Below are 144,179 nucleotides of genomic sequence, written 5' to 3' on the forward strand. Positions count from 1 at the left end.
TTACAGGAGCAGTATTTACATCTAACTAAAGGCAGCCAAGAGACTGCTTAAAGCTGGGCTTTTACTAGCCCCTGGCTTCCACCAACCACCTAAAAGGCTGAATGCAGCTTGGGAAGTTTTGTCATTCGTAGGGTTGGATTTCCTGGAGTAAGGGGGATGGGATTACCTAAAGTTGGAAAATGCTTGGCATACTGGCTACCATATGCTTGACATTGTCTCCCAAGAAAGTCCCTGAGCTGTTGTAAGCTTCTCTAGGTCTGGTACTGACCTGCACAGTTCAGCCACGCCCAGCCCTGGAGCCACGAAAGCAGCCTGAGCACCTCCTTCTCAACTCAGCTCTGATGATCCTTTCCAGCAAAATGGGCTTGACTCACCGTCTTAATGCCTTGGGGAGGTCATCCAATATAAGTGCCTATACTCTCTGTACAGGAGGAAGGCCTTGCCAGACTGTTCACATTTCTTAACTTCTTAGCCCTGGAGAAAAGGGCTTACATGACAAAGGGTTATGAAACTCAGCCTGAGGGCCCAGAATGAGTCCATGCTGTTTTCACCGAGGAGCTTTTTTTAGCTTTGGGTAATCAGCATTTTCCTTCTTGCCTTTATGTAGCCCTTCAAAGCAGAAGCTAGAGTCCCCGGCTCCTGAGGTCAGGCATGGGTGGGGGAACATGGCGGGAATTGGGGGAACACTGTCTGGGTTTTTATGCAGCAAGAGCTAACTGTCACTTCCCACCTCAGTCACTGACACTTCTCCAAAGGACACAACCACACCTGTCCATTCAGGACTAGCTACATAATTTGAGCAACATGAAAATGGGGCACCCCATTCAAAACTTAAGAATTTCAAGACTGCACCAGCCAAGTACTAAGTGCAGACCTTCCCGAGTGCAAGGAGGGTCTGTGGCCCAGGTTGTGTGCCCATTCAGGTTTCTGACGGATTGAATGAGGCCCACCCACACTGGGAAGGACAATCTGCTTTACTCTGTATATCAGTTCAAATGTTCACCTCATCTGGAAACACCCTCACAGACCTTCCCAGAATAATGTTTAACCACATATCTGGGCAACTCTGGCCCAATAAAACAGACACATAAAATTAACCATCACAATGCTCTTTCTCTCCCTTCTTTCGATCCTTTGCTAGAATGCTCATCATAGTGTTGGCCCCCCCCAGCAGAAGGTGAGAGCCAGGCCCAGCTTTCCAGAGAGTCACGAAGCCTGTGAATGAAGTCTGTCTCCACACGCTAACCTCAGACCAGCTCTCCTCACTCAGGAGTTATGTTGATCCACTCTCTAATGTTTCCACCAAACTCTTCCTTGTCCTCTGTGTTGGCCCATCAATCCCTCCAGCATCAGGGTTAGGCTCTCTTGGCTTCTTCCCCACCTAATTAATTAGTATATCTCTCCTAGCAGAAAGTCTCAGTAGACCATCTGCACTCTCCACTCCCAACATGTGAGTATTTTCACAGCAACTTGCTAATAACAGAACTTTTTCTTCTTTGGGTTATTGCATCCATTTGCTACACTGGGGGTTGAGCTAACATGTCAGACAGAAAGAGCCATGATTGGACACTAGAGACATTTGGGAGCAAATTTTTCTGTTTAGCAGAGTAACCCTGGATGACAGACAAGGGCATTTGTAGGAGTCAGAGAAGCCCGGTTTAATTTTCTGATTTTTTTTTCCTGTTCTTGCCAGAGGACTAAGGTTACTCCCTTCATGTGGCTCTTGGCTATACCTGCTCAGTAGGGAAGAAAGAGTTGAGTTTCGGAGTGAAAACTTCCAATTAGAGTGAGACCTGAATTCGTTGCTAACTTGCTTTGTGGCCCTGGACACAGTTCTTAGTGTTTCTATCTGCGTCTTGGCTTCCTCATCTGCAAAATGGGAAGGCTAATATTTGCTCTATGAGACTGATGTATAAAGCACCTGGCATAAAACAGAGGCTTGGAAGACAGCTGCTCATAACCAGGTTCCTTGTTCTACGACTCCATCCTTGCTCCCTCATTCAGAAAAACCAGGGAAAGATGAGCACGCAAGCTAGGGGAAACTTGGACAGGCTGGGTGTGGTGTCCATCTTCAAAGGAGAGGCCCTGGGGTGTGGTGAGCCTCTTGCTTTCCTTTCCCCAAATCACTTCCCTTACTGGCTTCCTGCAGCTCATACCACCCTGGGGTCATCTCAAGCTTCCTGCCAGCATCCTGCCCCTCCCTCACTCCTCCTAGGGCAAACATGTCAGCACTCGGGGTTTAGAAATAGTTTTGAGGCCCATCCCCGGCGTACCCAATGGCCATAAAAGAACCACTTGGCCTTGATCCACATTTGGCAGTTAGAGAGCACCTAAGGATATGCAGCTTGAGATGTGTGACTCACTCAAAGAAATCCCCTTCTCCTTTTCCTTCTCTATGTGCTCTATTTGCAGAATGCTATCCATAATTGCTTAATAATTACATACACGGACCAGTATCTCTCTACCCCAGGCTTCCCCACATGCATGTGTTAAACTCTTGAGGCTCCAAGGCAACTAAGATTTATTTCCCCTACCCCATACATAAAAGTTAAAAAGGCAAGGCTTCTAGGTTCCCACATTCCTTGGGGGTCGTTCAGGGTATACCTCCAGCTATTCTTAATGGACACATAAAACTAGCCTTCCTTCTCTTTTGAAACCCAAACCTGTGTCCCACTGAGGTTTTCTGGCCTCCTTCATTCAACCCCTTCATCCTCCCCACCACCCCCTCAGTGGTCAGCCCTGCCTGTGTGGCTACTTCCTTGTATCGTCAACCTTAGAATGATCCTTCAGGCTGACTGAGGGTCTCCTACACAGGTTTCTGTGCGGCAGAGATTGGCCCAGTTTTTCTGTAAAGGCCAGATTGTAAATAGTTTAGGCTCTATGAGCCAAGAGGCAAAAATCAAAGATATCATGTAGTCACTTCTATAACACTTTAAAATGCAATGAGTTTTTTAATTTTATTAAAAAAATTTTTCACTTCTGGAAAAATGAAGGGAGGGAAATCGGAGGGAGAGATGAACCATGAGAGACTGTGGACTCTAAGAAACAAGCAGGGTTTTAGAGGGGAGGGGGGTGAGGGGATTGGTTAGCCTGATGATGGGTATTAAAGAGGGCACGTACTGCATGGAGCACTGGGTGTTATGCGCAAACAATGAATCATGGAACACTACATCAAAAACTAATGATGTATTGTATGGTGACTAACATAACATAATAAAATTTAAAAATAAAATAAATAAATAAAAGCTCAATCTGTGGAAGAAAAAAAAATTTTTTTTCACTTCTAGACATTCTATTTGGTTGTCAAATAGGACTCGTCACTTCAACAGTCTCTTATTTTTCACTCCTCCATTTGATAATGTCTTTTCTTTGTCAAGCATATTAAATAAACTTAAATTTATTCCATAATCAATAGCCAAATATCTGAAGTGTTTATCAGCCAGATCTGCTGTCTGTGGTTTTTGTTGGTTCTCTCTAATGATGCCTCAATTCCTTGAGTATACCGTGATTTCTTTTTAAATCATGAATCCCAGTTCAACGGAATGTTATATCTGGAAATCTTTGAGGCTTCTGATAAGGGTGATGCCTTCAGTGAGCATTTGATTGATTTCTACACTGAGAGTGCCGCCAACTCTGGGCCACATGAAACAAAGTATCAACTCTGGTTTTACAAACCATACTGAGAGTGTGGACTGCAAGCTCACATGGAGGTTAGTGTGTCGTTACAAATTCTCAGATTTTTCCTCCTGCTATCTAGAGCCAGGGTGAAAACAGGCAAGTTTCCTTTCTATCCTCTTCAGTGAGGAAATGGAGTCCCAGAAATTCCTGGTTTAAACTGTCCCTGAGGAGGGGCACCTGGGTGGCTCAGTCAGTTAACCCTCCAACTCTTGATCTTAGCTCAGGTCTTGATCTCAGGGTTGTGAGTTCAAGCCCCGTGTTGGGCTCCATGCTGGGCGTGGAGCCTACTTAAAAAAAAAATTAAACTGTCACTGAGGAGACATCCTTTGGGGTCCAAGGTAATTTATAAGAGGGTCTGTGATCTGACTTCTCCTATTCCCCTAGACTTTGTCTCATGCTTGCCTTGCAAACATTAAACACAGTCTTTGGGTCACTTGAGGGTAGACAGATGCCCCCACGGCAGCCTGCTTCCTCATTTGCTTGTTTATTTTGCCTCTCTTTTTCCAGTAAGCATAGCAGTGCATTCTTAAAGATTTTTTAAAGTTTTTTATTAAGAATACTTAGGTGTTTTGGGTGTCTGGGTGGCTCAGTCATTGAGTGTCTGCCTTCGGTTCAGGTCATGATCTCAGGGTCCTGGGATTGAGCCCCAGGTCAGGCTTCCTGCTCAGTGGGGAGTCTGCTTCTCCTTCTTCCCCTCCCACCTGCTCATGCTCTCATGCTCGCTCTCGCACTCTCTCTCTCTCAAATAAATAAATAAAATCTTTTAAAAAAAAAAAAGAACAGGCGCTTTAAAGAAGGAAACTTTTAGGATATCCAGAGCATCATATTACCTGTGGTGTATATGTTTTGAAAGCTCTAGTGTCCCCAAAATATGATTCAGTAGTACCGGAATATTTGAGACGGTCCCCAGTGGTCCACACCTTTATTTAGACCCTTATATAATTTCCTTCCACGTTATATCCTGGGGGGTCTGAGTGACCAGTAAAATATAGCAGAAGTGATGCCTTGTCAGAGGCTAGGTCATAAAAGCCACTGAGCTTTCTATTTGTTCTTTCTTTGATCACTCATTCTGGGGCAAGCCAGTTGTGAGAATAGTCTCTTATGGAAATACACATGAAACTGAAGCCCCCTGTCAATAGCCAGATAAGTGAGCTTATAGACAGATCCTTCAGCCCCAGTGAAGCCTTCAGATGACACAGCCCTGGCCAATACCCTGATAGAAACTTCATGAAAGACCCTAAACCAGATCTACCCAGCTGAATGGTTCTTGAATTCCTTACCTTGAGAAACTGTGTGAGATAAATGTTTGTTGTTGCTAAGTTTGGGGGAGAATTTATTTCATTACAATAGGTATCAAATATAAACTCTTTCTCCCTGCCTGTAATCCCAAAAGTTTTAGAAATGTTTTATGGCAATATATCCAGAAATTCCTCATTACAGTGTCTCTCTGTTATGTGGGTGGGTTAATATACTGATATTTAACCCCAGATTCTCTTATATAACTAGCTACCACCCTTCAGAAAGCAGAGCTGGGCTGCGTGAGACATGGAATGGGTAAGTTCTGTCAAAAAGAGGGTTGCAGGGGCGCCTGGGTGGCTCAGTTGGCTAAGCGGCTGCCTTCGGCTCAGGTCATGATCCCAGGATCCTGGGATCGAGCCCCGCATCAGGCTCCCTGCTCAGCGGGGAGCCTGCTTCTCCCTCTCCCTCTGCCTGCCTCTTTGCCTACTTGTGCTCTCTCTCTCTCTGTCAAATAAATAAATAAAATCCTTAAAAAAAGAAAAAAAGAAAAAAAAGAAAAGAGGGTTGTGGTCTGGAGTGAAGATTGCACTTAAGAATGGGGAACGTGGAATGAGAGTGGATGACATGATGCCGTGGCGTGACCGGGGTCACCAACATGGAGACTCTCTCCACACCTTTGTGCACACTGTTTTCTTCCCTTACAATCCTGCCTGGTTTTCTCTGGTTTTCTGATCCCTATCCATTCTTCATTCAACTCAAGTCTCATCTCGGTGCAACCTTCTCCAATTGCAAAGAAAGGAGTATTATTCTCTCTTGCGAGCTCCTGCAGCTCTCATGGTCTACAGTGCTCAGGCAGCACACAGCATGTACCCCCTATCTTCAGAGTTAGGTTTGAGATATCTAGGCATCTGGGTAGCCCCCCATACCCTAGAACCTGGCAGAGTACTTAGTGTGCAGCTGGTGCTTTATACAATGATACTGACCAAGGCCCGCATTGGGAATGGCTTTTCTCCCAAGGAAAGTCTATTACTATTTATGTTGTAGCCTTATATGAGATGTTTTAGTCTTCTAGGACTTAGCTTCCTCATTGGTGAAAGGGGGTAAACCTACAGTAGAACAGATAAAAAGCTTTCCAGGGCCACCATGTACAATTACAGAGTGTCTGCACTTCACTAAAGGACCCAGCTGAGGGGTGGATAGGGGTTGAAATCCAGCCACCACTCCCCTACCCAAATCTTGTGCCAGGCCAGAGGAAAAGTCACATTTTGTCATTCATCCACCCAGAGGGCACCTTTTATAACACATACCGTGGTGGTCACTGTGCTGGGAGGGCCCGAAGCACTTGACACTACAGAGTGGCACGGTCTTGCCAACTATGACCTTCCCTAAAGGACAAGCCTCGGGCTCTGCTGTTAAGAGTCCTGGGATCATCAAGGAGGTATCAAAGACAGGCAGGAAGTTGGTTCCTTTTCTTGAGCAAATAGTAAAGAAGTGTGTCATTTGCTCTCTTCCCAGTGTGACCTATTGTAAATGGCTATGACCTTGATTTGGATATTTTTTTCCTGCCTCGGATTCCTGTGGGTTGCCACATTGCTCTTGCCTGACTCTTTGTTCATTCTCTCCTTTTTGTGTGTTTTAATGCTCATTGTTTCCTGGTTAAACCAGTTTTTAGTGTTGATATTTAATACATCTGCTTTTAGTAAACCTTGCAGGGTGTTTCCATTTGTGTAAACAGAAGAAAAAGGCAAATAAATGGGCCTCACAACTGCCGTTTGAATGAGCTAATAATAAAACCATGGCCCTTTTGTTCAGATGTACAATAGCATGGCCATTTCTTCCCATCTTCTTCTTTTTTTTTTTAAAGGTTTTATTTATTTATCTGAGAGAGAGAATGGGAGACAGAGAGCATGAGAGGGGGAGGGTCAGTAGGAGAAGCAGACTCCCTGCTGAGCAGGGAGCCCGATGCGGGACTCGATCCCGGGACTCTAGGATCATGACCTGAGCCGAAGGCAGTCGCTTAACCAACTGAGCCACCCAGGCGCCCCTCCCATCTTCTTTTTAAAGGCTTCCTGTACTCCATCAGGTACCTCCTATGGCCAAGAGAAGATATTTGTGTTTCCTTTGACTACCAGGGTATGTTCCTGATTATTTACATGTGTATAAACCTAAAACTTATCTTCAACAAATTTCCAAAACATTCTAACTTACAGGAAGTTGACGCATATTCTCAAATTTATCAAATCCTTTCTTATTATGTCTTTCCACAACAGGACAAAAACTGCCATTCCAAAAACCATAAGTTAAGATCATAGATACCTTTCCAAAGAGATGGCTTGCATGTACCTTTGTACCTCTATCAAATGGTCAATTATTTCTAACATTTTTCACCTACATGGTAAATAATAGGTATGATAGAAGGCCTAAAAGCCAGAGGTCAGAGTCTCATAAGTCTCTCAGCCATCCTGGATGCCTGGGATTCTAATACTTTAGTTGTTCCCCAAAGTGCCAAAGGATAGCCTGCTTCTGTTTTCCTTCATGTGTTCTGTTCATTGCTACTCAGACCTTGTTTTCCTTCATGTGGGTCAGCATTATGAAGACGTAGTGTTGGAGGTTTTCTAGGGGCTGTAACGAAGAGAGAATCAGGGAAGTCTTCCCAAAACATAGATACTGACAAGTACCACAAGCCCAAAATCCAGCACGAATGAGTCTTCCTTGGGCGTAGGTCTTGCCTTTCCCTAGGGTCCCCCAACTTTCTTTTTCCTCCCAAAATTTTATTATGAAAAATGTCAGATTTTAACAAATAAACACATTAAACAAAAAAAATACACCAATTTTGTTTGGTCAATGAATTTTCATGGAAATCATCGGTGGTAGATTTTTATTAACCCTGATTTAGCAATGAACAAAACTGAGATTCCCAAAAATAAAACTGGTCCCAGATTACAACAGTATTGAAACAAAGAGCAACTTCAAATGTAGATCATTAATAGCACATGACAGCTTTCTTGACGGGGAAGACTTTCTAAGGCACAATGAAGGCAAAAGAAATGGGAAAAGTGCATACAACCAGAAAAATCCTTAGACTAAAATAAAAACAAAAAAGAAGACAAATTTAACTGAGCACAGAAAACAAATCATATAGCCTTAGCCTGCTCCACCCTGGCCTAAAGAAAAATGAGGTAGTGCATGGAGTAAAGATTAGCCAAAAAGAAACAGATCTCAGGAAACTGGGTAAATTGCAGCAAAGTTTCCCCCAAAAAAGCAACGTAAAATAAACTTGGGCGGGATCATCAAAATACTTTTTTAAGGATTCTTTTCATATAACAGAAAAGCAACATGGACTATTGCTTCTACGTTGGCACTTCTGTTATACCCACATTTCTATGGTTATACAGAGCACGTATGTATTTGGGATCAATCTACAACAATCGAGACAAATAAGCTTTGAATACAAATCATAGGAAAGTTTTAGGACCCAAGCTCTATAAATGGTGACTATGGAGGATCAAATTAGATTGTGCCAGATCCTTTTAATTCATGTCCTAGCATATGGGATGATGGTGGACCAATATCATTGCAATAATTCTCAAAAATAATTAAGTCAATTTCTGGTGAGGGTGTCTAGACATCAGCACACTGGAAAGGCTCTCTGGGTCCTGGGTTAATTCTAATGAGCAACCGGGATAAAGAACCATTGGCACTGGAAAAAGAGCCTGAGGGTTGGAGTCAGGGAACTGGGTTTGAATTGCAGCTAGAAGTTACCTGCCTTGTGGCCTTAAAAGAAGTTACTAATCTTTCTCATTCTGTTTCCTCATTCACAAAATTGAGATGAGAACATCTACCTCACAGAGCTGTTGTGATTATTCAGTGGGATAATATAAGCAAAGTATCTGCCATAATGCCTGCTAGAGCATAGAGGCCCCATTAAAGTCACTGAGGGTGTTCTGTGCACATAGTCTAGTAGTAATAAATACCTGTCAGATTTAAGTGATTTTGCATGGCCACCCACCCAACTGTGCCTGGATAATTAGGAGACACCAAAACAACCTTTTTCTTCCCCCATTACACACATATATATATATATGCACATATACACACATTCACACACACATACACACACACAGAGCAATGCTATCCAAAGGAAGCCGGAAATAATTTCTGGTTGGGGAACTATGCCCCCAGGACTAGAGGAAAGTAAAACATAGTCATGAAGGGCTGGATGACGAACCACAACATCTCAGCATGCTGGGCAAGGCAGGCTTAGAGCAAGAGATGAACTGACATCTTAGAAGGGCAGACAAGGGCCTCAGCCTGAGAACAGAACATGCCCTTGGCCTAGGAAACTGAAAAGGAAAACCAAATGAGTTAAGAACTCTCTCCAAAGGAAGACTAAAATCCATCCTGCATTTTATGTTTCCAAACTACATACAGTTAGTCCCTTTATATAGCCTTGACTGTTGGTAGCAAAGTAGGTGCTGCTAAAGCCAAGCTAGCAGGTCTGAATGTGTTTCATCATTTCCAATAGCAAGAACTGACACTGAGCCTTTTCTATAGACCAGACACTGTGCTAAGCCCTTTCTATGCATATTGAAAACAAAGGTAGATAATGCCTTCAGAATAGGTATACTCTTATTCCCATTTTACATATGAGCATATATGAGAATGGGGTAACTTGTTAAGATACACATAGTTAGTCCAGTGATGGGAACATGGCACATTCTGGTCCATCTGATTCCAAAGCTGAGGCTCTTAGAAACTGTGCTCCGGCTCAGATCTGCAAGTGTGACCATCCCTGCACTGATCGATGAAGATTTACCACTCAACTGCTTGGAGGAAGAAACACTGGACGATGCAAAGATAAATGAGACAAGATTGCTACTGTCACATAATGTGTGACCCAGTGAAGGAGCCAGAGAAGCAAGCACATGACTATCCGTTAAAAAGAGTTGGATGTGAGGGGCGCCTGGGGGGCTCAGTCGGTTAAGCATCTGCCTCATGATCCTGGTGTCCTGGGACCAAGCCCCACATTGGGCTCCCTGCTCAGCAGGGAGCCTGCTTCTCCCTCTGACCCTCCCCCCTCTCATGCTCTGTCTCTGTCTCACTCTCTCAAATAAATAAATAAATAAATATCTTAAAAAAAAAAAAGCCAGGTGTGAAGGGTTGCCAGATTTAGCATGTGTGCAATATAGGGTGTTCAGTTACATTTTAATTTCAGATAAACGACAGAAATTTTTTAATGTAAGTATTTCCCATGCAATACTTGGGCCATACTTACACTAAACCAATTTACTCATTGTTTATTGGAAATTCAAACTTCACTGGGTGCCCTGTATTTTATCTCGCAACCTACTATGTAATAGGTTTTAGGGACGCCTGGGTGGCTCAGTTGGTTAAGCTACTGCCTTCGGCTCAGGTCATGATCCTGGAGTCCCAGGATCGAGTCCCCCATCGGGCTCCCTGCTCAGCATGGAGTCTGCTTCTCCCTCTGACCCTCCTCCCTCTCATGCTCTCTATCATTCTCTCTCTCTCTCAATAAATAAATAAAAATCTTTAAAAAAAAATTTAAAAAAAGGTTTTATGACAGAGAACCAAAGTAGAAATGCGGAAGAGAGAAAGCTCTAGGAACAATTAAAATCAGGATATGGGAAAAAATGGCAAACAGATGGGGCCGAGATGATTCAGAGGAAGAGATCTCACCTAGTTGTTAGGAAGGGCTATGTGCTTGACCTTAGAAGGTGAGTAGGGTTTGCCTATATGCAAAGGAGTACAGAGAGATTGCATCTCAGGCCAAGATGATGGTGTAAGCTAGGGCGTGGGAGTGGGAAAAAGTAGTTATAGCTCAATACAGCTAAGAATAATGAATAGAGCTGGATTAGAACCCAGGGTTTTCTGTCTCCAGAGTCCATGCCTATCACATTCTACTAGTTAGAGAAGAATGAGGTCTGCTCAGGGTAGAAGCCCGTGACAACGGTTGGTTAGGAACAGACTGTCCAGGGACTAGAATACCAGGCTGGGTCCTGTGGGCTTAATTAAGAATAACTCAGTATAAGGAAAGATACAACCTTCCAAGGACACTGCATGCCCAAACCACAGCTAAGGGATTCCAGAAACTCTGGGGTCTGTGGGTGAAGAGCACCGCGGGGATCACAAAGCTGGTCAATTGTCCAAATGCTGTCTCCACCAGCCCCAGACGCCAGACCCATACCCTGTGTGGAAATCAGCCGCACGTATAACTTAGTGTGGCTGGGGACCGAAGAGGTCCGTGGCATTTTATTGGCCGAAGATGCATTTGACTTCAGCTAGGTATCAGTGTTCCAAGCACTGCATCCATTTTGTGCCGGTTTTTACCAAAAAAAGCTACAAAGGTGTGCCTCTCCACTGTAAAGTCAGAGAAAGAGAGAAACGCAGTTTCACAAGCTCATCCATGACTGTGCTGCCTCTGAAAATGCCTTCCTGAGGAAGAGCTGGGTCACAGCAACAATCATTCTAACCTTATCTTGGTTGCAAAAATGTGTCCTGCGGAGAGGGGAGTTGGGTGAGAAGTTGTTGGTGGAGGGAGGGCCCAGGACAGGGAAAGTGGACAAAAGTCACAGTGCTTGTGACCAATGACACCTAAGGGTACCCGGGCTCTCGGGGCTGCATGTTCACAGAGTTTCTCATCCTGAAGGGCAAACCCTCCTGCCACACAGGCATTTGCCTGGTTATTCATCCATATGAAGCCGTGCAGGGAGTTAGGAAATTGTCTCATTAATAACTATGCCCGTGATCTCAATATCACAGAGCTTCGTGCATGATGTTCCCGGGGTGGGGGGGGGCGGAGGGGAAGCCCTTTAGGAAATTGGCTCCTTGTAGGCAGGGTGTTGAATGAAACCCCACCCGGCCAGAGAAAGCACAGTATAGGTTAGCAACGTAATCCAAGAAACTGTTTGCCAGTGTCTGCTATGTGCCATGGAGTGTATCTTTGAAAAGTGGGCAAGTTTCTTCTTTAATACTGATGTTAAACTCCCTTAAAATGTTTTTCCCTGGGGGCGCCTGGGTGGCTCAGTCAGTTAAGGGTCCGACTCTTGGTTTCGGCTCAGGTCATAATCTCAGGGTGGTGAGATGGAGCCCTGTATTGGCCTCTACCCTTAGCGCTGGGTCTGCTTAAAAATTCTCCCTCTCCCTCTCCCTCTGCCCTTCCACCCCTCTCTTAAAAAAAAAAAAAAAAGTTTTTACCTGACCACTCTGAATGTGGCTCAAAGACACATATTTAGCAAAACTAATTCATGGGGACACAAATCAGAATATTATTATACCTGGGTGGAGAAAAGGTTGACTAGAAAGGGCATGAGGGATTTTCTGGGGTGATGAAAATAGTCAGGTCTTATTTGGGGTATTGGTTTCAGAGGGTATACATTTGTTAAAACTCATCAAACAGTACATTTAAGATCTATGCAATTTAGTGTATATAATTATACCTCAATTAAAAAAAAACTTTTTAATTCCTGCTTTCTGATCCTACATCTCAGAGCCAGTTCCTGCCACATGCCCTTGGAAATCATCTCTCATCTGAAGCCTGGGCTATCCCTGTGGCCCGGGAAGGGAACTCAGCAAATTCTACATCCCCACAAAGCAATCCAGAAAACCCCTGGTAGTCACAGTCCAGTTTCCTACATCTGCTATATAAATTCTTTATAGCTATGCATTTAAGGTTTTAATTTCTGTTTTGTATTTTAACATGTGTTAGCCCAGCTGGCCCATCAGGACATAATTATACAGCTATTTCTTAAATGAGACTGACTAGGTGATGGATTTTTCCACTTGCTTTGACTATCTCATCCTCTTCCTTTAGTCACAGAACTCAAGTTTTGTTCAGGTAGCAATATTCCCAGTTAAAAAGTAGTCATCTCCCCAGACTCCCTTGCAGCTATGGGTAAACCACCCATACAACAGAACCCAGTTCTGGCCAATAAGATGTAAACAAAAGTTCACTGAATAAGGATTTAAGGGAAACTATTGTTTTCCTGATAGAAAGGGTCAGATGGTTGGCAGATGTCTTTTCTTTCACTTCTCTTGGATCCCCCCATCTCTGGCCTGAAAGCCAGGTGAAATGGCTAGATGAGGTGTAGATACCTTGGACCATGAAGCTACTACACATGGGAGAGGAGGAAGAAAGAAAGAGGCTGTTTCATTGAGCTCCTGTCCTTGTCTTCAACTTTCTGTCATCTCTTTATTAAATGAAAAACAATCCCCTGTTGGGTTAAGCCACTGCAGTTGGGTTTCTTTTATATCCAGGCAAATCCAATTCTGTACTTGGATATTTAAAATTTTCAACTTGATCAAAAACTAATGAGGTAATGTATGGTGATTAACATAACATAATAAAATAAAATTTAAAAACAAATTTCCAACTTGAAAATACAAGTATCAGTGATCCATGATCACGGAAAAAATGTAAGTATGAGACCCAAGTGATGACATAATAAGTGTGAGATGTCATAAGTATGAGACTCGAGTGATGATATCTAAGTGTGATGACATCATAAATATGAGACCCAAGTGATGACATCTAAGTGTGAGATGTCATAAGTATGAGACTCGAGTGATGACATATAAGTGTGATGACATCATAAATATGAGACCCAAGTGATGACGTCTACGTGTGATGATGGCACATGCATGAGACCTGAGTGATGATTTTACTAGCCTATGAGCTCCTTGAGGACAGGGACCATGTCTAATTGTTGTTACACCTTTTCATGAGCCCAGTGCTGGAACACAGTGTATATCTAATTTATATTTGCTGGATGGAATCTCCCTACAACCCTGAGCAAGGAGCCACATTTCAAGAGTACCCATCTTCCAGGTCCCCAAATTTGTTTTCTCTGTAGGAACTGACCTCGTAGAGACAGACCTTATATTTAAGAATTTCCTTCAACCAAACATGACTTCTTCCTGAGATTATTCTATTCACTCTTTTCCCCCGGATTTACTGAGATATAATTGACTTATAATACTGCATTAGTATTGGTCCAAGGCATACAATATAATGATTTGATGAATTTTTAATAATCTATATAATGCAAAATGATCATCTCCAGAAGCCTAGTTAACATACCTCACCTTACATAGTTAAAATTTTTGTCTTATGATGAGAACCCTTAAGATCTATTCTGTCAGCAAGTTTCAATATACAATACAGTATTGTTAACTACAGTCACTATGTTGTACATTGCATCTGCAGGATTTATTTATCTTATAACTAGAAGTTTTTACCTTTTGACCACATTCCCTCTTGATCTTCCCTTATTCAAGGCAGAGATACTTCCATTTAGAAAATTACAAACTCTAACCCAGTGCAGATTCTGAAAACAGGTTATTTCCCTGATGATACCACTGAGCTCACTGTAATGTTCTGGCCCTCCTGTATGAGAACCGCCCCCCCCGCCCCCCGGCCCCGGGAGTGTGCATTTCCCATGCTTTTTTTTTTTTTTTTTTTTTTGTGGTGGGGGCAAAATTTGAGCTTCTGTGGTGGTGTATTGGAGTTGCTTTGCAGTGGTAAGAGCTGATCTGTCCATCTTCCCCCAACTCTTGGTTCAGTGACTTCATGTTGTAGCTTGAACTCAGCCATCATGGGAGTATTTATACCGTGGAAATAGGTAAATGCTACAAATCAGTACCCAATCTTTGTCCCAAGAGCGGGTTATTAAATTTTTACCAGCACACCACACCATGGTTCCTGTCTCAAGTAATCACTCTAATGCTGAGAATGACAGGGCCTTATATAGGTATCCCCACACTTTGCAAAAGTTTGCATTCGGCCACTTTGCCTATATTAGTCCTTGTTTTTGTTAACTGAAAGAAATCCGAAGAGGATTTTTGCATTTACTAAAAAAGGAGAAATGCAAAAATAGCATTCAGCATTTGTTTTTGCAGCAAGCTGTTAGGAAGACAGCACACCCGAGCAGGGAGAGGAGCCCCGGCCAAGCTCTTCCCCAGGAACTACACTCAGCATCCCAGCATCCAGCTGACACAACTCCGAACTGTGTCTGGGAGCATCTGTGCTTGATCTCCATTTATCTTGTCCATGCATTAGCAAGATGTGTCCTAAAGTATCAGAAAGACCTAAGAGAGAGTATCTGTGGGGTTCTGGGAACTCTCAAAAAATTTTGCATATAAATTAATGGTGATTGCTTCTTCCCTTTAGGCCACTTCATATTATGAAAGATTTCATAGGAAAAGTTCCAGTTATGGGTAGCGGGGAAACCTGTATTTGGATGGTGGGTTACAATATTTAAAGTGGCATCACATAAATGATTTCATTTGACTCTCACAGCAACCCTAAGAAGTAAACAAGGAAAGCATCACTTGCTCCTTATATTAGTTTCCTACTGCTACTATCACAGACATAGCAGCTTAAAACACAATTTTATATACATATATATACAGTATCTGTACTGTGTCTGTAGGTCAGAAGTCTGAAATGGGTCCTAAGGTACTAAAATCAAGATGTCGGCAGGGCTGTGTGTCTTCTGGAGGCTCGGAGGTGAGAAACAGTTCCTTGTCTTTTCCAGTTTGCCTCCCTAGGCTGCCTGCATTCCCAGGCTAGTGGTCCCCTTCCGGTTTCAAAGCCAGCAACCCTATCACTCCAACCTCAGCTTCTGTGGTCGCATCTCTTCTAGTGCTGACTCCTCTGCCCCTCTTTCAGTTATAAGGACGCTTGTGATCACGTTGGGTTCACCTAGATAACATAGGATAATCTACCCATCTCAAGACCCTTAATCACATCTGAAAATCTCCTTTTGCCATTTAAGGTAGCATATTCACAGGTTCCAGGGATTATGATGTGGACGTTTGGGGGAGGTCATTACTCTATTTACGACACACCCTTTTATCAACCAGGAAGCCAGCTCTGAAAGACAGCAGTCCTGTTCAAGTTCATGAACGTGTCAGTGGCAAGAAGGGACTTGGGCCAAGGCCAGTGCTCTGTCCACTGCAGTGTGCTGCCTCTCTTTGTAAATATTTGTCCAACAGCTGGCCCAGGACAGGGCACACTCTGGGGCAATGGGTACAGCACAGCTGAGGATAGATGGAGCCTCCGGGGGGACCGATTTTAGGATTTATGAGCCCTCCCAGGCCCAATCTTCCACTAACCAAACATTCTTAATTTTCCTTCCCAGCATCCCGGGGAGACTTAGAGGTCAAAGTACAGTGACCTAAAGTCCCGAAGAGTTGGATTTTCTAAGTGTTGGTTGAGATATAACTGAGGACTTGCCAAGACACATGAAGATGTTTCCTTCCACCCACTCTAGCCATTCTCCAATTTGATTAACCCCTTTCCTTTCTGGAGCTTTGCCTCCAGCCTTGGGATGCATCCATCACCCCCTACTCTCTCCTACATAGCAACCACCACCTCCCTGAGTCAGATGAAATAGTGGGTAAGTGGGGGAAACCATTAGAATATCAGAACAGCGTAAGGGCATCTGTGCCACTCACATGGATTAGAAGGTGACCGCCTTGGGAATCCAAATTGGAAGAGAGAGTAGAGGCCTTGCCTGCTCCTGGTGCTCTATGTCAAAAGAAGGTAGCCTACAAGTTGCTGGATTAGGAAGCCTGTGTCCTCATTCATGTTTGTCCTTCAATTCATTGCATGACTTTGAGTGAGGCACTTCTTGTCTTTATCTGGACTGATGCAAGGAGCTGTTCACTCTGGGAGGTCCTATGCCATCATGTGGTCAATGGTGCCAGATCTAGCATCAGACCCCCTGAGTTCCTAACCCTGCTTCCACCACTGAGTGAAGTTGGACAAAAGACAACTTCTCTGTGTCTCATTTTTCTTATAAATAAAATGGAGATCCTAATAACATCACCATCCTTAGACTTATTGTAAGGATTAACTGACATAATGTAATTAATGCACTTAGCACAGTGGCCTGGCACATAATAAGCCCTTGGTAAATGTTACTGTTGTAGCAGATTAGTGATTCTCAAAGTGTGGTCCCTGAACCAGCAACATCAGCCTCATCTGGGAACTTGTTAGAAACACACATTTTCAGTCCCATCCCAAACCTTGTGAACCAGAAACTCTGGGGGGCTGGGGCACAGCAATCTGTGTTTTAACAAACCCTCCAGAGGGTTCTAAAGCTACATGTTAAAGCTTGAGAACCACTGATGCAGATGGCTCGAAGATGCCTTCCAATTCTGGAATTCTATTTTTTCCTGCAAATGTATACATTTACCCAAGGCCCAAGGAAATCATTAGTATTTACCCACATCATTCCACAAACATTTATTAAAATTTCTCTTCATACTGGAATCTAGGGATAAAAAGCAAAACAAGAAATCACTTATGGGTTCAAGAAGGTGACAGTTCATCCCACTACCCTTAATTTATAGCTTCAAAAATATGATTTGGTAAATGTTTCTGCTTTTGTTCATGATACCTGAGTTTCACTATATGAAAATGGTATCTTTTTTTAAAAAAGTATTTTCTTCAGGTTACAATTAGAGCAAGATACTAGCTAAGTGACCTTGAGTCTCCGTGTCTTTATTTCTAGAACAAGATTAATAATACCTATCTCACTAGTTTTCGTGAAGATTAATATGATTAAATGTGATGACATGTATGAAATGACAGTTTGTTATCGATGTCCAGTAATGCTTAGTTAGATCTTAGTTTAAATCCAGTTCATAATTAAGTACTGTTGATTAGTATCAAATTGGCTTTATGGTGTATAGTACTGATGTACAGAATTTTTTAAAAAACAAATAAATCCATTATATGTTGAAATCCAAGTCCTGAGTGCTATAAGATGTGTCCATCACTTTCACTTTCTTTTTTCTGACATTCAGGCAGTGAAGACCCTGAAGTACAAACAGGCTCTTTGTATTTCAGAGATAAGTCAGAGAAGTGGCTGGTGTTTATCCAAAGGCAACCCTGAAGGCCAGGAGTCAAAGCAAAGTTCAGACTCAGTTACAGGCTCCTCAGCTGCTTATAGTAAAAACTTTGAAATCCCCTTGGAAACTTCCCTTTTAATTCTGTCTCAGAAGATTTTATCTGATCAACCAGGCAGTCCTCAGATTCCAGAAGAGTTTCATCCCTCTTTGTGTTAAAGCCTGTATCTGCCTTGAGCTTGACCTGGAAATGGGGCTCTTCGTGGTTCCCCAAATTTAATTCAACAAAGATTGAATTGCTGAAAGACCACAGGGGACTGCTTTCGAAGTCTGTGGCTTCTTCAAGCAAGAAGGCTTGTTCAGGGCTCAAAAACATTCTGCGCATGCGGAGAAGGTACCCTGCAGTGACTGGCACGTAGTAAGTGCTCAGCAATTTTCTCGGGATGAAAAAGAGTGAAAGTAGTACATGACAAGGGTGTTAAAGAGAAAACCACGGGCTCAAAATGGCTTCACTTAGGCCAAGTAACCAGACTGGGGCTTAATATCTAACCTAATATCAGTTTCAACCTCCCCAAGGAATGTAATCTTAACTGGTCAGTCAGGAATTTTCTGATCAGCACCAATAGTCATCTGTCATATGGACCCTTCCAAAGAAAGAAAGATGAGGTAATCCACCTAATCAGGTTCCCTGCTTTTCCCCTTAAAAGAAGGTGACCTTGCCTAGAACATCCTTTTTTTATTTTATTTTATTTTATTTTAGTAATAGCTTTTTGCCCTACCCTCCTACCTATAAAAACCTTCCATTTTGTACAACTCCCAGGTGTTCCCTCTGCTTGCTGCCCAATTCATGAATCACTTAATAAAGCCAATTAGATTTTCAAGTTTACTCCATTGAATTTTTGTTCTTTAATAAGGGACAAATTAAGTTGTACAGAAAACAAGATAGAAAGAGCTACTAAAAAGTTTGAGAGGAGAAGATCATAGTGGGCTGGAGCACCCAGCATTCTCACATTATGTAAGAGAAAACTGAGGCACAGAAAGGTTAAGTGAGGCACCCAAGGTCCACAGCTAGTAAGTGGTGGAGATAAGATTGGACGCAAGTTGTCGGGGGCCAGATCCCATGCTCTACCTGTATAAACAGTTTGTATTTTAAGTTATATATTTCATTTGTAGTGTATAAAAATGTAAGTATGAACCAGTGATTTCATGGATATTATTGTTTAGAATGAGAATAAGAAAACAATGAGTCCATTTAAAGAAAATAATAGGAGGATGGTTCTCCAGAAAAACGAGAATCAGGAAGGTGCAATGCTGATGACTAAATATCATCTTTATGAAACATGTAATTAACTATGATAAAAGTTAACAGACCCATTATTACATACCTGGGCAGATAGCCAATGAGATGCACTATGATGTCAGGTTGACTTGACCCAATGGAAATTCATTGACTGGTTAAACCTTGCTACTATAACCTTAGGAACTCTCATTCCATTGTCAATAAATTCCTTTACATTTTGGACCTTTGCCCTGAACACTTTCATCTTTTCCTCCTTCTTCCACTTCCTTCCATTACTGAAAACCTAACTCTCTCTTTAACCTGACTTTTCACCCTCTTGAGTAGAGTTTACTTTTTTCCTCATTTCTCCTTTACCTCAAAGTCATGAAGGGGGCACATTCTCATTGCCTTTTACCCCCCTTCTGGCCTCCGGATAGTCTTTGCATTGCTTCTCATATTCTAAGCTCAACTATCTCTCCTCTTTTAAAACCCATATCAGATTATCACCTTCTCTCCATCATTGCTCTGCTATCTACCAACTTTCAAGTTATTTTTCCACATTCTGAAGATTCTGATCTCAACAATATTTGAATGTGACTACCTTCTCCTTTTTGAAAAACTCTTCCTTTGTTCTTTGCTGTCTTTGTGTCCCTCCACCAAAAAGGTGGGATTTCTTCAAGGTCCCACGTGCAGCCCTTAACTCTTTTCCTTTTGTCTTCTCTCTCTGGTGAACTTCACAGCTTCAACCATTACCTCTTTTTAAATGTCTCTCCAATCCACATCTCTTGTTCAAAACTTCTCTGGACTATAGGCTGGAATTTCCAAATGTCTGTGCATTAGTCCCATAATAGCCTACCAGGTCTGACAAACTATATCAACAATGAACTCACTCATCCTTCTTCTGGCTCTCCCTCTGCACCCCTACTCTCAGTGAAGGGTAGTGATGTAGAAGAGAATGCTCAGAGTTACTTCCAATGCCTTTCTCTCTTTCATCATCCCAATATACCTTTGGTCACCATGCCTTGTCAATAAATCATTATCCTTCTGTTTTTACAGTTGCTCAACCAGACTCTGCTGTTTGCTTCACCTCATGGGTTATACTACACCAGCTAACAAAACAGACTACTAGGCTAATGCTAGGTCGTGTCATTTTCAGGCTCAGGGCTCTTCCAAGTACTTCGCCTATAAAATGGAGTTAAAACATTTTAGTTTAAAGTCCAAGATTCTCTCCCAACCTATGTTTCCCCTCACCTGTTCCTATATACACCCTATTTTAACCAGCCCAAATTTCTGGATTGCCCCTGAATAAATCATTTATTCATTCAAGAAATATTTATTAAGCACTTGGTATTAGCCCAACACTGTCCTAAGTGTTGGAACTTTAATGGAGGACATGACTCTTGTGTTTAGATTCAGATGATACAATCAGTGAAAAGAATGTGTGGTAAGTACTAATCTAGGAGGACAGCTGGGTACTATGAGCAATCACCTGGTTGCTCCTAACTGCACAGGGACAAGATTTGGGGAATAGGGAGGTAGGGAAGGTTTCCTAAGGGAAGTAATAACTGAGCTGAGAGCTGAAGCTAAATAAGAATTATTCAGATATAATATGGGGGGAAGGTTGTTATTAATACAGAAGGAAATGTATGCAAGAAGACTTGGAGCAAGAAAGGATGGCCAGAGAAAAGGGACATGAGAATAGAGATCAGAGGAAAAGGAGGAAAAACAAGGTGTTGCAGAAGCCAAGGGATGAGTGAAAAGGCAAGAGCAGACCACATTGTTGCCAAGAAGTCAAATCAGACGAGGACTAGAGTGTCCTTTGGATTTAGAGTGGAAAAATCACTAATAACCTGTCCAGGAGCCATTTGAGCAAGTGATGTAGGTAAGGCCATATCACAGTGGAGAGAGAAATGTATGGAAGGTAAGGCATTGAAGACTCGAATTCTAGACAAATCTTTATGGAAATTTGAAACTCACTACATCTTTATGCCATTTGCTCATTCTGTACCAGTTTCCTCCTGTCATGCCTCTTTCCCTACTTTGCCTATGTTGTTATTCCCAATTCTCTTCCCACTGAAATGCTGGCTATCTTTCAAGACCAAATCAAATACTCACATATCTTGAGCTTCCCTGCACTCCTGGCAGTTCGAATGGATTACTCGGTACTTGCCACATAAATCATTGCTGCATTAGCAAAGTGTGTTCACTGATCACATGGAATTTCCCTTGTACATCTGTTATAACACTTGCTTCTTACTAACTTGTGGTCTATTTAGTTGCACACACCTGTTTTCCTGACTATATAACTTGATGGCGAGAGAGCTGTGTGTTGGTCATCTTTGAACTTCTCATAGTTTCCAACTAAGTGCACTGGGCACTGTTGTCATCTATTTTGAACTCAACTGACTGTTCTCTCTCTTGCATTGATGTAAGAACATGCTATGTACGACATGGTCTTTGTCCTTGGAGACAGTGAGTTCTAATAGTATCTATAATGAGAATGGAAAATCTTAGGATTTGCTAGGGTTATCTTTAATCTCTCAAAGTATGTCCATTATTATTCACATGTTTTGCATATTCCAAATGCTATAAATCATTATCAGCTTGGTTCTCTGTATGAATGAATACTCTAACTTTCTGATTCAAGTGAAACAACCCACTCAACTTTTCAGCTCAGAGTACTCAAGTAGCCATTCATTAATGAGGTTGAGTTAATATTCACACATCTCTCTCTTTTCAAAGAACAACCTAGGAAATTGTTAAACCAAGCCAAAATAGAAAAGCGACATTGAACTTTTGGCTTTCTAAGGACTGAAACCAAAAGAATAAATCATATTCTTAAATTCTAAGTGCCTGATGATCATTCGGATATGCTAATTTGTGGAAGGCAAGGACAATAGAATGATAGGTGAATTTGTTATCTTATAGACAGAAAGACTTGCAAAATCTTTCAAAAATGTTAGTGTTTAGGGAAATTAAAATCCACTTACACTCTGTTTGATGAATACAATTGATAAACTCCATTAAAAATATTTTAGAATTTCTATTAAGCATATTTTATAATTCTTTTGCAACAGAATCTGGAACTTTAGTCACCTCCCTTCCTCTCAAAGCCCAACCTTTCATTGCATTTAGCAGCACAGAGATAACCAACTCATTCCTAAGTCACATCATAGAATTAGGATTAAGTACAAAGCTCCATTTCTTCGAAAAACAAAGTTCTGGAGCCACTATGGAAAAATATTAATATCTAACAAAACTAGATAGTTGATATCCAGGTTATTGCAATGTTACTCTCTATTCTTTTCTCTTGGTGTGAAATGTTTCATACCTTTAGAATGAGAGAAAAAATATCCATGCAGTCCAAAATGACTGGAGAACTCAATAACTGAAAGAATTTCTTATACCAGTTTGTACTATCCCATTTCTCTACTGCTCCATGAATACTTAAGTCAGAGCTATATCTTTCAATTTCTAGAGGAAGAAACAAATTTAGTTAAGAGAAATCAAGTGATTCTGGAGCACAAGCAGGTGCAAGCTCAAGTCAGAGTTAACAGTCCTGAGGTATCAAAGGACAGGAGGCTGCCTCCAAATGCTGAGTGGCACCATAGACATTCAATTAGTACTTATGTGATTGATTGGTTGCTTGTTTAATAGAAACAAGAGCTCAGCTCTTGGGAAAGATGGCACATGTCACCTTCCATTCATCACTGACCATGGCTGTGTTGGCCCAAACTCAGGAGACCCTTGTGTGACTTCAGTAGTGGCGACAGTTTATTTTTTTTTTTTTAAGATTTTGTTTATTTATTTGAGAGAGAGAATGAGATAGAGAGAGAGAGCATGAGAAGGGGGAGGGTCAGAGGGAGAAGCAGACTCCCCGCCGAGCAGGGAGCCCGATGCGGGACTCGATCCCGGGACTCCAGGATCATGACCTGAGCCGAAGGCAGTGGCTTAACCAACTGAGCCACCCAGGCGCCCCAGTGGCGACAGTTTAATGTGGAGCCAATCACACTCTCAGGGGTCCCTGCATTAAGAAAGTGGCTGGCCCAGGGTTATGGGTACTGGCAATAGCCTTGGTGTGAAGCAAAGTTCATTAATCCAAGACTAGGAAGAACCACAGAACCTAAGACAAGAAAGAGCAAAACTATCTCCAAAGACATTGGCTTCCAAGCTGCTCCCTCCTGTTGCCAGCATTTCTGTTGCGATGGGCATGACTGCATGGTGCTCACTTGGTTGGTGGAAGAGTCCACCAAACAAGAAAAGGAATATGGCAGTCCCAGGACAGCTCTTTAATTCTGCTGTGTTCCTGAGTTCAACACAGCAGCATTTATTAAGCACTGACATTTACCGACCATTAGCAGTTAAGACACTACACTGTCTTTTCTTTCCTCCCTTCTCAACCTCAATGTGTTATCTATCAGTCTCTCTCTGTCTCACACACACACACCGCGCATGCACGCGCCCCTGATATTGCTAGCAATTTGTCCTGCCCACAGGAAACCCATGTTCAGAGTCTGTGAGGCATCACTTTAAGCAATTGTAGTGACTGGAAGGGACAAAGGAAAGCCAACCTCATTCCAAGGCAAGAGAGTGGCTGAAAAAACAAACTGACCTCTTGTCAATGCTCATTTCCTCAAAGCTGTCTTAGGATTTCTTAGCAGTGCTGACTCATAACCAAGTCTCTGCAATTGACTGTCCCATGAGAACCTCAGTAGCAACACACACACCTTTCCAGAGGCAGGCTGCTCAGCTCATCCCCAGTGTCCTTGACAGATGCCTCCTCTCTCTCCAGCATCATCTCCCACTACCCATGAAACTGCCCCAAACCGACAAGTCCAGGCTTGTCACGGACCTCCTCTTTCTCACATGCGCACTGGCTCCTGTTCTTCTGAAGCCCTGTGAATACTCCACTTAACAAATCCTCCCAGTGTAATTCACATTCATCCTTCCCAGAGAGAGGAATCAGAATCACAGGGAGCAAAGCTTGTGCGTGTGTCGGTCAGTGTGAGCATGTATATGACTATTGCTAGTAGGAGCGGTTACTACATGGTAGTCACTTTCATGTACCCACACTGGGCAGCCACAGCCCCAGGTGGAGCCAGGGTTCTACCCAGCCAACATACTGAGAATGGGAAGGTGCTCAGGGAATCCTGAAGGCGGGGGATCCTGAAGCCCCCCTATAGCACCAATGAAGAAGTGCACCGAGCTGGTGCAGACCTTGGATCAGGCTAGGGCTGAGCAAGAGCTGTAACTCAGACCCACTCCCGACCTGCCTTGGGGTGGGGCACAAATGCCTGCCAGGAGCCTTCTTTGTCACCCATAAACCACTGCCAGTGAGGGAGAGTGGGAGTGATGAGACTCACCTCTCATTAAGTCCCCATCCTAGGCTTGGCAGAACATCGTGTCTTTCTAAACCTTGCCACTGGGGCTGGAAGCACAATTTCTCCTCAGAGCCTCCAGAGGGTTAGAGAAGGTGAAATAAGTGCAATGAATGAACAGGTGGGAGAAAGGGCCACACAAGAGGAGATGGGGACATGAGGTGAGCCAAAGAGAAGGCCAGGTCAGCTGTGGCCACGTGACGGCAAAGGCCCCGGGTCCAGCTGAGCAATGTGTTTTCTCCTCTCTGCAAGGGAGGAAGCCAGAGCAGGCAAGTTCAGGGAGTTGCCTCTGAAAACCCCAGCCTCTGAGTCCTCTGGTCTGCATCAGCTAGAAATGTCGGGTGAGGGATAGCTGGTGGGAGGATGAACGAGACCCAGAGACACACAGGGAGGTCCCTTACATCATTCCAGCCTTCTTATGAAGACTGCCATCACCACAACTGGGAGACCAAAGCTGGGCTGAACCTCAGAATAGGGCAGTTCCTTCGTGACTTCTTGTCAACCCTTGGACTGAACCTGCCCAAGACCAAGTCATCTTGTGCCTCAGCCAGCCTAATCCTCCTGAAAATGCTTTCATCTCACCCCTCCCTGGATCAGAGCACTCCCCTGGCTCCATACTGCATCCTGCTTCAAGTCTAAACTGCTCTACCCCCAGTCCGGCCCTCCCTCCCTCCCCATCCTTGGCACCCCCATCACCTGCATGCCCACTTCAGTCAGAACCGCCCTTTACTCCTCCCCAGGCTCTCTGTGTGCATTTCTCTCTTGCCTCTTTCCCTCCTCTCTTACCTAGGGAAATCCTGTCTTCTCTCCCTGTCTAGAAATGATCTGCCTATCCATCAACGTGTGGCTTAGGCTTACTTCCTCCAGGAATGCTTCTTCTTTACCAGTCAGCATTGATCTCTCCCTTCTCAAAACGTCCTTGCAAAATCCAGTGTACCCCAGGCAATGTCAAATCTCTGTAGAAAGTTCAGGCTTATTCCTGGGGGGATCAAGACTCGAAGCTCCGAATGCCAAGTCGGCTGGGCCTGGGTTCACACAGGGCTTCCACTAATCTGCACGGCACCTGTGTGCCCATCAGAACGACCTGCACAAAGGTACCCATCAGCCACGGGGCAAATCCCTCCTCTGCTGCCCACTAGCTGCGTGACCTGAAGCAAGTGCTTAACTTCTATCAGCTTCAGCCCCTCGCTTGTAAAATGGAGAGCATTGTGCCTACCCCACTGGGTTGTTCTAAGAGCTATAAATGCTGTAAAGGGCTGGGCATTAGAATCTGTTGAGTGGTCACTAAATGTTGGCTGTTATTAGCCTCCTCTACCTCCTCAAGGAGCTCTCTCTTGAAAGAAGAAGGGGCATCGTAAGGTAGCAGCTGACACCTCATTCCTTCTCTTTGTCCTTTGCCGTCATAACACCACATCTTATAACGCAATTTCAAAGACCCTAGAACCAAAAATAATTTAGCTGTAGGGAAAAATTTTATCCGAGGGCTAGAGTAGTCATATTTAGCCTAAGGCAATCCAGGCATCAGGTATATGACAGAGATAGAGAGAGAGAGAGAGAGAGAATTATCTTCTAAAGCAGGGGAAAGGGAGTGAGAAAGTTTTCCCTAAAGCTGGTATTTGAGAGTGGGAAGGCATGAGACCAAATTAAGTAGATATGGAAATCAGCCCATGTAAGGATGGAAGGCTGACCTGGGCATTTCTTAGTGATTGGATGAATTGACTCTGGGGGTCCAACACCTTAAAGTTCAATTCGTCTATCTGCCCCTTACTTTCAGTGTGACATTGGACAAGTTACTTAACCTCTCTGTGTCTTAACTTTCTTATCTAAGAATAGTAGATGAATGAAACCACGTAAGAGATATAGCATGGCGGTGGTAAGCGTCCCCATATTTTGTGGATATTTACTATGTAAGAGGCCCTCAGTGGCACCCAATGACAGGAGAAAACTATGCCCATTTCTCAGCTATGAGGCCATTGATAACCCTTACCATCTCCTCCAAGATCATCCCCGAACCGAGAGTCCGGGAAAGCCAGGATTCAGCTTGAGGAGGAAGCAGAAAACATAGGGACATTTGCATTTATCACAGTAAGTGTCTTATACCTCATCACATATCTGACACATTTCACATGTGCTTGAGATTTTGTTGAAGTCATGGATAAACATCCAATTAGTATTTAATGTAGCCTGCTGAATTATTTAACTAGAGTAGAACTCATGGTTCCTGATGAGGATTTATTTTGAATTTTTTATTATGAATAATTTACACAAAACTAGAAAAGCTTCATAAGCCCCAGTGTACCTGTCACCCAGCTTCGAGAATAATCAGCTCATAGCCAGGCATGTTTCATGTATGTCCCACTCTCTCCCTGCCCCAACCCAAATTATTTTGAAAGAAACCCCAAATACCATATCATTTCATGAGAATATTTTTAAGAGAGACAAAAGGGAGAAGGGACACATACTTTTTTTTTTTTTTAAAGATTTTATTTATTTATTTATTTGAGAGAGAGAATGAGATACAGCATGAGAGGGGGGAGGGTCAGAGGGAGAGGCAGACTCCCCGCCGAGCAGGGAGCCCGATGCGGGACTCGATCCCGGGACTCCAGGATCACGACCTGAGCCGAAGGCAGTCGCTTAACCAACTGAGCCACCCAGGTGCCCAAGGGACACATACTTTTTTTAAAAAAAGATTTTATTTATTTATTTGCCAGAGAGAGAGAGAGAGAGAGAGGGAGAGAGAGCACAAACAGGGGGAGTGACAAACAGAAGCAGACTCCCCACTGAGCAGAGAGCCCGACGAGGGACTCGATCCCAGGGTCATGACCTGAGCTGAAGGCAGACACTTAACCGACTGAGCCACCCAGGCACCTGGGACACATACTTTTACAGTGAATTTTACTTTTCCTGAAACAAGGGATGGGGCATGGCAAAGAGGAAAGCAAGACACCCAGTTGCCAGGATGGGCAGAAAGTGACTAATTCCGTGCCATTTTAATTTATTCCATTTATTCTTTATCATTGTTGTTATATAGGCTGCCCTGTAATTTGTGGCTTAAATAGTCTCACTTGGGTTTGCCTCACCAACTGCAATTGAATTGGAAACACCTGCTAGCAAGAGCTACATTTTCTTCTCACTGAATTTAACGTTGTCGGTTCTGGTGGTCCATATGACATCTGGCCTACCTACCTCCTTTTCTTCTTAATGTTCGGTCTTCCTCCTAACCTCCTAATGACTCCTAAACTTCCTCTTATTAATTCCATCAAATGGAATTTACTGGGCACAGCTCTTGCCATACAGCTGACAAAAATAAGGTGGGAACAGCTAGCAGACCACTGGAGGCTGAGAGGTAGCAGGACGAACTATTTAACTAGAATTATTTAAATTTAAATTATTAAAATTATTATTTAAATTATTTAACTTGCTGGGAAAGGATAAATTAGCCAACAAAGGGGGAGGTCGGAGGCAGTTGAGGGTGCAGGGAGGGCATTCTAGGCAGAGGAAGCAGCCCTGACAAAGGTCTATGAAGGAAATTTGGGGCCAATGTGGGGGACTGCAAAATATATCATTGGGCTGGACCAATAAATTTGAGTGGATAAAGAAGGGAGAAGAATGGGGGTTGAAAATGTAAAATTATGCACAGTCCAGTCCTTGGAGGACAGTACTGATTGGATCGGGATGGGAGCTGGTTGGAGTTGGGCTGGTGGGAGAGAGGAGTCCTAACAGGATGGAGACACAGGCATGACGCACTCTTTAAGCTCCTGGATTCACCATGGCACTTTTCACCTTCTGCAACATCTCCTGTGAGAACATGGCCTCCTGGGACTAGCATATCTCTTGGATAGTTTACTAAACACTGATGCCTCCCCCGAAGATGCTTCCTTTATATAGAACCTACGTGCCAGACTAGGCACATTATTCAAGCATGCACATTTATTTAGTTTGCAAACATTTGTTTTCTCTGAAAGTATTTTCAAAACAGAAAGCCAGACCAGACCTTACTATTTTCATGTGTTTGTTTCACTTGGTGCAACAAAACAACTGCTAATTGGAATGAAAGTGTGGTAATGTAGATAAATTGTTTTTACTGTGCTTGTTATTAGGTTCACTGTATCTGCAATTGCACCTGTGGAAATATATTTGGAAATATTCACTTCACAGCACGAGCTATTTTCTCACGTAGCTGAGACTTTGAGCAAGATTCGTAGATCTCAGAATGAAATCCAGAGTTGCCATTTGGCAGCTGAATTGTAGCGTGTAGATAATCATTGCCATGGAATTATCTATTCTGGCTATCATCACTGCCCCAGTTTGCTCGGCAGTTGAAAATCCCACACTTTGCACTTGAGCAGTTGCACTTGACTGGTTTCAGAGCTCAAGGGCTTGGAGGGATGTTTGTAAGTTTCAGGGGTCATGAATTTGAATTGCAGTGCAGTATACGATAGAGAGTTCTGGAGTGAGAAGTGTGATTAAGTGACCTCTAATGCTCCTTCCATTTACATAACCCCCTGTCCTTGGGCTGCAGATATCTGAGGCTACTACATTTATAATCATTTTCTTCTAAAATAAAGTTAACCAAACTTCAGGCAGATGAGTCAGTGACCATTTGGAATGATGGAGGGGAGAGTTGGACCATGTTGAGATCTAATTTCATACTTTATGAGATTTAAGAACCTTGTTCCAGGGCAATGCCAGGTCCCCTGCATCCAGACATGACTTCACTTCCACTCACTTGTCCCCCATTTGAGTCAGGGGCTCACTTGCCTATTTTCCTCATTTGTGGCCCATGGTTTTCAATGCCCTGGCTGTGTTGTCTTGCTGGGCTTCTGTTCACCCACCTCTCACCCTCATCTTTAAGCTCAATTGTATCCCCCAGGGATAGATCTAGTCTTAGAGAAGAAGGGCTATGTGGGGGTACTTGGAGACTAAAAGCATCTTTAATCCCCCACTCTCAGACCATCACTAGTGCGGATTTCATCCCTATTTCCCATCTTTGAGGGACTGCCAACCTGACACATGCTGCTCGCCTTCTAAATACTAATGCCCTGCTCTCTGGGCCTTGGCTGATCTCCCACCCTCCTCCTGCTCAAAGCCACCACTGGATTTTAAACCATAAAGCCTTGAAAATTGTCCTTGTGACCTCTGAATTCTAGATGCCTGGGACACATCCTATCTAGAACCATGCCGCCATATATCTCCCAGATGGGCTCCCATGTGGACCTTCAGGCCTGACTTGACATCTCAGCTTGGGCTCAGAACCCCACAGATCCCGAGTCTGTCCCAGCTGCTCCAGGCCAGAGGTCCCACTTAGGATCCTGGACTTGGCTTCTGACCAAAGTGAAGGCAAAATCTCTGGTTCTGTCAAAGCCTTGTCTCGGTTATCAGCACCACATTATCACTTTCTAGTTGGCTTTGCCTGGTATCGATTATTTTGCTTGCACGTCCGAATGCTGGTCTTTGACCCAGAGCTTGACCTGACCATGGTAACAGTGACCGTTTTTATGCCTCTTGCTTCCCTGGAACTCTCGGGGCCTCTTCAGCCACCAGGTTATTGCCTTACTCTGACAGCTGGCTCACGTGGGCTCAGACGTTCCCAGCCTTAACCAACAGCAACAGTGGGCCCAGATCTTCTGACCCTAAAGCACTGTTCTTTCTATATGCCACAATGTTACGATCTATCGCAGCATCCTCTAGACTCTGCTCTGTAGAAAATTACTATTCTATGAGCCAATAGGCATTTGTAGAACAAGCAAATGAATTCACTAAAAAGCATTTATATGTGTGTGTATTTCATGGTCATGTGAATTTGGAAAATGCTGTGTTAAACAATGTTAAACAGGTTACTTCATTACAAGACTTTTAGGCTCCCTAAATGCTACTAATGGGCATTGTAATATTCAAGGGGTGGGAGGAGAGAAGCAGAGTATATAGCTTTTTCCAAATTTATTGGCCTACAGAGTTTTTTTTCTGTGGAACACTCTAAACATGTGACCAGACTTAAGCTCCATTCTTTGACACTGACCTGGGGTCACCTGAACAAATTTCTATCAGAAGTAACGTAAATGGAGCAAGGGGAGTCAAGACTTCCCTAAAAATTAGAATAAAACTGGACCCTTATCTTACACCATTCACAAAACCCAATTCAAAATGGAGTAAGATATAAGCATATGACTTGAAACTGTAGAACTCCTAGAAGAAAACACAGGGGAAAGCTTGACATTGGTCTTGGCAATGATTTCATGGGTAGGACACGAAACGCACAAATAACAAAAGCAAAAATAGGCAAGTAGGGGCTCCCGGGTGGCTCAACTGGTTAAGCGACTGACTCTTGATTTTGGTTTGGGTCATGATCTCAGGGTCGTGAAATTGAGCCCCGTTTAGGGCTCTTCATTGGGCGTGGAGCCTGCTTAGGATTCTCTCTCTTCCTCTCCCTCTGCCCTTCTCCCTGCTCATGCTTGCTCTCTCTCTTAAAAAGAAAAAATGGAACTACATCAAACTAAAAATTTCTGCAAAACAAAGCAAACAGTCAACAGTGCAAAGGAAGTAAATGGGATGGGAGGAAATATTTGCAAACCATTTATCTAATTAGGAGTTAACTTCCAAAATATATAAAGAACTCCTACAACTTGGTAGTAAAAAATAACCCTAAAATGGGCTAAAGACATGAATAGACATTTCTCCAAAGAAGACATACAAATGGCCAAGAGGTATATAAAAAGATGCTCAATGTCACCCATCATCAGAGAAATGCAAATCAAAACCACAGTGAGATGCTCCCTCAAACCTGTTAGGATGGGTATTATCAAAAAGTCAAAAGAGATAAATATTAACTAGACTTATTGTGGTGATCAGTTTGCAATATATACAAATATCAAATCATTATGTCATACACGAACTAACACAATGTTGTATGTCAATTATACCTCAATTTAAAAAAAAGGCAAAAGATAACGTGTTGGTAAGGATGTGGAGAGAAGGGAATTTTTGTATAGTATTACTAAGGATGTAAATTGGTTATAGCCCTTAGGGAAAACAGTATGGATAGTCCTCAAAAAATAAAAAATAGAATGACTAATATGATCCAGCAATCTCACCTCTGGGAATTTATCCAAAATAATTGAAATCAGGATCTCAAAGAGATACTAACACCTTTGTACTCATTGCAGCCCTATTCACAATAGCCAAGATATGGAAACAGACTAAATTCCATCAAGAGATGAATGGATCAGGAAAATCTGGTATATACATACAATGGAATATTATTTAGACTTTAAGAAAGGAGGAAATTCTGCAATGTGTGACAACATGGATGAACCTTGAGTTCATGCCTAAGTGAAATAAGCTAGTCACAGAAAGACATTGTATGATTTCATTTATGTGAAGCATAAAAATACCCAAATTCATAGAATCAGAGAGCAGAATAGTGGTTGCCAGGGACTGGGAGTAGGGAGAAAATTGGGAGTTACTAATCAAGAGGCATAACTTTTAATTAAGCAAAATGAATAAGTTCTAGAGATCTACTGTATACTTTGTACCTGTGGTAAATGACACTGTATTGTACACTTAAAATTTTGTCATGAGGGTCGATCTCATGTTTAAGCATCCAATAAATGAAATTTTAAAAAGAATGAAATTATGGCAATTAAATAGAAGTGAGCGTCTGAAAGGTAGCACTTTTTCATTTTAAATTCTTACTCATTTGCATATTTCCATAACTATAAATTGAGGTTTGTACTACTACACACATACTAGAATGACTACAATAAAAATACTGAAAATACTGAGGACTCACAAGGATGCAGAGCTATTGGATCTCTTATGTATCGTTCTGGGTACACAATGGTCCCACCACTGTGAAAACAGTTGGTCGGTTTACTAATAAAGTTAAAAATACACTTAGCATTTTATCTAACAATCCTACACCTGAGTATTTATCCTAAGGAAATGAAATTTGTTTCCACATAAAGCCTGTATACCAATAGTGCTAGCAGTTTTACTGGTAATAGCCAAAAAATGGAAACAGTCCAAATGTTTTCCAATGCATGAATGGTTATATGCACTGTGGTACATCCCTACCATGGAATACTACTCAGCAATGAAAAGGAACAAAGTGTTCACGTATTTAACAATTTGGTTAGATGGCAAGGGAATTACGCTGTGAAAATGAGTGGATCTCAGATTACATCCTGCATGATTCCATTTATGTAACACTTTCTAAATGACAAACTCATGATGGAAAACAGTGGTCAGGGCTTAGGGTAGAGGGGAAGGTATCGTTACAAAGAGGCAGCAGGAGGGATTTTCTTTGTTGTGATAAAGCAGTTCCTGGGGCACCTGGGGGCTCAGTTGGTTGAGATTCCGACTCTTGGTTTTGGCTCAGGTCATGATCTCGGTATTGTGAGATCCAGCCCTGGGACAGGTTCTACACTTGGCAGGGAGTCTGCTTGAGATTCTCTCTCTCCCTCAGCCCCTCACCTTCTCACACGTGCACTCTCTCTCTCTCTCTCTCTCTTTCTCAAATAAATAAATAAAATCTTAAAAAAAAAAAAGCAGTTCTGTATTCTGATTATGGTAGTGGTTTCATGAATCCACATATGTGATAAAATTGCATAGTACTGTATTCACAACAAAAAACAAAAACAAAAACAAAACAAAAAACAAAGTGCATGTAACACTGGTGTGAACCAAGTAAGATCTATAACTTAGTTAATAAAATTGTTTGAATGCCAGTTTCCTGGTTTGGGTAATACTATGGCTATTAAAGATGTTATCCTGGGGAAGGTAGGCAAAGGGTAGATAGGAACTCCCTATATTACTTTGGAACTTCTTGTGTATTTTAAATTATTTCAAAGTAAAAAAAAAAAAAAAGCAATTCGACTTTGGTTGAGTCCAGATGAGAGGGTCTAGAAGGACAGGCATCCAGTCTACCTTCTTTGTCAGTTAGGACCATGCCTGGCTCACGCAGTTCTACAATAGCCTTCCTGTTTCCACCACTTACTAGCTGTGTGACGTGGGGGTAGTCACAATCTATCTGTTCACCAGTTTGCCCATCAGCAGAAGAGAAGTTCTAACAAGTCCCACATCATAAGATCCAGGTTAAGATTAGAGTGAATTATACTAAGTGCTTTGGATACTTTATAGGAGGAGTCCCATGAAGGGACACATAAGTTCTGTCCTCTGAATGAATAGGTGATACGTGCAAAGCAGTCACAAGACTAGCCTCATGTCTCATGATCAATGTAGAAGGTAGAAATGTAGAAACAATATGAACTCTTTGTTTGCATAATAATGTCTGCAACACCTAGGTTTTCCTTCTGGATTTTTTCCCCTTTTCAAACTATCTCATTCCCCAAAGCTTTGAAATATATGAAACTGCAACTGTCAGCCCTTTGTTTTTGGCACAGTTTGCTTTGAAATTAATAAGAAGGAAGACTGCTGGAGTGCCTGGGTGGCTCAGTCGGTTAAGCGGCTGCCTTCTGCTTAGGTCATGATCCCAGGGTCCTGCGACTGAGCCCCGCAACAGGCTCCCTGCTGAGCAGGCTCCCTGCTGCTTCTCCCTCTCCCTCTGCTGTCCCCCCTGCTTGTGATCTCTCTGTCAAAATCTTAAAAAAAAAAAAAAAGACTTCCCCTGAAAAACTTTGTGATCTTTTCCCTTAATTCATATTCATATTCGGTTTCTAACTCTCCTAATACCCTCTTTGTATTTCTATCATTTCATTTAGATACATTGGATTATAATGTCCATATGTCTGTTTCTCTTCTCAGATGTGAACTTGAGCTCCGGGCCTGCATGCTTTCATTTATTCAACATAGAGTAACAGAGCACCTACCATGTTCCAGGCACTGTTCTAGATGCCAAGGACACAGCAGTGAACAGACAAATGCCCTGGTATCAATGGTAGCTACTGTCTTGTATGGAATTCTTCTTTGTATTCTTAGCTTCTGGCATAGCGCCTGACCCACGGTGGGTGCTCAAATGTTTCGTGGATGGATGAATGATAAAATGAACATTTCTGTTGGTGGGTACCCTATATTTGAACAAAACGAGCCAAACTCTAGTGTGAAATCAACCATCTAATTTCTAAAGACAATGAGAAACAATTGTCATAGGACTATTGGAAATGAGCTACCTTTTGCCTCGTCCATCTCCCTCATGAGATTTCCAGTTTGGCGTCCTGCTATGGATACAGCAATTGGTGAGTGAAAACAAGACGAAGCCGGTGCAGAAGTACTTCCTCTGGAGAGATGAAGAACCATCCAAAGACTCTTAAGAAATATTTGACCTTGGACGCCTGGGTGGCTCAGTCGGTTAAGCATCTGCCTTCGGCTCAGGTCATGATCCCAGCGTCGTGGGATCAAGTCACGCATTGGGCACCCTGCTCCGCGGGACCCTGCTTCTCCCTCTGCCTCTGCCTCTCTCTCTCTCTCTGTCCCTCATGAATAAATAAATAAAATCTTTAAAAAAAAAAAAGAAATATTTGACCTTTTTCCTCTTAAAGCTATTAATTACAAGTGATTCTTATATTGAGAAATATAAAAAGATTGGCCAGAAAATTGCTACGATGTTCCACGTCTCTAAATTTCTAAGTCTGAAGTCTCTCCATTTCAATTTTGCATTAATTAGGTCTGTTTGGGAGCCAAGTCCAGGAAAAGAATCTAAAATCACAGAGGTTGGGGTTGGTGGTGAGCAGAGCAGGATGCCATCTCCCTTTGCAGATTTTACCAAAATGCCCCTTACAAAACTATTGCTGACATTTTAAGTCTGGTTCATGTGACTCTTACCTTGGTCTTCATGAGCATACATTCCCTGGATGCCTCAGAAGTATTCTAAAAATAATTTTTATTTATAATTTTTTAAATTCCACAACATATGCACATGGTGCAAACCTCAAAAGGCTGCAAAGAGGGGCACCTGGGTGGCTCAGTTGTTAAGCGTCTGCCTTCAGCTCAGGTCATGGTCCCAGGGTCCTGGGATCGAGCCCCGCAGCGGGCTCCCTGCTCTGCGGGAAGCCTGCTTCTCCCTCTGCCCCTCCCCCTGCTTGTGTTCCCTCTCTCGCTGTGTCTCTCTCTGTCAAATAAATAAAATCTTAAAAAAAAAAAAAAAAAGGCTGCAAAGAACAAATCATGAAAAGAACATGTCCTTCCTTTCCTCTTCCTGTCTCCTGGACGGCTGGTTCCTCTCCCTGGAGGTATCCGCTGCCATGTTTTTAATATATCCTTGTAAGGTATTTTATGAATATCTGTATTTTGGAAATGATAAAGACGGTGGCATGCAACATGCTTCACATATTCAGCTACTTGAAGTCAACTAGAGTAAAAACCGTTTTGGATTTCTAATGCAAATAATTCTTCTTCAAATCATTAACTTCACGTTCTACTTCCTTTCAAGAAAAGAAGCAAAATAAGCATCTTGGAATAGTGAAAGAGTGCTGGCAGGGACTAGGGTAACTGGACTCTACCATAATGTAGCAGAAATGAGCCTAACTTCCCACCTGAAAACCACACGACTTCTACACAATGTCCAAGTTTCCTTACAAAGGTAAGGGCCACAATTTTGCTAACCAAGAGATGGATCACATCTCCATTGCTCAAATCGAAGTTTAAGAGAGGTGCCTGATGCATCTACAGGACTGTACAATGAGATCTATGGTCCCAGAGCCCAGGGGCTACAACAGTCTGAGATTCTATGACATAGTCAGTGCAGTTTATGACTCATCAGATCTTACTTTATTTTTGAAAATTGGCAAACCTTCAATCCAATATATATAGAAACACAAATCAGAATAACATCACATCCCAAACGTTCTTGGTTAATCATACCTTATACATAATGCTCAAAGCCATGAAGAATTGATCAGTTGCATCAATCAATTATTCATCAGTGCAATGAAGCTTTAAGATGTTGCCCCATCCATGCTTGGTAGTGTATCAATTCTTAACAGTTATATAGAATTTTACAGTAGGGTTATGGGTTCTAAAGCAAGTCTGCAGAGTTGAGTGGGACTATGTATAGCAAAATCACAATTGCAGATTTCCAGGTTAACTCCCTGTTAAGATTTATCCATCAGATCTGGGGTGAGGATTGAGAAGCACTCTCTTCACAAACTCTCAAATCAGTGGCTGTCCAAGCTGACTACACATTGGCATCTCCTGGGGAGCTTTAAAAAAATGCTCATACCTGGGTCCCAGGCGCTTACATTCTGGCATAAGTGGTATGGAGTTTAGCCTGGGCATTGGATTTCCCAAAGCTCCCCTGCTGATCTCAATGTGCAACCAGGATCAAGAACCACTGCTGTAGATCTTGACCAGTCCAGGACTGCCTGAGTCTGGAAATCTCCTCAGATTGTCAGAAATTGTTTACTTCTCTCATTGGGAATTCATGTAGTCTTTTCCCATGTTGGCACTACTCTGCATGAAACCGAGGCACAGTCATGGGCTCCTCAGTGTGATCTAGAGACCAGTAGCATCCACGTCACCTAAGTACCCACCCCCTAACAACTGAAACAGAATCTGCATTTTAACAAGATCCCCAAGTGTTTCATTTGCTCATTAAAGTTTAAGGAGCATAGCAAAGTGGCCTCAAATTATGCATTAACAAGCTCCCAAGTGCTGTGGCAGTCCACAGTGGCAAGGATCTCAAGCACTTAGCCCAACGTGAGTTTCCAGAAAAAATGGTGTGAGATGCTGGTTCTCTGCTTCACCACAAACCTTCTGAATCGAACTCTCTGGGAACCTGCCTTTACAGGACTGCTCATTCCCAGGTGATTATTTACATGCAAGGTTGAGAACCACTGAAGCATGTCCAACTTTTCCCCAGAGTAGGAGTCATTTTCTCCTTTGAAAAGCAGCCTGATCTAATTGGTTAAAAGCTCCTCTACATTTAACCTCAATTGGCCTATAGAGGAAACAGTATTACTCTCTAAAAAAAAAAGAAATTGTCTCTGCCTTAGCCCTGCAAATAACTGAAGATAGTCTTTCTCCCACCCAAATGATCTTTGTCATCAGGTTTAGATTTCTCAACAATTGCTCCTGATTCTGTTTCTTACTCTTCTGGTTATCCCTCCAACCCCCACATTGGAAACCTTCTAGTTCAGCATAGCCCTCAAAGTCAGGCAGCTCAAACCTGAGAAAACCTCCAAAGTGAGCCACAAAATATATAAATCAGACTCTCATAAACTCTGACCCAAACATTATATATATATATATTTTTTAATAATGCATTTTGGGGTTGCTTTTTTGGAGGGGGTAAGCTCTATATTATGTTAATTCTATATGAAACTTCTGTTTAACCACAACTTCTACGTCCCTTTCCCTTGGATCATCAAAAGATGCTACCCCATTCCTATAAGTTCATAATTATTTATTGAATTTAATTTATCAGGCTTCCCTTATAAGCCAAATAAATTTCATCACTGTGATCTCTGGGTCCACTGGTTCAGCCTGACAAAGTAGTTCTCGTTATCAGTCCTGAGTAAAGAGCCTTGGATTAGGATTCAAGTCTGATCTCTACAACTCTGTTGTAGAGCCTTAAGCAAGCACCTTAGCCTTTATAAGCCTATTTTTCATCTACAGAATGGGTACAAAAATAGTACCTGTAAGATAGTTATGAAGTTTCAACAAGACAATGTAAAAAACACTTTGTAAAGTATAAAGCTGCATAAATGGTTAAGAAAATCATAATCCCCAAGCTATGAATAACTTACAAACTTAATAACCACAACACTGATTCATGTTTTCAACGCCCAAAAAAGAAGTGGCTGTCATGAAATCCTCTGAAAAACACACTCTGTCTCCTCCCTTACTATCTCTGACCCATTCTAGTTTGCTTTTCGTTTGGGAAGAGTTTCTGTCTTCTGTTGACAAAAGAGGAAGGGAAACCTGGCCTGAGAACCATAACCCAAATGCCAGAATGGTTCTCTAGAAACCAGCCACGTGGACGTGGATGAAAGCAGAAAACCCCTTTAATGTCACTGACATAGGAGTCCAAGTGTTCAGACAGGCCATCTACTTCTACTTTCCCACTGAAAGAGGAACTTAAAATTGCTGAGGTCCTGGCCATTGGAATTCTATAGAGCCAGGGTTCCCAGGCTAAGGCGGTTATGTGATCAAATACAAGATACAGTATAATATAAAACAATACATATAATGTGATGTAATATATCCCATCCACATAAGACTTTACTTTGCTCTATTGCCAAGAAAGCCCCCCAAAGTTAGTCAGGGAGAAAGAAGTTTCACACAGAAGCCTGTGAACTGGTATAGAACCCCCACGAGTGGTAAACTTCCTCGATGGACACGAGTAAGAATATACTCCAGGGCCTGGTCATCATTTTCACCTCTCCACCTCCAAATCCTCCTTTCTAAAAATAGGGACGAACTCCAAAACAGGAGCCTTAGATTTACCCTCAAAAAACCAGGAAATGCTTGGTCGTCTTTAACGCTTGGCCATCCTTCTCTACATATCTCCAGATACTCTTCCAGACACAAAGCTTTGTTAATTTGCATGATTTACAGATCAGAAATGCTGAGATTTTTAGAATACACACATTCTTTTCCAAGAGACTCATCAAAGAGTTATAACTTCAGCACATGTATAAGGCAAGTAGTAAATACACTCAAACTACTCAAGTAACAAACACCTAATATTTATTAATAAATTAGTACACTTGAAGGCATTTTTCTGATATCAGTCCCTCACCACGACCCACAAACCCCGCCCACACAAAGGCAGTCCACGCCACCTTTGCATTCGAGTCTGCCAACTGAGCATTAGAGAGAGCGCAGGTTTATAAATGGGAGCAGAGTTGCAAATATGTCAGACAAGAGTTCTTATAGCTGCAGCCATTTTTAATTAAAGTGATTGAAGGATGAAGGAGACCCACCAAGACCAAGGCCTTGAGGCGGACTGGACCTACCGACTATGTGTGTATAAAAAAACAAGACATCTTTTAAAGCAAAGCTGGGCAAATTCCCTATGGAAAAGGGTGCCCCTGGCACTCAGTTGTGACTTTCCAAAGTGCAGTAGTATGTTCCAGAACAGCTCAATTCCTAAAAGATGAAGTTCAAGTTCTTTGGTGGCCCAGTTGTCAAGCCACTTAAATAGCAAGTTCTGATGGCTTGAGGCTTTCCTGTCTCCAGCCCAGAGCATATTAGCATAAGAGAAGCACAAGTAATGAAGCATTCTACACGGTGCTCAAGTGAAAAACCATACAATCAGCAACAGTGTGGTCAAGTTTCAGCCATGAATATGAACTCTACACCAAGGCATATTAAAAAGAGAACTCAAAATCTAATTGTATTACAGTAACTCAACGGGGTATTACATTTCTTCAACCCTTAGGAAAATTTGTAAATTACAAATAATAATAAAAATAGTAATCATTAAAAAAAAAGCAGATGTGGATGCTGAGACATGAAAGACTGCTTAGAGAATTCACAAGATGCCATTATACTTTTAAGAAGAGCCTCACAATCCAGTGTGCAGGGAAAGTCACACTGCATTTGTGGTACATTAAGCGAATTTAAAGTGCACAGAACAATTCTGAAAATACGTAAGAAGTCAAAACGGAGAAAATATGGAACCTAAAAAACTTTAGTGGTGGGTATTTTTCAACCGTTACACCTTGAGAAGGCTTATAAACTAACTTCCTAGAAGGGTTAAAAAAAGAAAGAACGAACTCAAAACACTGGCCATATACTCTTACACACACACACACACACGCCCAAAAAAAACTAGAAAAACAAAAACAAAACCAACGAAAAACCACCCTGCCACTACATTGAGTCATTTCCAGAGTGCAGTATCCCTCGGGTTCTACAATAGGTCAGGAAGATGGCTATACACAGAGTCCAAGAGGGTCTGACTGGCTTCCTGGCTCTTGACTCCGATAATCTCAAACAGTCGGTCCAGCTTGTCCTCAGCCTGAGGAATCTCTTCAATCACCCGCAGCTCCTCAGGATTCAGAATGTGGAGCATGTCGTCAAAAATAGGCTGCAAGTCACAGGGGTCCAGGCGTACCTGCCGCAACACTGTGTCCTTCTTTTCTGCAGGGAGGAGAGGGGAGGGGAGGCGACAGGGGTAAGGGACTGTACTGGGGAAACAGGAGAGGAGGAGAGCTAGGAGGGACAGCTCCCCTCCCCCACAGGCTGTTCCCACCCCCACCCTCAAGGTGAGAGTCCCCCCCCACCCTTGCACTTAAGACAACAAACAAGATTTGACTCATGGAGGTCAGACAAGGAACCGCTTGAATGGGTTGCTGATTGTCATTAGCATGACTTTGCCTAGACTTACAAGACTTCTAGATTCTTCTAAAACTCAGGAGGATGCTGAAATACTTACAGAAACTTAAATAAAACAAAACAAACAAACAACAACAACAAAAACCACTCTCCCCATCTGTAATGTGTTTACTAAACAAAGACATCAGTTCACCTTTGCCCCTCAAAAATTCCAAGTCAATGTAATCTGCTCATCTGACTTTCTAATTACACCGCCAAATTTTAAAACTAAACTGCTAAGAGCAAAAGCACATAAATAAGAAAATACTGCTTCTTGGGTCATACCTTACACAATGAGGTGAAGGAGTGTAACTTTTACTACTATTATAAAAAGCTTTCTCTAAAATATAACATGGAACATAAAATACAAACTAAAATATAAATCTTTCATTTAAATATAAAACAGATCATGTAAATAGGTAAGGTATAGAAAATAGAACGTATCTTATAAACATAAACTATAACATAACATAAAATATATAACCCTTTCACGAAAATATAATTGGAATTACCAAACTGGGAAATTTCGAACAAAACTGTCATCAATACAGCGTGCATACCAATCCCTATCCTGCTATTAAAAACTGCAAGTGGCAAATTATTTACCAAATGTACTAATCCACAATGTTTAAAACATTGCTATTTTAATTCGTTTGAGTCACTGAAACCTACACTCTGACTCTCAAGATAGGTTACACTTTAAATCCTTGTATTCTACAAACCTGGTAAATAATTTTCAAAAAAAACCTGCCAGACTACATTTTATCAGACCTTCCCGAAACACCTTCGATAGCATCATGAGGATAAAGGGCGACCAATGTGGACTCTCGGCCAGATAATCAGCGCTGGAAAAACCTTCTGGGTGGGTCCCGGCTGGCTAGGCTGGCTAGTGACGTGGTTTCTCTGAGGCCAGCCTCATCCTGGGGTCTAGGATAGGTCTTCCCGGACAGATCTCCCAAATGACTCAACTACCACTGGATTGTGGAACTGGACAGGGAGAAACCCCAGAGGCTTCTCTGGGGGAGGCTTACAGAATGAATACGCCTTGTAGCCATCCTGCCAATGTCCGTACCTTTGGTAATAAAGGAGCCCGTCCTGCTCAGCGCGGAGGAGCCGCTGGATGTGGAGTCACAACGAAGAAGGGGCTCCGACTCATCCACGAAGAAGCCCTTGTTCTTATCCAGCGGGGAAGGCTCCACCGTCAGCAGAGTGGAATTCTCAAGTTTTGTGTTGGGGCTGGGGATGGGGCTCGGGCTAAGGGGGCCGGGGCTCATCGGGAGAGCCAGCTTGTCAGTTTCCAGCTGTGGGAGGAAACAAACAAAAATTTTTTTTATTATATACTTCAAAAATTAAAGAGAAAAAAATGAAACTGAAACCCCCTCAGGTGTTCTTTTTGTCCCATTTAATGTTTTATAGATAAATTCTGCTGTTCTGACGGTCCATAACTTACATTATTGCTAAATACACACATAAACACTTTTTTAAACCCTTCAAAAATATACGTGGAGCTATGTGTAAGCATTAAAAATTAGGAGGCAGGGGCACCTGGGTGGCTCAGTCGGTTAAGCATCTGCCTTCGGCTCAGGTCATGATCCCAGGGTCCTGGGATCGAGCCCTGCATCGGCTCCCGGCTCAGTGGGGAGCCAGCTTTTCTCTCTGGTCTTCCCCCCACTCGTGCTTGCTTTCTCTCTCCCAAATAAATAAAATCTTTTTTTTTTTTTTTTAAGATTTTATTTATTTATTACAGAGAGAGACACAGTGAGAGGGAACACAAGCAGGGGGAGTGGGAGAGGGAGAAGCGGGCTTCCCGCTGAGCAGGAAGCCCGATGTGGGGCTCGATCCCAGGACCCTGGGATCATGACCTGAGCCGAAGGCAGACGCCTAATGACTGAGCCACCCAGGTGCCCCTCAAAGAAATAAAATCTTACAAAAAAATTAGGAAGTTTATGCATGAAACTGTTACCTCACAGGAGTGGAACAGGACAAGAGAGTGAAGAGGAAGACCTCCAACTTAAAATATAATTTCATAGAGCTGTTAAAGGTCTTAGATGATATCTAGAACATTCCCCTCTGTATGGGTTGAATTATATATCCCAAAATTCATATGCTGAAATCGAAACTTCCTGAGCCTCAGAATATGACTGTACATGGAGACAGGGCCAACTAAGTAACTTCAAAAAGAGGTGATTAAGGGATAGTTGGGTCCTACTCCAATATGACTGGTGTCCTTATAAGAAGCCATTAGGACACAGACACACACAGTGGGAAGACCATGTGAAGACAGAGGGTGAAGGCTACCATCTTCTACAAGCCAAGGAGAGAAGCCTGAGGACCCCTTTATCTCAAACTTCTAGCCTCCAGAATTGGGACAAAAATAAGCTTCTGCTGCGAGGGTCAGAAAGACAGTAACAAGTAAGCAAACAAACAAGAAGGTTTCAGATGGAGATGGTGAGCTTCATGACCATTGGCTGGTACATGGAGAATGGATCTTAGGGGGGCAAGAAATAAGATAGAGAGACCAGTTAGGATGCTGCTACAGTGGTTGGGGAAGGTAAAAACCACGGCTTGCACCCAGCTGTGCAGTGGGGAAATGATAGGTGATATCACCCCATTTTACAGGTGAAATGACTAAGGCCCAGAGAGGGCACATAGCCATTGGGAGAAGGCCAGTGCTCAACTCAGGTCTGCTTGATACCTCTACTTGGCTTGTCATTTGCCACTAGTCTTTAGAACTCTGGCAGGCACTTGTGGCATCTTCCAAATCCATTGACCTTAATCTTTTTATTGGTTCTTCTGGCACAGATGCAAATCTGGGAGTCAGGTGGCCAGATCCCATGGGGCAGGGTTCAGGGAGTGTTCATCACCACTCATTAGAACCCTATGGCTTCACTTACACATGACAAGCAAAACATTTTCAAGTTCCTCAATTGAGAAGACATTGACCCTCATTTCAAAGTATTAGGTTGAAGAGTTGTAAAAAGCACAAAGCAAACACAGCTGCCTCTTTTACAACCTATAAGGCCTGAGAAATTCTTGCAACTGACTGCAGATTCCAAGACCATCAATTATTGCACGAGTCTACCGTTCCAACAGCATTTGTCCTCTGCACAACCACCCATACCCTGAGTTTAAGACTTGGGTAATGCATTCCCAGCTGCCCCCTTCTGATCCACAAAGTTTTATGTATATGCTTTTAAATTTTTTAATTCAACAGGGCCCCAGCATGTGCCCCTCCGCCCTGAAAATGCACATGGCCATTCATGCCAATACACATTTTTATTCACTCAATTAGACAAAGAGCACTTGTCTACACTTTGGTTCTCAGGGACAACATTACATTGGACAACACGGCCAGTCAATATAGTGCCCTGTTCTTGCTTAAAAAAAGAAATTCCTGCCCCCAAATCACATGCCAACAGACTAAGGAGTCCACCCACCCATTTCCTGAACTTAGTTCAAAACTTTAAATATTTAATTTTTTCTCCACTTTTGCCAGAGGATCCTACCCATGGAAATTAAATGCATGATTTCCAACATCATTCAGAAAGACAGAATGCTGCAGAATGCTCTCTTATAATTAACAATGAGTCAAGAGAATATGAAAATGCCCCTAAAAATGGTTTTAGCATCACCACAGTGGGGCTAACAACCATAGCCAAAGCCCGAGATCACGTGACAACCATCTTCCTAGAAAATCTCTTCAGCTACTAAGTGTAGATATTCCTTGCTTTATGCAGGATACACAGCAGCCAGTTGCATTCCAGATTTCTCTAAAGTTATTTGCATTTTTTTCCTATAAGAAAAGAAAACCTTGCTCATAGAAACTTAATTTCCTTCCTCCCTTGAACTTACTCTTTACAATACCCATCAAAATTGCATTGCAACACAGCAACTCAAGCATTGTATGACCTATGATAGCTCTAACTGGAAATGAAGTCATCAGGATATGTGGAATAAATTAATTCTTTATTGATTCAGAAAGTTCACTGCTGAGTTCACAGCAAATAAAGAACACCTCTAAAAAGACTTAGATACTAAAAGACAAATACTCTATTTTTTTTAAAGTTCTTTTTTTTTTTTTAAAGATTGTATTTATTTATTTGAGAGAGAGCGAGCACAAGAGGGGGTAGGGTCAGAGGGAGAAGCAGACTCCCTGCCAAGCAGGGAGCCCGATGCAGGACTCGATCCCAGGAATCTGGGATCATGACCTGAGCCGAAGTCAGTCACTTAACCAACTGATCCACCCAGGCGCCCCAAAAGACAAATACTCTAAACAAGAAAGTCAGAAAAGAGTCTCATCCTCTTGCAAAAGCTGTAAACATAAACTTATCCAAATATTCACAAAATAGATTACGAGTGACTTAATTTATTCCTTATGCATCTTAGAGCCTTCCAAGTTCTCTACAGGGACATATTAATATTAACTTTTATAATTATAAAAACAATACATGTTATTTTTTAAAAGCAGTTACCACTGATAAGTATGTTTTCCTTTTGCTAACTTGAAAATGTTATGGCTGCTGTGGATCCTATTTATATTGGTAGCCAAGGAACAGGAGAGTTGGAAGATCACCTACTTGTCCGAGCACCTCTCTAGACTTTTGTTAAGAGTTCTCAGGCCTAAAAGGGCAACACTGCCCCCCCAACTTATTGCAGTGAGGTACATATTAAGCCTTAAGAGAAAGGCCCCTCGGGAAACTTGGCCAGTGAAGGCGATCTATCCACCAGATAATCGAAGTCCCTTTGCAGAAACTTAAAAGATACAATTCTTTTTTTTTTTTTTAAAGATGTTTATTTATTTATTGAGAAAGATAGTGATAGAGAGCATGAGAGGGGGAGAGTCAGAGGGAGAAGCAGACTCCCTGATGAGCAGGGAGCCCGATGCGGGACTCGATCCCGGGACTCCAGGATCATGACCTGAGCCGAAGGCAGCCGCTTAACCAACTGAGCCACCCAGGCGCCCCAAAAGATACAATTCTTTTTGCCTCCCAGCCATGAGCTCATCATGCTCACTTGGAAGACTCACTGGGGAAATGAGGTAGAGACGGTAAGACACACAGAAAGGGGAGGAGGCAGGGATGATGAGGGGAGAGCTCCCCAAGCAGCCAAAACCAGACCGGTGGTTCTATTGTGTGAACTTCAAGAGCATGCAATTTATTTTGGCCAAATGAGCCCCCAAATGTCCTCCTGATTAGTCTCCATGCAAGTACACTTAGTCCTTCCAGATACTGTATTTATTAGTCCCAAGTGATAGAGGAAGAGAGAGAAACGGTTCACCTCCAAGTCCACGGCTGAGTCACACCTAACTAAAGCTGCTCTGCTGACCTGTTTTCCTTTTGATTACCAGAACCACTGAGTCCAAGGAACCAGCCAAATGGATGAGGTAAACAAGGTATTGATTGAAATTTGGGGGCTTGAACACCTCTGGGCTACAGAAGTTTGTAGCCGCGTTAGTGAGAACGGGGACTGAACCTGTATTTGGGCTACGCTGGAATGAGCCATTTCCAGCTGTGTCCGGACAACCCTCTGCTCCTACAGGTTCCAAAGTGAAGTGCCCACTCCGGGTGCTCAGCTGAATTACAACCTGAAACTGAAGCTCAAAAATAAGTCTTCTCTTTTAGTATCAAACCAAAAAGCACTTTCCCCATCGACTGGCCCGTCTTAAGAGGATACACTGTGGAGGCTGAAGAGTCTTCTAGTCCTTGGGGATGGTCCAGTAATGGGTGGTAAAGGAACATCCTTGCAAGTCTTGGTCATGGCAAAAGTGAAATGAAACAAGGTTCTAAGACTACCTTTCTTCCCTCCTATGATCTAGCAGCTTTCCTAAGTATACTCTCTGCCTCAGAAGCAGTCTTTCCAGCGTGCATTGTAATGTTCCTCATAGTCAACTCCTAAACATCAAAGTCATTAATATCCTGGGATTTCACTGCAAGGGAAGAGAGGAAACAGACCTCTAACTGGCTGTGTGGTCTTAGAAAAATCCCTTCCCTCCTTAGACCTGTTTCCTCATTTCTGAACAAAAATCATAGACCAGGTCATCTCTGTTCAACTTATGTTTTATTTATTGTCTGCCCTTCTCTTGCTATGCCATTCTCCCCGCCCCCAACCCACCTGCCCCAACTCCCTTTCTCCTTTCAAGTTACCCCCCGACTGATTCACCCAACTAAGGTTTACCACTGCGTTATTTTCAATTACTACCCAATTACAATCTTCCTGTGGTTGCACAATCTGTTTTCATAAAACTAATTAACAACTTTGATGCATCAATGACCCCCTGAAATGAAGCATTAATTGCCCAGCTTAGATGCTCCTTGCCAATCTGCTAAAGGGGTTCAACTTAACCCCTTGGCTCCAGGCACTACCTAGTTGGATTCCACATGGCCCCTTTTCCCCCACTCTATAGCCAGATATGCCTGATAGGTTCAAGAAGAAGCTTCCTTACAGTCAAAGGTTACCCTTTCCACTGAACTTTCCCTCCAGACCTCATTCAACACTTAGAAAGTGGGGAAAATCCTATGCCACATTTGTGAAATTTTCCATCACTTCAATAATGGTTTTTAAAAGCCCATTTGCTAAATTCAATGAAAAGTAATTGCTATTCCATCTGAGCTGACCAGCTTGTTGCTCAGATCCAGTAAACAACAGGGACTTTAAGAAATAAACCAATACCAGTACTGTGCAAAATGATTCAGCATGAAATATAAGTAATCCATTCGCTGTGAAGGTAGCTCTTATGAGCTTCATCTGACAGATGAGAAAACTGAGCCTCTAAGAGGTTTGGATAACCTGCCCAAGGTCACAAAGCAAGGATTCAAGATCAGGTTCGTCTAGTTTCTAAGTGATCCTCCTTGCTGAGCTATGTCACTTCTCTGTCTGGACCCACTAGACATTTACAGGAAATGTCAAACCCCCATACACGCAATACAAGCAATTACATGACCACAAGATGCTGCTCTGGCTTCTGAGCCAGAGGGAAGGGGCAAAAGGCAGGGTCCACAAGGATCTGTAACTCAATGGCAAGCTCTGAGATAAAGATGAGAGATTCTGTAAATATCAGACACTTCAACTGTGGCCCAATAACTTGGCTTTGTATTTGAAAATATTCCAGATCCCAACAGACCAGTGACTGTTTAAAAAAAACAAACACATTCAATTGCCACTAAAATTTCATCTCAAAGGAATTACAGTCACAAATAAATACATAACTAAAATTATTTAAGGATGATGATAGTATGTCAAGCTTGTTACCCCTGCTCTCCCAAGAGCTCATGTAATCAAAATCAAATTAGATTTCATGACCTCCTATAGGTCTAGTAAGTACATAAGAATGGGCTCTGATAAAAGCAAGGGCTATCTCCCTTGACATATGAGTATCTAGATACTGAGTCTATGTAGTTCCTGTGTTTAGAGAACAGGAATGCAGATAATAAGGAGAGCTTTGTTATCTAAATCTATGTAGTTCCAGGATTTCAGATATAAATGAGGGTTCAGATAATGACAGTTACCAACTCTTTCTCCAAAAATTATCTGAATCTATTCAATTCCTAAGTTCAGATAGTGAATAATACCTGAGAAATACAATGATTTCTCCTTAAAAAAATGAAACAAATACAGCAGTGGTCCCCAACTTAATAAAAAGGAAAAATGAGTAGGAGACAATGACTTTATTCCTCTAGTGTGAATTCTTATTAAATTCAACTCAGAGTAAGAGGTCTTGGCAAGCATGATCCAAATTTACCCAGTAAAATTTTTTTTGCAAACAAAAAGAAAAAAAGGACATGGGAAGGTGCTGATTCCTTAGCCCTCAGAAGTAGTATCAGTTTTAAAGAAATTTGGAGGGAAGTCTTGGAAATGGAAATGTGAACTAGAAATATACATGCATGTATATAGATAAAGCAAAGATGTTAAAATGTGAATTAACTGTTAAATCTAGTTGGTAAGTTTATGGGTGTTTGCTGTACTGTGTTTTCAACTTTTTTTGTTTCGTAAGCCTTATTTTTTAGTTCAGAAAATAATTATACAAGAGGGCTAACAGCCAAATAACTATAAGACAAAAATTCCCCAAACTTTTCCTAGGCTTCTGACTCTTTAGTCTGTTGTTGTCTTTCCGTCTTTCTTCTCTTGCCCAGTCCCTGCCACAGGAAAGGGAGATAAGGAGGTGCTTCCATTGCATAAGCAGGGAACGGGGCTAACACTTAAATCAAAATCATCAGTTGCCAAGCAGACATTGCTGGTCTTATGTGGTCTAGATCCCCCCAAGGCCACTGGAGGTCATGGGATGGAAGCTGCAACAGGAGTGCAATGCCAAGAAGCCCTGCTTAGCTTCCCTGGGAAGCCCTTTGTCAGACCACCACCGTAGCAGAGCTGAGTGGACACTGAGCCTCCGAGAGCTGGGAGCCCCAGCAGAGCCCACAGAATGAAGGAACTCACCCTTGGGAGGCTCAGAGGATTACCTTGGCCAAAAAATGACAAAGCCACTGGGAAATTGTTTTAAAAGACACCTCACACCCACCCTAGATCTATCCAAGCATAGCATAATGAAAGTATTTTGTATCAGTTGCAACCTTCCTTAAGGCTATATTTAAACTTTATCCCAGGTTAGCTGGCCAGAGTGTGTTTCTCCCTGAACTACCCCAAGCCCAAGTCAAGGTAGTTGCCAGTCTTGCGTGTATATGTCATCCATCAATTCTGTTTATTTCTAAGAGTTAACTTCAAAACTGAATCCCAAAGCCTACGAATCCACCCACATTTAAGTCAAGGTGGCCAATCCTTGCCTAAATAAGGGATCTGTTCCTCTCCTGGATGCAGAGGGGAAGAGCCAGAGGAAGCCCCAAGTAGTGCTGTAGGAAGCTGCTAGAGCTGGTAAGAACCAGCTGGCTCGGGGAGGGTGAGCCCCGCCCAGCTGCGGGCGCATGTGTCTGCAAGCTGTCCCGGCTGCGGACATCAACAGTAACACTGCAGCCCTGAGCTGACTCACGGACTAGAAAGGAAGTGATTAGATAGAGTAAGTGGGCTCTCTTAGTTCAGAGCTGGAGCTCACTCACATTCAGACATACTGCTGAGCCTTACAAAAGCTCAGCCCCATGGACACATGAGGAGATCATGCTGCTGGAAATGACGTGGGCTTCCTTAAATTTCACTCACTGAGAACCCATTAGGAAGCCTTTCCCACAAAACAGCCTTTGAACAATTCTAACCATGAAAAGAAGCTGCATGAATCTTACAAGCTTGCCTTAAGGCGTTGTGGAAGATAGAAAGGAACTTCATAGGAAACTCATGACCTTGAGGTAAGAAGGCTCAAGCTCATCTCAGTGACTCAAAGTGTTTTGAACCTGCTCAATTTGATTAAATTAGTATTATTTAATAAAATTATTAGTTGGATGCATTCTTAGAATTAGAACTATACCTGGTACATAATTCCAAAAGTATGAAAGGGGCTACCATGAACAATACTTCTCCCTCAGCTACTCAGTTCCCCTGCTGGTGGTGACTCTTACCAGTTCCTCGTGTCCTCTTCCACACAGTCGATATACCAATAAATAGGTAATATATAGTCTCCACCTGATCCCAGCTCTTCTGTATTTATTACATTTTTTTACTTTTACTTTTTTTTAACACAATATGGTGGCCGAGCGCACCCACTGTTCTGCACTTTGCCTTTTTTCCATTTAAAAACAGTTCTTGAGGTTAGCACATAAATGGCTGACTAACTCCTTTCGACAAGTGCAGACTGTCCCACTGTGTGGATGTTCCACAACTTACACGACCAGTTCTCTGTTGAAGGGCATTTATGCAGAGGAATACTTGGACTTGCAATTTCTACACACGTGGCGGAGGTAGGTGCGACTACATGTAGGACATATTCCTGGGAGTGCAAGGTCAGTAGTCAACTGCCATACACTTTGGTAGATAATACAGATGGTTCTCCATAAGGGTTGGGCTAATGTACACACACATTAGCAATGGATACTGTGCTTCTTTCCCTACACCCTCACAACACAAAAAAAATGGTGTCATACTTTTCCCTCCTTACCATCTAAGAGCTTAAAATTGTATCTCAGTGTAGGTTTCCATTTTAATTCTTCTTATTCTGAACAAGGCTAAAAAACCTATACCTTTAAGAATCTTCAGTATTTCCTTTTCTGTGAACTCTCTTGTTCACAGACTGCCCATTTTTCTTTTGGGTCATTGGTCTCTTAATTAATTTGTAAAAGCTCTTCATTTTTTTTTTTTTAAGGCTATTAACCCTATGTTGCAAACAACTTCTCCCAGTCATTATTCTGTCTTTTGATTTGGCCTATGATGCTTTCTGGCTTGTACATTTATTGTTAAGGAGTTGATTCTTTCTTGTATGACTTCAGTGTTTTCTATTATTGTCAGAAGAGACTTACCTACTGTTGTGAGATTAAAAACAAAGAATTTCCCCGTGTTTTTTTCTAGTTCTTTTTTTGGTGACAAGTCATTTTAATGGTTGGTCATTCCATGTCCCCTGACAAAGTCCAACTGTGGATAAATCAAAGTTTCTCTGTGAAAAAAAAAATGTAATGGGAGAATCAGGAGTGACAGCTGATGCTCCCAAAGAATATGAGGAATAAGTGTTTAAAATGTTGAAATCAACTGGTGTATCATAAAACCTACTGTTGACCATGATGCAATTTCTCATTAGCAAGTGCATCTGCTATTGGCACATGAGTTATAACAGATCAAGAGACAGTCTCATAAACATAGGATGGAGAAGCTAGGCCCAAACTGGAAGCTATGAAGCTTTATCCAGATATGAGTTTTGGCTCCAAAAATAAGTAAAAATATGATATCCAGCACTGGTAGTTGATGGAGAAAATAAGCTTGTTTTCACAATATTGATTCTGATTTCCTCTCAGTGGATTCTTTGAGAAAGCCAGTAAGGGTGTGTATTAAGGGGTGGAAAGTGTCATCAACTAATAAATTCGGCCTTTTCTGAACATGGAGACACTGTGTCTCAGGAGAAAAATAAAAGGCCACTTCAAATCCACAGAATATCCTCTAAATTGTGGCTCATACCTATCCCTCCTATAAAACTGTCAGCATCTTCAGGGAGGATTCCCTGTTTTTGTGTTTTGTTTTGTATGTGTTTTGTATGCATGAGTTTTCATCTAGTATCTCCAGTGTCTGGCACAGGGCTCGAACCATAATGGGTGTTCCATTTGTGTTTACTAAATAAGTTGCTTATGTTAATCGATCTTATCCTTAAAGGCAATTTTAAAAAGAAAAAAAAAAGCATGTGTGAATACATGTTAAGAGAAAGAGTGTATCGATCTCAAGACCCCAAGAATCTGCTTCTAGACTTCTCCTTATAAACTGTACACTCAAGCTCAACTATCATATTTTATTAATTCTATGGTGTATATTTTTTCACATTTTAACATCTCTCAAATAGGGATATATCTTACAACTATAAATGGTAATGTTTTAATAGCTTCCTTAGTCGTGTGTATAATGGTGCATCATACACTGAACATGGCCTTCAACAAAATACAGAAATATGTCTGAATTCTAATACCAACCTATACCTCTCAGGACCATGAAAGCTTGCTAGGTAATCACAGATGTCAAGCACCCAGGGTTTGGGAAACAGTAGATACTCAGCAAATGTTGGCTCCCTTTCTCCTTAATGTGCAAAGTGGTATCATTTGCTCCTGAGTCAGCAAAGGAGAATGCAGAATTCAAATTTCAACATAGAAGATTGCAGCAAACATGTATTGAGCCCCTATTCAATGAGCCCCTGCACTCAAAGTGCAGAACTGGGCATTTATCTTTATGATCTCTGGTATCTACACTCTCTCTAATCCTCCCCAGACCCTTACGGGCAGCTATGAACTTAAGAAGTCAAAAGTCAAATTGTTGGATGCACCGGTCCCTTCTATTAGTTCTTAGAGATTCAAAGTTCGAACTCCAGCCCTGCCATGAAGTGAGACATCGTACCTTTATTCCTGTACTTTTCACACTGCACAACAGTGAAAGCTTTCTGAAAAGCTTGCAACCGAGCAAAACACAACAAGATTCTCAGTAAAACAAGTGTTCTTTGCAGAGTCAAAGGCTTGAGAAGCCCTTGGTGTGATCAAGTAGGTAGGGCTCCGTAGGCAGAAACCAGATGGAAAATCTCAGGGATGAGGACCAAAATCCAGTCTTGAAAGAAACTACAGTCTGGTTTTTTTTTTTCTTTAAAAATGACTTTCAGGGGCGCCTGGGTGGCTCAGTCGTTAAGCGTCTGCCTTCGGCTCAGGTCATGGTCCCAGGGTCCTGGGATCGAGCCCCGCATCGGGCTCCCTGCTCGGCGGGAAGCCTGCTTCTCCCTCTCCCGCTCGCCCTGCTTGTGTTCCCTCTCTCTCTGTGTCTCTCTATGTCAAATAAATAAATAAAATCTTTAAAAAAAAAAAATGACTTTCAAATGGACAAATATATGTCTGCTATTGTTTTCTATGTGTTTTTTGGTGGGTCAGTACCCCTGCCTTCCTCTACAACCTTATAATTTCCTGTGTACCCTTCTGTTCTAACATCTGCTGATCACACTGAATTGTCATTATTTGTACAAGAGTCTCCATCTCGCTGACTGAGCTACTGAAAGGCCCGGAGACCACCTTCCTTTACATAGTACCAGAAACACAGCTGGTGCTCGACAAAAGGTTGTTGACTAACTAAATGAAACCTTGGAATATAATAATAAGTAGAACGGCCTGAAACGACACTGAACACCTAACAGCTTATTCACAGATCTCGCTTCTTTGTACACGATGACCGCCCTCCCCACAAGCACAGCTAAAAGGACCTGGGCCTCCTGTGTGGCAGCAATCCCTTTATAAAGTCCCCTTCTCACCACACCAGGGGTTCCCCAGAGCCCACAGTCACACGCTGCCAAGAAAGTAACTTGACCTCAAATGCCCCTCAGCGCTGTGGTCACACGGCAGAGGGCAGGCGCAAGATCCAGGCGAGTTCAGCTAACAACTTAGGGCCTGGGGGTAGTAATCCTTATTTTCTCAGAGATGACCAACTAGCACATTAAAGACAAAGACAAATTTGAACAGCCAAAAAGCCAGCAGTTAAACCTACAGCTGGTATTTGCCTCAACGCGCCCTCACTGTGTTAAATTTCTGAAAATAGCTGGTCTCAGTCAGACCATAGATAAGGACAGTTGCATCCTGCAGCTGGTAAACAAAAAAAATAAATCAGCAACTGTAATTCCCTCTGTGCAGAAGCAGTGGTGCTGTCCTTGCCAAAACAGAAAGCCCAGTGCTCCCGGTGCTGTTGAGATTCAAAGCCATCCAGTCTCCAAACGCTGTCTACTCTAGTTGGGGGGGGGGAGGGGGAGAGGCGTGGGGGGGGGGGAAGGGTCTCTGGGACATAGGTCTCCTGCATGGTTTCTGGAAGGGATCAAGAATCTCATTCTACTACACAGCAGCCCACAACAAGGTTGGCTTCAGGTCCACTAGTGTAGTTTTACTCTATCTAATCTAATGGAAGGAGGGAAGGAATGATAAGATACTCCCCTGCCTGACGAGCCCCAATTCTTTTTTATTTTAAAGATTTTCTTTCTTTCTTTTCTTTCTTTCTTTCTTTCTTTCTTTCTTTCTTTCTTTCTTTCTTTCGTTCTTTCTTTCTTTTCTTTCTTTCTTCTTTCTTTCTTTCTTTCTTTTTCTTTCGTTCTTTCTTTCTTTCTTTATGGAGGGGAGGGTAGAGGGAGAGGGAGAGAGGATCTCAGGCAAACTCTGCACCAAGCACAGAGAGCCCGACGTGGGGCTGATCTCACAACCCTGAGATCATGACCTGAGCCCAAACCAAGAGTCCAATGCTTAACCGACTGAGCCACCCAGGTGCCGCCCCAGCACCAATTTTTTACATTTGTGAGTCTCTGGTCAAAGCAGACAGCTGAAGTAACACTTCATATTATTTTAAATTCTTGTGGTTGTTTTTAAGATTAGCATTTTTTAATGTACATAAAATTCCTTTTTCCATCCCTTATCAAAATAAGACAAAAAAGGGATACTGAAATTCAAATCACAATTACTGCCGAACCTAGCCAGTAAGCATCGCTTTGCTACCTCACTTTCTTCTATCCCACAGTTTAACAAAACAGTACTTCATTTAATTCTGATAACCACTTGATTTCCCATGTTAAATAGAAAAATCTGAGTCCGAGAAATCAATTACCCAAGGTTTCCTATAGAGAAAAAAAACAAGTCCACCCCCTCCAAGCAGCGGAAAAAAAGAAAAAGAGTGCACTGGTTAAGCCTATTTGAATACACCAAGTCCAGGAAAGAAAAGAAAAGAGCAAAAGAGGGGAGAGGAGCGGGGAAAGGGAAGGGGAGGGGGGAGGCGGGGAGAGGAAGGGGAAAGCAGAGGGGAGGGGAGAGGAGGGGAGGGGAGGGGAGAGTAAACCTAGAAATTCAGTTGCTCAATTTTGTTTCCCTTTTTCTGACAGCCAGTGAGAAAGCAGACCATTATCTTCACACATACCATCACCTTTGTTTCTTCACTAGAGAAAACATCCCCAGCCTAGGAACATTTGCTCAGGCAGTAAGGAATAAATATTTACAATTAGCTGGAATTTCCAGTTCTTGGGCACTGAACCCGGATGGCAACCCTGATACTCAACCGTCCACTTTAAGCAGTGTTGGAACTGGAGGTGCCTCCCCACCCGACAGTCAGTAACGAACCCCTCAGTGTTCAGGATTTAAAGGATCCATTCTGTGAATGAGTTGGTGCTACTTAGGAGCCTTCTTCCATCTTGCTTGCCTCTAGAATCGGGAAATAATTGCAACTATGAATAGTAAACATTCACCAGGTACTTACTGTGGGACACACTCAACTAATCCTCACAACAGCTCACAGGACAGGCACTAACGGGGTTCCCATTTCCTCAAGGACAAACTGAGGCAGAGAGCCAGGTAACTTACCAGAATGTTCCCAAAGTGATATGCTGCCAGGGCAGGAATTTAACCTGGCACACATCTCTACACTCCTGTTCCCATTTGGGGCCGTAATGGCCGACTGATTAGCTATACATCCGGCAACTTCCCTCCTCCCACTCTTGTGGATTTATTCCCTTAAACCGTGTTAAGTATATATGTTTCTTCCATTCAACTGTAAGCTTCCTTGACAGCACTGACCCCGTTTTATACTCATCTTTGCGTTGCCCAAAGTGTCTGGTAAAATACTGTACACCTAATTTGTTATGTAATATAGATAGGAACATAAAATCACGACATCCCCTTTGCTCTTTAGCAGGGGAAACTTAAATCCAGATATGAAAGCATCAGGAGGAAATAACAGTCAAACTAAATTCTCTTTTCCAGCTATCCTTCAAAAACAAAGGGCACAGGTGCCCGGGTGGCTCAGTCAGAAGCGTCTGCCTTCGGCTCACATCATGATCTCAGGGTCCTGGGATCGAGTCCCAAGTTGGGCTCCCTGTTCAGCAGGGAGCCCGCTTCTCTCCCTCTCCCTCTGCCTCTCCCCTTGCTTGTGCTCTCTCTCTTTCAGAGCTCTCTTTCTGTCAAATAAATAAATAAAATCTTTTAAAAAGGGGGGGGCAAATAATGCAATTTTTTTATTTAGTTGGCATTTTCCAGACACAGAAAAACAGAATTTATTGCTAGAAACCTGCACTAAGTATTCTTGAGGCCAAAGAAAAATGACTCACGTAGAAGTTGAAGCTGCAGAAAGGAATGAAGAACAACAGAAAAGATCAATATGCAGGTAAATCCATGTGAATCCTGTGTTAAACCATACTAATTATGCCTTTTGGGGGCTAAGAAATGTGTGGTGTTAAAATTCACGACAATAAAAAACATAATGCAAGAGAAGGATAAATAGAATTAAAGTCTCCTTAGGCTGTCGTGCTGTTTGGAAACAGTAAGAAGTACACACTTAGGAAACGTCCCCCATGATTTAAGTGTGCAAGTTGTAATCTCTATGGGAACCATTAAAAGTAAAGTAAAACATTTATAACAAGCCACAAGAGGAGGAAAAGTGGAATAATAAAAAAAAACTTGATTAATACAAAGAAGGCAAGAAAGAAGAGAGAAAAAAAAAAAGAGAGAGAGGACAAATACAAAAAAAAAAAAATCAGATGGTAGATTTAAACCCAAATATATGAGGAATTACATGAGAAATGTAACCACACTGAAATTCTCTAATTCAATGACAAGCACTGTCGGACTAGATTTTTTTTGAAACCTTAAATATATGCTGCTTACAAAAGACTTTCTTTAAATAAAGCCTCAGGAAAAAAAAAAAAAAACAAAGTAAAAGGATGGAAAAAAAGAGATAGCATACATTTTGGAATGCTGTATTAGGGTTTTTAAATAGCTTTGGCAAAGTCCCAATAACTTCCAACTATTGTCCCACTGCTTTACCGCGTCTACCAAATGCTGATGCCCTGGACGGGAGGAACGCACAGGATTCTGGAAGGCTGCAGACGCTGAACTCGAAAAATACAACACATACCTCCGATAAAGAAAGAGTCAGGAAGGTGAATGGACAAATAAACTGGTACAATCAGACAATGGAATATTATTTGGAGCTAAAAAATGAGCCATCAAGTCATGCAAAGACGTGATGGAGCCTTAACTGCACGTTACTAAGTGAAAGAAGCCCATCTGAAAAGGCTGCATGATTCCCACCATAGGACATTCTGGAAAAGGCAAAATCATGGAGACAGTAAAAAGATTAGTGGTTGTCAGGGGTGGGGTGGGAGGAAGAACAGTCTCAATATTCTGTATGATAGTATAATGATGAATATATGTCATTATACATCTGTCCATACCTAAAGAATATACAACTTAGTGAGCTCTAAGGTATCGGCTTAGGGTGATTATTATATGTCAGTGTAGATTCATCCTTGGTAAAAAATGTACCATTCCGGTAAGTGATATTGACAGTGGGGAAGGCTATGCAAATGTTGGAGCAGAAGGTATATGGGAAATATCTGTACCTCCCTCTCAATTTTGTTTTAAACCTAAAACTGCTCTTAAAAACTTAATTTTTTTTTTTTAAAAAAAAGGACTCAAGGCACCTCAGTTGGTTAAGTGGCTGCCTTTGGCTCCGGTCATGATCTCAGGGTCCTGGGATGGAGCCCCGCATCGGGCTCCTTGCTCAGGGGGGAGCCTGCTTCTCCCTCTGCCTGCCGTTCCCCCTGCTTGTGTTTTCCTTCTCTCTCTCGTTCTCTCTGTGTCAAATAAATGAATTAAAAAAAATAAAAATTAAATAAATAAAGGACTCAACAGTACACCAAAAAGTGAATATTATTATATAATATTTTTAGTACACAAAGAAATTTTTTAAAACAAGAAAAAGTCAGACTGGGATGCATTTAATTAAAAAATGGCTAATAGGCCACCATGGTTAATAATGGACCAGCTGTTCCTAACAGAGGTAAATAAAAGGCACACCAGGCTAATCCTTTGAGTGGAATATAAGGTGGGTGCTCTCAGGTTCATGAATAGGAAAAAACATTAACCATTTTCAAATAATACACACACAGTCATTTTTACACATTAAGGTTCCATTAACTCCTAGGGCCAAGTCTCAAGTCCCCAGCAGGACCACAATACACAAAGAATACAAATCCATCATCAAGTGGGAAGAATAAGTCTCAATTATGCCCCCTGCATTCTGTCTTGTTTGACTCAACTAATCTCAGAGATAACCTGCAGACCATTACATACTGTGTGATTAGTAAGAGCTGACCGGCAGAAATCCATGTTCCTTGGCTATTAAAATTAGAGTCAAGAGCTGGGTCCACAATGTGGCTAGACAATGATGGGCATTATGAAAACATGGACCGAGAAGCTTAATATTGGCTTCTTAGCCTCCGTCATCACACACAGGCAACACTAGAACCACAGAGAAAGCTATAGGATGCACTGATGCCCCTTTCCCTTAAAAAATAAGTAACAAAATAGATATTAGAATCTTGGATATAGACGAGATAAGAGGAAAGAACTAAAGGGTACAAGAGTTTGGCACTTGGGGACTACGTATTTTGTTTTGTTTTCTTATTCACTGACGCTGTGATTTTTGTTATGAATCACTCTCCTTGATATGCAGTCTTCTCCAGAGACTTTGGGCTCACCTTTCCCAGCACCTATGACAGTGCCTGGAATAAAGCAGGTGCTCAGTAGGCATTCATGGACCTCAACAGAATCATCAGAGAAACATACAAGTAATTTGTTACAGTTAATACTCCACCACCATCATGACCCCCTCCAAAAGAGAAGTAACTCCGAACACTAGGACCAAATTCTAAATGCTGAGTGTACAACAGAAAAATGAAACAGACTTGCAGAATCCAAAAGCGAATGAAGTTTTAACAATTTTTTTTGGCAAATCTGACCCAACGTTACAAATCTCAGTCAATGCTAACAAGGAAGAATGGGTTGTCACACAAACCACTGTCTGCTCTCCTGAAACCGAAATGAGGAGGGCCTCCCTCTCAATTTAGCACAAACAAAGCCCTACCTATCCTTTCTCGGGTGCCCCTTCAGCTTAGTCATTTGATGAAATACTTTAAATCACAAAAGTAACCTGTTTTCACTGCAGAAAAAAAAAAAATCACTTCTAATTGTACCACCTGGAATTAGTAATGTAACATTAACATTTGTGCTTTTTCATTTCCCCATGTTTATGTATTCCCGTGGTTATATTTCTAATGAGAAACCTCCTTTTCCCTTAAAAATTCATCATAATCATCTTTCCACTTTATCAAATATTCCATTTAACCAAATCCTAACACTGCATCAACCACATTTTACCTTTCTTGTAAGTATCATCAAAAAGATCTAATGACTTATTCTCCAGTATCTGGATCCTTCTTCAGGTCTGCTGCTCATCTTACCAGCTCTTAAAGTCAACATTCCAAGGAAGCCCATTCATGTTTGAGCCACACTTCTGATATCGTTCTCAGGAAGTTACAAGACATTGGTGTGTGCCTTTGAATGTTTACCATCCCTTCTATTCATAAATATTTTTTTCTGAAATTCCACATCTCGAAGAAGTTAAAAATATGCCAGGAGTTTAAAGACCACTTTCAGCATCATTTAGCACTATAAACTTTATCCAGTCACATAAATAAAAGATCCACCTGATAAATGTTTACTTTCATAGTGAAGAAATACTACACTGTTCATATAAAAAAGAATAAAAGCACTTGGACCTCTTAAATATATAAAACTGAGTCCCTTGATATACAAAACTTGGTACAGAATGATCGTAAATTACAGTTGATGGGGGAAAGTCTCTCTCCAGCTCTTTAGATAATGAGTTTAGAGCACTGGAAAATAACAGCAACAGAATGGCCTTTTAAATTTTAAGTGGGTTTTATCAGGTCTCGGTGGCAACATTTCCTTTACTTTGGGAATACGTTCGGAAACTTTAATCGAAGTCTGTGAGACATATAAGTCAATACCCAAATTTGTACTTAATTCATGGCCTTTCAGGGATGCATACTATGAGTAAGGAAAGGCTAAGTAAAATCAGTTACGTTATGATCATAACTACCATTTGTAAAACACCTTCAATGCATCAGGCATCCCATGTACTTTACCTCTAATCTTAATTAGCCCATTAAGGCTGGCTTACACATGAGAAAACAGAAACAGAGAAAGTTGAAGTAACTTGTCCTTGGTCACCCAGCTAATAAGTGTCAGAGCCAGGATTCAAATCCAAATGCCTGGCTCCAAAGTCAAAGCTCAGTGACCAGTGACTATTAGTAAATCACACTCCTGGGTCCCCTCAGTTCCCATCTGATGTGCAGACTGAACCAGCCCAAGAAGAAGGATCGATCAATCCTGTTACCCACTGCTGTCAGCACGATCTGCATCCTCAGAAGGTAAGATCGAGGCTCCCTAAACTATATCACAAAAAAATATCCTGGGGGCAATGGGTGGGTGGAGAGAGAATAGGAAAAAAAAAAAAAATCTTCCTTCTTGGATTTGTTCCAAGTGTGTTACGCAAAATGAGACTTTACATGGGATAACAAGAAGCAGATCTGGCTGTATGGTCTGATGCTAGAATATACCCCAAATAGGATGATTCTCAACTTTGTACATTAGCATTATTTAGGGAACTTTTTAAAATACTAATTTGTGGTCCTCCCCCTAGAGATTCTGATCTCACTGGTCTACAGTGGGGTCCAACTATCAGAATTCTTTTAAAGTTTCTAGATGGGGGCGCCTGGGTGACTCAGTCAGTTAAGCATCTGCCTTCTGCTCGGGTCATGATCCCGGGGAACTGGGATCGAGCCCCACATCAGGAGAATCTGCTTCTCCCTCTCTCTCTCTGCTCCTCCCACCGCCTGTGCGCCCTCTCTCTCTATCTCTCTCTCAAATAAATAAGTAAAATCTTTAAACTAATACAAGTTAAAAAAAAATAAAGTTTCTAGATGATTGTAATGGACAACCACTGAGAACCACGGCCCTAGAAGGGGAATGTGTGTTAACCAAAACACCTAACATCTGTATTTTTCCTTATTATATATCCCTGGTTCAGGGAGCAAAAGGTTAGTTGTAAAGACCAACAACCCAGGTACATTACCTGGGCCGTATCTTCCATCAGCCCCCGAATCTTCTCCACGACATCATTGCGTCGGTGCTGACGCAGGGCGCTGATTAACTGGGCGAGGCTGGCCTCGGGCCCCCGGATGGTCCAGTGCTGCAGAGCGGCGTAGGCCCGCTCATGGTCGGCCGTGTACCCGTTGGAGAAAGCAGCCACTTCTCTCTCACTGGCATTGCACAGAAACTGGTAGATGTCCTTCCACTGGCTTCCAACTTGGGCTGCGACGAGTTTCAGGATGTCAATCCCTAAACCATAGGGAAAATAAAATTAAAGACAAATCCATGGGATTGGCATGGGAGGGAAGGTCTTTCTATATGGCTACTCTATTCTAATGAATTAAAAAAAGAAGCACGCTCTCCCATTGTTACCTGTCAAAGGAATGGACTGCCTTCTCTAAGCACTCAGCATCTGCAGCCCCTCCTGGGGACGAATTAGGTGCCCTCCTGCAAATTTCACTTCCTGAATGTGGAGCGAGAAGAAGGAGCGAATCCTAGAAGGACAATAACTACCCCTCAAAAAGCTGTTTTGAAACAAGTGTAAACAAATAGAGGCCCCCCAGACCAAAAAAGTGGTGACTTCATGAAATTAAGAAAAAAGTAAACTACGGATTAAAACTGCCGTGGAGATGATCCAACACTGTCTGGATAAAGGGTCTTCAGATTCTAGCAATAGTGTCCTTTATGTCAGCCGACAGTGTGCCCAGCCATTCCAGCCCCAGGGAGGCACTCCTGAAGGACTTCTGGTTCCTGGTGCTCAAATCCTATGCTCAACAAGCAATTTTCTGATCTATTATTCAGTCTTGTAAGTTGACCTGTACAGTTATAATGGAGACAACAACCAAAATGACAGTATAATAATAATCACTATAGTCTCCCGGGGTTTTATGTTAAGGTGTTGGCTCTTGGAACATTCCAATTGCACAGATAAGGCAATAACACCTAGGAAAATTGTGATTTGCCCAATATCACAAAGGTAGCTGGGTGGGAACTGAACCCAACTCACTGGACAGTGTATTCTATTGTCATTCTGGCTTCTCAGTCACTTGTAAACTGGGTCGGTGTGGGTCTGCAGTATGCAGATCTGAGGAGAGCAGGGTGAAATGCCAAGTCAAATCTCAAAGCTGCAAGCTCAGGATGAGCCCTTGGCACCAACTCTCTGTGAGGTGTGGCTTTCCCTGAGCAGCACGCTCTGGCGTCTTCCTCTTCAAAGCACCTTCTCTCTGTATTTATACACTGGCTTTGTCCAAACTGCTACATGGGGTCATAAAGAACCTCACGGTATGGGATCCGGCAGTTTACCACACAGGGGGGGTGAGTCCTCTCAGCCAATACCATGTCTTTGAATGAAGCCATACCCACATGACCAGATACCAGAGTTATAATAGTTAACAATGTCTTTAAAACACTAACAACTAAAAAAAAAAAAAAAGAGTCAAGTTTCCAAGTGAAGTAGGAAAAAAAAGGGAAAGAGAATAAAGAAAAGCTTCCTATTACAGAGAAGTGAATTTTTCAATTAACTAGAGGTTAACCAGGGGAAAACAATCTTTTTTTTGCTCCCATCAGTTGTTGGGGAAAATATCTATAAAATTAGCTCTCGATTTTTGCCTAAGAAAAGCGCAATACTAATTCCAGAAGTTTCTTTGAAAATGGAGGACTTGGTGTTTCCTCAACATAAATCCTTACTCTGCCATGCCAGCCTGTAGAGGCAGCTGATCTGCAAGAGTGCATATGCATCCTGAATCAACCACCCACAAATGGCTTTTGAAAAGTTAAGTTCCTAGTAGAAGGCTGCTTTCTTGTCGACTCTAAGAGTAGAATGCCACAGAATGAGGCATGACTGCAATTTTCACATGATTTTCCCTGGCAGTGTGAAATACACTTGAACCAGCTGCTTTTCAATTTTCAGGGCAATGTTTTAGCCAGATACAGAGCTTTTGATTTCAAGCAACAGACTCAAAAAAAAAAAAAAAAATTCCATGTCCTATTTAAAACCCTGCAGGTAATGTTAAGGAGCAAACCAGCTCTTTGTGATTGATGTGGTAGGTTCCTCCAAATACCAAAAGGCACATTAGTCCCTGAATCTTAATTTAGGTTAATTTGACGAAGGCCCACAGTGCCTTACATGAAAACATGACTGCATTTTCTTGTACATGGGACCTTTGCTTAAATCTTCATAATGCCGAAGACAGTGTGGCTTTGGGCAAACCACTAACTGTCATGTCCATTTCCTCATTTGTACAATAGACATACTCACTATGGTCCCTGGGGATGAGCTGATTAACATTTTCTATAGAGTTGATTTATTTTTGGAAGTACCCCATCATTATTAATGTTCCATATACTGAACACTAAAACTTAAGACTAAATGCATTTCTGATGCAAATACATGCCTTTATAGAGTAATTACAGAGTTTAAAAGGCTCAAACGTAACAACAGTTCCCTCTTCCAAAACCCAACATTTATACTTTCTTTTCAGCCACAAAATAAAGAAAAATGAGGAAAAAAAAGAAAAACACAAAGAATGGACACAATGAGATTTTCCTTCAACCAACATTGACTGGAAGCTAAATTTAAAGCCCACAAATCAGGTCTCATCTCACTTTTTTTCCTAGGAAAACGTGGAGTCGATGCGCGGGAGCTGCCCTGGGTCAGCAGTGTTCTTGGGCACAGCCCCCTCTCATGGCCCAGTTGATAAATCTAAAGATGCCAGAGAGAATGGCTAGTGACAGCAGCCTTCCAACATGGCGCGGGGTCCCGACCCCACAGCAGGGGAGGGGCCCCTAAGCGCACTGCACCTTGTCCCCACCCCACCAAAGGGGAAATTAAAGCTTGCAGGGTATTTCAAGAGTATTTGTTGAGCAGTCACTGCGGGTTCCTGGGTTTGCTGGACTGAGAACCCTTACAAAATTTTAATACAGAAAGAATTTATCCCCAAGAAAATCAAGTAATGCCAATGAAACATAAAATTTGATGGACTTTGAAAGTGTTCTTTGTTCAGAAAAAAGTTTTAGGCAAAACAAAAGAATACAACTACAGAGCAAAGCAGGAAGATAATTAAACCAGATTAAGAGAGTTACCTGGGGGCTGGGGCCCGGAGGTGGAGGTTCCTGGGTAAAGAAACAGAAGGGACTTCCAAGGTAGTCACAAGGTTCTATTTGCTAAACTGGATGCTGGGGAAATGGGTCTTCCTTTTATCTTATTACTTTATTATTGGTTCAAGGTCAGCTAGCTAGTTAATGGTACCTCTGTTGCGGTTCATAGGGAGGGAACGTGGTGTAGTAAGGAGCTTTATTATATGCTGGAATTATGAATGCACTCGGGGTTGGATATGATGTGTATGCTTTCTTCCTGACCTGTTATTACTGACCAAGCAAATGCTAGTAAAGTTTTCTCTGGGGCGAAAAAGTTTATTTCTTTTCTTTAAAATTATGGTATGGTACCCTTGGGGGTCGGGGGAGAGAGAGGGGTCAACAAACTTTTTCTGTAAAGGCCAACAGTAAACATACTAGGTTTTGAGTACAGGGAGGTCTCTTGCAATTCCTCCTGCAACATGAGATGGCCCATGGCTATATAGTTCACCAACCCTCGAAACTGTTGCAATTTTAAGGGACCATAGCTAAATTACCAAACGGAATAAAGATTTAGAAAAACATTTTGTTAAACACCCCTCCACACACACACACACACACACACACACACACACACAAGACGATGCAAATTCCCACCCCAATTATGAATGTGACATAAGGGTTAGGGAAATGGAGACCAACTCTCTGGCTGACAGAGTGCCCCAGTCCCCTGTCCCATCAGAGTTCCAAGTTTTCATCAAGACTGGAGACAGATGTGTTGAATCGATCTGACCCCTTTAGCTGAAAGTGATGCCAAGTCTCTTTTTTCGTAGGTTGAAAACAACACATCCCTCAACCCACCAAAGTGCTGACAGGGGTATGGAGCTTAACTTTGCTTTTCCTGTAATGTCAGGTCCTAGAGCTCCGAGAATGAAGCTTCTAAAGAAATCGTCACGGGCGCCTGGGTGGCTCAGTTGGTTAAGCGACTGCCTTCGGCTCAGGTCGTGATCCTGGAGTCCCGGGATCGAGTCCCACATCGGGCTCCCTGCTCAGCGGGGGGTCTGCTTCCCCCTCTGCCCTCTTCCCTCTCGTGCTCTCTGTCTCTCATTCTCTCTCTCAAATAAATAAATAAAATCTTTTAAAAAAAAAAAGAAAAGAAATCGTCACAGGAGTCAAGCAAGCCCTTATCCACCAGACGCTGTTCGCGCCAGGAGCTGTGTGCGAGAAGGTGGCCCTGGCCCCAGGACAGAGCTTTTGAATTGTAAGGGGCAGGTAGTGGAAAGATCATGAACTTGGCCATCACGAGCTATGGATTCAAATGCCATGACTTGTCAGTTGTGTGACTTTGAAAAACGAGCACCTCTACGATTTCAGTGTCCACATCAATAAAAGGACAACACCACCTCTCCTCTCATAGGGTAGGTAAGGCGATTTATGAGATCACATAGTAAAACCAGCAAGCCAAGAGTCTGAGCGCACATCAGTTTCGCTTCCTCCATCCCCGCCATCTCTGCACCGACAAGTCATCAGGGCAATGGACCTAAAAGGTGGCGGGAGTTTTGCAGACATGGGTTTTAGCGCCAGGAGACTGTAGGTACTGGATGATGAAGGCAAGCGCCACAATCCTGGCTTCCTGTGCTTTCCGGCACCTCACTAGTACATGTCAAAAGGGGCACCGCCACCCTGAAGATCTTATCGGGGTGACAACATTAATTTGAGGCTCAATTTTTTAAGCTCCATGTCAGCTCCAGTATGCAAAAAAAAGAGTTCCACCTCTTTTCATAAAAACCTGAATTGACCTTTATCATCAGAGAAGGTATTAGAGCTCTTTCCTTGTAGAGATAAACACCTGAAATGAGTGCCATCCTTAAGAACCCACATTAAAGCCTCGGGGCGCCTGGGTGGCTCAGTTGGTTAAGCGACTGCCTTCGGCTCAGGTCATGATCCTGGAGTCCCAGGATCGAGTCCCGCATCGGGCTCCCTGCTCAGCGGGGAGTCTGCTTCTCCCTCTGATCCTCCCCCTCTCATGCTCTCTGTCTCCCATTCTCTCTCTCAGATAAATAAATAAAAAATCTTTAAAAAAAAATAAAAAATAAGAACCCACATTAAAGCCTCGCTGGATGAGGGTTGAAGGACAGTGATGACAGAGCCCGAGTAAACAAAGGCCATTTATAACGCACAACACAGCACCCCGTTTCACGCTCTGCACCCGGCTTCGCACAGAATGGGTTCATGGGAGACATGAGCAGGTTATAGACTTGGGTACCAAACTTATGGTACCACCATATGATGGTACCAAATTCTCATCATTTAAAAAATTCAAGTATTCCCACAGCATCTCCCAATGCTTGTGAAATGTAATGTCAGTTCTCATTATTCTTCTAGAAAGAGAGACAGAGGGACAAATAATGAGAAAATTCCCATCGAGGTAATGAATACACAACCTCCTCCCAGGACAGATGACTCCACAGTTATCCCCATACTGGTTTCTCTACACAAAGCAGTCTCCTGTGAGGCACACAAAACACAGGAGACAATGAGCTAAGGTTCTCTCCCTTCTACCATCACCCTAATTCCTGCCCCCCAGACATTGCTCTTTATTAGCACATGCTGTGACCTCAGGCTTCTAAACGGCAGGTACAGGGGCAGCACATCCATATGTACAGAGCAATGTATGTCAAGTTCGAAATCTGAATACAAGTGTGGCTTTAGCCTTCCTAGAATTGATGTTCTTCCCTATACAATGGTCATGTCCTCACTGATGCCTTTTCTGACCACCTTCTGCCCAAGCCCCATGTCAACTTTGACTATCATTATCTCCATCACCTCCCAGAGCCTAGCACATACTAGGAATACAATGAATACCTTGAATGGATGAATGAATGAATGAATGGGAGCCTTTTTTGTCAGCTTCCCCTCTTGCCCCTACACACACCTTTTATCATCTCATTAATCTCTACGGCTGCAGCCACTGAGAACCTGGGGGGCCACATGCCAACACATCCTTGTCGTGAAGCCATGCCAGATCAATCTCACGTGGTCCCCGATGGCTAGAAGCTGGGCTTCCTGGCACAGGAACCCCATTCTTGTGCAGGAGCCTCTCCATCTGGCGGTGCCCTCCTCCCCATCAGGGTGGTCCACCACGTCCATGTCAGGCACCAGAAGAAAAGTCTCCTGGGTTCTGCCCCTGCAGAGAGCAGCTGTCTAGACCAAGGTTTGTCTGGCCTGATTACACAGTAAGTGCTTCTAAAAGCAACAAACTCGAAACATGCGCATGTGTTTTGTAGTAACTAGTATATCATAGGATGATTTAAAAATGGGCTATCAACAGGGATCACTCCCAATACATCACACAGGAAACTGCTTTATCAGCGCTTGGGAGCTCAGAATGCCCCAAGTTAAAAATACCCCTTCCCTAGTTGAAGTAACAAATGTTAGAGGAACTGCTTAGACTTCATTTTAACCCAAAAAGTGACTTCTAAAGCAGAATTAATCACTATCTTATTGAAGGTTCAATGGACAATCATCCTAAGTTCAGATGAATTCCCTAAGCTACTGACAAACCTGTGCAAAGGTCTGTCTCATCAAGCTAATGATGGACTGTTCACCAATGACAAGTTCTATCAAAACAGTAGACAATTTTCCAGATGGAAAAACCAGATGCCACTGATGTGATAAGGAAAACCAATAACCTTTTATTTCATTCCATGGAGAAAAACAAAAAGCACAAAGCCAAAAATCCCTCCTTCCTCCTGGTCTTAGTCTGTGTCTGAAGTTGTTCGTTTATTTATCCAACAAAAATGTATAGAGCAGTGACTCCATCCCGACACTATCCTAGGCTCTGGGGGCATGGTGGGACACGGAGCAAAACCAAAGCCTTTCCTCGTGAAGGCTGCATTCTCCTGGGGGACACGGGAAGTAATAAAATATTTAGTGATAGATAGTGAGGCCTGCTGAAGAGAAAAATAAAGCAGGGACCAGGGATGGGAGGGCAGGACTGCCATTTTAGATATGGGGCCTTCTTCCTCAAAGCTAAAAGGCGGCCTCGCTGAGGTAACATTTGAATCAAGACCTAAAGGAGGTAAGATAGCAAGTCATGCAGGTTATGTGAGGGAATGGACTCCTAGGCAGAAGGAACAGCACGTCTGCGGGATAGAAGGGCGCTGGCATGCACGAGGAGGAGCAGGGGGGCTGGTGTGGTGGAAGCCAGCGGGCAAAGGGGGAGGGTGACGGGGGTCACAGGCTGAGAGACAAATGGGGAGTACGGATTGCACTGGGTCTTGAGGCTGCTACTCTGCATGCAACAAAAAGTCCGTGGGGACTATTAAAAAAGTCTCAATGTCTCAATCTTGAATGGCACTATGTGACTTCCATTTGGGGGGGATCATTCTGGCTGCTGTGTCAGGAATACATGGAAAGGTCACAGGCAGAGGAGGAGCCACCAGTCAGAGCCCACAGCCATCATCCAAGGGAGGGGACTGACTTCATTTGGGCCAGAGGGGCCATAGTGGAAATGACAGGAAATGGTCAACTTCTGTATATATTCTGAAGGAGGAGCTGATGGGATTTGCTACCAGGTTTGCTAACTACGGGGTGCAAGAGAAGGGAAGGAGGCACTCTCTAATGTTCTGGCCTAAGCAACTGGAAGGCGGGAGGGGGCTCTTTCTGCAATGGGTGACTGACGTGGGGATGTGCTTTGGGATTTGGTTTAGACATCTTAGGTGTCGAGCATCTAGACATCTGGGTCGTTCAGGCAAAGGGAGAGGGTATTTGCATGTTGCATTCAGGTGCAAAAACAGGCTGGATCTACGCACTTGGGAATCACCAGCAGATAGATGGTCTTTAAAGGTCTGGGTCACCACAGGAGGGAGCATGTGCAGGGAGAAAAGCCCTGGAGCTGTCCACTGTTCACACGTCAAGTGAAAGAGGAGGAACCAGCCAAGGAGATGAAGAAGGAATAGCCAGAGAGGTGGGAGGAGGACCAGCAGAGAACAGTGTCCTGGAGGCCAAGGTAAGGAAGTGTTTCGCGGAGAAGGAAATCAAGAGTGTTCAATGCTGCCAAGAGACCAAGCAGAGGAAACTAAACTGAACAGTACAGTTAGAATCATGTGGTCAGACCCTATGGAAAAGACGCAAGATTGGCTAAGATACTGCCATAGTTCACGGATTCTAAGACATCTGAACCCGTATTTGAATCAATGCCTTTTCACAGCTTGGTGACGGTGGGTTTTCTTCCTTAGTGGCATATAAGAAAACGATATGTCACCATCAGTGGTGTCTTAGATTTGGTAAGACATAGTAAGAGTCACTATTTTTTAAACACGTAAACTTGAACCCACCTATTTTTTAAAAGTCGACATACCATCAACACACAATGTGTCAAATTCTGTGCATACCCTGCAATGTTAACAACCATTTACTCCTGAAGAACGATCAACAGAAATCTAGAAATTCCTCCTCCTCGGCAAAATCTGCTTACATAACACCTGACCAGGTTGATTCAAGGGCACTCATTTTTAAGGATTTTGTTTGTTTGTTTGTTTCCTTTTGTATTTTAGTCCTATGTGGGGGGAGAATGCTGATTTGTCTTTCAATATCCCAAATAGCTTAAATTCAAAAGCTGTTAGTTAGGTAAATTACAAAATAAAATACGCATTTAAAAATAAATACCTTTTATACCCTAAAGCCTAGAGGAAGACGTCATCAGTGGGCGAGCCTGGGGTGGGGGGACAGCCGCCTGTGACACCCCAGGGCCAAAGCCCCTCTCTGGCCTCTTTGGGCATGAGATAATGCTATTTAGGCTACAGTGATAAGAAGAGGCTTTTCTCCTGCAACAGTTCTGCCTGCTGTATAATCCCCTGACATCCTCAGCGGTTAAACAGAAAGGTGCGGTCTGCTGGAAGTGGCATCACTGGATGCAAAGGTGAAGGCAGTAGGGTGAGAGGTTCCGGGGCAGGGGGAAGCCTCTTGAAGCCACTGGAAAATCACTGCAGTAGGGCAGCCTCGGGGACAGGGCAAAGGACACAGCAACCTCTTCAGTGAAACAATCCGCTCCCTTCAGCCCAGCTTCCCGGTGGTTACACTTCCAGTCTACTTCCCATAGGAAATTTGGGCCATCTGGAATTTTTAGTCAAGGAGGCTTCAGGCAAAGCAGGAATGTTTCTCTGTGGGCAGCTGTCTGCTGTCTGGGGCTGAGAAAACCCAAGTTCAACAGACGTGACTTCCGATTAGCAAAGCACCTCTGACTTATCGGTCACAGCCTTTATTTTTTCCAAGAACCCTCGGAGCCTTGAGCCCATTGGGTATCTGGCTTTCGAATTCTCCCCTTTTAAGCAATCGAAGAAAAAAAAGCAAAAAGGAGGAAACCAGTGTGACTTCTACAAAGGACAACTCCTTACTGATGATAATTTTGTAGTTGTTTTACTTCAGAACAAGCTGGGCTTTGCTAAGGGAAATAACATTTTCTTAATGGAGCATGACTAAAAAAAAACAAATCAACCATAGAAACCTAGACATTTCCAGCCTCAGGTGATTCACGGGAAATCCAGACTGTAAGAATCACGGGGCAGTATCTAGAGTCAGACTGATGCCCAAGTTTAAAACCTGGCTTTGCCACTTCCTAGCTGTGTGACCTGGAGTGAGTTACTCCCTCGGCCTCAGTGTCCCCATCTGCAAAGTGGTGATGATAGTGGCCTACGTCCCAGGGTTATGGAAATTCGGTTAGTATTTAGAAAATACTTAGAGCAGGATATGGCGCTCGGTCAGCATAAGTCTTTGTTGAAGAAAAGTAAACAAGACTTAATGGCAGCAGAGACCTCTCTTATAACGTTAGAAAAATAGATTTCATAATCACAGTGTAACAGGTCTTCTTTGCATCCCAGAATCATGTCGTGATCTTGCCTATGTCAATACTAAGAAACACCCCACAGTGTCACTTTAGGAAAAAAAAAGAGTGGAGAAGTACTTATTATCAAATTCCTAACACACATTTGTTCTTCTTTGAATGCTGCATAGAGTAGTTTTCGTAATTCAGTTGAAATGTTTTAAGTCATTCCTGAAACCTGATGGAAGAGAATACTGATACTGTTCAAATACATATGGGGCACAGCTTCCAGTTACTCAACTTCTGTCCCCTAACCAGTCACTGCAACCTTGAGGAAAGATTAATGCCAGAAATACCATCCCACCTGGACTGCATCCCTGGAAAGAGGAGGAAGGCTGCAGAGCTGGGAATCCAAGAGAAGAGTTTCCTTCACAACCCCCACAAAGACCAATTCTCCCACACCTGACCCATCCTAAAGGAGGAACCACAATTTGGGAAGAAAGGAAACACATTTCCTAAGCCTATCGTTGGGATTCATAAGGACCCAGAACCAAGAATGCTGTTCCTGACTAAGACCTAAAGACAAGGCAGATGAGAAGGGAAAGGCTTTGCGTGTTTGCTAGGTAACGTGAGATGTCATGTATTGCTTCGCTTGAGCAGTGGGTTGTGGATAGGGGACAGGACGGAAGAAACAAAAAATATATTACCAGAAACTCTTCACACCTAAAATGCAGCTTGGTTCAAGGACTGGGTCTGAACTTTTTAAATAAGAACACAAGCAAATTATGTCCCGGTTCTGAAGCAGCACTGTTTCCCCAAAGAAAAGTTTTTACATACAGATTGGGATATCAGCCTTATACAAATAAAGTTATGCAATCAAGTTAATGCAAATAAGAGGTTTAACCACCAAGCCAGCTGTTCTACACTTGAACTTTATCTTGGGGTTTCAAGCCTGAGATACAGAAGCGGTTTGGTTGTGGATTGTGTTTAACCTCACCATTCAGTTTCTGCAACACTGAAGGATAGGATTTTAGAATGGAAGACGTTAGAGATCTTGAATCCAAGACCTTCATCATACCCGTGAGCACCATTCAGGCCCCACAAGCTCCGTCCCTTTGCACAGCTTTCCTCACAGCCAACGCTGCCCCACTGCACCTGCCCCTGGGCATGGCGTGCTCCCCCCTCCCATGGCCCCAGGCCGCACTATCGCCTCAGAAGTGCTCCTCACACCACAGGAGCAGGCTGAGTGAGCAGAAGTCCTTTGTCTCACCCTCGAGAATGCTGAGAACCAGAGCCATATGCCACACCATCAGTTCCTTTTAAGCTGTTTTTGTACTGCTCAATCAGGCCTTGAGGCGTGTTATGGCCAATGTTCTTGTATAGATGTTTTCTCTGCAGCCATTTCTCCTGGCGCCTATGACTCATTAAGTCTCACCCTTAATGGAGTTCTACTTCTGTAGATCGGATACAACTGTCCCTCCGCCCTGACCTCAGCTCTCCACGAATGCTGAGTACAGCTCAACTTCCTGACCTTCCCGTGAGGAAAGAGAGAAAGAAAAAGAAGCAGAGCTCACAGCCTGATCAATATTACATATGATCTCATTCGATCCTCAGAAACAACCCCATGAGACGGGAGTTATGTCCACATTCCAGATAGAAAAACTGAGGAGAGGTTCAGTAGCTTGGCACAGTTGCCTAGTAAGGGCTGAGAGTCAAAACCCAGGCCAGTCCGACCCGTCGGCACCTCATCCCTCACAGCACCATGCCGCCTCCTGGGACTAAGCACAGTGTTACCAACCCCATCTTTCCTGAGTCTTGCTTGCTTCTTTGAACGTAAATCTTCTGAATATGTCTTCCGCCAACCCTTACTCCCCTTCATGGCGTCATAGAAAAGGAGGCAAATGGAAATAAAGGAGAAATCTGTTACAACCATGTATTTGCGATAATCTAGGTTTCAGCTGTCTGCCCACATTCCACCCTTCCTCCAAACAATGGAGAGACACGAGTGAGCAGCAGTGTTGCACACTAGTTCCCAGCTCAGAATCCAAGGCCGACTGCCTGAATGCTAGTCCTGGCTCACCACGGGCTTGAGGTGTGACCTTTGTCGGGTCACGTAACCTTTCTGTGCCTCTATGTTCTTAATGTGTAAAATGGGCATGATCCTGACATTAGAAGGTTGTTCTAGGAATTAAATAAGAATGTACCTATAAATCCCATAGAACAGTGCCTGGCACACACTAAGCATTCAATAACCATGAAGTATTATTTCTCTCTCTCCCCCCAAACCAGTGTGTCAATAGCAAGGCCTTACACAGGTTACCTTGGAGCAATCTGCTTACAGAATAATCCTGGAGAAGGGCATCTTCAAGTAAAACTGAGTTCAAGTCAGAGAATGTCAAGATCAACCAGAAAGGTGATCAAGTGCCTGAGAGACAGGCTAAGAGGGTGTAAAGAAAGGATAAATGAAGAGGGGATGATTTTGCCTCTTTAAGGTCGAGGTGGGAAGGTTACGTGTAGATTGTGAGAGTTTTAAGCATTTCTTTACTTTCACCTGCAGCCAAGATCTAATTCATCTCCAGCCATCAGCTCCTTCACCTCCCCCAGTCTGAAATCATCCAATGAAGATGCTCGGCCACCTCCGCTCCCCCCACACTGAATGACCACCTATGGACCATCACCACTCCCATGAAGGCAATCCAGGGAGAAACAAACCAGAGGATGTTCCCCTCTGAAACACGCCTTCATCTCTTTCTCCCTCATCCACTCCTGAATCCCTGAGGCCAAAGGGCTAAGTTCTTTTGCACCCCCAGTCGCAGCCTTCAGTAGCCTCACAGGTGAACAGCCTCTCCATTTTGTCATTCAAGAAACTGGAGTAATAGCTTCCAAACCAGAACTCTGGTTCTGAGCAGTACCCTGTAGTCCCCTGAGTGGAGAGGCAATGTGAAATATAAAAAGCACTGTCCCAGGAGTCAGGAGACTCAGCCCTAGTCTCTTCTCTCACCCTACTGGCCACGTAACCTTGGGCAAGGCACTGTTCTTCCCTGGGACTCAGTTTCAGCTTCTGTAAAATGATGGATTAGACACAAACACACACAAAACACACACACACACAATTCTCCATGATCTCCAACTTGCTCTCCAACTTGAAGCTCTCTCCAAAGAAACCTAAAACAAATACCCTTTATGTCACTAAAGCCTAGTCCTAGCACAGTACCTTGAACTTCGTGTTCACATACATATAATTAAATGAAAAATAACAAGTTAAGCAGTTTAATAATAATAATAATAATAATATTTTTTTTTGCCTTGGGATTCCTTAAAGGTGAACCTGGCTACAAACAGGAAAAGTTTACTTCAGATCCTATAGTCCCCTACTTCAGCCAAAGAATCAGGCAGATTGACCACTGAGTTTCTCTTTAGGAAAATAACTCAACATCTGGACAACAACTCTCAAACAGGAGATAATACAGCAGAAGACCAAAAAGAGAGGGAGAAACGCATAACTAAAAGGGAGAATAGCTCCTCTCCAACCTGATATCCCTCATAGCATTTTTCCCTGAAGAAATTCATGGCTGTCCTGGCTAAAGACAAATCCTGTGGACAGTGAAATAAATTCTTTCTGTAACCCCAGCCTTCCACTCTTAGGAAACATTTTTCCCACACCTTCAAGGATTACTGTTAGATTATCTTATAAAAATTCAAGCACAAAGTCCCAACAAATTACAAAGATACATGATCTGCGGTAAATGTGTAATTTAAGAACTTCTTTTTAAAAAAGAATTATTTATTTGACACAGAGAGAGAGAGAGAGAGAGCACAAGCAGAGGGAGCAGCAGGCAGAGGGAGAGGGAGAAGTAGGCTCCCCGCTGAGCAGGGAGCCTGATGCGGGACTCGATCCCAGGACCCCAGGATCATGACCTGAGCCAATGGCAGACGCTTAACCAACTGAGCCACCCAGGTGCCCCTAAGAACTTCTTTATAGGGGACAGTAACGCTCACACTAATGAGGTAATAAGAACTAATAAGAATACATGAAAGTTAAAGAGGGTTTCAGTATAGCAAAAGTCTGAACTTCTTTACTGATAGTTAGACTGAGAGGAAGGTACGGCCTAAACACATGTATCCTAGGAGCTGCCCACCCTTGACAGGTGGATATGAGCTGCTGGCCTCCTGCCAGCCTGTATGAGTGGAGTAACTTGTCCAAAGCAGGAAAGCATTTACCAAGTGCAAAGCTGTTCTCAGGAACTCTGTTGTGGCTGGGGTTCCCTGGCCCATAGGAGGAGACCAAGGTCTCCCTCAGCATAAAAATTCAGAAATGCATGAGCGCCTTGGACACGGCTTCTCCACTGCAATCGAGGTGACACACTTGAAGGGACTGAAAGACCTAAAAGCAGTTCTCTAATAGCTGCTCAGTCGCTACCATGCCACCGAAATGTCTCACACTCTCCCTAAAAGCATGCGCAGTTACTGCACATTCTCCTGGGCCTCCCCCCACCCCCGCCCCCCGGTGTCCTCACTTAAGTGGAAATTCTCACTGCCCTGACCTTACTCTACTGGAAGCACGAGGGAAAACTCTGCCGTGTGGCAGCGAGCACACAGTCCTTCCTCGGCATCTGTGTGGGGTGAAGCCTGGCCTCTTATCTCTGCCCGGCAGGCCCTGTACTCCACCCGCCAGCACCCCGCAGGATCAATCAGGGCAGTGTTTCCCGGGACAGGCATCGGCGGGATGGCAATATGCTCGGTTACAGCAAAATGGTCACGTAGATCGAAATCGGGTGTCCCTGTGGTGAGGGGTTCAAGTTTCCTCATTTTACAAACAAAGTTGAGATTCAAAGAGAGCTAGATTCAAAGAGAGGTAAAAACTAGTATTTTTCAGGAAGAGACGGAGCAGCCTTTTAGGAGAAGAACCAGATCCGGACTTCGGGTCTCATAAGCCAAGGTCATTTCTGCCACCACGGCTCCGCCTGTGGGCTGCAACCCAGACTGAAGAATGAACCCATGACTCGGCTCAACCAGCTCATACTTGTTAAAAGGACTGCATTTGGGATATCCTTACCCTGTGTAGCAGTCCCGCGTGCCTCCTTCCAACTCTCCTCCACAGCACTATTTGGGCACTGAATTAAGAAGGTATTCACAACCATTCACTCTCTGGGGTTCTCTCTGAGGACAGCTGGGGTGCGCTGGAGTCTACAGCTGGTGGCGTCTATCTACTGTCCCTCTTGGCCCCTCTCTCCACTCAAAGTATATCGGTTCCCCGAGCACACAGATGAAAGGTAGGCGAGCACATTGCACCCCAAGCTACTCTGTCTCCCTCTATGGCTCTGGTTCGCCCGACAGACAAATTGTAGCAAGTGAATGGCTGAGGTCTTGAGGTAAAAACTAGTATTTTTCAGGAGACAGAGGAAGGATGGAGCAATTTGTAAGCAAATTCCAGGGTAACTGCCACCTTTTCCTCACTCCCACATGTATCTGACGGTCCTGTTTTATAACTCATCCCTTCAGCAGTCCACAGACTGGGCAACAGTTACTGCTAAATATAAGGCGGAACACTAGTGGCTGGAACTCAAGAAGCTCTCCAAGAAGAACCAGACTGCTTCCTTAAGTGCAGCTGCATGCATTATAAAGGAGACTACTTTGGCCTTTTTCAGGGTCATTCTTTCTGTGAGTGAATCAGGAAACTGAGAGATTACCAGAGAGGACGGAGGTGATGATGAGTCATCTCCACCATCATCACCACCCTCATCACTACTAGCACTTTGCAGACTACTGGCTGGGTGGCCAGCGACATACCACACCAAGTGGTTAACCAACTGGACCTTGATCACATAGCTAGTAAGTGGAACCAGATTCCAGAGTTTTTGCTCTTAAGCACATATGGTAACACCTTTTTTCTAACCTTATAAACAGAGGCTCAGAGAAGTAAAAGGTCTTCACTGAAATGGACAGGGAATGGAAAATCTAGAATTTGAGAACCCAGCTTTATGGATGTCATTTCTAGTTTGTGATACTGCTTTCCTCCCAAAGCCTCCTTGTCTTCACCACCTCTGCCGCTCTCGCCTCTGCCCCAACCACAGGACTCCCATTAGGCTTCTCTGCTTAAGGCTCCCCCCAGACTAAGCCATTTCCGTTCTGCTTAAACACAAGCATTGAAGCGTTCACGAGTTAGCGGTTTTCTCTCTCTTCAGATCACCCAGCTCCCCAGTGTCCACGGGCCAAAGCGTTCCCCTCTGAAGAAGCAAATCACATGGAGGAATATCAGCAGTTTTTTGTAGCTGTTTTTTGCATATTTTAAAGCACTGCTGTCATGAAGCGTCCTTTAGCTCTGAATAAGAATTCTTGGTATCTATGGCAATGTCGTGTCAAGAACCCACCTTAATCCCTAACACCAAATATTATTGTAAGTCAAAAGGAAAAAAAAAATGCAATATTTCAGTGGGTTGAAAACAATCCAACCTTGAAAAGGATTAAGTAGATGAATTAGTTCATCGTTGCTCTCGACTAGTGTCATCTAGAACTTTCTATGATGGGAATGTTTTCTATCCGTCCTGTCCAATATGGCAATTAGTAGCCACGTGTGGCTGTCGGGCCTTTGAACTGTGGCTGGTACAACTGAGGTACTGAATTTTTTATTTTAGCTTATTTTACCTTTAAATTACATAGCGTGGGTGGCTAGCGTACGGGCCAGCCGGGCTCCAGACCACCCCTCCCAAGACCCCGTGCTATTTACCAGGCATGGGGTCACACAAATAAAACCCAGAGTCTGCTCTCTAAGGACTTACAAGCAATGTGGGGAGATAAACCACATACACACAAGCAATTAAACAGTGACAGACAATAAGAGCTACAGGAATTAAGAAAGAGCATCTTAGAACCTCGTTCTACAGAATGAGTCCTTTACCCTTTTGCTACTGGGGTTACAAAACAGTCTGCTTGAGAAAGAGTATGCCACCTGCCTGCATTATCGCTTCTGCGGTCCATTGAAAGGAGATGCCATTGTCCTTAGACGTCATGTGCTTGAAGTAGCTACCCCCGAAGGAATTGCTGCCCCTGTCAAGTGCTTACTATCTCCCCAAGACATGGGACTAAGAATGTGCTAATCAGGAACTAAGCTCAGTGCAAATGAGATAAATCCAATTCCTGTTTCTCTCATTTTATCATCAGAGCCAGAGAAAAAGGAAAAATGACCGGGGAGAAATACCGTCCATTTCTTGCTCCTTTTATCACCTTGCAGGCTCTCGGGAATTTCCTCTCATCTGTACAAGCATTTTCCAGGGGATTTCTACTCCTCGACCTGCTTTTCAAACTTCCCCTCCAGAGCCCTAGGCCAACAGGTTGGCCGGGAAGCCAACTTCACACCTTTTGCAAATAGTTGAAGGGAAGGGGGAATAAAGGAAGGGAAAAGAGAGACAAGTAGGGAAGGGAGAGAGAAGAGGGAGGAGGGAAGGGAAGGTAAATAGAAATGGCCCATAAAGGAACAGTGAAGAGAGAGCAGCAGCTGATGGCCGTCCTCAGCATCCCTGTTCTCAAGGGGGACTGGACCACAGTTCTCGACCTTCCATGGTTACCAGGAAGTGAATGGCACGACTATTTTGAGATCATATGAGCCTCTCGCCTTGCAACGTAGGGCCGGTTAGGTACAGACCAAGTTTCACTATCTTTACTTTTGTGCCTTTTGTGACAAAACAAACAAAACAAAAACTACTGTTTCCCGTGTAACCTCCCAAGTAATGTGAACCCACACTCTTCTTAACTTTAAATGGACCATTTTGGACCTACCACTTGCCTCACTGTGTTGGGGTTATACTACAGAAAGAACTAAAGGTTTTCAAAAGTGACAAAAACATGGCAAATGGAGCATTAACAATAGACTTACATCTTGATGACACTCGGACCTGGTAATAAACTCTCACACAGACTTTTGTGTCTAAAAATTCTGAAGGGACTTCTAATTCTGTTGCTGCAGGAGACATATTACAGGGAACCACCGTACAGTCCCAACCTACCAGACGTAACATTGCTATGACTTCAGAAAGGAAGGAAGAATACAAGGGACCACAGCACCTTTGCTCTTCGATCCTCCTGGCCACATAATGTCTCATCTGGTGTTTCCAACTCTAGCATTCCGTGAAAGTGGGATTGCAGTTTTGTAGAGTTCAACTTTAAAAACCCTAAGTCCATGGTAGGTAGAGAGGGGTGAGTGGGGCCTAATAGAGAAGAGGCTCTTGTTGGTGACAAAGATGGGAACCAATAGCCCAGCTTCAGAGCACTGACAGTCTATAAGGCAATCAAGGTCATGGCCAGGTCTGCTGAAGGTAGGCAGGCATAAGGGAGGTCCTGCACGACCTCTCATAGAGCACGTCCCAGAGCTAGGTGATTGTATCCTCACTCTCATCCTCATGAACAATTCAGTGGGAAACGGATGAGGACCACAGAAAGATCTTATTATACAGGATCATCTGCTGCCCAGAACTCACTGTGATCAGATCAAACAGGTAGTGTTTCTAGGGGCTTCTCTGAGCCCCTGGGACAGTTTTTATGAAACAGAACCTCTCTTTGTAATGGGATCTTACCTGGTTGTACCTTTGAGAATAGCAATTTGGAAAGAAGAGCCCTTCCTTAGTGGGGGGGGGGGGGGGGGAACACCTTCAATATAAACATAGCAACGCAAAAACCTGGGGGAAAGGTTAAACTATGGGAAAAGGTGGTTACACCTGAAGGAGACTACCGTGATTTAGCTGGAAAAGCATATTGCCCAGGTACTGCTATCGCAGGAGGCATGGCCAGGCTCTGTTCGATTCGGCACTTCTTTTTATGAAACAGGATATTGTTTCAAGGACACAGGCACGGAAGTTTACAAGGTGACAGTGGCCATAAGAATATCTCAGGTCACTCACTGCATTAGGCTGCTTTCTGCTGCTGGACCCAGTTTTACTTCTACAACTCCCGGTGTTCTCAAGAATTCTGACAACTAGGCTGCAAAAGAGCGTTTAGAAATACAGCTGTCCGAGATCTAATCCATAAGTGCAACCACTAGAGGAATGGAGTCACTTCTTTAATAAAGTGGGAGGACAGTTCCAGATATTTACAAATCCAGCAGGATGTTCTCTGCTAATTTTCTCCTAATTAGACAGATCAGAATGAGTGTTCTGACTGGCCACTTAAAGGGCAATTCAATGAAATATCTGATCCTAGGCTGATCCTAGACCAGAGGACGAAGGGATGTTATCAATCAAGGGCTTTACTGGGTCAACTGGCAACACTGGAATATGGACAGTGAATTAAAATATCGTATCCATGTTAAACTGATTGAGGTTGAAAATGACCATTTTTTTTTTAAAAAGAGACTGTCCTTATTGTTAGGAAATACATACTGAAGGATCTAGGCATAAAGTGCTGTGAGATGATTTAGAAAAATTACTGTACCTATGTACAATAGTGACTTATGATGGGTAACACCCTGATAAACCCAGTGCAGGCTGAAAATATCATTTAATAGAGTAAGTCGTAAATGCATGTAATACATCTAACCCATTATTCTCAATTAAAAAAAAAAAATACACCTCATCTACCAAACATCACACCTTAGCCTAGCCTACCTTAACCATGCTCAGAACACTCCTATTAGCCTACATCAGGCAAAATCATCTAACACAAAGCGTATTTTAAAATAAAGGGTTGGATATCTCATGCAATTTATTGAATGCTCTACTGAAAGTGAAAAACAGAACGGTTATCCGGGTACATAATAGTTATAAGTGTACTGGTTGTTCATCCTTGTGATCACGTGGCTGATTGGGAGCTGCTGTTGCCCAGCATCATGAAAGAGGCTCATACTGCATATCACGAGCCCAGGAAAAGATCAAAATTCGTAATCTGAAGTATGATTTCTACTGAATGCCTATCATTTTGGCATCATTGTAATGTTAACAAATCTTACATTGAACTATCATTAAGTCAGGGACAGTCTGTATATATACACTATATATTGTATATTACAAAACATTAGGGGCACCCAGGTAGCTCAGTCGGTTAAGTGTCTGCCTTCGGCTCAGGTCATGATCCCTGGGTCCTGGGATCGAGCCCTGCATCGGGCTCCCTGCTCAGTGGGGAGTCTGCCTCTCCCTCTCCCCCTGCCCCTCCCTTCACTCATGCTCTCTCTCAAATAAATAAATAAAATCTTTAAAAAAAAAAACATTATATTATACATACTATATAACATTATATGTAACAAACTAGTCTATATTATACATATGTCATAATATCAAGTCTGCATGTATTTTTATGTAAAAGAGCAAATAATAAAGCAAGAGGGCAAAAGTCAACAATAGTTCAATCTGGGCACGGATACATTGGTATTCTTTGTACTATTGCAAATTTTTCTGAAGTCTGAAATGACGTCCAATTAAAAATATGTTTTATTAAAAAGGAGGGGAGAATTGAAGCTTTCCTTCCCCAGATGGGTTGCCAGCAAAGAGATGTCTTATTCAAGTCTATACAGGCTCTATCCCAGGTAGGATGTTGGCTTCAGTCTGATTTTCACTTGGTTTGGTCGTTTATACAGACTAGCATAAGGAAGCAAAATGAGGTGTTTTGGTTTTTTTTGTTTTGTTTTGTTTTTACTTTCTCTAAATATCTGATTATAAAAATTGCATGTGCTTACTATAGAAAATTTGGGGAAAAGAACAGAAAATTAATAAAGAAGAAAAAGAAACATACATAAATTCCACCACATCCCACCAAACTGGAAGAAACATTATTTTTATTTTGGCATACTTCTCTTCAGTCTTTTTCCCAAAGTTTTGAGAATTGGGATTATATTGTATAAAGTGTGTAGCCTGGTTTGGTTTTGTTGTTTTTCCTTTAACCTAGTATTAATATTTTCCTATGTCATGGGTAAAAAGGAAAAAAAAAAAAAACTCCATTAAATCTTCAATGTCAACACAGTATTCCACTATATGGATATACCATAATTTACTTTTTCTTTTTTTTTTTTTTTTTTTAAAGATTTTATTTATTTATTTGCGAAAGAGAGAATGAGAGACAGAGAACACGAGAGGGAGGAGGGTCAGAGGGAGAAGCAGACTCCCCGCTGAGCAGGGAGCCCGATGCGGGACTCGATCCCGGGACTCCAGGATCATGACCTGAGCCGAAGGCAGTCGCTTAACCGACTGAGCCACCCAGGCGCCCCATAATTTACTTTTTCATTTCCCTAAAACTAGACCTTTACTTATTTCCAATTCTTATTTATTACACATAATGCTGAGTTAAAAGTTTAAGACCTTTGTGCTTAAATCTTTTTTAAAAAAAGTATTTCTGGTTTATACCTTTATGACAGATTCACAAAAATTAAGTTACTGGGGCAAAGGGTATAAACATTTTTAAGACTCAATGCAAAAAAAGGTCAAATGACTTTTTTAGAAAATTAGGCTTATGCCTTTATCTTTAAAAAGGAGACACCTGAAGGAGATTATCAAAACTTTGGGCTGATATCTCATTGAGGATTTAAAGAAAGGGAAGTTACTGCCACAAGCTAAAAACTGCAGTCTTCAGACCAAATTTCACTGCGGGGACAAGTTCTGTAAGCTATTGTTTGTCTTCAGAAAAGGAAAAACTGAAATATTCTAGCCTGTTTCAACACACACTGGCTGCTAGGTAGAAGATGTAGGGTCCAGTCTCAGATGATAACTGGTATATTAAGCTTTGGGTGTCTAAAATCTAAAAGACCTTCCTATCCTCCTGATAGAAATGGGATCCTAAAAATACAGGGAGCCGAAAAGCACATGGGAGAAAGTGATAGGAATCTATAAGCAAGGTTCAGATTCAAAAAGGCAGACTTAATTAAGACAAGTTGGTTTTTTTTGCCCTCTAATTTTTCAGTAGTCAATGGTCAGAGGAGACATAGAGTCAGTCCCGTCTGTCCTGCACAAACAACCAGCCCGGGTCAAGGACACAGCCAAACCTCCCCGAATGCTACCTCCTTGCTTGTTAAATGACATGGGTGAACAAGTTCCTAAAGGTCATTCTCAGGTCTCTGGTGTGTCAACATTCTCCTTTAAATGTGCCAGGGGAGAAAAGGGCAGAGTGGTGATTCTCTCTGAATGTACTAGATCCAATGCTGACCACCTCATTTTTCATAACACAACTAGACCAAATGGCACTTGGTAGACACGAGCTTCTAGAAGCTTTGCACTTTCCCTTCTTTCAGGCAGTGAGGACTGAGAAAGGAAAGGCAGGGGGAGATGTGAGCAAGGAGAAAAGAAGGCTCACCATGGCCATTGCAGTAGTAGATCCACTTCTCCCGGTTCTGGGTTGGGGTTATGGATTTCTTCAGCCCTGCCTTTTCCACAATGGCGCTGGGATCCTGCCGGGGCCCCTTTTTCAGAGTCCTTGAGCTTTTCCGGATACTGCATACCACTATCACCACAAGCACCAGCAGCAGGAAAAGCACAATCATCCAGGGCAAATGTTCATTGATGTCAAAATGCTTGTGTAAGTTCTGTCGGGGGTGACCCCTCTTGAGGCCTTTGATGGGCGTGCTGGATTTCTCACCCCCAGTGGCTTCCATGGATGGCAGCAGCTTCAGGATGTGTCTGTGGTGAGGGCCTTGCTGGTGGTTGACTACCTGGAGGCTTGGGAGGGTCTTGTTCATGCCTTCCTCACCCCTCGCTGAGCTTGTGTTGTCAGGGACTGTCCCTTCCTGGATGCCACTCGGTACCTTTGGTCTAACAGAGGCAGAAGAGTTGGATTCTGTTGAGTTCATGCCTAGAAAAAAGGAGGGGGGAGAGCTTTTCTATATTTGGGGATCTGCATATTCCTCCTCTTCCTGCTCATCTCCAAGCCAGGCCAGATAATAAAAGAAGAGATGGACTTTGGAGCTTAAGAATAAATTATACTGCACACTTTTGTAAAGACTCTTAACAGCACCTTTATGTGGAAAGTAAAAACTAAACTTCACAGCTAAACTCACTTCCTCATGGCAAAGCCAACAGCATCCTCACGGATCCAACATCTGAGCTTCACAGCAGGTTCCCCCATGCTTCACATACACAGCAGACTCAAGTATGTTCAGGGTTCTAGTCAACTCTTAAAATTGTGTCGATTGTTCACAAAACTAGTTCAAATTTAATCCCTTTATTCCTCCTCTCCCACCTTTTGGCCATTTCAAGATACAATGGTAAAATTGAGAATACGACTAAGATAGGGAGAAGAGCTCAAACTCAAATCCAAATCTGACCAGTGAAAGCTTTGGTGAGATGAATCAGTGAATAAAACAAGGCAGGACTTTTTCAGGATCTATTATTAAGAGATAAGTTTTGGGCTGGTGGCTTAGTGGACTTCCTTCAAAGAAGCTTCCACAGCAGTCTTCACTAAGGAGTGTGAGAGCCAGGGATTTCAAGTCCCAAGAGACAGGACCTGGATTGCATCAGTCCCTGAGAAAACCTGGACAGGCCATTGGAGCTCTCTGAGCCTGTTTCTTCATTTCAAAATGGTGGTCGTAAGGCCCTCCTTATAGAGTTATCATGAAGGTCCAATGTAATCACACATGAAGAGTATGTTAGAAAGCACAACTCAAGTTGGCTATCACCTCAAGAAAATTAATCAAAAAGGATCTGAAAATAAAGAATAAATTTTGTATTCTGCCTGAGGCCCCCAAACCCTGAGGACAACTAGGATACTTGATGAAGGGAATAAAATTAAAATCGTTTGAAAAAGTTAAACTTACTATTTTCCAGATGGGAATGCCAGTTATCTTCAACAGGCTACAAACTTGTTCATTTCCCAAAGGTTCTAACTTTCTTTCCCCTTTTATGCCCCACCTTGGTTCCAATATTTACCCCTCCCTTCTAGGCGATAATGGTATTTTCTCCTCTTTTCCTTCCTTCTTTCCTTCTGGCTGTGTCTATCCAGGATTGATTCCGTGTTGGAAAGCTTTGAATATGGAAGGAACTTTGAACATCTAAATCACTCATGTATTTGACAAGTCTGAAACCAAGGCCTGAAGAAGTGACTTATATAAAGCCATGCACTGTCCTTATTTCTCTCAGTCTTTCTTTTTAAGCTTGATGCGACCTAGTTTTTTAGATATTTGATCCCCCCTAATGGAAAATCTGAGTCTAAATGTTTCTAATATATCCAGAGAAGATAGATTAAACTAGCCACAAAAATGGAGGCCCCTTCTTCAAGGGGTGACTTTGGAATATACAAAATGGAGAAAATATCCTTGGTTCAAGTCCATTTTTGGTAGTTCCACTGGGCTCAAAGACTTTTTCAAATAAATAACACGAGGTTAAGTTACCTTTGGGAACATAAGTGGAGGAAGGGACTTCATGGGACTCCATGTGCTCCGGGTGTGAAAAGATGGCTGTGCCAGGGGCAGGTGAGGTCGGGCTGGAGGACGGAAGTGTGCCACAGACATTGTCTGCTTCCTTGGTCCCCGGCTTGATCACCACCAGGTTCTGACTCAGACAGTCTGTGTATGCTTTGCATTTCATCACACTAGAAGGCACATCAGAGAAGGTACCGCGAGCACACTGCTTACACCGCACGTCCTCGGTCTCTGTCCCTTTCTTCCGCACACCCCAACCCACGGGACACACCGTATGGGGGGCGCAGGTACCATTAAACTGGAACATGCCAGGTGGGCAAGCACATTCTCGGTCAGTCAAGGCAGCACAAGGTGATTTCTCAACCATTGGCCATGGGCATGGCTGACTACAGTCATGGCATTTCTCTATGCCATTCTCATGCCTGGTAAAGGTCCCCACAGGGCAACTGCTACAGACACGCAGGCTCGTGTTGGTACAGTGCTCAGACACATAGGTTCCTGCCGGACACTTGTCACAGGTTAGCACCTGGCCGGTGGCACGGTCAACATGGCGGTATTTGCCAACGAGATTTGGGGCCTTCGGTTCTGGCTGAGCAGTGGTGGTGCTAAGGAATCCGAGCTGAAAGAAATAAAAGGGGAGGGAAAAAGGGACAAAAACCAAGAAGGGGTTACACAGGAACAGAGAAGAAAAGATGGAACAATCCCAACACCACCACCATCATTCCCATTAAAGATCTGACCAGTACTGCATCCTCTTAACACTACTAGAGCGACACAGTAGAAAGAAAGACTCCGATTCCATCCTGGGGCCTGGCCTACTAGCTACAAAGCTTTGGTTTTGTTTCATGACCTTTGCCTCAACTTCCTTTTTTTCTGTCTATCAAATGAAGCTGACAGTACTGCTCAAATCGATTATAAAAATCAATTGAGAATATGAACATGTAAGCACTTTGTTGTTCATTTTCAAAATGCTATATAGAGGTGCCTGGCTGGATCAGTTGGTAGAGCATGTGATCCTTGATCTCAGGGTCATGAATTCAAGCCCCATGTTGGACGTAGAGCTTACTTAAAAAAAATTTTTTTTCCTCAAATTTAAAAACAATTTTTTAAAATGCTGTGTAGAAGTGAAAAATCCTAATGCAAGAAGAAAATAACTTGCTGAATAGCCTGTCTTCCTCCCCATGACACAAATGTTAAGTTGCCATCCCTTAGTACCAGGACAAAGCTGAGAAATAGGATGGAATGTGTTCAAGCTGCTTCTGCTAGAGCACCAGATTACCCACATGGAGTTAACTGATAATGCTGGGGTTTTTCAAAGATTTTGTCTATGCAAAAAGCCAAACATCTTTTGGTTTTGGTTTTGTTTTATTTTCAAAACAGAGGCAGGCCCTTGGCATTCTTAATTTGCTTTAAACAACAGAGTTGATGCTTTTAGAGGTATATCCTGTTCGCTCAGCCTCTAAAGGCCATGGTCACTGGAGCGTGGACCTGCAGACACCTAGGAAGTCCAGGCACAAAGCTGGGCCCAGCAGGGACTCAACAGAAGTAAATTTAATTCATAGGACAGAAACCTCACCCAGCTAGACAGGATTTTATACTACCTTCCAGACTGGAAACTTGGGAGAAAGGAAATTATATTTGTGGTAGTAAATCCTGAGGTCCTTTTGGAGAGCAGTGGGAAAATGTTTAAGAATGAATACGGAGAGAGCTTTTCTGCATGAATGAAGATTGAGAGGTTCCAAGGATGAAGTTTCCACGGCCTTCTACAAAATGGAGAACGGCTATGTGTAAAGAAAATAGTGGCCGTCCCATACTACCAGATACCCATCAGGGCAAGTTCCTTCTAAATTAGTACCAGGAACTAAGAGAATAAAACCAGAATTTCTTCAAAAATTGATCAGAGTTCCTGTCTCCTTAGCACCTTGAAAGTTAACCCAAGATTCAGTTCCCCTCCACCTTAAAATTCAACGATCTGAATCAAAAGTATCTCCCTTAAAGTCCCTTACCCGATCCTAGAGCTGCCTCCAGTTAAACAACAATACTAAAAACAAATTTCTGGCTTGTGAGAATCTATTCATCTTTTCCTTAATGTGAGACACACAAAAAAAGGCTAGCGGTGGATTTTTCTCAGTAAGAAACTTAATGGTATCTTGGACCGAAGAAAAAGAAATCTCCTGCTTGATAATGGTAAATTCTGCACTATCTCACCTTTTCACTTTCTGGCTTTCTTCCCTTATCTTGGTCCTTCTATTTGCAAAATGAGCCCAGCCACCCTCTTCTGCGCCTGGCAGGTGTATTAGATGGAAGGCAGAAAGCCACCCCCATCGCCTGGAGCCCAGGTTCCATTCAGCACGTATCTGAGGACAAATCTCCTCCCAGTCTGCTTGACGCCAAGGAGCCACCCAAGAGGTCGCAAAAGCGCCTCTGCTCTGTATTTCTCCGAGTTCCTTTACGTCTAGTTTCTAAGTGCAAAAGCACTTTTAGATGGCCACGGGGTTCTAGAATTTGAAAGATGTATAAATAACCTCCATGGCAGATTATACTTGTGCAAACGAGTTAAAAGCAGAGAAGGCAACAGGAGATCTGGCCAGAGGGCGGTGGTCAGGAACAAACATCACCCTGCTGTGCCGTGGGCTCTGAGTCTGGCCCCCTACCTGTGCAGGGAGGCTGGGCAGTCAGCCAGGCACATACCCCGAGCACAGGGTGGTGGCGAAGAGCGGTGTGTGCGCGCGCATGCGTGCGTGCATGTGCGTGTGCGTGTGTGTGCATGCGCACATCCAGGCATAAGGCTGGGGCTTGTCTTCCTACAGCTTCACTTCTCTCCACAGGGCACACCCTTGTTGGGGATCCATCAGCCCCCTGACTACCAAATTACCAGAGGTCCCCCAGCGGCACACAAAACCCGCCTCCAAATCCCACGGCACCCACACTCTTCCCCACTCATTAAGCAGATTTTTCAGTTCTTGGTTCATTGAAAATAACCGATCAAGTTTCTAACTAAAGCAAAGCCCAGGGCTCTTTAACTGCATCATACGAAGTAACCCACTTTAGACAAGGTGGCTCTATAAATGGACCTTTCATTACCACATGTTGCAGGAGGCAATTCCAGCTCCTACACAGAGTTAACAATGATGCCTCAGCAGCTCACCCGGACTGAACACTAGAAAGGAGATTTGTGCAAAAACTAGGCATTACGAATGCACTGGGCAAATATTTATTGAAGACCTACTACGTGTATGCAAGGCACTATGCCACAGGCTGACAACAGAACCTTGTGAACTCTATTCCAGCCCCATGGAGTACACCTTCTAAAGCAGGACAGACAGAAACACCTAATTACATCAGGAATTACTTAATTAGAATTGAGATTACTGATGGGGAGAAACACAAGAGTCCTGTGAGGGGGAGGTTAGCAGGTGCTTCCCAGCTGAGGGACGTTACAGAAGTGTTTAGAGTCGTTCTCAAGGACAGAGAAGCGAATGTAATTCTGGGCAGGGGGAAGGGACGGCGGGTTAGGCAGAGGGAGCCCCACAGAAAATATCTGAAGCAGAATGAAACTCAGCTCAGGAACTAAAAAGCTTATGTGGCTCTCCCTCAAATGCAACACAGTGACCACATAGTTAAATGTGGAGAGGCTCCACATTTTGATCCTAATCCCAAATCCAAAATTTTGGAAATCCAAACCCAAAAGTCACTCTTCCTTTATATAGGGGGGTGGAGGAGAAGAGATATATAAACACAGTTGTGAATAAAAAAGTTAACTGGCAGCAGAGCAGAAGGTGAAAGTGGTTGGAGGGGAGGGGATGGAAAACGCCACTTAGAAGGTGAAAGTCAGGGGCAGCTTGGATGAAGGGGGTGGCCATGGAAAGAGAAGACAGCAACAGATTTGAGAAGTCAGGGGAGCTAGATTTGCTGAATGATTACCTATGGAAGGAGAAAGAGGAAAAAAATCAATCATCTTCAAATTGGACTCAAGAGAGCACAGGACAGAACACCGTTCTCGAGGCTACCCCTCGAGCCGAGAGGGTGCACTTGTGGGCCCATGGCAGGGTCAAGAGGTAGGGCTCCGAACTCCCCATTTCTGCCTCAAACACAGCAGCTCCAATTTACCAATTTGCTAAGGGAGGGTGAGGGGGGCAAGTAAGAATTCATTTGAAGAAAGGATTACTCCTAAAACAAGTTTGAAAATCACTGCACTTGAGGGACCTACGTCTAAGGTCTACTCCAATTCCAAAGTTAATGGCAAAACCCATCTGAGCTACAAAGCTGGAGGACCTGCTCCTTGGGCTCTTCATCATCACCGAAACTCTCCTGAAGAGAAGAGGTGGCAACATCCCTTTCTCTTAACAGAGACACGGGTGGCACCTGAGAAGCTATTTTCCTAAAGGCTTTTAGTTGCCTGAAGCCTGGTCTAAAACTAGAACTTTTCCTACTAGCCTGGTGGCAAGCCTCTGGTTTCTAAGAAAATTAAAATGATGTATACGTCCTCCCCAAAGACAGTTCTGGGGGTGAAGCAATGGGCTGTTGGGGGGGGGAATCAAGTTCAAAAAACAATATTTAAGAATGTTCCCAGGCTCAGTCGGTTAAGTGTCCAACTCTTGATTTCAGCTCAGGTCATGATCTCAGAGTCGTGAGATCGAGCCCCACGTCGGGCTCCATGCTCAGCACAGAATCTGCTTGTCCCTCTCCCTCTGCTCCTCCCCCTGCTCTCTCTCTCAAATAAATAAAAATCTTTTTTTAAAAATGTTCCCTACAAAATGTATAAAACCCAAATGTATAACCCATAACTTGGAAGCTCTCACTCACACCCCTCCTCCCTATTAATATGAATCTACTATATAAGTATTCTCAGCCTGTGGGAGGACCAGACCTGAATAAGAAAGAATACTTGGGCAAAGATTTAGAAAACAAAAGACGTGTTTTTGTCCAGTTTTGATCAGCCTTAAGATCAGTTGGACCTTGGGGGCACCTGGGTGGCTCAGTCGTTAAGCATCTGCCTTCGGCTCAGGTCATGATCCCAGGGTCCCGGGATCGAGCCCCGCATCGGGCTCCCTGCTCAGCAGGAAGCCTGCTTCTCCCTCTCCCACTCCCCCTGCTTGTGTTCCCTCTCTCGCTGTCTCTCTCTGTCAAATAAATAAATAAAATCTAAAAAAAAAAAAAAAAAAGGATCAGTTGGACCTTGTCTTACTTGCGTGTAAAATTAGTATGTTGGACTAGGTCACATTGAACTCTACCCTTCAAGGTGTCTGCGACTATTGGTCCAGTTGCACCTTCTCCATGAAGGCTTTACAATTACTCCTAAGACACCCAGATTCCAAGCAGATGAGCAAACTCTTCATCACATTTCCTGTTTCTATTCTTCATTTCGGTGCCTAATTACATCTTGCTGGTAATATTTGTTGATGGCCTCGTAGGTGCATATATTTATCTTCCCATAATGATTATAAGCAGCTCAAGGCCAGGGACAACCGCGTAGATTGCATTTCCTTCCTTGCTCAACCACCTCAATAATGAAGACCATGGAAATCATAAACAAAGCAGCCTCTGAGCCAGGGGTCAGCAAACAAAGTCCCACATGCCACTTATTCTTGTAAATAAGTTTTATTGGATGCAGCCATTCATTTAGGTATTGCCTATAGCAGCTTTCACACTATAACGGCAGAGCTGGATAGTTGCAAAAGAGACCATATGGCCCACAGATATAAAATATTTACTATCTGGCCCTTTACAGAAAAAAAGCCAGCCAATACCTGCTCTGAGCAGTCCAAAGAAATGTCAAAAAAATGCCGGGACCAGGAGTCAATTCACAGGAACCCTCAGACCTCCTCTAGAGTCTAGCAATGAGTATTGAGTTCCTGGCTTCCCTTACTCACATTCCAACTCACACACCAAATCTGATCCTTTTATCCCCTCTTAAAACTCAATGGTTTCACAAAGGACTTAGGATGAAATGCAAACTCTTCCAGGGAAAGATCCTCCCTGCCCTCCTCCTCCTAACTCAAAACAGGTTTCACATTCTCCCCTCCCTTGTCTTCCTATTTGACTACCATAATTTTAGAATTGTACATTTATTGGTGTGGTGTGTCTTCCCATCTGGACCGCAAGCTCCGTGAGGGCAAAGGAGAGAGTCTAGTTTACATACTGATGCTATCCAAGTCCCCAAGGCCAGTACCCGACTCATGATATACCTCACAGGTGTCTGTTGACTGAATGAATGGATTTGCAGACCATAAATAATCAGAAGCAACAAATTAAAGGGTGATGGTAGAAGAGGTTGCTGGAGCACAAGTATTAGAGCAAGTGTGAGAAAAACCAAAAAGCCTCCACAGTGTAGCCGTAATAATTAAAGGGATAAAGCTGCCTGGCACCCTTCAGGAGAAGGCCAAACATGTGTTTCCCCTCCAGAGACCCTAAGGCCACATCACTGTTTTAACAGAACCATAACCGGTTTACAAGAATTATGCTCAGCAGGGTGCTTACGATGACAAGCACATGTAATGAAGAATTTAAAACAACCCCCTTCGGGGCACCTGGGTGGCTCAGTTGTTAATTGTCTGCCTTCGGCTCAGGCCATGATCCCAGGGTCCTGGGATCGAGCCCCGCATCAGGATCCCTGCTCAGTGGGAAGCTTGCTTCTCCCGCTCCCGCTCCCCCTGCTTGTGTTCCCTCTCTCGCTGTGTCTCTCTCTGTCAAATAGATAAGTAAAATCTTAAAAAAAAAAAAAGAAATCATTAAAATAAAAAATAAAAAAATAAAATAAAACATCCCCCTTCATTTTATTAAAAATGACACTAACTTGATATTTGGAATTGTGAGAAGTATAATGAGATTATTCTTCAGAAGTCATTTATGTTCCGTCCTGGTTTAAACTTCAGTTATTTAGAAAATTTCATTTATCCAGGACACTGATTTCACCGACACTAACAGATAAACCACCAAATAACAGTGTACCATCCCAAACTGTATAGGATATAGGAGGGCTATAAATACTTGTTGAGTAACCAAAAGGTAAACCCCAGGACAAAGCAAATTTCAAAAGAAGGAAAAGGTAGCTCTAAAATGACCAACTATAAAGGCCTCCAAGTCTTCCACATGCACCGTGGTGGCCCTTGTCACAGCGGTCCTGTTGTCATTTGTCCTCTAGGGCATTGGGATGGGACCGAAGACAAGAAGCACCCAGATGTGCTAACACATGTCAGATTGCTGATGCCTATTTATCTTTAACGATTCTCATCCCATGACCTCATCCTTCAAACAAATGGGGAAAAAACTCCCTGCAGTTGATGAGTACAACACATTTATGCCCTTCTTGTTCTGTATCGAATTCCAATAATTTTTCACGGAAAATGAGTAAACTCAAGGCAGTGATAAACTTTTGTCTATTCATAATGGGCAAGCAGGAAGACTGACTGTGACTTTGCTACAGAAAATGTTTAATGGTGCATAAAACTAATATTTTAAGAGGGATCTCAGTTACCGTGATATTATAACAAAGATAAGGCAAGCAAATTATTCCCAGGACAGTGACCATAAAATATGCCAACCGGTGATCAAAAGGCAAAAAAGCCAGGCAGGCAAGGCACCCCCAGAATTTCTGACCATTTATTCTGAGAATTACATTAAATTTACAATAACAAGACCCTGACTGCTGGGAGTTCTCCAGATTCCAAGGGAAAAAAAGAAGGGTATAAAAAGGAAAACTCCAACGGAACTGTTCCTACGTATGTTATATAAATTTGGTCAGCTCTTGCATTTCCTATCATCTTCCCTGACTTAAAAAAGGCTTCTGTTGCTAAGGCAAAAGCAGGGACTGCTGTTAATGCCGGAGAATATAAAGAACGCCAAGGCTAGAATGTGCTGACTCCAGGACAGGAAGGAGGCAAGCTCAGGGCACACTGGGAAATTGAAAAAAACAGGCACGACTTAACCCGGATGCTGTCTTCCCTGGAACCTGCAATGCAGAGGAGCAGGGGGTGGGAATCAAACGAAGAATAAAATTTGGTGACACTTGGCACTGAGTCCTCGGACCTCGGACTTCATTGCCTTCCGTCCATGCCCACGGCTACTTCTATAAGCTAGGACCCCCACCTACATGGAGAAGCCACGTTATAAACTAGACAGTGCTAAAGGTTTAGGGGGAAATACTCTTCTGTGCTCACTAAGAATTTATAGAATCTGCATATAAACCAAGGCAAAACTAACACCACCAGCCAGCACAGCAGTTCCGCCAAGAAAGCATCAACCAAACCTATTTTAGCCTGGCGTGTGCTCAGCAGGCTCTGCTCTACCAGATCCTAGCTGGGCGATCTTGGCTAGTGACCCAACCCATGTCCTCCGTTTCCTCATCAGTACAGTGTAGATAATAGTAATACCTACCCTCCTAAGATTGTTTTCAGAACTATTAAGACAGATTAAGCAGGTGGGACATGCGTGACCCAAGTCCCCCATATAGTTTAGTTATTTTAATGATCACTCCTGCTTAGCGTATTACTGTAGTTTAGCTTCATTCCCTTGGGATTAGGCAATCTTTTTTTTTAAGATTAGTTTTTTTATTTGAGAGAGAGTGAGGGAGAAGCAGACTCCCTACTGAACAGGGAGCCCAACTCCAGTCTCCATCCCAGGACCTGGAGATCATGACCTGGGCGAAGGCAGACCCTTAACCCACTGAGCCACGCAGGCGCTGGGGATTAGACAATCTTTTAAAACACCCCAATTAAAATGCAAATATCCAGTTCCTGAGAAGTGTATCAAGAGACTCCAGATTTTAAAAAGCTGTCATCCTGAAACATCCCCTACTAGACTTGGAGCCTTCTACAAAACAAAAAATGCAAACAACATACAGACTGCATGGCGATGAGTTAAAAGACAAACAAGGGCCAACCAACACTTCAAAAAAGACTTAACAAGGGCGCCTGGGTGGCGCAGTCAGCCGACTGACTCTTGATTTCGGCTCAGGTCATGGGATCAAGCCCTGCGCCTGGCTCTGCACTCAGCCTGGAGTCCGCTTGTGCTCCGCCTGCCACATCTCTCTCTCTCAAATAAATAAATAAATAAAATCTTCAAAAAAGGCTTAACATACAAACAATATGTAGCAAACGAGGAAGCACCAGAGAGGAGAAAGGATTTCTTATTAATAAAGCGCACTTTAGACAAATGGAGCAGAATCTCAGCAAGCACTTTCCAGAGTGAGTTTCCCTGACCGAGTGCCACAGGATGCTGAGGACCTCGGTGTATGAAACACCTTCGAACAAACTCCCGCCAGTTGCCTGCTTTTTTACAGCCCTCAGGTGAAGAACGACTTTCACGTTTTAAAAAAGTTGCAGCAGGGGGTGGGAATCAAACGAAGAATAAAATTTGGTGACACGTGGGAATTTGAAATTCAGATTTCAGTGTCCACAAATGTAGTGTTACTGCAATGCAGCCACGCCCCTTCTTTTAGGTACCCCGCCCAGAGCTGCATTTAAAGTACAAAGGCGGAGTTGAGTAGTTTCCACAGAGGTCACCAGGCCCGCAAAGCCGAAAATACTATCTAGCTCTTTTTTTTTTTTTTAAAGATTTTATTTATTTGACAGAGAGAGACACAGCGAGAGAGGGAATACAAGCAGGGGGAGTGGAAGAGGGAGAAGCAGGCTTCCCGCTGAGCAGGGAGCCTGATGCGGGGCTTGATCCCAGGACCCTGGGATCATGACCCCAGCTGAAGGCAAACGCTTAACGACTGAGCCACCCAGGCGCCCCACTATCTAGCTCTTTACAGATAAACTTTACCAAGCCCTGGACTATAAGTAGAGGAAATGCTCCTGATGGCAGCCCTCAAAGAGGTACAATTAATATTAGCCTGCTGATGGCTCCAGGAGGCCCAGCAGGGGGGCTGCAGAAAACAGTGACTTTGTTGAATCCGGCATCTCCCAAAAGTATTTGGCCATACAATCCTTTACTCACGCAAGATGTATGAACATCCTGCAGAACCCGCAGAAGCAGTTTCCACCACCAACATGATGCTGATGTCCAGAAAAGTCAACAAACCCAACATTAAAAAGATCAGATATAAAATTCCAAGTAACAGGAATTAGGCCATCGGTAAAGAGATCAATTTCTGATTATAAAACAGAACCGATGGCAACAAAGGATACTCTCAGACACAAAAAAGAAGAGGTTTAAGAATGTTAACCTAAATTTTTGATATTAAATGTAATATTAAAAGTAGAGTATAAAAATGTATGCCAGGGGCGCCTGGGTCGGTTAAATGTCCGACTCTTGATTTCAGCTCAGGTCTCGATCTCAGGGTTGTGAGTTTAAGCTCCATGTTGGGCTCCACGCTGGGCATGGAACATACTTTAAAAAAAAATGTGTGTCATACACAGCTAATAAAAGCTTATCACCAAAAATGTAAAGAATTGAATTTATGTAAATGAGGTTAACATAAATTCCACTCGATAGTTGAGTCAGAGGACGACATGAGTAATTACAAAGGTAATTATCACATGGATAAACTTATGACATCCCTAGCAACTCCTGAAATGTACGTGTGCACAACCAAGGACCCTTACCTATCTATATTAAAGCAGCACAAATAAATGAAAATGATAAACTCCAGTGTTGGCAGCCTTGTGGGGTAGAAGGCACTTTTAGAGTTCCTGGTGGCACTCTAAATTAATTCAGTCTTTCTAAAGACAAGCTGGCAATGTGCTGCTACACCCATAAAACCATTCATTCCTTTCCTGTGACCCAGCAATCCACTTTGGGCAATATACCCCAAATATACCTCACTTCTGGGAACAACCCAAAAGGAAAAAGAGCAACTGATCTGTACAGAGACAACTTCATCAGTGCTGCTGGCTTGCAGAACAATGACAACAACCCAAGCGACAGACAACAGCAGGATGGCTCCACCCACAGCCAACCCGGGGAGGACAGGGGCATGGCAGGCCCGAAGCTTGAACTGCAGGAATCACAGGCACCTCAAACTTACTAACACGCACCCAAATTTTGGGGTCCCCACGCCCACCCACCCTTCCCCCAGCTTTGCCCTTCAAAGTAATGAGACCACCAAAGACTCAGCTCAGGAACCAGGGAGTCAGCCTTGATGACCAAGTGAAAGCGGTCGTGCTTTCCTTCGACTCCTGCCCTCTCACGTCTCACTGGCAGTAGACCTTCAAAATCTTTAAAATCTATCTAGTCATCCCTGTCTTCACAGCCACCCCCCCCCCAGAACCATCATCTCCCCCACCCCACCCTGAGCTAACTACAAAAGAATCCAACTGGCCTCCAGCATCTCCACTTCCTCTTTCCAATCCATTCTCCACAGAACTGCCAGAGTGATCTTTAAAAAAAAAAATCTCATTAAAACCATATTATAGGGGTGCCTGGGTGGCTCCGTCATTAAGCGTCTGCCTTCGGCTCAGGTCATGATCCCAGGGTCGTGGGATTGAGTCCCGCATCGGGCTCCTTGCTCAGCGGGGAACCTGCTTCTTCTCCCTCTGCCTGACTGTCCCCCTGCTTCTCTCTCTGCGTGTCAAATAAATAAATAAAATCTTTAAAAAAATAAAAAAATAAAACCATATTATAACCTTGCCTACAACTGTATGGCCAGCAACATCCTGACATGTTCAGACCTTTGAAGGGCTTGTCTTATCTGGCCCCTACCTGGCTTCGCAACCTCAATCCACACTCCCTTTGCCCCTGTTCCCTGAGCACCAACCGCAATGGCCTTCTTTCTACTCTCTGAGCCCACTGTACATGCTGTCCCTTCTCACTGGTATACTCTTCCTTCGGCTCTTCCAGAACATCACCTTTTCTCTCATCCTCGATAAACTATTAACTCCAAAAGCGAAGGATCACGAGTGGCCTTTTACTATCATATACCCAAAGTCCAACATTTTGCAATGCCTGACATTTTGCAATATAATTTAGCAATGCACCAGAAATATTTGTTAAACTGAATGAAAATGTAAATATATCTCTGTAAGATAAAAAAGCTACATAAAGAAAAGCAGAATACAAGCAAGTATGTACACATTAGTTTTAACTATACACAAATGTTTGTATAATGTCAAAGAATAAAAATGAATTGGGAAGAGAAATTCATATCCACTAGGTTCTTCTCATTGGCAATTAGCCTGAGTTTAAAATGTTCTTTGTTAATAACTCAAATACCCTTCAGCTGTAGCTCAAAGTATTGAGATGTAGCTCAAGATCCAACTACCCTTTAACCTGTCTAGAATGAATGAAGTTAGTTTAGAGCAAATCCTTCTGGAATTCATTCAACAATCATTTATTGCTTAACTACTATGTGTCAGGGCATCAAGCCAAAAGCACAAAGATGAATAGCACATTGTATGTTGTCTTTAAGAAGCTGAAGTGGGGATAACAACATTGGCCCTAGCATTCAAAATGAGGAATGAAGCACACTCAAACCTTGTCTAATTTGGTATTTTTTCCTGGACCAAATACAGAAGATTCAAACAAAGAGGAGAGAGGGGCCATGGACTCCCAGAAGTAAAGGAAGAGCAAGGAGTGAATAATAACCAGTTAAATTATTCTGGAAACCTGTCACCATGTGCCTTTGAATCTTCTCCATCCCCTGCCCCCCATTTCTCTTAATCCTGGTTATGCTGACCTGGCCATACCTAGGATGAAGTCAAATAATGGTCTCGTCTCATGAGTTCTTTGGGAAAGCAGAATTCCATCCTCTTTCCCAGAACCAGTGATTAAATTTCTTCTCACTCTTTGCCTTTCTTTAGTCTACTCAGCATCTGCAATCTAGGAAGAGGCAAGTTTAAAAGCCTGCTTACGAGAATGTTAAAAAGTGAGTGGGATAGGGGCGCCTGGGTGGCTCAGTCGTTAAGCGTCTGCCTTCGGCTCAGGTCATGATCCCAGGGTCCTGGGATCGAGCCCCGCATGGGGCTCCCTGTTCAGCGGGAAGCCTGCTTCTCCCTCTCCCACTCCCCCTGTGTGTGTTCCCTCTCTCGCAGTCTCTCTCTCTGTCAAATAAATAAATAAAATCTTTAAAAAAAATAAAAAAATTAAAAAAATAAAATAAAAAGTGAGTGGGATAAACCGCACACAAAAACATGACTTAGGGGGCCATGCAAATCGGGACGTTAGACCAGTTTCTATGAGACCCAAAAAATTAACAAAGTAAAGACTAATAACAGATGAGGCAAACCTTTGCACTAATCCTATACAAATAATCAGGCTGGCAGCAAAGAAAACCCGACCCTGGTCCTCAAGTTCTCAGGAGAAGTGAGTGAAAACTCCTTGCTAAGCAGAACCCATGTCACACTGTTACTCACTAAGCAAATATTTTTCAGAATGACCCGACTAGCAGGAAAGCAGGCATCCATTCCCTATTTTTAACATTTCAATTTGCAAGAGTATCTTTCCATCTTAACCATGGCACCATCGCCCGTCAGAGGCACACCATAGGAAAATGCTTGCCAGGGCCTCCACACCCTCGGCTTTCAATCCACACACACAGGTTGCTCTCACTTTATAATCGGCTCCTCTGGCTAAACTTCCAAGCGCCATCGTGGAGCCGACCTGCTTCCCGGGGAAAAAGGGAATGTTCAGCTCTCAGGTAGAACCATTCCCTTAACAAGAAACAAAATTCCAGGGGCGCCTGGGTGGCTCAGTCAGTTAAGCATCTGCCTTGGGCTCAGGTCATGATCCCTGAACCCCGGGGATGGAGCCCCGCATCGGGCTCCCTGCGTCTGCTTCTCCCTCTCCCTCTGCTCCTCCCCCCTCTTGTCCTCGCTCTCTCTCTCTCACTCTCTCTCAAATACACAAATAAAATCTTAAAAAATAAATAAATAAAAAGAGACAAAATTCCAGTAAATTGAGGTTATCTGTCCCCTACCCCAACTTGGCAGAAAAAAAGCAGTGTGTATCAAGCCATTCGGACCTAAATGTGTGAATGAATCCTCTCTCTGGAAGCTGCCAAATGCTCGACCATAACTTCTCTTACACCTCAAGCCCTCATCTATAAAATGGGGCGAAGGCTACTACATCATGGACTTGAAAGACTTACTGAGATCATTTGTAGAAGGCATTCAACACAATGTCAGTGGTAAGTACTCAGTAAATAGGAGTTTAGTAATTCAATATAAATGATTAATATTAACAGCCATTAATATTCCTCCCCTCTGGGCTCTCAGTGCTGAAGCCCTCTTGAATCCACAGCGGCTCTCATGTGATACCAGGACACACGGACTCACTCCTCTCCTCCCTCCTAAATCCATTAAACTCATGTTTCTTCTCCCAAAACAGACCTGCATACAGCTCCAAGCAGCTGGTCCGCCAAGCCCTTCTGGTGGCAGAAGAGCAATGGGAAAATTGTGTAAAGATCAGAGAATGAGCCTTTACTAGGACTTCGCTTACGGAGCCCCCTCTCCTTTTTTGTTGTTTTGGTTTTGTTCTTTAGAACAAAGCCTTAGGCATAATTTTCCAATCTTCTAAAGAGGAGATGGGGCTACATATAGCTCAGTACCCTGACTCCTCACCTTACCAGGCCCAGCCCCACCCCACCTGAGGTCCCTCTGAGCAAACTTTCCCACCACTGCAAGCATCTGTCTCTACAAGGCCATGTGCTGACATCTGTGGGAAAAAAAAAATCCAGATAGCCAGAATCCAGGAAGAATGAACCATTCCTGGTGGACTTTCCACCTCTCGAGAAGAATGAGCTCAACAGCCTCAATATAAGCTTTGAATCAACAGCCTGAATATCACCGCACCCCACCTCTCTGCAGCCGAGGTGAGCACACACTCCCTGACATCTGCCGAGTGCCTCCCTGCCTGGTTATAACCTCTGCCCGGCCCCTGGACTAGGGCTGGAAATGGGAGCTGGTAGGAAAGCCAGATGGCAGCATACAAGCCAATTTAGGATTCTTGTTTATTTTTTGGTATTTGACAAATACAAACACTGGGACAAGGCCCGTATCTATTCATGATTTGCCCACCCCCATTCCTTAAAAAAAAAAAAAAAAAAATCAAAGCTCAATAGCCACTATCCCAACAGCAACAAAGCCCAGTGTCCTCACGCTAAACTGGGATTCAATTTGGGGGAACAAGCTGACTCCTATTAAGGCTTCTGTTTTCATTCCATCAAATACACGTATCTGCGCCTGATGGTCCAGACCGAATCAGCTTCAAATGGTCATCGGGCACATGCCCAAAGGCGATGACATACCCTGGGCTCCTCCTGTCACAGAAGAGCAAGCATCCCAGTTTTCCAGGAAGTTGCCAGTGACCCGACCTCCCCAGAATTTGCCAGGCCTGTTTGGGGGAAGAAGGCCAACAGCGTTTAGCGCTTACTGGAAAAGAGACACTGTCGCTTATGCAGTAAAAAGTCACTCAGTTCATACTGGCTCCTGAATAGCCGGCGATGCATCTGACCATTTCCCAGCACCAATCCGTCAATCAACCAATCAAGTTTCCTTAAGCCAAGTATGCTTTATGAACGGCTGGCGGAGTACTAAGCCAATTTGCAGCTTGTCTACGGAGTCACCAAAGAAGTTTTACCCCTCATCTTCACAGATGGAGTCAAAGGTGCAGTTCAAGTGTGATGTCTCCACATTCTGATCTACGAATGGACAGAATACACAGACCACCTGTTACTTAGGCCACGCCTCCTCGCCTCTATCCAATCAGGCGCACCTGGAGAAGGCGCCTTCTGCAACCTGTCCTGGAAAATGGGGCATTAACTGTTGGAACCACATCCAGCTTGGTAGCCTTTGTGCAAATGTAGCCACACTAAAATATGTCCTTTAGCTGGTTGGTGGATCTACGTCTATTTAGTCTCGGGTTTTTTCCTCAATGTAAGGTAGTATAGTATACATTCCATCACAAGGAATTTTCTTTTCTTGCTGATGTGGTTTGCTTGTGTATTTTATTTATACTGGAGGTCTGTCTGTCTGTTTGTTTTGGGCTGAACCTAAAGGCGGATTCAGCCATATGCCTTTAGAAACAGTTCAGATGGAGAAAGCTTGATCCTCTACTATACATTTGACAACAGGGATCGGAGATTCATGCGATAAGTCAGAAATCCTGCAATTCCAGGACACGTCTGCCCTCCCGATTCTGAGCATAAGTGGCTTTCCCCACCAATGCTAATGCATGTTATTCTGAGACTCGGGAAGGTTTTTCTTCTGCTGGCTTTCAAACCGACTATACTAGCCCAAAGTTAACTTAAGTACTTTAAAGATTTTAACATCAACCACATTTTGTGTATTACTTTGAATACATTCATCCACTGATTCCATGTCTGCTCATGAAACCCAACCGTCACTACTGATAGCCAAGTACGTTTTATGTACCATCAAAACTGTGCCTGTGGGGCAAGATCGAAATCCTAATTCATCCCTGGGTTCCCACTGCCTAGTACAGTGCCCCTCTCAGAGCGGGTGCTCGGTGTAGGTTTGCGAACATGGAACCTTATCCATCATGGTTCCCTTCTCTTCTGACTGCCTCATTGCCACCACTCTATGGGTCCAGGCAAAGCAAGCTCCCTGAGGGCAAAAGACATCTCTGAGAGTGTCCTGTCGCGCTGGACAAGCCCTTCTAGGGCATTTCTTAACACTGGCACAAACTTAAAGGCTTCCCTTATCTTCCCTCCAGACTTTTGGCCTGGAACACATAACATTTTATCTTTCCGTTTGTGGTTTACTTCCCAGTATCATGCAGACACCCCAACTCATCAGAAACAGAAGTACAAGGAGCAAGAACACTTTCTTTCAAAGGCACGCATGTAATTCTAATGTTCTGCAACAAACCAAACCACCAGTCTCAACTTCGCTCCAGTGAGCCTTCACTGTTGCTACATTTCATAGTCTAGCAATTTGGAGTTGTGAAATAGGTAATGTGGCACAGGAGGGAGCAAGGGCATGAGCTGAGGAGTCAGGCGCTCCCAGGTCCTGGCCCGAGCACCATCAGTGGCGAGTTGTGTGTCCGGGAACGAACCAATGAAGTTTGCCCAGCCTACATCTTCTCATCTGTAAATTGGAGATAACACCTTCCTGCTTCACAGAGTTGTTGGGAGTAAATGAGATACTGTATATAAAGCATCTGACACATAGTAATTTTTATATATATATAAATATACATGACATTGTATGTTAGGTATCGTATTTTTTAAGCTTATTAAAGCCATATGAAAGTCGGTCATCATAAGGAAAAAAAAGTGCCAAAAATGATGACAATAACAAATATTGTCACAAAAAGGAAGATACTAGAAAAATGAGAGTAACTGAAAGCCATAATAAACAGGACATTTTAATGAATTTATTCTTTTTTAATCTAACTGTAATATATGGGTGGGGCACTAACTTCCCCACTTCCCACCCCCCACCCGCCCCACCCGTAGTGTTCTAAGCACCTGCCATGCTTAGCTGGGCTCCAGTGCCTGGTGTCTGTCATTTTCACATGGCTAAGAATCCCAATGGGATAAATAATCCTTATACTAATATCATGAGAGCATCATTTTATACATGAGCAATGTCTATCCTGAGGACTGGAGCTTTCAACTGGGGATAGAAAAGAAGAAAAGACATTGTCTCCCCACCCTGGTTCAGGGTTACAGCAAAATCCCTAGTGATCCCTGGTACACCCTCTCCGTCACCCTTCAGGGCAACAGGGTCAACCCCAAGTCATTCCATGGACTGAAATAGAGCCTTTCTATTAGTTACCAGGAAAAGAAGGACTCTTATTTAGTTAACAACATGAGATTGCTTCTAAGCCCCATTACAAATTTCATTTTTTTAAAAGACAGCCAAACTTAAATTCTCAGGTCTTTAGTTGCAAATCTAGTGCACAATTTTTAGATAAACTGAGCTTAATGATTTAAGAAAAGGAACTGGGCTCTTTCTCAGTTGGTTAAAGCAACCTACACTTTCATTACAAGGAGACCTTACTTTGAAACACCTATCTCATGTTCAATTGTAAAATGAATGAAATATCACACTGACTTAAGATTTAATCTAGGAATGGACTCTGGGGGGCATGTAATAATCAGATATGTTGGAGGGAGGGGACAGGCATGGGGGGGGTAGAGTAGTAGATGGAAGGAGGAAACTCAAGGATTGATTTAACTCCACTGATGTTAGAGTCAGTGTTCCAGGGACTGAAATGGGTTTCTCTACACACCAACACTGTCAATCCAGGTTCACTACTGGAAGAGACCCCCTCCTTACTGCTCAGCAGCCCCCACACTTGTTTGGAGGATATAGATCGTGATTTTGCCATTACTATAAATGGGCAGAAAAGACTCTCTGAAAGGAGACTGGGACTTGCCTCATTATAAATGCTAACAGCACCAAAGTTTTCTTTAGTCTCTCTTTCCCCCGTTAAAACACACTCACACAGGGAACCAGAGCGTCTGTAGGATGAATTCCCAGGCCATAGCAACTGCAATGCCCTGGGATCTAAGAGATCTTGGCTGACCAGGCATTAAGCCCTTTTTGGGAAGGAGACAGCAAGCCTGCCTTTCCCTTACACAGCCCTGCCGTGAAAATAGGCTCTTGTCTTTTGTTTTTGTTTGGGTTTCAGCTAAGAATCTCTGTCCTCCCTGAAGAGACAAAAAGATAGTCATGGGAAGCTTATGGTGGCTCAAGGGTTTGATCTCAAATAAATTTTCTTCCACGTAACTCGGCCCCTCCCCTTTAACTTTTGGAAAGGGGAAGTGATCTGTGGGAAGTTGGGGATAAGTTCTGGGTCAAGGATGGTTTCAGGCTTTGACCAGGTAAGGGGCGGGGGGGGGGGGAGAGGTATAGGACACGCCTTGGAGCTGAATGCAGCTTGAGTGCTGAAGAAGGAACCTGCTCCACTTTGCAGGGTCACCTGCCTGGCCACAGGTAAACGAGGGATAGGAAAGACTGGAGAAATTCATCTTCCTTTATGTGGATCCCTCTCCCCCTCCCCCCACTCCAGTGCCAGCGTGCTGGCTGGCTGGGAGCCGGCGCTTTGGAGGCGCCTGAGAGTGGGTCTAACTAAGGGTTCTTTTTTTTGGCGTGCAGAAACTGGGACCCACCCGAGCCAAGGAGGCGAGGTGGGGGAGGGGCTTTGCGCCCTGCTCGGGAATGCACCGCGCGGACGCACCCGGGTCTCCAGCGGCCGGCGCGCACGGGTACCGCTCTCCCACTGCGGTAGCATCCCGACATGACACTGCAGCTGCAACAAAGCGGCCGCCGCCGCCAGCCCTCGCCGCCCGGCACAGCAGCTCCGGCCCCACACCACGCGGAGCGGGCAGCAGCCGGTGGCTGGCGGGGGGGGGGGGGCGGGGGCGTGTGCGGAGAGGGGTCGGGGCACCAGGGGTCCGAGTAGGGGGGAAAGCCCTGAAATGCGCAGGAAGCCGGGTGGCCACCTCTAGCGCCTCCTCCAGCGCAGCCAGACTGCGAGGAAAACAGTTCGCCTTCGTTCCAGAGTCCCGGCTGAGCCTGGTGGCTCCCCCAAACGACCCGGTACCTTCCCCTGCTTGCAAGCCCCCCTCCCTCCCCACCCAGCCGGGCCGACCCCTCGCCTCCCCGCAGCCCCCGCCCGGGGACCAGCCCCGCTCCCGAAGAGCGGCGCCCAGCGCGCTCACCAGGAGAAGAGAGCCCGCGATCATCGTAGCTCCGGCGACGCGGCTGCAGGAGGCGAGGGCGGTGCTGCTGCTCGCGGAGGTCCCCATGGCTGAGCCCGGGGCTCGCAGGGGCGCCCGGGGCGCGTGGCCCCCTGGCAGCTGGAGTCGGCGGCTGCTCCTGCCCAGCGCCGCATCCACCGCCGCCTCCCGGGCCGGGAGCCCATCTACCTCCAACACCCCATGTGCACTGCGGCAGCCGGGCAGCCGGGCAAGGAGGGAGGCGGCGAGGGAGGCTCCGGGGGCGCTCAGCACCTGCCCAGCGGCGCGGCCGCCCGGGCGGGGAGAAGCAGCGGCCGCTGCAGCCCGCGCCTCCCTGTGCTCTCCTCCGACAGCGGCTGCGGAGAACCAGGGAGGAGGGCTGGGCGCGAGAGAGCAAAGGAACAACTTCCCATAGCGAAGCCTCCAGCCACTGCCAACCACCCTCCACCGCTGCCCAGACCGGCCGGCGAGGGACTGAGTCGGGTGGCCGCGGGGCGCGGGGACACACGTGGTGGCGCCGAAGGGGCGGGGGAATCGGCCTTTTGTGATGTCACCCGGGAGGAGGCCGGGCTCTTTGTGCGATCGGAACTGGGAAGGCGTTCCAAGTAGAGCGAGGAGGGAGAGGGTGCCCCTTGGCGTTGGCTGAAGAAATTGCAGCAGCTTATTGACCCAGAGGAACCGCTGCGGAGGTATGCACACCCCTGACCCAAATTTACTTACTTTTTTCTAAGATGATTCTAAGTAAATTATTTCTGCGACAGGCGCCGTTCTGCTGTTTTTGACGGCAGTGATTAAAAACAGCCGATGACCATGGAACACTTAGATCAACTGTGTGCCAAAAATATACCGGTGACTTGGTTCTCAAACCTAGAGAGTTGAAAACATATGCATGTATGAATGGTCCCACCCCAGAGATTCTGATTTAATCGAAAATGGAGTGTGGCCCGAGCATTGGGGTTTTAAAGGTTGTCCGGGTGATTTTTAATATGGAGCAAAGTTTGAAAACTTCTAGGCTAATGAATGCAGTTAAGGAAGTCCAGAGTAAGAGTTCCAAACTCAGAGTCCCTGGAGTTGGGTCCGTGGGTGGTCTTTGAGAGGCCTTGGAAATCCTTGAAATGTGTAGGCAGGTGCATCTTCCTAATTAAGGATCCAGTGTTTTGAATCCGATTATCACAGAGATTAAAAAAAAAAATTCTTTCCCCCAAAAAGCGTTAAAATTTTTGAGTTGAGTTTCAAATGTCTTTGTGGGTTGTGGGTGGGTAGGAAGGAAGTTAGCATGCTGCTTCAGAAGTAAGAACAACCAGAACATTATCTTGGCTGGTTGACATCTCTTACATTTCTGAATGTGAGCTAGGACCTGGACCTGGCATCCCTTTCCTTGTTTCACCTGCAGGGAGTCAGTCCCCTGACCATGACCACCATGTCTGGGACAGTGGTGTCCATCATCTAGCTACTGACAGTTCACAGTATGCTATATTGAAATTACCACTTTCACCATGTCAGCCCACCAGTCATTTGTGAGCCCGGGTGATACTGGGCTTGGTCTAACTTCCCAGGACCCTTCTATTTCCATATAAACACACTTTCTCAATTACCAGCTTCAAGACTCACTACCCCAGTACTCCTGAAGATAACCTTCTATAAAATACCAGCGTGAACTCTTCATTTTCTGATGAATATATTGTGCTTTGGCCTTTGTTCTGTGCATACTTCAAAGATGAAAAAAAATATGAAGATTCCTTCCAATCTCTTATTTCAAACATCTATTAGCAAAGAAAAGGATTATCCATAAATATTGGAGGCAGGAAAAGCCATAATATATAACCTCTGGTGAAATCCAAAGAAGTTCTAAAAAATATTATCTCTAAATATGTAGCTTTGGGGAGACCGTAATGTTTGGACTTGAATGTCTCTAGCTACTTCCAGGATTTCAAAAGAGTGAGGGTTACTTATTGGGTCTCCATATCAGTTTCAATTATTTCTTTAAAAATTCAAATGACTGGTCAATATCATCATGTTTTTTAAAAAGAACTTACATAGATGTAAAAAAAAGGGGTGGGTGGAGGGTGAAAACAGTGGTCTGTTAGCTGTGCATTTAACTCCTTACAACCAAACCTACTCGAAGTTGGATCTGATTGATGTGCTCCATGAAGTTAGCAAATTTCAAGTTTAGAATTTGGGTTACTATGCAGGCATGAGGAGTCGTTTCTTAACTATCTCTCTTCCTAATACCCAAAAGAAGTTTGAATTGTGCTTTCACCACTTGGGAATTTTATCATTTCCTGACGTAGTATTGATCACATCAAGTTGAAACTGAATATTCATTTTGTGGGATGAAAAATTCCCTCAATCCTGTTTACCACTAACACTTAAGCAAATGTCCCTCTATACGAGTCATAAATGGATTATGAATAATTTGAATATATCAGGGTGTGAAACTTTATTACTTTGAATTAAAATATATAAATGCTTTTATTTCACTGTAAAAATTCTTCAACTAGTGATTAACTCATTGCCACATTTTCAATATGGTCACTTAGACATGTTTATTTTCTGGGAAAGGAGGGAAATCCAATAATCCAGGAGGATTAGCTTTATCATATCTTTGCCATTATATCACTCTCCAGCCCTCATCTCCTTACACACATTCCAGCTTTGGGCTTTTTTAAAATTTCTGCCAGTGCTATACATTTCTCCTAGTCTTCTAGTTTCAAAATCATCATTGATTCCTTTCTCTCCCTAATGTATTTCCAGACAATCTGCTTATTCAGTCTTCCAATTTGTCCATTTCTTTGTCTTTCTTTGTCTTATGTAACAAGGATTTAGTTATCCTTATTACATATTTGGACACTGGAGAAATCACCAAAGTTACCATCTTGCCTTCAGTTTTGCCTTATACTTTTATTTATCCTGCACACTTTGGACAGTTCTAATAAATTTTCAATTTTCAACAATGTGAGTACTCAGTTTTTATAACGAAAATAGCATTGTCCACATTCTGAGCTGTGACTGCTCTATGGCCAACATCCTGAGCTGATCCTTGTGATGGAATGGCAGGAATTGACAGGAATAGATATGAGCACGCAGAAGGTAAAAGAATCAGCTGAAGCCAAGCTCAGAGGGCAGAAGAGCATGACACTTGTCTAAGCAACAGCAAGATTCTTTCATTGCAACATGTACCAAGTATCTATTATGTGTCAGATACTGCACAAACAATAATAAGAAGTGATCCTGTTTTTGAGTTCACAGTCTCAGGGAGGGGAAATAGTATAGTGGGTGTGGGTAGTAAATGTTGCTATTGTACCCCATTACAGGTGCCCACCTCTTTCAACTCTCATGCAGCTGCCCAGAATAAAAGACTACCTTTCCCAGCCTCCAGTGCTCCTAAGCGTGCACCAGACTCCTGTTTCTGGCAAGCAGAATGGTCATGTGTGTCTTCTGAAAAACCTTCCCATTGACTAGATCTTAGCTATCCTTCACCCCTGCTATTCAAACTTTACTGAGACCTTCTAATTCTATCTCAATCAATTCTGATCTGATTCTATGTCAAATTTTTTCCCCTTGCTCCTCCTATATATCCCTTCTGCCTCTTACCTATACACAAACCTCATGATTGACATCCCTGCCTCTGGTTTTGCCTGGACCTCTCAGTTCTGCAATAAATCTCTTCTTCTCACCCTAAGGAAAATGAGCTTTTTACAACCCAAGTCTGATCATGTCATTCCCTTGCCAAAAGCCCAACAAGGAACCCTCATTATTCCCAATTTGAAGTTCAAAGTCCTAAAAAAACTTCATATTCTGAACTCTGCTTATGATTCAACCCTCACCGCTCCCACAAGGTTGAGTAAACATCACAAATATGACACACAGAGCCTTTACTTCCTATACCCAGCTCAGCTTTCTATCCCCATTGTTGCCAAGCCCTACAGACCCCAAGGTCTACATAGTAACCCCATTAGATCACTGTGTTTCTTGACTACCTCGTCCCTGTGATTCTTCCAGACCTTTGTTAGGTCTTGTTTTCTTTTTATTTTCCCTCCTCTGCTTTGGAATTCCTGTGAATCCACCCTTTAAGACCAATTTCAAGTGGTACTTCATCTAAGAAGCCTTCCGTGATGTCCTCCCTTCACCTTCTATACCCTCATTTGGAAAGACTTAGTTGTTCCTGCCTCTCATTTTTTCCCAGATGGCTCTGTTACAACATGTATGACATAATACTATAGTTCGCTTACCTCTCCATGTCCCTAGACAAATTTTGAGCTCTTTGGAGCCAAAGTCTGTATCTTAATCCTCTTCATATCTCCATAGCCAAGAGTCAAGATATTTAACTAACTCAGTAAATATTGGTTGAGTGAAACAAACTTGGAAAATTTGACAAGCAGCAGAATAGTTAACACACCTGATTGTACATTTTCTTTTTCCAAGCCTTAATTTAAACATCCTGCATTGTGTGATGCAACAGTAGATTTAATCTTGTATATTACCAAAGTGCCACGTCCCACACTTGGGTTAAACATTTTGTCCACAGCTCTGTTTCCCTCAAAAATTCATTTATGAGCTTGCCGTTCTTTGGCCTAAGAGGGAATATAAGCCATTCAGCAACAGATTGCAAGATTAAGTGCATGAGCATGAAGTTTGATCAAGTCTCCATGGTGACATTCTACAAAGAAGGCACTCTTGGATAAGATCAAATGGGAATAGACTCGCAAAGCAGGCACAGTTCCAGAAGCTTCCTTCTCTCTTGAATGATAAGAGAGGGATGATTTGAAAAATAAGAGACAATCCTTTGAAGGTCTGACACCTTGGTCTCACTCCCAAGAATAGTGAGGTGATTAAATTAGTTCATTTCCCTGAAGGAGAGAACATGGGCACTGGGAAAAATGGGGCTCACCTTGAATTGCCCATCATCCATGCACTTTAAGAGTCCACGCCTAAAATGTTTTCATTTTGCCATAAGTGTTCCACCCAGGGCCCTAAATAATTTTTCACTTCATGTGAGAGTTGATAAGAAAGTTTTATAGTTTTACATTTAATTTATATATTCATATATTTATAAATATATTATTATATAATTTTAGATATCATATATATTTATAAAATATATTTATATTTTTATATTTAACATTTAATAGTTTAATTGAAAAACAATGAGTTTGAGGAGTCACCAGATATGAGATCAAATCTCTGTTATACCATTTATTAATTGGGAGGGTATGAGAAAGTACCTTAATCTTTTTGAACTTCTACATTTGTAAGACATAACTAGCTCACAGTGGTGATATGAGGAAATAAATGGATTAAGATATGTAAAATCCCTAGCACAGTGCTTATCCTTTAGTATGTACTCAAAAATCAACTCCCTTTCTCCAGTCCCCTTTTGAGAGGATAATCTTTCATAAATTACTCTAATTACAGAAAGATGGGAAAGTATAATATTTCTTCATAGACACGTTAGAATTTGGGGTTAGAACAGATAAAAAAAAATGCTTACTCTGATATAATGCAATGTAGTGTCAAGAAAGTTACAACAGGCAATGTGACTCCTGATCTTGGTTCGGGCATTAGCCAGCTGTGCAAATTTGGACAAGGTACTGCCCTGCTCTATGTCTGTTTGGGTTTGTTTAAGCTTCCTGATGTGCAAAATGATAAAGATGGACTAAGTGATCATTTGTGGTTCTTTTGACTACCGAAGTCCTAGGATTCTAATTGGCTCCAACAGCATACTTTCTCCTGGCCCAGAGGGGTTCAAGTTGTTTAAAGTCTGAAGGTGACAAGATTGAAGAAGAAAGTACTTGGGGAGGAGGAAGTCCGCTCAGATGCAGGGAGGTGTGGAGGGAGCACGATGGAGCACAATTCCCTTCTGTTCAGGAGTTGCTTTTCCATTTTGGGATTTATCAAGTCATTGGCTCCTCACCTTTCCTCACCTGCTGTCTCTGCCTGACTTTCCTATCCACTCAATGACTAAGTAGTTACAGTGAGCATGCTCTGTGGTGGCAGTTGGGCTTTTTTCTTACACTTCTCTTTCCCTCAAATCCTCTCCCCCCACCTTGGCCCCTTCACCGTTGTCAGACCATCTTGCTGATCACGGTTCTGCAATGTAAGCTTCTCCATGAGCCTGAGTAGTTCTCTGACTTCGCCTCCTTTTCTTTCGTTGTTACTTCGTTTCAGTCCTTGAAGCACGTGTCCTTGCCAAGGCTGATGCTTTCTTTCATGGTCTTGAGTTCACCACTCCTGACTCTAAAATCATGACTCCTTCTCCCCCTGCATCTCAAAAATCTCTCTTTTCTGGTTTTCCCCATCCCTATAATAGCCAAGGACCTTCATCCTTAAATACATAAATAAATTAAGTAAATGTATAAACAAAGAAACCCTTACATTTCTCCATTTCTTTCCTAAATAAACCAATGCCTCTCTTTGCAATCACTGTTTTTGTTAATGGCACCACATTTTTCTCATCCGCAGGCCTGGATTCCCAAACCATCCCTGACTCCTCCCTTTCTTTGCCTTCTCTCTCCCACCTCCCAACCTTCACATCTACTTTCATGCTAAGACCTGTACTTTACCAAAGTCTCCTCTGCCTTTGTATCTATTTCCATTTCTCTCTACAATCTAATCGAAGTTTTTAACATCTTTGCTTAGTCGAACTAATTAGTGTGATTCTTGGCCTACTTCTCTTTAGCTCATCTGCCCGAACACTCTTACACACCGTGGCCAAAGTCTGCTTCCTAAATCATGGGTTTAGTTATTCCTCACATTTGCTGAAGAACAATTGATGGCTCCCCATTGATTGAAAAATTAAGTATAAAATATTTGTTTTGGCCTTTAAGGCTCTCTACAGCATGGCCTCAACCTCCCTTTTCTGCATCATCCTCCCTTTTCTGCATCATCCTCCACCACTCCCTTAGCTGTAGAGAATAAGAACTTCTCACTATTGCTAGCACACACCATGCATTTTCCTAAGTGATTTTGTGGAGTCCATTTTCTCTGCCTGGAATCTCTACCAGTTGAAATCATCAATCAAGACTCATCTAAATATTTCACCTCTCTTATTTAATTCCATTCAATTCAGCAAACATCTATTGAGGACTGACTATGTTCAATGCATTATACTAGGCAATGTAAGTCATACAATGGTGAATAATGGTGACTTCTGCCTTCAGGGGCTGGCAATACTATTGAGAGACATGTTATTGGAAACAAAGAAATACATTCAGATTTTGACACTCTGCCTTAAATAACTGGCTAGAGCCTGGCACACAGATTATGCAATGCATGTTCACTGAATGACTAAATAATTGTTACATGAGATGCAAATATAGTGCAGTAGTAGAGTATAGGAAGTGAAGATTCATTTCAAGTGGGACCCCATCTGGGAAGGCCTGAAGAAAGAGATTTCTAGCAGAGGGAGGCCCTGCAGTGTAGTGGTTACGATCAGGAGCACAACACAAAGTTAGATGAAGTCCATTTGCCTGTTAAAGGGAGTCTGAGCAAAGCAGCCTTCTCTCTCCTAAAGATTTCCACCTTGCTTCTTGGGCCAGCCCTCTCTACGAGTCCTTTATAGCATCTTTCCTCTTCCCAGCCTCCCTGCACTTCTCCAAACCTTTCTAAGGTCCATCCCAAGAGAACCGCAAATTATTTTGCATGGAAAACTCTATACATCCTCGGGAAGAAATACTTTACTTTTTATGTACAGCTCTTTAGCTTCCTTTGTCTTGACACTGAGAACCTTGCCTTTCAATTAGGCATTTTGCAACACAAAGGAGCAGTCTTCTCCTTTTGCCAACCTCAAATGGAGAAACCTGATTCCATTTATGATGGGAGCAGGGACTGGGTTTGGACCACTGTAATCAGAGTGACACTAACAGTCAGCAACATGTATTGAACACTTCCTATATACCAGGCACCATAGAAGCCCTTCACATGCATTATTTCATTTGATCCATACAGGAGACCTCTGGGATATGTATTATTAAAATCATCATCCCCCTTGCTTTTTTTTTTAAAGATTTTATTTATCTATTTGATAGAGAGAGAGAGAGAGAGAGCAAAGTGAGAGAGAGAGAGCACAGGCAGCAGGGAGGGGCAGAGGGAGAGGGAGAAGCAGGCTCCCAGGACCCTGGGATCATGACCTGAGCTGAAGGCAGACACTTAACCAACTGAGTCACCCAGGTGTCCCTCATCATCCCCTTTGTACCAGTGGGCAAACTGAGTCTTATAGAGGTTTTGTAACTTGCTTATGGTCACATACCCAGACATAGGTGGAGACAGGATTTGAGCCCAAGTCTTATGGCTTCATAGCTCACCCGCTTAGCCAATACATAGATTATCTCACAAGAGTAGGTTATTGGTTGTAGAAGATCCCTCAGATAGATACTGCAGCACCTCTTGTGAACCATTCTTTCAGCTTTTATAAATGATAAGGGCAGCATTAAAAGCCTCTGACAAATGGATGGAGAAACAACTTCATCAGCAAGAGAAAACTGGATCCAGAGTCATTTAAGTGATGGAAATGTTGGTAATATAATCTCATATCCCAATTCCCCACCCGACACACACCCTGCCTCACCCCTTCAAAGGCCTTTATGGTTTTCTAGATGACTGGTCTTTGGTGCCCTGCCTGCAGCAACTGAGCTGAGGAAAAGGGGATTTTTTTTCTTGAGAGGAAATTTCCCCTTCTGATTAAATCTCTTTCACTTTTATTCCTCACAGCACTTACTATACAGAGTGTTTTCCAAGGGGCGCCCCAAAGGTCTTAAGGCAGTTTCAAACATCAGTACTTGCAGAAGTATACATGTTACAAACTTACCAAAAAACATTTGAAAGTTTAATTTTTAAACTTTTTTGGTACAGTTCTGACATTTTTTGTTTTTTAGAATAATACACATCTAATTTTAATTTTTGTCCCTCTAACTGAAGATGGCAAACATTGACCAAAACAAAAAAGAAAATTTAAAAAAAAACATTGATTATTCAAAATTCATAAAGGTAAAATAATTGAAATAATAACATTTTCAAATGATTTGTTATTGTTGTTTGCAACATATACACTTTTCCAGTAATTAAAGCTTAAAACTGCATTAAGATTTTAGGATATCCTATACATATTATGCCTTAAGCTCAATTGAAGTAATTTGCTTGAATCTGAAGTCTGTTCTCAAGCAAAATGGACAACCAGAGTTGGCTTGGAAAAGAATCATTTCACTGAAATATTTAAAATATTTAAAAGGCTTAGTTTAACCAAAAATGTTGTTTCAGCCCTTCCTCTTCACAGCACTAAAATTCATGCTACATAAAGAATTCATAATGATGAGCACAATAGATATTTTATCTTAAAGCAGTCGTTTCTAGAAATGACTTATGAACAGTGTTGTTTGAAAACCCATCCTACTTATGTGTCTAACGCCACAAATCAGTTAAACTCTGTCTTTAATATAGAGCTGTTTACTATTTTAAAAAGCAAAGGTTGTACAAGATTTTATTGGTTGCTAAAGTGGTATTTTATGCAATTTTTCTCTTTGAAGTAATTATAAAAATGAGTTTCATTTTAGGGCATTAAATTACTGTTTCCCTAATATAATAATTTATCTATTTACTAGCCATGAAAAAAAAACACACACACACCCTCATTTCTATTGCTTCTTTTTCAAATTCTTCTGTCAGTGGGCTGAGACGGAAGGATTTGGAAGGCAGAGAACAGACCTTAAGGATGGGGAAGCAGGGTTAAGAGCTGGAGTGTTATCTCTGTAGATCTCTGAGAAGGGTAGAACTTGAAATTTCATGGGTCAGAAGCTTTAGCTTGAGTGAATACCAGTGAATACCAGTGAATGTCAGACATTTTCACAGATATCTCCTATTACTCCTGTGAGGCAAGAATCCTTAACCATATTTCGCAGATGAAGAAACAGATTTTCAGAGAGGCAAGCAACTGGTCCAAGCTCACGTGGCCAAGTGATAAAGCTACAATCTTTCCCAGCTCCTTGGGGAGGACACCTGTTGGTGACAGGAACAAAGACACAGTTGGAGAAATGCAGCACTACCCAGCTAAGAATCAGCTAAGATCAGAGAAGAAGCTAAGATCTGTCTCTTCCTGACCAGTTGACCCTCACTGAAGACAGCTTTCTAAATTTGCAATGTGCATTGCCCCCAGCCATGACATATCCAAACTACTGAAAGATCCCTTTTGCTTTCTTGTCTATTCCTTTACTACCTGTTCATTTCAAGTGTTGATTAATCATCCATGATGGGTCAGCCATTTTTCCAAGTTCTGGGTACATGGCAACAAACAAAACAGACAATAACCCCTGCCATCTTGGAACTTACTAAGAAACAGATAAAAACAAATACTTAAGTAATTTTTATGGGCTGAATTGTGTCCCCCCCACCCAAATTTATATGTTAAAGTCCGCCCCCCAATACCCCAGAACGTGACTGTATTTGGAGATGGGTCTTTAAAGAGGTATTGAAGGTAAAATGGGGGCATTGAGTTGAAACCAACTCCAACATGACTGGTGTCTTCATAAGAAGAGGAGATGAGGACACAGACACAGAGGGAAGACCAAGTGAAGACACAGGAGACAGCAGCCATCTAAAGCCAAGGAGAGAGACCTCAGAGGAAACCAATCCTGCAGACACCTTGCTCTCTTACTTCCAGCCTCTAGGACTGTGAGAAAATAAATTTCTGTTGGTAAGCCCCCCAGTCTGTGGTCCTTTGTTATGGCAGCTCCAGCAAACTGGTAGAGTTCTACAGTATGATAGTGACAAGGCAAAGCAGAGAGAGAGAGATTGCAGTTTCTAAATAAGGTGATCAAGGAAGACCACATTTGCATAAAGATCTGAGGAAAGGGAGGGAAGGAGCCAAGCAGATGTCTGGGAGAAACAACACCTGCCAAAGCTCTGGCGGAAGTATTCCTGTTATTTTGGAGGAACCCTAAGAAAGCCAAGTGCTGGGGCACCTGGGTGGCTCAGTGCATTGAGCCTCTGCCTTCAGCTCAGGTCATGATCCCAGAGTCCTGGGATTGAGTCCCGCGCTGGGTTCCCTGCTCAGTGGGGAGTCTGCTTCTCCCTCTGACCCTCCTCCCATCTCATGCTCTCACTGTCTTTCTCAAATTAATAAATAAAATCTTAGAAAGAAGGAAAGAAAAAGAAGAAAGAAAGAAAGAAAGAAAGAAAGAAAGAAAGAAAGAAAGAAAGAAAGAAAAGAAAGAAAGAAAGAAAGAAAGAAAGAAAGAAAGAAAGAAAGAAAGAAAGAGAAAGCCAAGTGCTAGAGAGTGGCAGGAGAGAGGACAGAGTGACAACAGGGACAGGATCCTGGAGGGCCTTATGGACCATGGATAAGACATTGGCTTTTCCCCAGTGAATCAGGAAGCCATTGGGCAGAGTTTCATGATCTGATGTGTGTTGGTCTGGATCAGTCTGGCTGTTGTGTTGAAGATAGACTGTGGGGGAGTTGGCATGCCAGTTAAGAGGTTACTGAAATAACCCAGACTAGAGAGGGTGGTGTCTTGGACCAGGGCTGGTGTCAAGACTGCCAACTTTGCTCCACATCCTCATACCCTCTGTAGATATAAAAACCTCCAGCACATGTAGAAAGGACAATTAGGTTATTTGGTTCTAACACATGCTCTTTTTATGCATGGCTGTCTGCACTGCATTATAGTTACTGTACTTCCATAAGCTTATATGTGAATACAGCTAGAGTATTAGCCCCTTGAAAGGAAAAACCTTTCTTATTCATGTTTGTATCACCTCACAGTACCTGGAACAATGCTGTCCATACAGAGGCTTGAAAAACTTTTGTTTATTTAACTAATTCAAGATTAGCTGTAAATCTAATTTTTTTTCTGGAATACATAACTTGTGTTGGTATAAAAATATGTTTGGAAAACTTACCCTCTGGGAATTTATATTCTGAGAGAAAGAGACAGACAGAGGGAGAGACAGAGTTGGGGGGGGAGGAAATTATGTAGGCTTTTCCTTCCTTCTCTTCTCCTCCCTCTCCTTATCATTGCTTCGAGTTTCATATGACACCTACTATAAACACTGATACATTTCCTTAGGAAAATATCCACATTTTTATTAAAATTCTTTTCGGACATTTTTACTTTATAAATATCTTTGGAATGCCATACAGCTCTTTAAACAATCAGAAGGAAGAGGGAGAGAGAGGAAGGGAGGAAGGAAAGTTAAGAAGAAGGGAGCGGGCCTTCCCTACAGGTTAGGCAACTGGCTCGATATATCCCATTAATTAATCCACGCGTTTATGAGCAGGTGTTTCTATCCACACTTACACACAAGAAAAACTCTGGTATGAAGAAATGTTACCATATGCCCAAAGTTATACAGTTGTTAAGTATCAGAATTAGGATTTGACCCCAGGCCTGCCCAGCAAGCCTACTCTTTGCACTCTTTTTAAGTGATGAGATCTGTCAAAAACAAAAAAGTTACATTTTGTTTTCGTTATACTTGTTATTGTTAATACTGGGTTTTATCGTTAAGCCTTCAATTTTGACCAGTGTAATGGCCAAATTTAAAACCGGAGACCCAAATATACAGACATTTTGTTGCATTTCTGTAACAAACTATCAAAGAGAAATTAAGGGGGAAAATCCCATTTATAATCATATCAAAAAGAATAAAATACCTAGGAATAAATCTAACCAGGAGATGAAAGTCTTGTACGCTGGAAACCATAAGTCATTGATGAAAGAAATCGAAGACACAAATAAATAGATATTCATGCTCATGGATTGGAAGAATTAGTATTACTAAAATGTCTATACTACCCAAAGCAATCTATAGATTCAATGAAATTCCTGTCAAAATTCCAACAACATTTTCATAAAAATACAACAAACAACCCTACAATTTGTATGGAACCACAAAAGAAACTGAATAGCCAAAGTAATGTTGAGAAGAACAAAGCTGGGAGCATCACACTCCCTGATTTCAAACTATATTACACAGATACAGTAATCAAAATAAAAACCGTAGAGTGTTGACATTAAAACAGATACATAGACCAATGGAACAGAATAGAGTCCAGAAATAAACCCACACATATATAGTCAATTAATTGACAATAAAGAAGACAAGAATGTACAATGGGGAAAGGACAGTATTTTTCAGTAAATGGTGTTGGGAAAACTGGGCAGCAACATGCAAAAGAATGAAGCCAGACCACTATCTTACATGTACACAAAAATGAACTCAAAATGAATTAAAGACTTAAAGGTAAGATGTGAAACCATAAAATTTCTAGAACAAAAAAGGCAGGAAGCTCCTTGACATTGGTTTTGGTGATGATTTTTTGGATTTGACACCAACAACAAAGGCAAGAAAAGCAAAAATAAGCAAGTGGGACTACATCAAACTGAAAATCTTCTCCACAGGAAAGAAAACCATCAACAAAATGAAAAGGCAACCTACCAAATGGGGGAAAATATTTGCAAATGATATATCTGATAAGGGGTTAATATCCAAAATATATAAAGAACTCATACAACTCAATACTAAAAACAAAAGCAAAAACAATCCAATAAAAAAAAAAATGGGCAGAGGATTTGAACAGATATTTTTCCAAAGAAGATCTACAAATGGCCAACAGGTACATGAAAAAATGCTCAACATCACTCGTCATTAGGGAAATGCAAATCAAAACCACAATGAGGTATCACTTCACACCTGTTAAAATGGCTAGTATCAAAAAGATAAGAGACAACAAGAGTTGGCGAGGATGTGGAGAAAAGGGAAACTTCGTGCACTGTTGGTGGGAATGTAAATTGGTGCAGTCACTGTGGAAAAGCCAGTATGGAGGTTCCTCAAAAAATTAAAAATACATCTATGTCACAAGGCACCAAAGGTGTCAAGAAGACATAAGGGACAAGGTCATGGTGGCAAACACTTGTTGCCCCCTCATCATTTGTGGATTATTTTAATATTGGAAGAGATTTGAAATTAGATCAGGAGTTTAAAATATTCCTTTGACAGTTCTCCATTCAGCTCAGAGCCCAACATGGGGCTCAATCCCACAACCCCAAGATCATGACCTGAGCTGAATCAAGAGTCAGACGCTCAACTGACTGAGTCACCCAGGAGCCCCCAGAATGTCTGTCTTTATAGAGCTATGGTCCTAATTCCTATGATCACCTTCAGAACAACATAAAATCAATAAAACCTTGGAGATTGTTCAAGCAAACAAGCAAAAAGCAAAACACCAAGGCCCATTTCTCATCCTCCACATCCTCAAAGATAAACTCCCCAGCCCTTTGACATTTTAGCTGCAGGAGGCATGTCAGGCTGAGCCTCCCCTGGTGGGGACAGCCAAGGACATCCACTCTAGCCCCTGGATCAGGAAGAAGGCATTAGCAGTAATGGTGTGAAAAAGTTGATTTCTCAGGGGTGATCAGACTCCTCCTTTGCTCTATTTTGTTTCTTTACCCTTGCTTTAGTCATATGCTCTCACTTGTCCTTCCAAGATCCAACCTCTCCTCTCACCTCTCCCTAGCACCTTCTACGCTTTTGAGTCTGTCTTCATCCCAGAGGCCAAAAATGCGAATCATGTAACAAAGGAAAAAATATGAGAAGTAAACAAAACTGGACAATGGAGAAGACAGCAAAATTTCTTTTCAAATATAACAGAAAGAAGCAAATCCTCTAAAAAGTCTGACATGTGCTGGTGACTCATATCTTGGGGCTTGGGAAGAGACGTGTCATTTTGACTCTCACAGAAAGGTAGACCTGGTCCAATGCAGATGCTGAGATCTTGAGAAGGAATGACTTGCCCGAAGGGAGATAACTCCAGAACGATGGAGAATGCAGGAGGCTGTGATCAAGTATGGCTCCAGGGCATCCAAAGGAGCTTCCCAGCAGACGGGACAGAGAACTGGGCATGATTCCAAGGCAGCATGCTCTCTGGTTGAGAGGAGGAGAGGGGCATCTGATTCCCTGACCAGAGGAGCAGCCAGACAAAGACCTCCAAGAAGACCTTCCCTGGAGACCCCTCCAACTTCACCACTCCCTCCCTGCCACACTCACTTCCATGCTATTCCTCAACCTCACCAAGCAAATTCTGCCTCAGGGGTTTTTACAGTCCCTCTTCTCCTTGCCTGCCAATCTCTTTGTGAACTCCCTCACTGCATCCTGGGCTCACATGCCACCTCCTCAGAGAAGTCCTCTCTAAATCCTCTTTCTAAAATAGCAATCCCTGCTATGGCCCATCCTCTTCCTTGTTTTATTTTTTTCAGCATTTTTCTCCAACTGGCATTATTTTTCATCTTTATGTGTTTATCTTATTTTCTATTTCCCCTGTAAGAATGTCAGTCCTGTACTTACATGACCTTTTCCACAAGCTTCTCTGCAGACCCAGAAAGATTCCCTTGTTCTGAGTTGGTCACAAAACTTTCTCTGTGCTATAGAATTCCATCACCAACAGGACTTCACATAAAAACTCTTCACAGTCAGGACAAATGTTCCTCACGATTAATTTTTAATCCACATGGATTGTCTTATCCCCTTTAAACTGTCCTACCTTTTTTTTCTTCTATTTTATTAATTATCTCAAAGTGAATGATTCTACCTCTCGCTTGTCTGTCTATGCCCTGTTCTATGTCAAGAGCTCTGCCATAATGCTGAGGGCCCACTTCAGGTCTGGGGTAAAAAAAAAAAAAAGTAAGGTGGGACCTGCTGGCACAACTGCATTTTTCTCCAGACTCATTGAGCTGCTTGGATGCAGGCACATAGTCAGTGAAGGGTTGGGTTGCCCAGGGATGAGGCTTACAACTGAAATAAGAACAAGGGTGTTGAGCATGTTTACAATCGAGGCTTCACAGAATCTACACTGGGAAAGTGGAAATGGGGAAATGGGGAAATGGGGACATGATGTGTGGTTGTGATAGGCTGAATAATCTCCCCCCAAAATATCCACATCCTACTTCCCAGAACCTGTGAATGTTACCTTATATTGTAAAAGAGACTCTGCAGACATAAGATAAGGATCTTGAGTTGGGGATATTATCCCGGGTTATCCAATGGGACATAAATGTAATCACCAGCATTCTTATAAGAGGGAAGCAAGAGGTCAAAGGAATAGGAAGGCAGTGTGATGACAGAAGCAGATTGGAGTGATGCAGTTTGAAGATGGAACAACACCATGAGCCCAGGAATGAAGATTGCTTCTAAGAGCTGAAAAAACCAAGGAAACAGATTGTCCCCATACAGCATTTAAGAGGAACCAGTCCTGCTGACACCTTGACGTTTAGCTCAGTGAGACTGATTGCAAAATTCAATTTGTGTTGCTTGAACCTCACCCCCACCAAAAAAAAATAATAATAATACTTCCACCTTAAAGCTGCTTTAAGCTTTATGAGCACTGTTGACTCCAAGGGTGTTCCCTGAGTTCAACCAGGAAGCCAGTCTTCTTAAATCATCATCTTCATCAGCGCCACGCTCATCATTAGCATCTTCAGGCTCACCAATGCACCACCACATGGCCACAGTGCTCCAGTTTACCAAGCACTTACCTTATACCAGGTTCCTTGAAAGTATTTTATAAGCATTATCTTTTTTTTTTTAAGATTTTTTAATTTTATTTATTTGACAGAGACAGAGAGACAGCTAGAGAGGGAACACAAGCAGGGGGAATGGGAGAGGGAGAGGCAGGCTTCCCCCCGAGGAGGAAGCCCGATGTGGGACTCGATCCCAGGACCCTGGGATCATGACCTGAGCCGAAGGCAGACGCTTAACGACTGAGCCACCCAGGCGCCCCTTTATATGCATTATCTAATTCCATATTTAGAATAACCTTGTATGGCAGGTACTCTAATTACCCTTCTCTTAAAGATGAAGAAACTGAGGGGCACTTGGGTGGCTCAGTCTGTTAAGTGTCTGACTCTTGACTTCAGCTCAGGTCATGATCTCAGGGTTGTGAGATCGAGTTCCACATCAGGCTCCCTACTCAGTGCAGAGTCTGTTTGAGATTCTCTCTCTCCCTCTGTCCCTCGCCCCCACTCTCTCTCTTGCTCTCCTTCTCTCTCAAATAAATAAATAAATCTTTTTTTAAAAGAAAAGATGAAGAAAATGAGATTGAAAGTTAACTTTCTGCACAGAAGTTTTATGGGCTTTCTGCCAGGTAGAGAAATACACGTTTCCTATTTCATGGTTTGCCAAATTGGGCTAAACAAGATTTGAGGTTGGGAGTAGGTAGGGGAGGGGTGGGGAAATGGATTTGATCCCTTAGCATGTCTCTTTCTTATATCCGCCTGCCTTTTTGAGATTGGGGGTGGGAGAGCAGACACCCCATCTATCAGAACTGACCTAGGACAGAACCTTAGCTCCTGATTGATGGCTCTGGAAATGGCTCCCTAGTAGAGACCCCAGGAAAAATAATAATGGCCATTTTGCAAGCCTACTATGTATCAGACATACTAAATGGACTTTCTGATCTCTACAACTATCCTACATTGTAGGTGTTATTACTGACATTTTACAGATGATAAAACTAAATCTCAGCTAAATTAAAGGACTTGTTCAAGTCTACCTAGCTAGTTTATAAATAGCTAATCTCAGATTCAGACCAAAGCCTAATGGCACAGCCCATGTTTTAATTACACCAGGCCACTTTCTGATACTCAACTCCCACAAACAGAGGCACATCATCAGGTCCATTCAGGCTTACAGCCAACTTTGACTTCAGTATCTGGTCTGGTCTTCATTTTATTTGGGCTTCAGTGGGTGCTGTGACTATTGCAGTTCAGATTTCTGCTGAGCTGGGTACTTAACAGAATCCTGGCCTTGAACCTAGATCACAGTTACCCCAGCCTTGGGATGGGTTGGTTGGCTATTTGGCCAAGCAAACCTTAGTATTTCATTCTGAGATGTTCGGTTTCCAGGGATGAAGACATGGACATCTTTGGGGGACATTATTCAACCACCACATCAGGAAATGCAGATCAACCCAACCTTGGACCGATAAGCCGAGTCCCTCCCTTCAAAATCTGGCTTTAGATTCCACATCTCGTCTTACTGTACACTTTGTCCTACTGCCACAGCTGGCCAAATTCATCAGAAATTCAGCAATAAATAGTTAAGCAATGCCTACTACATGCCAGTCACTGTGTTAAGCTCCAGGGATTCCAGATTCTATGTGGTATGCCCAGAATATGCTCTCCCATCATGCATGGGAAGCAGAGGGGAAAAAAAACAAGTAACAGTAACAGAGAAATAAATAAAATAGTTGCACATTTTAGTAAGTTCTAAAAGGTAGACAAAAATTGAGTGCCATGGTCAGGCAAGAAACCTCTGAGGAGGAATGCTTATGCTGAATCCTAAAGGAAAAGAGAGAGCTAGGTCATGTAAACAGTGTGGGGAAGAATCTTCCAGACAGAGAGAAAAGGCTGAACTAAGGTTTTTTGGAGAGCTTGGCATGTTCAAGCCACTGAAGGAAGCTAAGGAAGGGAAAAGTGTCACAAGATGGCAGTTAAGGCAGTCAGACGCCAGGTGGTGTGGATGTTGTGGGCCTTGGATTCTATTCTAAGATTACTCAGAAGGCCACTGAAGGGAGAGTATGGTTTAAGCAGAGAATGGGAGGTAGCCAATGATGTTAGAGGACTGACTTGTTCTCCAAACTCTGGTCACACATTTCTCCAACAAAAAGGTGGACAAAATGAAGTCACACCTCAAGTGGGCTCCCTTCCCATGATAGAGGAAATGGAGTGTTGACCTGTAAAGTTTTCTCCATACTTGAGGCAAGGGTCCTGGCATTGCACCTAGATCAGCCCGTGCATCTTCTTTACAACTCAGCCTCAAAGATAAATTTTTTTTTACGATTTTATTTATTCACTTGTCAGAGAGAGAAAGAGAGAGAGCACAAGCAGGGGGAGTGGCAGGCAGAGGGAGAAGCAGGCTCCCCTATAAGCAAGGAGCCCGATGTGGGACTCAATCCCAGGACCCTGGGATCATGACCTGAGCCGAAGGCAGACGCTTAACCGACTAAGCCACCCAGGCATCCCAAAGATAACTTTTTTTTTTGCTTGAAAAATCATCATGCTCTTTGGCTCACTATTTCTAGATCTGAGAATCTATCTTAAGGAATAATAATCAATGCAAATAAGGATTTATGTAAAAGGATATTTACAGCATCATTGCAATAGTCAAAATTTGAAAACAACCTAAATAGGGGTGCCTGGGTGGCTCAGTCGTTAAACGTCTGCCTTCGGCTCAGGTCATGATCCCCGGGGTCCTGGGATTGAGCCCCGCGTTGGGCTCCCTGCTCGGTGGGAGGCCTGCTTCTCCCTCTCTCACTCCCCCTGCTTGTGTCCCCTCTCTCGCTGTGTCTCTCTCTGTCAAATAAATAAAGAAAATCTTCACCAAAAAAAATGATCTAAATATCCACCAAGAGGGAAATATTTATACAATGTATCGAAGTGATGAAATATTATGTAGTTTATTAGGATAACATCTTTTGAGAATAACATCTTTCCACATGTTCAGTTACATAAAAATTCCTGTAATATAACATGAAATTAAAGAAATAGAATATTAATACATACATATGCATACACATACATGTTCTCAATTTTATTTGAAACATGTATGAAATAAATGTAAAAATAAAAATATTTACAGTGGATATCTCCATGGGGACTACTCACTCAGTACTGGGCACCTAAATCTTACCCAGTCTATAGTAGGCATGAGGATAATATTGTTGATTAATAACTCTATCCAGGAATATAAGACAACTAATTCCAGGTCTGTGAATGACAATGTACCTCTGCCTTGTAGGAGAATGGAATGGGTAATAGAAAGTTTGAGAATTCTTTAAATTAGAAAAATTTTCCCTTATACAGGGATTTTTCATCCTTCACCTTGTGTTGCATAAGCTTCTTTTGGAGCATAAAGAGTGGTTATATGTGCCAGTCTCAACATCCTTAATCTGGGTTGTGCCCAGAAAATTTATTAACTTCTTAATCTTCATCAGTGAAATAAAGGTGGTGGTGACAGATGAGATGATGTAAGTAGAAGAGGCATGCAGGTCTATTTATTGGCATACCGAATAAATTGCTGTTTGTATGGTAACTGGAGCAGCCCTGGACAATTTGCTCCCTCCCAAATTCTTCTTTCCTTCTTGAGCAGTCTGAAATGCCACATTAGAGGTAATTTGCTCAGCTTAAGGCATCATTAAAATGTAAATACCCAAGGAAAGAGACCATTCTTAGCCATTCTTAGTTGTAATTACTTTATGGGGTCCTTTTCAATCATTCCAAGATCGAAGCGTGGGCCTTGCTCAGTGGGAGAGTGAATGCAATAGGATGCCGTGCAAAGCTTGAGAAGCTAAGGGGTAGGCAGGTGGTGAGGAAGAAATACACAGAACCATCGAGAACGCAGGCGAGTCTGAACCTGGACTCAAGCCCTATTTCAGTCACTAATAGTTATGGAGAATCTACTTGGAGAGGAGGTTCAACACTGTCACGTGTGCGGTCTCATCTTACGAAAGCAAACTCCTGCCACCCTGGTCACAGGTGAAGGGCCAAGGACCGTGGATCCACAGGCCAGGTGGTCATCTCCAAGGAGGGCTGGCCCAAGAATTTGTCCACAAAGAATAACTATGAGACTAAATGAACCAATCAGTCCCTCTCTCTTAGGGAGTTTGAAGGCTAGACAGAAGGAGAGAGAGTTAACAATGGGCATGAGCTGAATAATCCACAGAGAGAACCAACAAGCAGAAACCACACTCAGGAGAAGCCAAGAGTCAGCATAAGCCACAAAGAAGACAGATGAGGTTTTTCTCAAGTCATTATCCTGACGTAGAAGAAGCAGCTGGAACAGTAGAAGCAGAGATCAAGAGGAAAGGGGATATCACAAAGTGTAACCCTTAAGCAGGAACTAAGAGTTCCTGATGCTGAGGGCATGGCCAGATGGCCTAGATTTGGTGCTCATTGGACTCCTGCAGACCCTGAAGGCTGGCTGTATGGCTGTTGGGATTCTGTCTTACCTTCCCACTTTCCCACATAGCGCCGGGGCTTCCTACCACACACTCCTCTTCAACACACACACACACTCATACACACTCACACGTATCCCCCTTGACTAAGAAACCAGAAAGTGCTTGTGTTGCTTTCAACTCCAGAGCCTTCTTAACTTGAGATAAATTTCTCTGAGACTCTATTTTTTTCTAAAATGAAGGAGGTGGATTTCACTAGATAGTCTCTAAGATCCTGTCCACATCTTGCCTTTACAATTTCATGAATCTAATAAACATGTGAGGAGATTAGGATCAGACTGTGTATTTTATTCTAGTACCTTCCCCTACATCAAGGGAGATAGGTCCTATGAATTTACCCCTTCCTTGCCCTGACAAGAATTAAGACAACAGGAGAGAGATGGAGTTAGGTGAAGTGTGTGTGTGTGTGTGTGTGTGTAGGGGAAAGGGGGATGAGGGGTGGGGAGATAGGGAAGTAGAAATTCGGTAGGGAGACAGACTGAGCAGCAGAGTGGGCTGAACCAATCAGGACTGAATTAGGAAGGCCTGAGGTTTGCTGCTTTCAAACTAGTCCTAATCACCTTATTTGAGTGTGTGTAATGGGTCTGGTGCCTTTTCTCCAAATGATGTTGACACATGTCTGCTCCAATAAATTAATGCTCCCATCTCCACTGACTCATTTGGTGGGAATGACAAGCATGCATGCTGACTGGGATACAGAGGAGGAGAGGGCACAGCAGCAGGGGAAAAGGAAGGCAGAGACATTGCACAATTAATTAACCCTTTCCCTCACCACAGGATAATACCCAAGCTCCCAGCTATGTGCCTGATTGGCCCTGCCTCATCTCCTTCCATCTTTGCCATCCCACTGAACATCCTATGAGCCAACCATATTAAGTTTCTTAGGGGTTTAATAATATTTCATGCTACTGTTTGCCTTTGTGCCTTTGTATGTCCTATCCTCTGTACTAGAAAAGTCTTGACTTCCTTACCTACACAGTGAACCCCTATCCTTCCTGCAAGGCATGAATCAAAATTCATATCCCCCTACTAGAATATAGACCCTGGTAAGTTACAGCCCTTGCTGTCTTGTTCATGACTATATGCCCAATGGCTAGACCAGTGTCTGGCACATGGCTGGCTCTCAGTCGGTGTTGGATGGATGGATGGATGGACAGGTGAATGATTACTCATACCCTTTCCCACTATAAGTCCTCCTGCCCAGGAGAGAGCCCATAGAAGGACTTAGTAACTAACTGCAGGTTTACGGTGCACATATTCTCCACCATCTCCCCCTACCTTCCCTTCCCCACATGCACAGCCCGAATTTAGGACCCCAGTGTCTCCCATCTTATTATCTGGCTGCTATCATAACTTCCCGACTAGACTAACGATTTATCTCCTCTCAACTGATTTCCATCCTACCATCAATGAATCTTAAAATACCATTTTGATTCTGCTTTCACCTGTGCCCTATTATCTGAAGAATTAAGAATAGACTCTGCACTCGGCGTGTCTCCTGGGCTTTTTCTCAAGTCTCAACTACTTTGGGCAGAGTTTAGTCCTTTCTGTTCTCTAGACAGAGTGCTTTGTAGACTTTCCTACTGTTAGAATTAATTGCTTCTGTGTCTGCTTCCACACAAGATTGTGATTTCCCCCCAGGACACAGCCATGCCTTAGTCCTGTGCAGCTCTGTGGCTCTGGTCCACTGCATGCACGCCATGACTACTTGTTGAGTGAAGAATGGGCATGAAATAAATATTTTTTAAGTGATTTGGAAGCTACAGTATTCAAAGTTCCCTACAATTTGGAGTGAAACCATTGTGAGGTAGTGGAAAAATCGAGATTTGGGAATAGACAAACTCAAGTGTCCATCTAATATTCGTGACTGAGTAGCTATGTTGGGCAAGTTCCATACACTCCCGGAGCCTCATACTTTGATTCGGTTGGTATGAGGATGGGATGCAAGTCTGTTTTCAAATCCTGGCTTGACCACTTGCCAGCTACGAGGTCTTATACAAGTTTCTCCACCTCTTTGCCCTTGAGTTTTTTCATCTATAAATGAGAAAACAATGGTACCTATCTCACAAAGTGGTTTGAGAAGATTAAATAAGGTGATATATGTAATATGCTTAGGACAGTGCCTGTCAATGTAAAATAACATTAGCTTTTGTTACTATCATACCCAGGCACACCCCCTACATTTAAGCCTCTTACCTTTGGTTATACTATTCCCTCCTTACTAGATCTATTGAAATCCTACACATTTTCCTAATTTTCCAAGCCAGAATATTTAGCTAGCTCATTTTTTATTTAACCCTTATTTAGTATTTATGAGAAGCACCATAACAACCATCCCCAAACTTGGATGATCATAGAAATCATTTGTGGCACATGCAGAAAATACAGAGTCACAAAACTTCTGAATCTGCAGATGTGCATTTTTAATGATGTACCAGGTGGCTCTTCTGATGAGCAGTTTAAGAAGCACTGTCACATAGCATAGCTCACAAATACTCTGGCTTTCAAGTCAGACCCATCCGCTTCTTGAACCTCCTTCTTTACCAAACTCCAAGACCTCAGTAAGTTCATCAACTTAGACCCTAAGTTTCAGCTTAAAGACGTATCCAGATCTGTAACTGGGGATGACCATTATACATAATTAATAAGACTGTAGTAAAGGTGAAATATGATATTATGTAATGCATTTACCACAATGCCTAGCAGAGTAAAGGCCCAATTAATGTCTCTATCAAGTGCCTGCTGTGTGCATATTCTTGGCACATTACCTCTACACTTCTGCCAAGGTAGCATTATCTTCATTTTGTAGATAATAATAAGCTACATATATCCTGAATGGTTACTATGAGAAAATATGTTCATAAAATTTGGCTACCTTATCCAAGATCATAAAGCCTGGCAGAGCCAGGAAATCGGTCTAAACATTTGTTGCTTGAAAGCCCACCATCTTGACACTGTACCACACTGAGGCACACAGGAGATCTTTTCTTCTTTAAACTGCTACAGCATTGTTTTTGTATCTCTCACGGTATTACTATGTTTCTGTCAAGCTTTCAACGTATTTCTAGTCATGTCTTGTTGCCTTTGTAGACCATTGGTTCTCAGCTGGGGCCAATTTCCCCCCTGAGGCTATTTGGCAACGTCTGGAGGTATTTTTGGTGGTTACAGTTTGGGAGTAGAGGGAGACAGTGTTACTAGTACGCAGAGGCCAATGATGCTCCTAAACACCATATGCACAAGAAAGCCCTTCACAAGAAAAAATTATCCAGCTCAAAATGTCACTAGTGCCGAGGCTGGGATGGCTGTAGACTATAAGTTCCATAAGAGCGGGAAATAGGAACGACCTGTCTTTGAATCCTCTGCAGCAGTCCTTTTCAACATGCTGCATTCTACAACCACTTACGAAGCTGCCTAAATCACCCCAAAAAGTCTGACTACATGTATCTGGGTGGCCTGGGCATCAGAAATTTTTTAAGGCTCCTGACGTGACGGAAATGTTCCAAAGTTGGGTTGTGACAATGTTCATACAATTCTGCAAATGTCCTATAAATCATTGAATCATACCCTTAAAAATGGGTAAATTTTATGAGTATGTAAATTAAACCTCAACAAAACTGTTTAAAAAAAAAGGAAAAGAAAAGCTCTTCAGGTCTTCTTCTATTCCCTCCATGAGTGAGAGCTGCTGTTCTTAAGCATTTACATAATGCTTTGTTCACAGTAACCACTCCGCAAATACTAATAGTGTAAATTGAAATAAAACTTGATTGATGTAAATGTGTGGAACAAATGGCCTCTATATTAAAGCCAAAATAGAATTATTTTAAGTTCCTTTGAGGGCTATAAGCTTTTCATGGAAATTTGTATTACATGAGGAGGGGGTAACAATCTTGACCGGAGAGCCTTGGCAATTGGACACAATGGAGCTGGCTGAGTGACTGGCTCTCTAGGAACCACTATGGCATGGAAACTGAAAGGGCACCCCATGTGCGTTCCCACCAAGCGGGGCACCCGGCTCTCTGCACCCAGAAAAATAGGGAGCATCTCTTTTCCCAGTGAATCTTAAGGATTTGTACTCTCTCGCTCTCTTTGTCAATCTTAAGGATTCACTGGGAAAATTCACTGGGAAAATGGAAAGCCATGAAATCATCCATATGGCTTAAAGATTTTGTTTTAAGATGTATTTATTTATTTGAGAGAGAAAGGGCGCATGCATGTGAACAAGTAGAGAAAGGAGCAGAAGGAGAGAGAATCTCAAGCAAACCCCCCTGAGCGTGGAGCCCAACACAGGCTTGACCTCACTACGCTGATATCATGACCTGAGCTACCCAGGCAGCCCTGGCTTAAAGATTTTATAAGAAATTTAGCTATCACTACTCCCCCCCCCTTATCAATTAAACTCTATTTTTCTGATTGGGAGTAGTAGGATGAAACTGACCTATTTTTGTGGTTTGGTATATCATAGGCCCGTGGGAAATTATGAGTTTAAATGAACTAGAAAAAGAGAACCCTTTTGACTGCAAGTGTTGCCTTATTATCTGGAGACAAGAGTGATTATCTACTTTAGATTTATCACAGAAGAAATAAATTGTCCACTTCCCTTTGTGGCAGCAGGATGAGGAGAAGTTGGGGTCATGAGGGAGGAGAAAAGAGAAACCAATTGGAAAAGGCCTCTGGTTGCCTGATGTTGGTGCTATAAGGACTAAGGTGGCTCTGGGTACACACAGAAATACTTGGCACCACCCTCTGCATTGAGATTGTCTGTCCAACAGTGACATTTTGCTTCACTTTCTGATAATGAGCTTTTCCTGCACACCCATCCAGACATTTTGCACCTGACTGAGATGTTTTCCTGGAGGCCTCTGGGAAGGCTGAGAGCATGCTTATCATGATGCCCACAAGGGTTTCATAAGTACCAGGTCTGCTAAGCACAGGAGGGGGGAAATGGGGAGAGGAGGCAGGGGGTAAGGTGAAAAGAAGGGAAAGAAAGTTCATGACAAGCTATTCCTGGTGAGATAAGACTTACACCATGAAATGAGATTACAATCAAGATAGGAAGTTATTGAGGGCCACTTGGGTGGCTTAGTCAGTTAAGCGTCTGCCTTTGGCTCAAGTCATAATCTCAGGGTCCTGGGATCAAGCCCCACATCAGGCTCCCTGCTCAGCAGGGACCCTGCTTCTCTCTCTCTCTCCTTCTGCCACTCCCCCTGTTTGTACTCTCTCGCTCTCTTTGTCAAATAAATAAATAAAATCTTAGAAAAAAAAAAAAAAAGATGGGAAGTTATTGAGTTGCACCTACATGTGTTGGGGAAGTTCCAAAAAGGGAGAGATGGAGAGGGACAAGAGTAGTCAAGGCAGGTGAAGAGGAAATAATGTGTAAATATCTGCTCTGATTTTTTCATTCTCACAACAACTTGAAAGTTAGGTATTCCCTCCACCTCTGCCCTTTTACTCAGGACATCACAGCACAGTGAAATTTAAAACTATGCCTGAGTGGGACACCTGATTGGCATAGTCTATTAAGTGTCTGACTCTTGATTTCAGCTCAGGTCATGATCTCAGGGTTGTGAGATTGAGCCCTGTGTCAGGCTCTGCACTGGGTGTGAAGACTGCTTGAGACTCTCTCTCTCCCTCTCCCTCTGCAACCTCTCCCACCCCCTCTTAAAAAACCCCCAAAACAAAAATAAACAAAAAACCCTCAGAAAATAAAATAAAATTATGCCCCAAGTTCATGCAGCCAGTAAGTTGATCTAGATTTGAACCCAAGTTTGTCTGTATCCAATGCCCTTGCTCGTTCCACTCTCTCTTGGACTTGAGATGAAATCTGAAGAGTGATTATGAATTGGATGGGTGGTGGTAATCAAGTAGGGACACTCCTAGATTTAGTTCAGTAAAAGTAAGTTTAGTTTGGGCTGGTGTTTATGAGGGAAAATCCTCATTTTCTTTACTTTCGGAATTGCTGTGCTGAAACAAGGCAAGAAGAGTGAAAGCCTCCCAGTGGCCTTCTCCCTTTGGCAATGCTCCTGATGATCTGGTGCCACAGAATTTTGTGGAGACGGTCCAGCCCAGTGCTGGAAAGTTCCAACAGCCTCTCCATGATTTTATGAGCAGATGGCACCATTTGGACCATATTTCCAGACTTACAGATTTTGTCCAGGAATTTTTTGTTTTCGTTTTCTGTGAATAATTCATATGTGCCTTGACCTCTTTCCTTGTTGAAATATTTTCTCTTTTGGGGCGCCTGGGTGGCTCAGTCGTTAAGCGTCTGCTTTCGGCTCAGGTCACGGTCCCAGGGTCCTGGGATCGAGCCCCGCATCGGGCTCCCTGCTCGGCGGGAAGCCTGCTTCTCCCTCTCCCACTCCCCCTGCTTGTGTTCCCTCTCTCGCTGTGTCTCTCCCTGTCAAATAAATAAAATCTTTAAAAAAAAAATTTTTTTTTCTCTTTAAACTCTGTCCTCCCAGTTGGTCTCTACTCGACTCAACCACTGGCCAATTTAAAGGAATGAACAGTCATTTTTATAAGAGTAATTCATGCCTAATTTTTACCAAGGTAATTCAAGCTATAATTTTTGCAGGAATCTGCAAAGTCCATCTTGAATGTTTATCTCCCCGATTCTGCTGCTGTACCTGTGAGGTTTTCAGAAAGGGAGAAGCAGCAAAGATGGTAGCACTGCTAGTAACCTATACAAACATTACCTCATTTGATTGTCATCAAAACAGTATTGGACTCGGGCGCCTGGGTGGCTCAGTTGGTTAAGCGACTGCCTTCGGCTCAGGTCATGATCCTGGAGTCCCGGGATCGAGTCCCGCATCGGGCTCCCTGCTCGGCAGGGAGTCTGCTTCTCCCTCTGACCCTCCTCCCTCTCATGCTCTCTCTATCTCATTCTCTCTCTCAAATAAATAAATAAAATCTTTAAAAAAAAAAACAGTATTGGACTCATGGGCACACAGAATTGCCTTAATGGCACCAGTCATACTCCTTAGTTCGGGACATATTACTGACAGCAGTACCCGCATAGTCTTTTTTTTTTTTCTTTTCTGTGCCCTTGCATAGTCCATTTTTAACTTAATTTTTATGCATTTACTCTTTTGTCATCTTCACTTCCCCCACCCCCTGTCATTCGCCATCTGATCTCCCACCACGCGTACTCATGCTCCCATATTTCGGGAATATTATTCCACCATCCATATCTTTACTCACAAATTTGCGTAATGATGAACAACATAAAGTATTATTTTGTGTTCCACATCAATTGTATTATGCTAAGCATTTCATTTTGCTTTGCTTTCACTCTTTATACTCCGTATCGCGTCTGTAAACTATCCTCATTGATGTATCTAGTTCATTCTTTTTGATTGATATACTGTATTTGAAAATATGCATATACCACACGTGTTCAGCCATTCTCTGTTGATGCACTTTCAGGCAGATTTCAGATCTTCACTCTGACAAACATTAATAACAATGCTGTCGTGAATCACCTTCCCCTAGTTTCTTTGTGAAGATTTTCTAAAGTATTTGCCAAAGCAAGAAATTTCCTGGGTCATAGGCTAAATGCATAGTCAATTGTATTAAATGCCACCAAATTGCTCTCCAAAAACTTACAATCTCACCAATAGTATGCAAGGCTCTTGTTCCCCATTTTTCATCAGTATTTGATAGAAAATAATTTGCCCAATGTTGGGATTAAAGTAGAATCTTATTTTAACTGCACTTTTGGGCACCTGGGTGGCTCAGTCAGTTAAGCATCTGCCTTCGGCTCAGATCATGATCCCAGAGTCCCAGAATTGAGTCCCACACTCACCAGGAATTTAACTTCAGCTCCCTTCTCAGCGGGGAGTCTGCTTCTCCCTCTGACCCTCCCCCATCTCATTCTCTCTCACTCTCTCAAATAAATAAAATCTTTAAAAAAAAAATAAGTGCACTTTTATGACTACTCATGAGGCTAAGTCTCTCCTCATGAACTTATTTGCTCTAGGAGTTTCCTCCTCCTGTGAACTGCTTATTCCCATCCATTGCCCATTTTTCTATGAGCTTCCCCATCATTTCCTTGCAGATTTATAGGAATCCCTATATATTCTGTATATTCCATTTAAAATATGCTATATTTTACTTATCGATGCCTTCTGGAAATATTTTATCACAGTCTGCCACCCAGCAGTGACCAGTTAACTTCTTGTATGCCACCCATTCTTGAACAAAAACCTTTTATTCTAATATAGTAAAAAGCAATAAATTGTTCCCTTTATGGTTTTGGAGTTTTGTTTAAAGAAGTTATTACTACGTCCACTTCCAGAATGGCAGCATGAGGAGTGCTGTGGACTCACTCCACAGGAAACAACTGTGATTTGGTAAAAATTATATAAAAACAACCATTTAGGGTTTCTGAGAGCTGTCCTAATGGCATACAACAAATGAAGAAACATTTATTCAAGGAAATCTGCTACATCTCAGAAATAACACCAAGGATCTGTGGCACTTGAGCCAACACTGCTCCTTTCTTCCCTCATCTGTATCTCGGTGCCATGACAGAAACTCCAATCCGGATGGGTGTGGCCAAGAACATAAACCTCCCTTTCCTCTTGTATTCCGAGCAAGGAAAACAGTAGTTTACTAGAGGGGGCCAAGCGTCGGCATTTCTCATCCTCTCCATCTTCAAGTTGCTGAAATTAAATTCCTGGTGAGTGTGACCAAAAGATAGGGGCCTCCCTTCCTCCATCCATCTCACACTTACAGGGCCACAGGCACGGCCCCAGATGTAGCAGGTAGAAAACACTGGGGCCTGACCAGCCTTGCCCTAGCTCACTCATAGGGCAGAGGTTCCATGCTGGGAGAGGCCAAGTGAAAAGACCAGAAGCTGTTACCCTCGTCCGGTGCCCTGCTTGGTTTTTTGTTGTGTTTTGTTTTTTTTCATTGCCCTGCTTATTAAGCAGCAGTACCACTACGGAAGAAGTGAGCCACTGTTTTTACATCCAGAGCAGAAGCTCAGAGATTTTGGCCAGGGGGACAGGCAGTCCATAAGAACAGAAGGTTCCAAAGCTATTCCCAGTAGAACTGACTTTATTTGAAATAGAATATGGGGAAGCTCAAGCCTAAGGTCACTCTTAAAAACGTTGAAGATTTGGGAGGTAGCAATTAAGAGGAGGCTGGTAGTTCCATCGGAGTAACAAATTAAACCATCCATCAGCTAGTTTATCAAAAAGAACCAGGAAAACATACAGCTAAGGAGAGCCCTCCAGGGGTCAAAACGAACCTCAAAGACTTGCCTCAAAAACTACCTCTGTAAAGGACTCAAATTTAGCTGGATCCAAGGGAGAGCAAGGTGACAACCAGGGCATTGTCTAAGCAATAGAGCAATCAGCCAGCAATTTGAGGAGCAGGGAAGCCAGGTGTGAAACTCCCCGAGGCAGAGAGCTTAACAGGGAGATCAGCAGAAGGGGTCAAAGCCAGTCCCGATGAAATCACTATCATCCCAGTGTGACAATTCCATTTACACCAGTATAAAATAAATAAAAATTCTTAGAAAAAGATTTAACCAAGTTTTTGTGTACACTGAAAGCTACAAAACATTGCAGAATGAAGTCAAAGAAGACCTAAATAAATCTTCATGGATTGAAAGACTTAATATTGTTAAGATAGCAATATTGCCCAATATTCTAATCTACAGATTCAGTGTTGATCCCTATAAGGATGTCAACTGCCTTTTTTGCAGAAATGGACAAGCTGGTCTTAAAATTCACATGGAACTGCAAGGGACCCAGCATAACCAAAACAATCTTGAAAAGGAGACTTGGGGCGCCTGCATGGTGTAGTCAGTTAAACATCCAACTGATTCCATCTCAGGTCATGATCTCAGGGTTATGAGATTGAGCCCCTGAGTAGGGCTCCATGCTCAGCAGAGAGCCTGCCAAAGGCACAGAGAAAATATTTTCAAATCACTTATCTGATAAGAGTCTAGTACCCAGAACAATAAAGAATACTTATGATTTAGCAACGAAAAGAGAGACAACCCAATTTAAACATGGGCAGACAATTTGAATAAACATTTCTCCAAAGATATACGAATGGCCAATAAAAATATACTGTGAGCGCAGATGTAATTTTAAATTTCCTAGCAGTGGCATTATAAAAGGTAAAAAGAAACTAGTGAGATTCATTTTAATAATGTATTTCATTTAACTCAATATGTCCAAAATATTAATATTTTGACATGTCATTAATATAATAAAATTATTCATGAGTTAGCTTACTTTTTTTTTTACTAAGTCTTCAAAATTTGGTGTATGTTACATTTACAGCACATCTCAGTTGGAATAACCACAATTCAAATACTCAATAACCACATATGGCTAGTGGCCGCTGCATTAGCTCGCACAGTTAGTTCGAGAGCGACCTGTGCTCACCCTGTCAGAACCCTTACCACACGGATTGTTACTCTGCTTTACTAGCCTATCTCCCCTTAGACTATAAGTGCCCTGAAGGCAGAGACTATCTTCACCACTGTTACATCCTTGGCATTTGGTATAGGGTTTATATGTTTGTTGAGCGTATTTGGTTAGAAAGTAAGTATGCCAACTTTATTCTACTTGAGATTTTCACCCTTGTGGTCCTTCTACCTCCTGAAAGGTACTCAGAAAAACTCGTACTTGAGAGCCCTTCCCTGGAGGAAATGCCATTAGCACCTTCTCTGGCCAACGTTAATATTAATCATTACTACTCTCAGTCATTTTCGGGTTTTCATTGTTATTTGACACAAAATCCCTGTGAGATGGGTAGAATGTGTTTATTCTCCTTCACCTAAAGGTGAAGGAACTGAGACTCAGAGATATCAAGTTACCTGGTCAGTACCTAGTGGTGTGCTGGTAAATATCTACTAACAAGCTTTCTAGGGAAGGGGGTGGATAAGAAAGCCCTGACTGATGGCATTTGCCAATTTCCATGGTGTAAATAATCCCACCACAGCAAGTTTTGAGCTACCAACATGATGTCCTTGAAATTAAAGTGGGGCAGAAATTCATGCAATTGACCCTAGTTCTAGTGTGAGCCAACTCCAACACATTACCATATAAGAAAGAAGATCTGTGGAAAAGATGTGACAGTTGATATTTTTTAGTGCCTGTTAAGTACTGGGTAATCTACAGGGCACTTCACCAACATTATCTTACTTAATCACGGTAATAAGCGTTTGAGATAGATATTCATTATCCCCATATCAAAGCTGTGGAAAATAAGACTTGGGTTAGGTAACATGCCCAAGGTTGCTTGCCAATATATGGGATGATATCTTGGCTAAACCAATGGTAAACTGCTCCCTTCTCCTTTACTTTTCAACTCTCCCCTTACATATTTGGGTTTTCCATTCCTGACCTTTGTAAAAGTCTCCTTTTTACCTGGACTTCATGTCTGTGTTAGCTCCCTCGAGGCTCTGTCCAAGACCAGGGTAACACCTGTTTGTCTCACAGAAGATTCTGATGGCTGCATTTCTTGCCCCAGGAAACGTCATGGGTTCTTCTAAAATATTTTAGGGCTTCCACAGAACAGAAGGTTCACAGACACTGGGGTGAGGAGCTCTCAACACAGGCAAATAGAAGTGCTTGTGTGGTCGCTCTGGCTCTAGAACATCCTTCTGCAGGCTTGAGTCCATGGTTAGTGTCTGTGTGAGCAGGGACATACAGAATAAGCCAACATCACCAAGGTGCTTGAGATGGGAGAAGAAACCCATCAGGATGAGACAAGTTTACATTCCATTGTTCATTCCTGCCCAGTGACTTCAGCCACAATCAAGGGTGAGTTTATAAGAGAGATGTTTCAGGAGAAAAGCAAAACTAAACAAAACTGATGGGTAAGGGAGGCAAGGGACAATTTTTGAAGCAAAATTTCATCTTCAAACTCTATCTACCAGTAACTAGCAGATAATAGTTTCTCCTAGCATGTAAGAGAACAATTGGCTACTTTCTTCCACCTGAAGGTACAAGGGGAGTTATCAAACCTTACCTTCTCTCTCCCCAGAGTGTCAGAAACAGTATCAGCTAGTAGTTATTGAGTGCTACGATGAAGCATTAGGTTTACATACACATCGCCGATTCTTGTGACAACCCCAGAATGTTCACATGACGATCCCCATTTTAGTCTTGGAAATAGCGCTCAGACTTTTAAGTAACTTACAGAAAGTTCCTCAACTGGGATTTGAATCTGAGCCTGCCTAACCTCTAAACACATGATGTCTCAATCACAGCATCCTGAGATACAGGACCCAGACCAAAGCTCTGTTACTCAGCAGCCTCTCTTGGGCTCCTTTTTCTGCTTTTTGTTTCTATTGTTCTATGTTTCTTTCCTTGGCTGGTCTATTTGATGCCAATCTCTGTCTGAAAGCTGGATGAGTGGCATCTGGCCTGTAAGCAGATGGATAATTAAAAAACACTTTCCACCTCTCCTATGTTCTCTTTGGTTAGGCAAACAGCAGCTAATGAAGCTTGCTGACGTCAAAGTTATAGTCCTTTGGGAAGGTGTGGTGTTTACACACCCATTTCATAGATCAGGCAAACAGAGGACTAGGGAAAGAACCAGACACACTCAAAACAAACAGGTGGGGGAAAGCCTAACACTTTTTCCCATTGCCTCATCATTACATTAGTACCTGTTCACATAGATTACCTTTGAGATAATGTCATTATTCTAAAGCTTGATATCTAGAGGTACATTTCAGAACTTTTCCCAAAGGATAAATTATCTCGGTTAGATGACTGCTTTTTGCCCAGACTGTCCAAGACCTCACTAATATGATTCGGTGCTCCCTTTCATGGCAGAGAATGGTTTATTTACCCATGAAGAAGACTTCAGATATGTATTTTTGCAAAGAAACCTGAAGATAGCAGGGGCACTGGAAAACTTATAAAAGCAAATGAGAAAAACCCTTCCCAGGGAAATAGAAAAACATTCACAAAACACCCTGGGATCCATGAGGATGCACAGCACAGTTTCCATGATGTAATAGTGACAAAGCCTTTGACATAAAGAATAGCGTGACATCAGAGCATGAGCTGTTCTCTGACATCTGTGTCAAGAGCAGTCCTGTACTTCTGTGTCAAGGAGACCAAAGATGTATGTTTTCACCCATCTCTGGTGACTCTGAACCGTTTTTACTTCAACCTCCTTGGGAATATGAAATGATACATGTTTCATTTATTCACTGAAACAAGTGTTTGTTGAGTCTCTGCTGTGTGCAACACACTACATTAATCTGAGGATTCAAGAGAGAACAGGGCAGACCGCGTCTGTCCTTGTGGAGCTTACAGTCCAAGGGAGAAGACGAATACTATTCAAGCCGTCACAGGAATACTAAGTTTCCTAGAGAGCCACGCCTGATCTCATCGGGAGAGGGAGAGGAATCATTTTAGAGACTGAAAAATCAAGACTCAAAAAAGTTCTGAGTCACAAATCTAGAAAATCAAATCGACCAGGACCTGACCTAGATTTTTGGACATTTGCATCCGATGCTATGTCCAAATGTGAGGGAAATTGGGTCCAATTTATATCAACTTAACCGATAGGCTATACTAGGAATGTGCCTGCAAAAGAAATGAAAGGGCTGCACTATTCATTTGTTACGTTGGGTCAGGATCCCAGCACCTGCTCAGGGTAGCAGAGCACAGCTGAGATCAGTAGGTGGAGAGAACAGAATATGCCACTTAGCCTGACTGCAGATCAAAACTGGGTTTGTCCTTCTCACTTCCTTTCTGGGAAGGTAATTAAGTGGCGCCCATCTGCCACCCTCCAGGTGTTCAGAAAGAGATTGGTAAACAGAGTGAAAACGTAGGCTGGAAACTCCACCCAGACCTGCTTCTTCTGCTTTTGATTCTGTCTGTATAACCAAAGCCCCAAGTGAGCCTCCTAACCTCAGACATAGCTTGATTGAGTAAGGCATTTTATGGCAACCTACCGAGTAAAGTTGGCGGGGGACGCGGCTCGGATCATAAACCACCTAAGGCTTAGAATGCCCTTTTTCAATGCCTCCTCTCCCTAATCCAACCCCTGGTCCATCATTTAGGACACAGGCCAAGTATTTCTTGATAGACTTTTCCGACTGTTCTATGGAGCCCACATTAATCTCTTTGAATTAATTTTCCTTACAATGAGTTCAGGCAAGTCCTTTATTCTGAGTCTCCATTTATGAGTTGAGCCAGGGCAGCAAAAGAGGTTATAATTTGGCAGTACTTACTGAAGACTGGATTGTTATATAAATGGAAATCGTTATATAAAATTAATCTTCACCTAATCACCCCACCTCGCTGATAGGAAACTGCTCACGTCCCAAGCAAAAGCCCTTGGTGAACAGGATCTGGGAGAGCACACTTCTGGTTTACAATGGAAGGAAAAAAAATCAATACTAATGACAGGATGAGCCTGTCAAAAGAGATTGATCAGAATGCCTAAGGATTGGAAAGGCTCTTAGGAAAATTGACGGCAACTCAACTGTTTTAAAAAGAGCCTCTGGTGCATGCATTCGTTTCCAACAGCTGCTGTAACCAATCTTCACAAGTGAGGTGGCTTAAAACTACAGAAATGTATTTTCCTACAGTTCTATAGGCAAAAGTCCAAAATCAAGGTGTCAGCGGGGCCACACTCCCTCCAGTGGCTCCAGGAGACAATTCCTTCTTTGCCTTCTTTGCCTTTCTTTGCCTCTAGTTTTGAGTAGCTGTCAGCATTTCATGACTTGTGGTCCTGCCACTCGTTGTCTCCTCCTCTCCTGGGTGCCCCCTCCTCGGGGTTTCTCTCTTATGAGGAGTGCACGTGAGTGTATTTAGAGTGCACTCAGATAATGCATGATAAGCATTAATTTAATCACATCTTTTGCCATAAAAAGTAATAGTCACAGGTTCTAGGAATTAGGACGGAGAAATATATCTTGGGGTCTCCCATTCAACCTATTACAGTGATCATGCTGCAAAAGTCGATCACACAGTCAGGAATACTTTTATGGTTCTAGCACAAAATCTTGTGAGGAAAGAATTTTAAAAGCAACACTTGAAGACTTCATCCCCTCTTATTCTGAGATGATGATTAATACTGTTAACTAAGTTTTTCCAAAATTAAGATAAAATATATCAGTGAATCTAAGAATGTGACAATAGGGCTCTGAATAATTCTGCTGATAATAGAAGTGTGAAAGAAAAGCATATGCATAAGAAATACTACCCGGGGCGTCTGGGTGGCTCAGTTGGTTAAGCGTCTGACTCTCGATGTCAGCTCAGGTCTTGATTTCAGGGTCGTAAGTTCAAGCCCCGTGTTGGGCTCCACACTGGCTATAGAGCCTACTTTAAAAAAAAAGAAAGAAAGAAATATTACCAGTATTACTTTCCAGAATATCCTCTTGCCCCATCCCCAATGGCAGTATTCCTTCTTTCATTCAGTGATTTATTCAAAACATCTATTGAACCCCAGCTATATACTAGACACTGTTCTAGGTCCTGAATACACAGAGGTGAGCAAGAGAGACAAGATCTCTACCCCCATGGACTTACAGTCTACAGTCTAATTACCAGTAATTACACTATGATAACTAGTAACCACTGTTTTTCCCAGTACAGCATAAAAAGTAAACAATTCAGGGAGTCCATGTTCACATCATCTGCTGTAAATCCCCTTACAATATTCTATTAATCTTGCCCATGTTCAACGGTCTCTGGTTATAAAATCTACGTAATGAATTAGCTAGAGACCTTCAAAACCTAGCTTACCTCTATAGCCAAATTTCTAACTAGTTCTTTAAGCCATGACAAACAAATTGGTTGAATGAAAATACAAGCTGATCAGACAAAGCTATTTATTAATTATCAAAAGGAAATCCATGAAATAAAACAAAAATGAAAAGCAAATCTCTTGCCCCTAGAGAAGAGTATCATTTAAATCACAAAGAAAACATGCAGAAGGGACATATGAATAAGTATCAACCTGGAATTTTAGATCTGGTAAATAATATAAATTAAGAAAGGGTGAACAAATATTTAGTGGGAGCTCACTATATGCCATTCTGTTCTAGGCATGAAGGATAAAGCAATGAAGTGGGCAATGTCCCTGCCCTTATGTGTCTTCCATTCCAGTGGGAGACAAGAGCAATAAACAAATTATCAAATAAATGTGTAATAACATGTCAGGTGTTAAGATGAAAAAATAAAGTAAGGAAAAGGAATACGATTGGTTGGGAGTGCTATTTTATATAAAGAAAACAGAAGAGAGGGATACATGACATATAAAATATGGGACATGAGAAAATATCTGGGAGAAGAGAGTTCCAAGGGGAGACACAGGCCATAAACCATGGCTGACCTTTCAAGAAGCAGGACAAAGACACTGAGGACAGAGGGGAGTGGGTGGGGAGATTATGGCAGGAAGCCAGATTTGGTAGAGTCTTTTAGGCCGTGGTAGAGATTCCATTTGAAGGCCACCCATCCACCAGGAGCTGCATCTTTCAGGCCTTGGGTTCCCTGGCATTCCTTTTCCAATTCTTCCAAAAGATATTGTACACTCAATCTGAGAGTAGGAGAACAGATGTTAAAAACATACGTCATAGTCTACCATTAATGGAGTTAATTATAGGAGTGCCACTGGAGAGTTTGGTTTTGAAGATGGATTATTATACTCCCCCACTTTCTTATCTTCAAATGCCTGCACTGGTAGGCTGTGGGACAGAGAAAAGCATCAGCCTTGATGAGCTTCCTTCTGTTCAGAGGGTTCCTAACTCTCAGTATCTCATTAGTGTTTAAGAACATCCTCATCACTTATTTGGGGATAATTTGATTAATCAGATTAATCTTTAGACAACAATCACTTGATGTATGACATTTCTACATGAAAGATAATAAAATTAAGTGTCAGAGAGGCTGGTCACCATGTTCCACGGCCACTCAACAGTTCTGCGGATGAGGTCTCGCTACCAAGTACTCCGCTTCCCATTCCAGGAGCTCTAAATTGTTTCCAAGATGCTGCCACGAACTGTGCTTGGATCCAAGTATGCATCACTCAAGGAGAAGCTGACAGTTGTAATTACTTTAGGAAATGCTAATAAAATACTCCCAACTAGAAAATTCACTTAAAAAATTTGAGAACACCACCTTGGGGGGATTTTTTTTTTCCTGTAAGTGACTTTCAACCCTGTTAGACCCAATAACTCCCTTTTACAATAAATATTTTTTAATGCCCCTTTCACTACTCTGAAATCAAATTCACAGATGATCTAACCTCCTTGTTGTTCGTAAGATGGAGTTACGTGCTCGACCCAGGTGATGATAAACAGGTTTCTCACCTACATCGGTGACCTAGGGCACATATGCAAGTCGGGTAGGATTTTGAAAAGTTGTATGGAACATGGGTCAGTCCTTCTTTATGCCAGAGGGTCCCATATGTGGCAAGGCAGTAAGCGTGCCAAGTCCTTGCCATTGTCCCAGTAACACCCCAATCGTCACCCTCAAATTTTCAAAACTGACCCCCGAGGTGGCATTACATTTCACATCAAAGTTCTTTCCCTTTGAAAATTAGCATATCTGGGGCGCCTGGGTGGCTCAGTTGGTTAAGCGACTGCCTTCGGCTCAGGTCATGATCCTGGAGTCCCAGGATCGAGTCCTGCATCGGGCTCCTTGCTCAGCAGGGGGTCTGCTTCTCCCTCTGACCCTCCCCCCTCTCATGTGCTCTCTCTCTCTCTCATTCTCTCTCTCAAATAAATAAATAAAATCTTTAAAAAAAAAAAGAAAATTAGCATATTTGATCTATGCAAGAAAGCTGGAACGTTTACCTTCAACCCCTTGTAAGGGGTTAATGATGGCTCCCCAAAATGTTCTAGCCTCTGGAACCTGTGAATGTGAACTTATTTGGAAAGGAGTTAAGATGGCATGGGAGTAGGGGACCCTAATTTCTTCTGGTCCCTGGAATTCAGCTAGATAGTTAGCAAATCATTCTGAACACCGGCGAAATTAACCAGAGATCTGAGAAAAGAACTGCTGCAATTCCACGAATAGAAAAGCGACCACTTTTTGCAAGCTATTTTCTTCTTTTATCAATTCTTTTTTTAAGTCTTT

General features: G+C 42.9%; 1 protein-coding gene across 1 annotated transcript; it reads right to left on the minus strand.

Moving 5' to 3' along the window:
• Positions 1 to 39,073: 39,073 nt before the first annotated feature.
• TNFRSF21 (TNF receptor superfamily member 21) lies at positions 39,074 to 105,231 on the minus strand. Its single transcript, XM_006727570.3, has 6 exons — positions 105,096 to 105,231; positions 85,496 to 86,144; positions 83,467 to 83,961; positions 61,288 to 61,553; positions 41,795 to 42,023; positions 39,074 to 40,488 (listed from the first exon to the last, which is right to left on the minus strand). The coding sequence occupies exons 1-6, from the start codon at positions 105,180 to 105,182 to the stop codon at positions 40,259 to 40,261; spliced, it is 1,956 nt and encodes a 651-aa protein (XP_006727633.1). The 5' UTR covers positions 105,183 to 105,231; the 3' UTR covers positions 39,074 to 40,258.
• Between the last annotated feature and the right edge of the window lie 38,948 nt (positions 105,232 to 144,179).

The sequence above is a fragment of the Leptonychotes weddellii genome, chromosome 8, assembly GCF_054177405.1.
Source record: "Leptonychotes weddellii isolate Sample4059 chromosome 8, ASM5417740v2, whole genome shotgun sequence".
Taxonomy (NCBI): Eukaryota; Metazoa; Chordata; class Mammalia; order Carnivora; family Phocidae; genus Leptonychotes; species Leptonychotes weddellii.

Coding starts and splice junctions, on each gene's coding strand:
- TNFRSF21 (XM_006727570.3), bottom strand. CDS start 105,182: ATGGGGACCTCCGCGAGCAGCAGCACCGCCCTCGCCTCCTGCAGCCGC. Junction 61,554..83,466: donor CTACTACTGCAATGGCCATG/GTGAGCCTTCTT, acceptor CCTATGGTTTAG/GGATTGACATCCTGAAACTC. Junction 40,489..41,794: donor GGGCTCCTTTATTACCAAAG/GTACGGACATTG, acceptor TCCTCCCTGCAG/AAAAGAAGGACACAGTGTTG.